Here is a 103,028-nt window from a genome sequence, read left to right as displayed (position 1 = left end):
AATAAATTGCAGATATCCATACGTTAGGGTATTGTTATATGTTAAATGTCGAGAGACATTGTCCTGGAGAAATTGTCATCATTGTGCGCTTGGATCCAGGGATCCCAGATGTTCTGGGACATGTCAATAGCATCAGATTTGGTGGCCTCGATTTTCTCGTATAGCATTATTAGATCTATCCGTCTCCTTACCTGCATAAATGACAACGTACTTTTTTTCCATTGACTTGCGATATGGTTTCTGGTGGCCATAGTAATAAAGTCAATTAGACGTCAAGTTCTGTTATCAGCATAAACTGGTCTGTCTCCCAAGAGTAGGACCGTCGGAGACAAAAGCAGTTCTTTTTTAGAACTGTGTTGATTAACTTTCCAAAGAGACTTCACTATTGGACACGTCCACCAAATGTGGAGTGTGTCTCCCTCATTCATGCATCCTCTAAAACATTTGTTAGGGATTGTATGATAAATGTTATGTAAAAAGCTAGGAACATAGCGTATTCTGTGAAATAGTTTAAGAGATGTCTCTGCTAATGAAACTTGGTGACTTTTAATATATTTTCATAACATTTAAACCATCTTTGAGGTGTGAGAGTAACTTGTAAGTCATTCTCCCATTGTTCCATGACCTTTAATTTTGAGTCATTTCTGGGTTGATTGAATGTAGAGTATAGATGTGATATAAGGCCATTTCCCAATGGGTCATATAGACAGTTTAATTCGAAGCTTGTAGGTTTTGGGTTTGGTTCGTTAGTGAACATGGTATGCAGGAAATGAAAGATTTGTTCAAGTCTGAAGTTTTCCGAGGTTGGTACGTGATATTTTGTTCTAAAGTCTTGTTTCGACATTAGTTGAAAATGTGATGTTAGACGTTGTAACCTAATTTGTTTTGCTTCCACCAAGTATGATTCTTAGAAGCCACACCCGGAGGGAACATGGGATTGTGAAATAGTTCTAAAAGTGGTGAGGGTTGGGATTGAAGTGAAAATTGAAATCTTTTAGCTCTCCAGATATGTAATGAATGGGATATATAAGGTGAATGTAAATGTCAATCTTTTGGCAGCAGGCCAGTGGCCCAGATAAGACTCTCCAAGGAGTAGGGCGCTATGTAGGAGCTTTCTATCCGAGACCAGATGGCTGCATGTTGCTCAGCAGTCCCTGCTGCCAGTTGAGCTATTTGAGCTGCTTTGTAGTACAGGGAAAAATTCGGTAAGGAAACTTCTCGTCGTTTGTGTCTAAATAGGATTTGTTGGGAAATGCGTGATTTTTTATTGTTCCACATGAAACGTAATATTTGTGAATTTATTGTTTTGAGTGTCAGTGAAGGTAATCGAATTGGTAGGGAGCGAAAAAGATATAAAAATTGGGGTAGTGTTACCATTTTTATTCAGTGAATTCTGCCTAAAAAGGAGAGAGATGGGGTGGACAAATGTGATAAAACCTGTGAGAACTTTTGTAACAGAGTGGTGTAATTGTATTTAAATAAAGTATTTTTGGTGGGGTAAGGTTGATTCCTAGAAAGGTGATGTAATGTTTTGCATGTCGAAATTGGAAATTATTTAGGATTATGTTTTGAACTGTGGGGGGTATTCAGAAACATGATCTCTGATTTATCAACATTAATCTTTAACCCCTTAACCCCTTCACCCCCAAGGGTGGTTTACACGTTAATGACCAGGCCAATTTTTACAATTCTGACCACTGTCCCTTTATGAGGTTATAACTCTGGAACGCTTCAACGGATCTTGGCGATTCTGACATTGTTTATCGTGACATATTGTACTTCATGATAGTGGTAAAATTTCTTCGATATAACTTGCGTTTATTTGTGAAAAAACAAATATTTGGCGAAAATTTTGAAAATTTCACAATTTTCCAACTTTGAATTTTTATGCCCTTAAATCACAGACATATGTCACGCAAAATACTTAATAAGTAACATTTCCCACATGTCTACCTTACATCAGCACAATTTTGGAACCAAAATTTTTTTTTGTTAGGGAGTTATAAGGGTTAAAAGTTGACCAGAAATTTCTAATTTTTACAACACCATTTTTTTTTAGGGACCACATCTCATTTGAAGTCATTTTGAGGGGTCTATATGATAGACAATAACCAAGTGTGACACCATTCTAAAAACTGCACCCCTCAAGGTACTCAAAACCACTTTGAAGAAGTTTATTAACCCTTCAGATGTTTCACAGGAATTTTTGGAATGTTTAAATAAAAATGAACATTTAACTTTTTTTCACACAAAATTTATTTCAGCTCCAATTTGTTTTATTTTACCAAGGGTAACAGGAGAAAATGGACCCCAAAAGTTGTTGTACAATTTGTCCTGAGTACGCTGATACCCCATAGGTGGGGGTAAACCACTGTTTGGGCGCATGGCAGCGCTCGGAAGGAAAGGAGCGCCATTTGACTTTTCAATGCAAAATTGACTGGAATTGAGATGGGACGCCATGTTGCATTTGGAGAGCCCCTGATGTGCCTAATTGAAAACCCCCACAAGTGACACCATTTTGGAAAGTAGACCCCCTAAGGAACTTATCTAGATGTGTGTTGAGCACTTTGACCCAACAAGTGCTTCACAGAAGTTTATAATGCAGAGCTGTAAAAATAAAAAATCATATTTTTTCACAAAAATATTCTTTTCGCCCCCAATTTTTTATTTTCCCAAGGGTAAGAGAAGAAATTGGACCCAAAAAATTGTTGTGCAATTTGTCCTGAGTACTGTTATGATTTTCCCAATGGCAGGGAAATCAAAAATAACAAACGGACTAGCTCTCGGGTGATGGAAACTAAAGTGACCGTGACCTGAACCTGACACAACACTGGAAGTAGCCGGGGAGTGTTTCCTACGATGCCCTAGACACCACGCGCCAGCCGGAGATCTAACTACCCCTATCAGAGGAATATACAGGCCTGCCTTACCTCCAGAGATGAACCCCAAAAGGAGATAGCAGGCCCCCACAAATATTGACGGTGAGTCAAGAGGAAAAGACATACGTAGGATGAACAGCAGATTTAGCACAGTGAGGTCCGCTTACTAGATAGCAGAAGTACAGGAAAGAGTTACTTCACGGTCAACTTCAAAACACTACTCAAAAAACACCATCCTGAAATTACTTTAAAACTCCAGTGACAACTCATGCCACTGGAGTGGCAATTTCAGTCCACGAGAGCTTCCAGCTACAGAGAGTCACATTGCAGATAGCTGGACAAAAAATAGCATTAACTAGGAACAAAATTCAACTTAGCTGAACTGGAACTTGAGGCAGGAGAATGCAACAGAATGCTACTGATACATTGTTGGCCGGCATCAGACCAGCAGCCAAGCAGGCTTAAATAGGAAACTCCCCTAATGGGTGTCAACAGGTGATAAAGGATAGAAGAAGGCAAATAAGTGGCAATACCATAAAACACCACCGGGGGAGCCCACAAACAGAATTCACAACAGTACCCCCCCCTTAAGGAGGGGGCACCGAACCCTCACCAGAACCACCAGGGCGATCTGGATGAGCACTATGGAATGCACGAACCAAATCAGGAGCATGAACATCAGATGCTGTCACCCAAGAATTATCCTCCTGGCCATAGCCATTCCACTTAACCAGATACTGAAGTTTCCGTCTGGAAACACGGGAGTCCAAGATCTTTTCCACCACATACTCCAACTCACCCTCAACCAGCACAGGAGCAGGAGGATCAGCAGACGGAACAACCGGCACCTCATACCTCCGCAATAATGACCGATGAAAAACATTATGAATAGTAAAAGATGCTGGGAGGTCCAAACGAAAGGACACAGGATTGAGAACCTCCAGAATCCTATAAGGGCCGATAAACCGAGGCTTAAACTTAGGAGACGAGACCTTCATAGGAACAAATCGAGAAGACAACCAAACCAGGTCCCCAACACAAAGACGAGGACCGACACGCCGATGACGATTAGTGAACTGTTGAGTCTTCTCCTGGGACAACTTCAGATTGTCCACAACCTGTCCCCAAATCTGATGCATTCTATCAACCACAGCATCTACTCCAGGACAATCCGAAGACTCCAATTGACCGGACGAAAAGCGAGGGTGAAACCCTGAATTACAAAAAAATGGAGAAACCAAAGTGGCAGAACTGGCCCGATTGTTAAGGGCAAACTCTGCCAATGGCAAAAAATCAAGCCAATCGTCCTGATCAGCGGACACAAAACACCTCAAGTAAGTCTCCAAGGTCTGATTAGTACGCTCAGTCTGGCCATTAGTCTGAGGATGGAATGCAGACGAAAACGACAAGTCGATGCCCATCCTGGCACAGAACGCCCGCCAAAATCTAGACACAAACTGAGTACCCCTGTCAGACACTATATTCTCAGGAATACCATGCAAACGCACAACATTCTGAAAAAATAGAGGGACCAGCTCAGAGGAGGAGGGCAATTTGGGCAAAGGTACCAAGTGAACCATCTTGGAAAAACGGTCACACACCACCCAGATGACGGACATCCTACGAGAAACAGGAAGGTCAGAAATAAAGTCCATAGAGATATGCGTCCAAGGCCTCTTAGGAATAGGCAAGGGCAACAACAACCCGCTGGCCCGGGAACAGCAGGGCTTAGCCCGAGCACAAACATCACAAGACTGCACAAAAATACGTACATCTCGAGACAAGGAAGGCCACCAGAAGGACCTAGACACCAGATCCCTGGTGCCAAAAATTCCAGGATGACCTGCCAACGCGGAAGAGTGAACCTCCGAAATAACTCTACTGGTCCAGTCATCAGGGACAAACAGTCTACCAGGCGGACAGCGATCAGGCCTATCCACCTGAAACTCCTGCAAAGAGCGCCGCAGGTCTGGGGAGACAGCTGACAATATCACCCCATCCTTCAGGATGCCAGTAGGTTCGGAATCACCAGGCGAGTCAGGCTCAAAACTCCTAGAGAGGGCATCCGCCCTCACATTCTTAGACCCAGGCAGATATGAGACCACAAAGTTAAATCGAGAGAAAAACAACGACCAGCGCGCCTGTCTAGGATTCAGACGCCTGGCTGACTCAAGATAAATTAGATTTTTGTGGTCAGTCAAGACCACCACCTGGTGTCTAGCACCCTCAAGCCAATGACGCCACTCCTCAAATGCCCACTTCATGGCCAAGAGCTCCCGATTTCCAACATCATAATTTCGCTCAGCGGGCGAAAACTTTCGAGAGAAAAACGCACATGGTCTCATCACTGAGCAGTCAGGACCTTTCTGCGACAAAACTGCACCTGCTCCGATCTCGGAAGCATCTACTTCAACCTGGAACGGGAGCGAAACATCAGGCTGGCGCAACACAGGAGCAGAAGAAAAGCGGCGCTTAAGCTCCCGAAAGGCCTCCACAGCCGCAGAGGACCAATTAGCAACATCAGCACCCTTCTTGGTCAAATCAGTCAAAGGTTTAGCAATGGCAGAAAAACCCGCTATGAATCGGCGATAGAAATTAGCAAATCCCAAGAATTTCTGAAGACTCTTTAGAGAAGTAGGTTGTATCCAATCACAAATAGCCTGAACCTTAACAGGGTCCATCTCCATAGATGAAGGGGAAAAAATATATCCCAGAAAGGAAATTCTCTGAACCCCAAAAATACACTTTGAGCCCTTCACAAATAGAGAATTAGCTCGTAAAACCTGAAAAACTCTCCTGACCTGTTGAACATGAGATTCCCAGTCCTCCGAAAAAATCAAAATATCATCCAAATACACAATCATAAATTTATCCAGATATTCACGGAAAATATCGTGCATAAAGGACTGAAAAACGGAAGGGGCATTCGCGAGACCGAAAGGCATTACCAAATACTCAAAATGGCCTTCAGGCGTATTAAATGCGGTCTTCCACTCATCCCCCTGCTTAATCCGCACCAAATTATACGCACCACGTAGATCGATCTTAGTGAACCACTTCGCCCCCTTTATGCGAGCAAACAGATCAGTCAGTAAAGGCAAAGGGTACTGGTATTTAACTGTAATCTTATTCAGAAGTCGATAGTCGATACAAGGTCTCAATGAACCATCCTTTTTACCCACAAAGAAAAACCCTGCCCCCAGTGGAGACAAAGAGGGGCGAATATGACCCTTTTCCAAAGATTCTCTGATATACTCCCGCATAGCAGTATGTTCAGGTACAGACAAATTAAACAAGCGACCCTTAGGAAATTTACTACCGGGAATCAACTCAATAGCGCAGTCACACTCTCTGTGAGGGGGGAGAGAATCAGTTTTAGGCTCCTGAAAGACATCATAAAAATCTGACAGAAATGCTGGGATCTCAGAGGGAGTAGATGAAGAAATGGGAACCAAAGGTGCATCCCCATGAATCCCACGACATCCCCAACTCAGCACAGACATTGATCTCCAGTCCAAGACTGGATTATGAATTTGTAACCATGGTAATCCAAGTACTAATACGTCATGTAGATTATATAACACAAGGAAACGAATAATCTCCTGATGGTCTGGGGAAAGATGCATAGTCACTTGTGTCCAATATTGTGGTTTATTGCTAGCCAAAGGTGTAGAATCAATACCCTTTAAGGGAATAGAAACCTCCAGAGGCTCTAAATCAAACCGACAACGCTTGGCAAAGGACCAATCCATGAGACTCAGAGCGGCGCCAGAATCCACATAAGCATCCACAGTAACAGATGATAAAGTACAAATCAATGTCACGGACAAAAGAAATTTAGACTGCAAGGTACCCATAGAAAAAGATTTATCAACCTTTTTATCAACCTTCTTTATGCGTTTAGAGCATGCTGATATAACATGAGCTGGATCTCCACAATAGAAGCACAACCCATTTTTGCGCCTGTAATTCTGTCGTTCGCCTCTAGACAATACACTATCGCATTGCATATGCTCTGGTGCTTTTTCAGAGGTCACCGCCAAATGATGCACAGGTCTTTGCTCAGAAGATACCGCCATATGGTGCACAGATTTTTGCTCAGAAGATACCGCCATATGGTGCACAGATTTGCGCTCCCGTAAACGCCGATCAATCTGGATAGCCAATTTCATGGCATCATTCAGACCTGTAGGCACAGGGAACCCCACCATGACATCCTTCACGGCATCAGAGAGACCTTCTCTGAAATTAGCTGCTAGAGCGCACTCATTCCATTTAGTAAGCACCGACCATTTACGAAATTTCTGGCAGTATATCTCAGCTTCATCTTGCCCTTGGGAAAGAGCTATCAAGGCTTTCTCAGCCAAAATCTCTAAATTAGGTTCTTCATAAAGCAACCCCAAAGCCAGAAAAAACGCATCTACATTTAATAACGCAGGATCCCCTGGCGACAATGCAAATGCCCAACTTTGTGGGTCACCCCGCAATAGAGAAATAACAATTTTAACCTGTTGCGCAGGATCACCAGCAGAGTGAGATTTCAGAGACAAAAACAATTTACAATTCTCTCTGAAATTCAAAAAACGGGATCTGTCTCCGGTAAAAAATTCAGGCATAGGGATCTTAGGTTCAGACATTGGAGCACGTATAACAAAATCTTGTAAGTTCTGGACCTTTGTAACCAGGTTATTCAAACCTGCAACCAAACTCTGTGGATCCATGATTCAAACAGGTGTAACCAAAGCCATTCAGAGATTAAGAGGAGAGGAAAAAAAAAAAAAAAAAAGGCTGAAGACTGCAGTTTAAGCAAGGAGTACAAATAAGCACTAAGGTGCACTTTCCAAACACAGAAGGAAAAAAAAACCTTTTCATATCCTTTCCTGCTTTAGTGCATAGTTTTAACACATGCTGGCCGGCCAAACTGTTATGATTTTCCCAATGGCAGGGAAATCAAAAATAACAAACGGACTAGCTCTCGGGTGATGGAAACTAAAGTGACCGTGACCTGAACCTGACACAACACTGGAAGTAGCCGGGGAGTGTTTCCTACGATGCCCTAGACACCACGCGCCAGCCGGAGATCTAACTACCCCTATCAGAGGAATATACAGGCCTGCCTTACCTCCAGAGATGAACCCCAAAAGGAGATAGCAGGCCCCCACAAATATTGACGGTGAGTCAAGAGGAAAAGACATACGTAGGATGAACAGCAGATTTAGCACAGTGAGGTCCGCTTACTAGATAGCAGAAGTACAGGAAAGAGTTACTTCACGGTCAACTTCAAAACACTACTCAAAAAACACCATCCTGAAATTACTTTAAAACTCCAGTGACAACTCATGCCACTGGAGTGGCAATTTCAGTCCACGAGAGCTTCCAGCTACAGAGAGTCACATTGCAGATAGCTGGACAAAAAATAGCATTAACTAGGAACAAAATTCAACTTAGCTGAACTGGAACTTGAGGCAGGAGAATGCAACAGAATGCTACTGATACATTGTTGGCCGGCATCAGACCAGCAGCCAAGCAGGCTTAAATAGGAAACTCCCCTAATGGGTGTCAACAGGTGATAAAGGATAGAAGAAGGCAAATAAGTGGCAATACCATAAAACACCACCGGGGGAGCCCACAAACAGAATTCACAACAGAGTACGCTGATACCCCATATGTGGGTGTAAACCATTGTTTGGGCGCAGGGCAGAGCTCGGAAGGGAAGGAGCGCCATTTGACTTTTCAATGCAAAATTGACTGGAATTGAGATGGGACGCCATGTTGCGTTTGGAGAGCCCATGATGTGCCTAATCATTGAAACCCCCCACAAGTGACACCATTTTGGAAAGTAGACCCCTTAAGGAACTTATCTAGATGTGTGTAGAGCACTTTGACCCAACAAGTGCTTCACAGAAGTTTATAATGCAGAGCCGTAAAAATAAAAAATCATATTTTTTCACAAAAATGATCTTTTCGCACCCATTTTTTTATTTCCACAAGGGTAAGAGAAGAAATTAGACCACAAAAGTTGTTGTGCAATTTGTCCTGAGTACGACGATACCCCATATGTGGGGGTAAACCACTGTTTGGGCGCATAGCAGAGCTTGGAAGGGAAGGAGCGCTATTTTACTTTTCAATGCAAAATTGACTGGAATTAAGATGGGACGCCATGTTGCGTTTGGAGAGCCCCTGATGTGCCTAAACATTAAAAAAAAAAACAAGTGACACCATTTTGGAAAGTAGACCCCCTACGGAACTTATCTAGATGTGTTTTGAGAGCTTTGAACCCCCAAGGTGTTTCACTACAGTTTATAATGCAGAGCCGTGAAAATAAAAATTCTTTTTTTTTCACAAAAATGATTTTTTTAGCCCCCAGTTTTGTATTTTCACAAGGGTATCAGGATAAATTGGACCCCAAAAGTTGTTGTCCAATTTGTCCTGAGTACGCTGATACCCCATATGTGGGGGGGAACCACTGTTTGGGCGCATGACAGAGCTCGGAAGGGAAGGAGCGCCATTTGGAATGCAGACTTAAATGGATTGGTCTGCAGGCGTCACGTTGCATTTGCAGAGCCCCTGATGTACCCAAACAGTACAAACCCCCCACAAGTGACCCCATATTGGAAACTAGACCCCCCAAGGAACTTATCTAGATGTGTTGTGAGAACTTTGAACCCCCAAGTGTTTCACTACAGTTTACAACGCAGAGCCGTGAAAATAAAAAATCCTTTTTTTCCCACAAAACTTATTTTTTAGCCCCCAGTTTTGTATTTTCCCAAGGGTAACAAGAGAAATTGGACCCCAAAAGATGTTGTCCAATTTGTCCTGAGTACGCTGATACCCCATATGTTGGGGTAAACCCCTGTTTGGGCACACGGGACAGCTCTGAAGGGAAGGAGCACTGTTTTACTTTTTCAACGCAGAATTGGCTGGAATTGAGATCGGATGCCATGTCCCGTTTGGAGAGCCCCTGATGTGCCTAAACAGTGGAAACCCCCCAATTATAACTGATACCCTAATCCAAACACACCCCTTGCCCTAATCCCAACAGTAACCCTAACCACACCTCTAACCCAGACACACCCAACCGTATTCCCAACCGTAAATGTAATCCAAACCCTAACCCTAACTTTAGCCCCAACCCTAACTGTAGCCTTGACCCTAGCCCCAACCCTAGCCCCAACCCTAGCAATAACCCTAGCCCCAACCCTACCAATAACCCTAGCCCTAACCCTAACCCTAGCCCTAACCCTAATGGGAAAATGGAAATAAATACATTTTTTTTATTTTTTTATTTTTCCCTAACTAAGGGGGTGATGAAGGGGGGTTTGATTTACTTTTATAGCGGGTTATTTAGCGGATTTTTATGATTGGCAGCCGTCACACACTAAAAGACGCTTTTTATTGGAAAAAATATTTTTTTGCGTTACCACATTTTGAGAGCTATAATTTTTCCATATTTTGAGTCCACAGAGTCATGTGAGGTCTTGTTTTTTGCGGGACGAGTTGACGTTTTTATTGGTAACATTTTCGGGCACGTGCCATTTTTTGATCGCTTTTTATTCCGATTTTTGTGAGGCACTATGGCCAAAAAACAGCTATTCGTGAATTCCTTTTTTTTTTGGGTGGGGGGCGTTTATACCATTTCCGCGTTTGGTAAAATGGATAAGAAGTTTTATTCTTCGGGTCAGTACGATTACAGCGATACCTCATTTATATCTTTTTTTATGTTTTGGCGCTTTTATATTATAAAAACTATTATATTGAAAAAATAATTATTTTTGCATGTCTTTATTCTGAGGACTATAACTTTTTCAATTTTTCGCTGATGACGCTGTATGGCGGCTCGTTTTTTGTGGGACAAGATGACGTTTTCAGCGGTAACATGGTTATTTATATCCGTCTTTTTGATCGGTGCTATTCCACTTTTTGTTCGGCGGTATGATAATAAAGCGTTTTTTGCCTCGTTTTTTTTTTTTACGGTGTTCACTGAAGGGGTTAACTAGTGGGACAGTTTTATAGATCGGGTTGTTACGGACGCGGCGATACTAAATATGTGTACTTTTATTGTTTTTTTTATTATATTTAGGATTTTTTTTTTTTTTTTTTTTACACATCTAAATACTTTTTTTTTTTTACGTTATAACATTACCCCAGGGGGGGCATCATGTTATAAGGTCAGATCGCTGATCTGACACTTTGCAGAGCACTGTGTCAGATCAGCGATCTGACATGCAGGGCTGCAGGCTAACCAGCGCTTGCTCTGAGCAGGCGGTTGTAAGCCACCTCCATGCAGGACCCGAATGCAGCCCCGTGGCCATTTTAGATCTGGGGCCTGCAGGGAGGAGATGCTCGGTACAAGGTGAGCACGTCGCCTTGGACCGAGGGTCTCAGGGAAGTCCGCAGGGATCCCCCTCCCTGCGCGATGCTTCCCTATGCCCCCAGAATCCTGCAATCATCTTTGATCACAGTGTGCCGGGGGTTAATGTGGCAGGGGCAGTCCGTGACTGCTCCTGGCACATAGTGCCAGATGTCAGCTGCGATAGTCAGCTGACACCCGGCTGCGGTCGGCCGCTCTCCCCCCGTGAGCGCGGACGATCGCATATGACGTACTATCCCGTCACTGGGAATTAAGTCCCAGGTCACATTGATGGGATAGTACGTCATATGGGATTAAGGGGTTGAACCTGATATCTCCACAAAATGTTTAAGGGTATTTAATAGGTTTGGTAGGGAAATATTAGGGTTTGTCAGTGTTAGTAAGAGGTCATCAGCAAACAGACTGACCTTGTATTCGTGTTTACCAATCGTTTGGCCTCTAATGTCTGGATGCAAACATATTTTTTGAGCCAATGGTTCCATAACCATAGCAAATGGGGCAGGAGACAGTGGGCATCCTTGTCTCGTTCCTCTGTTAATGGTTATCGGCTCTAGAGAGGTCGAGGGTAGTTTTAAATAAGCTACCGGGTTATTGTAAAGACGTTTGAGAGAGTTAACTAGTTGTTGTGATATTCCCATTTTATGTAATATATTAAACATATATGGCCATCCTACAGAGTTGAATGCCTTTTCTATATCCAAGGCAATAAAATTAAAGGGGTTTTACGTTTATTAGCAGTATGGATTATGTTAAGATTCTTATGAATGTTGTCCGGAGCTTGTCTTGTTGGGATAAATCCTACTTGATCCTTATGAATAAGGCTAGGGAGGCATTTATTAATTCTGTCTGCTATAATAGCTGAAAAGATTTTAAGGTCTAGATTTAATAAAGATATGGGCCTATAATTTTTTGTGAGTAACGAGTCTTTTTTCGGCTTCGGAATAATTGATATATTAGCTGTATAAAATTCTGGGGGCATTGCCTGACCTTTCAACATGTCATTACAGTAAGTGTGAATGTGTTTGTATAGAATTTTTGAAAACTTCTTATAATATAAAGCAGTTAGCCCATCTGGGCCTGGTGCTTTCCCAATTTTTAGATGTTTAATAGTAGAGGTAATTTCTTCGTGTAGGAGAGTGTAGTGTCGCTGCGAAGTTCGAGTTCAATGTGGGTAATGGCATATTATTTAAGAAGTCATCTAGTTTAGATGGAGTAAAGTCCGTTCTATCCATATATAAATTTTGATAATATTTTTGGAAAGTTTCGTAGATTTTGTTTGGGTTCAAGGTAATCTGAGATTGTTCATCTTTTATAGAGAAAATGGTATTCAATTGTTGTTTGTATTTCAATTTACTAGCTAGCATTCTATCCATTTTATTGGAAAATCGGTAAAATGTGGCTTGGGTCCATCTAATTGCCCGCTCAGTATGGGTGGTCAATAGGGTATTTAAAGGTAATTTTAAATCATAAATCCGTTTAGTTAGGTACATGGAGGGACCAGATTGATTTGTTAGTTCTAGTTTATAAAGCTGATTTTCTAGAGTAGTTTGCTCTTGCAATCTGTCCCTTTTTTTTAGAGGCAATTTTAATAAAGACGCCTGTTATATATTTTTGTGGGCCATCCATACATTACCCGATGAGGTTTCGTCAGAATTATTTGAAAGAAAGAAGGATTTGAGTTCTTGTTCGACTGATGTCCTCACCTGGGGAATCCGGCAGCAATGATTCATTTAATATCCACCTATAATATATAATCGTGAAGTTGATTGGTCAAGTTTAAATACGGATAGTATACAATCATGATCTGACCATGACGAGGGAATATGTCTGGAATATAGTAAAGACGGTATATTTTCTGAATTGGTAAGGATACAATCAATCCTAGAAAGGGAATGATAAACTCTAGAAAAGTGAGTACATCCTCTTCATTGACAGTGAGTTTCTCTCCACGTGTCAACCAGATGGTGAGATTGTAAAATAGTTTGAAGTATCTTTTTTTTCCTTCCACGACATGTCAGATCTTTGATTGTTGGAGCTATCAAGAGTCTTATCCACAATTAAATTGAAGTTGCTCCCCCATATGATTACATCATACGATACAGGGATCTCGCAACTGATCTAATGGTTTTCATTTGTAACGTCGGGGGTGCGTAGCAACTAATGAGGCAAATTCGCTTTTCCTGTATGGATCCCCATAATATTATAAATCTGCCATCTTTATCTACTATTGTATCCTCTTGTTTAAATGGAAAAGAGTTATAAAGAAATATAGCACCCCTCTTGTTTTTTTATCGTGTGTGTGGCTAAATAAAATCTTGAATAAGATTTATGGTAATATTTGGGGGATGAGGTGTTTGAGAAGTGGGTTTCCTGCAAAACAAATTACATCAGGGGATATAACCCCGTATATGATGCACTGCTTTACGTCAGCTTCCAGTATTATGTTCGTCAACACTCTGATAAGAAAGATGGTTAGAAAAATAGGGGGAAGAATAGAAAAACTTATAAAACGGTTACAACGAACAACCAGTATGCGGGCTAAGGTGTATTGGTCCATAAATATTTGGATCCAAAACAGTAATAGCCCAAATTGGAGTAGCATATTTATTCCATTGGCACTGCACTCTATAAATGTAAAAGAAAAATATTAAATAGCCCAATATTTAATACAATAGCAAGTATATTGTTTTAAAAGAACCAATGTAACTGAATTTTATTCCATCAACTGTCCTCCAAAACCCGTCTCAGTATCATTAGCGGGTGTATCTTCAGGGAACAGTTTATCTGCAAAGTTATGGTTTGTTGGGCTTAGTACGTCGAACCTCCGTCCATTCTCTGCGTGGTCTTTGTCTTTGTGGTAATGCACCCGAGTCGAGCACTGGGATACCAGCTTTTTCCAATGCTTTTCTTACTTCCTCTGGGTTTTTTGGAGAATAGGTGGAGTTACCATGCGAGAAGATTAATGCATGCGGGAATCCCCACCTGTACTTGATATTTGCTTTGATTAGAGCCATTGTTGTGTCTTTCATAGCTCTTCTCCTCATTAGAGTCACTAGACAGATGGAAACAGTATCTGGGACACCTGGCAAGTTGGTTTTATTGCGAGCCGCCTTTAGTATCAAGTCTCTTGCCTCTTCTTGGTGTAGTTTAAGAACAATGTCTCTTGGTGAGGCATCTGGCTTGGGTCCACCCAGTGCTCTGTGAATCCTTGTAATCCGTAAGATGTTAGGGTCCATTTGTGGTAAAAGAGCACTGAAGAGTTGCGAGGCCGTCTCCTTTAGGTTGGTATCATTTTCTGGTAGTCTCTTGATTCTAAGATTACCCCTCCGTGAGCGATTCTCCAGATCTTCACATTTAAGTTCTAAGAACTCGATTCTGGCATCTTGCTCTTGCAGCTGTTCTCTGTCATATTCAATAGCGTCAGCAGTATCATCCATTCTTTTTTCCAGATCATTGGTTCTTTGTGCAAAGTCTTGGATTTGTTTTGCAAAATTGTCTACCGCCGTTGATAGCTCAGCTTTAAAAGTATTTTGGATGGTTTTTAAAAGTTCCTCCATTGCCATAGGAATCAAATTGCTTAATGGTGCAGTTTCAGCTAGCGGAGACTTCTGGGGAGGACCGTTTTGCCGAGGGTGATTGTGAGGCTGACATGTTATGACTTGTAGACTTTGTACGTTGAGATAGCAACTGAGTTATTGATCTGGTGTTGATTTCAGGCACTGTGGAATTTTTAGGGCGCATCATTTTAAGACTTGGTGTATCTTACATCTCTGGTCGCGGAGGTTGACTAAACTTATGAGTGCATGTTAGTGCCCATGGTGCAAGCCCTAGTGTGCCATATTGATATTTCACCAAGGCTGCCCGTGCCCTCCTTGTTAATATTCTGAGGGGGGGAGCTCAGTTCAGCACATAGATATTTTTATAAGTGTTGTGAGAAGACACATAAGTAAGTTGTTAAGAGGAGTCTTAATAGTTAGAGTAGGTTCACACCATGCAGATGAGATTTTCAGGGTAATTTTGTAATGTAGGAGATTTCCAGTAGCGCTAGACAATGTGTAGCTAATGTTTTAGCTCAGCAGTTCTCAACCTGTGGGTCGCGACCCCGGCGGGGGTCGAACGAACAAAACACAGGGGACGCCTAAAGCCATCGGAAAATACATATTTCCGATGGCTTTAGCTGCTAAGAAGCCGCCCTACCGTCTGCAGCAGTGCTATTCAGTTGGAACGCACACCGTTATAGACGTGCGTTCCAAACTGAATGACTGAACTGAATGACTGCGCGCATGCGCAGATGTGATTTCATCATCCTTTCGGGGCCTAAGGGGCAGGGGAAGCGGGGGAAACGCTCCATAGCAGCGTGCCTGCTCATCCATAGCAGTGCATTACGTGAGTCCGGCGCTTGCTGACGTCATTAGTGGGCGGATTCAGCAAGCACCGAAGGACAGAAGCCTAGGAGGCGGAGAGCCAAGAGAGCCTGCGAGACAGCCTGCTGGTGTAAAAAAGGTTAATAATGTAAAAACAGTACACACACCATACACACAATACTGTGTAAGTGTAAGGTGCTTTTTTCAGTGCTCAATTTTCAGTGCTCAATCTTTTGGACTACCACTGATGAAAATAGGAGGCAAACCATTTTCAGCGCTAAATTTACTGCATAGGAAAATGTAGTGTGAACGGGCCCTAAGGCTCCATTCACACTGAGGAATCTGCCAGCCAAATTGGCAGGCAGAATCCTCAGTCCTCACAGAGCAGAGTGACCCGTTTAGCGTCAAAATGTTGCTGTGAATACTGCAGACTCACAGCAGTGTTCTGCCTCCAGCTAAGTTCCCATTGATCTCAATGGGAGGTAAGCGCAGACCTGCTTGAAATAACCAAGCCCCCTGGTCATAGTAACAGGTGTGTAATAGAAAACAACACAGGGAATAGTAAATAATAGGAAACGTTAACAAACTATTTAGACGCAACCATCTTTTATTTTTTCTTTAGCAAACCGTCTCATGACAATGGATCGTATAGACAAGAATATTAGGAAAAGAAAATACACTGAGGATTTCTTGCAGTATGGTTTTACCTCAATAATTACAGCAGGAATTGAGAAACCACAATGTGTTATTTGTTGTGAAGTTCTGTCAGCTGAATCTATGAAGCCGAAAAAACTAAAACGCCATTTTGATAGCAAGCATCCAAGCTTTGCTGGCAAGGATATCGACTATTTTAGAGCAAAGCTGATGGACTCAAGAAATCAATACATATATATGACAGTCAACCATGGTATAATGTAAATAAGTCATAATTTGTAACCATGCTCTCAATAGGATTGCTATAGCCTGTCACCAGCTACTACATAGAACCACGAATAAACGATGATCAAAAGGCATAATATTTATATAAAAACCATAATTTTATTAAATCAAATTCATTTAAAAACCATACTGCCAACTTTAGGGAAGTGGAACAACCGACATATATCACACCCCATCACTAGTGTTGACGCACAGCGCCACGTGACAAACAGCTTACTCCCATATTGTGGTCTGTATGGGAGTTATGAGATGGAGAGATAGTCTAATGTGACTGACAAGTAGTGGTGGTATATAGGGTTAAAGTATGTGTACATGGTTACAAATGATTGTTTTACCTATTTATTGTGATTAATAACTCTCCCCACTAATACCCAATATGGGAGTAAGCTGTTTCTCACGTGGCGCTGTGCGTCAACACTAGTGATGGTGTGTGATATATGTCGGTTGTTCCACTTCCCTAAAGTTGGCAGTATGGTTTTTAAATGAATTTGATTTAATAAAATTATGGTTTTTATATAAATATTATTGCCTTTTGATCATCGTTTATTCGTGGTTCTATGGACTCAAGAAATCTGGATTTTACACTGGTGGTCAGTACCACAAACACAATGTAGCAGCTGTTGAAGCGTCATATTTGGTGGCACTCAGAATCGCCAGAGCTATGAAACCTCACACCATTGCTGAGGATTTACTGTTGCCAGCTGCAAAAGACATAGTTCGAGTGATGATTGAAAATGAATATGTTCAGAAATTGAATGCAATTTCCTTATCTAACGACACTGTCCGCAGAAGAATAGAGGACATGTCTGCCGATATTCTTGATCAGGTGATCCAGGAAATTAAATCTGCATCACTACCAATATTCAGTATCCAGCTTGATGAATCTACAGACGTGGCAAACTGTGCACAGTTATTGGTTTACGCGAGGTATATTAATGGCAACGTTAAAGATGAGTTTCTTTTTTGCAAACCGCTTGAACAGCAACAACTGCACATGATGTTTTTGACGCAGTTGGTTCTTTTCTAAAAGCGCATAACATCTCCTGGGAAAAGGTTTGCGGTGTTTGTACAGATGGTGCTCCTGCTATGCTAGGATGTCGCTCAGGATTTCAATGTTTGGTACAAAATGAATCGCGAAAAGCAATCGGAACACACTGTATGATACATTGCCAAATATTAGCGACAAAGACACTGCCGCAAGATTTACAAGAAGTAATGAAAAGCATCATAACATGTGTCAATTTTGTTAAGTCAAGCACCTTAAACAGTCAGCTATTTTGGCAACTGTGCAAAGAGCTAGATGCGCCAAACAATGCTCTGTTATTTCACACTGAAGTCAGATGGTTGTCAAGAGGAAAACTTTTAAAACGTGTCTTTGAGCTTCGTGATGAACTGAAAACATTTTTTTAATCAGAAAGCAAGACCGCAATTTGAAGCACTTTATAGCGATAAAACTGAGCTGCAGAAAATAGCTTAAGGTACCTTCACACTAAACGACTTTGCAACGAGAACGACAACGATCCGTGACGTTGCAGCGTCCTGGATAGCGATATCGTTGTGTTTGACACGCAGCAGCGATCTCGATCCCGCTGTGATATCGCTGGTCGTTGCTGAAAGTCCAGAACTTTATTTGGTCGTCAGATCGGCGTGTATCGTCGTGTTTGACAGCAAAAGCAACGATGCCAGCAATGTTTTACAATGGTAACCAGGGTAAATATCGGGTTACTAAGCGCAGGGCCGTGCTTAGTAACCCGATATTTACCCTGGTTACCATTGTAAAAGTTAAAAAAAAACCACTACATACTCACCCTCTGATGTCTGTCACGTCCCCCGGCGTCCGCGCTGCTGCTCAGAGCTTCCTGCACTGAATGTGTCAGTGCCGGCCGTAAAGCAAAGCACAGCGGTGACGTCACCGCTGTGCTTAGGGCCGGCGCTTACACAGTGCAGGGAAGCTGAAGGCGAGGGACGCGACAGACACGGCAATGTAAGTATGTAGTCTTTGGGTTTTTTTACATTTACACTGGTAACCAGGGTAAACATAGGGTTACTAAGCGCGGCCCTGCGCTTAGTAACCCGATGTTTACCCTGGTTACCCGGGGACTTCGGCATCGTTGGTCGCTGGAGAGCTGTCTGTGTGACAGCTCTCCAGCGACCACACAGCGACGCTGCAGCGATCGGCATCGTTGTCGATATCGCTGCAGCGTCGCTTAATGTGACAGTACCTTTACTTGGTGGACATCTTTGTCATCTTGAATGATTTAAATTTATAACTGCAAGGACCAAATGCAACGTGCCTCGATTTGTCTGAAAAAATTAGATCATTCCAAATGAAACTTCAGCTTTGGAAAAATAAATTGGATAAAAATAAAATTTCCTGCATTATATGCCTTCTTTGAGGAACCTGACATTGAGCCAGACAAAAAAAATTATGATGATAACTTCTGTGAAAGAACATTTGCACATGCTTGCAGACTAAATTTCATCATACTTTCCTAATCTACCTGACACCCCATTTGCACTTGCCAGAAGTCCATTCACAGTGAGAGTTGAATATGTTCCGGAGACAGCGCAAGAAGAGTTAATTAATTAACAATGATGCAGCGAGAACAGATTTCTCTACGATGCCACTGACAAAATTCTCGATTAAGTGTTTACAGTTATATCCAATTCTGTCTGAGACTGTGCTGCGCCTTCTTCATCCTTTTCCAACAACATATCTTTGTGAAACAGGGTTTTCCAGCTTGCTGGTAATCAAGTCTAAATACCGAAGTAGACTTGTTATGGAAAACGATCTTCGCTGTGCCCTTGCAAAGACTGCCCCAAGAATTTCTGAATTGGTAAGCAAGAAGCAACCACAACCATCTCACTGAATTTGGCAGCATACTGTTGCAAAATATTGCACTGTTGTTTACTGTTATAAACCCATGCTATGCCATGGTGAAATGTTATTTATTTGGAATTGTTGTTATATTTAAACCCATGCTATGCCATGGTGAAATGTTATTTATTGGAATATATAGTAATAAATATTTCTCAACATATAATTAAATATTGTTTTTGTGATTAACCACGATGTTTAAATTATGTTTGATTTGTAGCAATGAGAATACATAATGCATATCAGAAACAGATGATCCTAGGTCAAGATAAATGGTATAAAATATAAATACTTTATTATTAAAAATTGACATCAGGTATAAAGAGATGATACACAAAAAACAAAGTCTAAAGTAGTGCTATAAGAAAAAACATTGGCAAAAGGCATGTGAACAGGGGGTCAATTAATCTAGATACAGCAATAGTTTTAAATAATCTTAATAGACTGATTTAAATGACCCAGAAGGAAGGAGATACCCTCATAAAGTTGTAAATTCCAATGATCAAACAACGGTCTCTATCAGTCTGAAATATATACAAAAGACGCTGCATCCCATCAAGCAGTGGAAGCCTATATAGCAGTTAGTAGTAAGCCATCACTGCTATACAGCCGTTGTAATACCGGTGGCAATCACATAACATAATGATGCAGTAATACGGCGATTGTAGGCATATACCCACCGCAGTATAGATGGACCCTCCTGGAAACCGCCTCCGCCCCAACGCGCGTTTCGGTAAAACAACCTTCATCAGGGGGCATTAGAATCATACTGAAATGTATCTTAAAAAGGGTTGAACCCGGAAGCACTTGGCGTACAAGTCCCGGAAGTGAAGTAACGCTGCCATGACAACCCAGAGCGCTCGCATGTGCCGAGATACTACGGCCAGGGAAGAGCGGTCACGGGGGCCCCACGTGACCGCCAACCACTCAACCGAGACCCGGAGCCGCACTTGCGCAAAGGAGCAGGACAACGCAAATAGGAGAGAGATGTAACTATAGAAGCCGTAATGTGGCACTCAAATACCACTAGCCTAAATGGGCTCAATTCAGTACATAAATTACTCATCTCATCATATACGGCACCGGACTCTGCCAACCACCACACAATTGTTAGATGCTTACTAAAAGAACCCGCCACCAAAAAGATCCTAGTGCATGCCAGAATACCACATCAAAATAAGCGGAAGGCACCCATTTATAAATATAAATCCTAGAGCATATATCAGCCAATAATAATAATAGTAGTAATGCCATCACTCATTATCAATCCCTACAGATATGGATCAGAGTTAATACACTGATGGGATGAATAGTGGTTCCCCTACACATGAATAATATACAATACCAAGACAGAAGGACATAGCCATCCTGAAAAAATGTTAATCTCTAACACACAAAATGCAACATTAGTTTAATACAGGGCTGATCTCAAAAACAATGTCCATCAGGCTGAGCATTTTAGGTCCATATTCATGAGGGAATCAGGATCTTCTGAGAAGACATAGTGAGGATCCAACATCAAGCAGGCAACTTCCATCACAACCCAAACCACAGGATAAAACCGAAACTAAGAAAAAGAAGAATGCATATGGTTAAAAACATTAAAAACAATACAAAAAATATATATAGCACTTTCAGGACAGTGCTCTGGTGCGCTACAAAACAAGAGTGACTACAAGAATGGGGCATAACTAATATTCTCATTTAATCCTGCTGGGTGAACTGTATTTAGAATCCAGATCCATCTCGATTCCATTTGAGATAAACGTTGAAACATACCCCCACCTCGAATTTCTACTTCCAATAAGTCAATAACCCTTGCTCTCAGGAGGCTAGCATCACAGTCATGAAATATCTTGAAGTGACGCGGTAGTGTCTTTAAAGTAGAGATGTCATCCACGCTGGCCGCTGCACTAATATCCAGCACATGTTCTCTAACTCGTATCTTTAGCTGTCTTGTCGTCATGCTTACGTAAATTTTATTGCATGGACAGACAGCATAGTAAATGACGTTCTTGCTAATACAAGTGATCCGCTTCCTAATTGTATATTGGCGGGATCCGTCAGAGTTAGAGAAAACTCCAATACGTTCAATATTGGGGCACGCCACGCAGCGGCTGCATGGAGCACACCCCACATTTACCATCATGGAATCCAGAAAAGTTTTCCCGGGCATACCAGTATAGTGGCTATGCACCAAAATGTCACGTAGATTTTTCGAACGTCTGACTGCAATCCCAACATTCTTGGGGAGGTAACGGGCCACAATGGGATCAGCCCTAAGTACATGCCATGATTTAGCCAAAATCTGTTTCATGAGGGGAAACTGAGAATGATAGTTTGTCACAAATCGAACTGTCTCATGATCCTTACTGGTTTTAGTTTCATAGAGTAGGGAATGTCTGGAGGTGTGTCTCGCCCTATTGAATGCCTTTTTGATACTACGTTTACTGTAACCCCGTGACAGTAACCTCTCTTTAAGATCTTCAGCTTGTATAAAAAAGGCCCTATCAGTTGAGCACAATCTATGGAGGCGCAAGAACTGTCCTGTGGGGATCGCTTGTATGACGTGACCTGGATGGGAGGAAGAGGCATGCAATAATAAATTAGTGGATGTGGGCTTACGATAAATGTCCGTCTGTAGTTCTCCCCAATCATCTCTTTTAATTACAACATCCAGGAATTCAATGGTATCCTTATCAGATTTGTAGGTTAGTGCAATGTTCTGGTTATTGGCATTCAGTAATGCCATAAAATTCTGAAGACTTTGCGTAGATCCCTGCCAGATCATGAGTATGTCGTCGATGTACCGTGCCCAAAAGAGAACACGGCCCATCGACGACTCACGATGCGGCAGGGGGAGGTCCCTCTCCCACAGCCCCAGGAACAGGTTGGCGTAAGCCGGGGCAAAAGAAGCCCCCATAGCTGTTCCCTGGAGCTGCAGGAAGAAGGACCCCTTGAAGACAAAAAAATTATGCGTTAAGGAAAATTCCAATAACCTATAAATCAAAATAGCCAAATCCCTAGGTAAGTTAGATATCCCCAAGAAGAAATCAATGGCCCGTAAGCCATCCTGATGTCTAATACTGGTGTGCAGCGATTCAACATCAGCTGTCACCAGTATTTCATCTACCTCAAGATGTATGCCATCTACTCGCTTTAATAGATCACCAGTATCCCTAAGAAAAGAGGGAAGACTTTCAACCAAAGGCTGTAGCTTTGAATCAATCCACTGGTTTACTTTTTCCAGGTAGTTACCCCTACCCGAGATTATTGGATGGCCAGGGGGCATCTGCATGTCCTTGTGGACTTTTGGCAAGAGGTAGAAAGTAAGGATCGTCGGTTCAGCAGTCACCAAAGCTGAAGCCAACTCACTAGTAGTTGTCCCCTCCTCTCTTGCGCCCTTTATATCATTAAGTTGATGCGAATAAGCGGACAAGGGGTTAAATGTTAGTTTTCTATAGCATGTATGATTATTAAGTTGTCGATAGGCCTCCTTCTCATAAAGAGCCTTTGGCCAAATCACCACATTTCCCACCTGGTCCGCTGGTTTGAAAACTGCGTCTGGAAGACTCCGAAGGACATGCAGACGCCACCTTTCCTCCCTTGTAAGGTTGTCCCTATAAATGTGGCGAGGAATATCCAAAAAATCTTTAGTCACTAGTTGTAAAAATAGTTCCACATTGGGACAAGTGGAAAGAGGTGGAAACTTTTTAGATCTCTTGCGGATAGATGACAGAATCCTACCTCCTTCAGTGGTATTGTGTTCAATAGCAAGTTCCTCCAAGGTACGCAAGGCTACCTGTTCTTCCTCTGTGGGGAACAATGCAGCCAAGTTACCATAAAAAAAATGTTTCTTAAACACCAACGCTCTAGCGAATAGGTGGGGATCCTTCACCGCACCAAAAACATCAAACGGTGCTGCCGGGGAAAAAGACAAGCCCTTCTCCAATAACACCAAATCAGTGTCCGTGAATTCATGGGAGCTCAAGTTTATTACCTTATTATTACGCTTCCTTGACTCTGCTGAATAATCGTCGCGTCTATAGGGATGGAATGTAAAATCCCTTTGATTACGAGTAGTCATTCCTGATCTTGTGGTTATCGATGAACTTGATTTATCAGAGATGTCACTAACCGAGGACATTGATGTTTGGGAGGGGGTACGTCTAATTGGCTCCCCCTGTTGTCTATTTCTCCTCCAAAGATAAACTCTATTACTCTCGTAATCACGTCGGTCCCTCCCCAGCTTAGTAGTTTGGGTGTCTTGAATCTTTTTGACCACACCTTCCAAGACCTTATCAATATGCCCAATAAGTCCGCTCACTTGTTCAGGTGTCCCACATGTCTTTAGGTCATTTTCCACTAGCTGAATGGAGGTATCCAACTGTGTGATAATTCTACTATTGTAATCATTTAGTAATCTCCTCAATGTATTTGAACACATATTGCATGCCTCCTCCCAACCGGCCACCAGGGCAGCATCATCCACTGGCACGGTGGGGATGACGCGAACACGTAATCCCCTCGGAATCATGTTTTTAGCTAGATATTTGTCCAGAAAAGTACAATTCCACCACAGTTTAGTTCTTTTGATAATCATATTTTGTAGTCAATATTTGATCATCCCACTTGCGGTCACTGGTCTGTTGCGAGGTGGCCCCATCACCTCCAAACACCTGGTCAATGTGAGATAGCCAGGCAATTTCCTTGGCCTTGAAGTCCATACCTATAAGAAAGACTGTGCAACACACAGTAAAGAATAAATAGCAATTGTTTTGTAGCGCACCAGAGCACTGTCCTGAAAGTGCTATATATATTTTTTGTATTGTTTTTAATGTTTTTAACCATATGCATTCTTCTTCTTTTTCTTAGTTTCGGTTTTATCCTGTGGTTTGGGTTGTGATGGAAGTCACCTGCTTGATGTTGGATCCTCACTATGTCTTCTCAGAAGATCCTGATTCCCTCATGAATATGGACCTATAATGCTCAACCTGATGGACATTGTTTTTGAGATCAGCCCAGTATTAAACTAATGTTGCATTTTGTGTGTTAGAGATTAACATTTTTTCAGGATGGCTATGTCCTTCTGTCTTGGTATTGTATATTATTCATGTATAGGGGAACCACTATTCATCCCATCAGTGTATTAACTCTGATCAATATCTGTAGGGATTGATAATGAGTGATGGCATTACTACTATTATTATTATTGGCTGATATATGCTGTAGGATTTATATTTATAAATGGGTGCCTTCCGCTTATTTTGATGTGGTATTCTGGCATGCACTAGGATCTTTTTGGTGGCGGGTTCTTTTAGTAAGCATCTAACAATTGTGTGGTGGTTGGCAGAGTCCGGTGCCGTATATGATGAGATGAGTAATTTATGTACTGAATTGAGCCCATTTAGGCTAGTGGTATTTGAGTGCCACATTACGGCTTCTATACTTACATCTTTGGCTACGTTCACATTTGCGTTGTGCGCCGCAGCGTCGGCGCCGCAGCGCACAACACAAACAAAAACGCGGCAAAACGCACGCTAAAACGCTGCATTTTGCGCCGCATGCGTCGTTTTTGCCCGCAAGTTGGACGCAAAAAAAATGCAACTTGAAGCGTTTCTTGCGTCCAACGCTTGCGGCCATGCGGCGCAAAACGCAGCACAACGCATGTCCATGCGCCCCCATGTTAAGTATAGGGGCGCATGACGCATGCGGCGCCGCTGCGGCGCCCGACGCTGCGGCGCTGACCGCAAATGTGAACGTAGCCTTTCTCCTATTTGCATTGTCCTGCTCCTTTGCGCAAGCGCGGGTCCGGGTCTCGGTTGAGTGGTTGGCGGTCACGTGGGGCCCCCGTGACCGCTCTTCCCTGGCCGTAGTATCTCGGCACACGTGAGCGTTCCGGGTTGTCATGGCAGCGTTACTTCACTTCCGGGACTTGTATGCCAAGCGCTTCCCAGTTCAACCCTTTTTAAGATACATTTCAGTATGATTCTAATGCCCCCTGACAAAGGTTGTTTTACCGAAATGCGCGTTGGGGCGGAGGCGGTTTCCAGGAGGGTCCATCTATACTGCGGTGGGTATATGCCTACAATCGCCATATTACTGCATCATTATGTTATGTGATTGCCACCGGTATTACAACGGCTGTATAGCAGTGATGGCTTACTACTAACTGCTATATAGGCTTCCACTGCTTGATGGGATGCAGCGTCTTTTGTATATATTTCAGACTGATAGGGACCGTTGTTTGATCATTGGAATTTACAACTTTATGAGGGTATCTCCCTCCTTCTGGGTCATTTAAATCAGTCTATTAAGATTATTTAAAACTATTGCTGTATCTAGATTAATTGACCCCCTGTTCACATGCCTTTTGCCAATGTTTTTTCTTATAGCACTACTTTAGACTTTGTTTTTTGTGTATCATCTCTTTACACCTGATGTCAATTTTTAATAATAAAGTATTTATATTTTATACCATTTATCTTGACCTAGGATCATCTGTTTCTTGGTATTTGTTCTATATGTGATGCTAGGTCTTATGATAGTCTTATGCATGGGTACTAATTATTGATTATCATTGATATATCATGTGGAAAAACAGTATAAGTGGCTATTTATAATGCATATCAGGTATTTACGTTCCGAATCATAACTGTAGCAAAATTACAGTTATGAAGTAGCCACCAAAATTATTTTTTGGTTTGGGGTCACCGCAACATGAGGAACTGTATTGCGGGGTCACGGCATTAGAAAGGTTGAGAACCACTGTTTTAGCTGTAGAATTATATTATTTTGAGGTGTAATTCTCAAATTGGCCACTAGATGTCTCTGTTGCCCTTATCTCCAACAATTATGTGGCATATATTGTGTTCCAGATATATGGTTTTTGAAGAAACCTGGAGAGCGTCGTCCGTCCTCCTCCCGCCCGGACTCCACCGCTTGTCTCCAGCACAATTTACTATGCGGCTAAAATGTTTGATTATGGTCTTTTATAATCTACTAGATGGTGGCCCGATTCTAACGCATCGGGTATTCTAGATGTTAAAAAAACAATTAAAATAAAAAATAGTTATATACTCACCTTCCGTCGGCCACCGGATCCAGTCGAGGCCTTCAGCGATGCTCCTCGCGACGCTCCGTTCCCAGTAATGCCTTGCGGAAATAACCTGTGATCATGTAGCGGTCTCGCGAGACCGCCACGTGATCTCGGGTCATTGCCGCAATGCATTCTTGGGACCGGAGCGTCACGAGGAGCGGGAAAGGCTGGCGCGGACGGCGGCAGAAGGTGAGAATAAAATAATTTTTTTTTTAATTATTTTTAACATTCTTTGTTTTTACTATTGATGCTGCATAGGCAGACCTAAACCACGCCCCTGAGAGGTCTCAAAGAAATATTTTTGGGGGGCAGTTGATACCATAATTCACCATGCCATATCTCACCTTGTTATTTAGTGGCGGTGAAATTCCACAGTGTGCATAACTTATGCACATTGAAAAATATATTATTTTTTTCTGTTGCTAAATGTGATACAGCCAAACTCCATGTTGTATTTTTGTGGCGATAATATAAAGCTGTCTGCAGACCTAACGCACATTAAAAAAATATGTAATTTTTTTCTGTTGCAAAACATGATACAGCCTGCTGTATCCCACCTTGTCATTTTGTTGGGTTGAAATTAAGCTGTCTGCAGACCTCACGCACAAAACAAAACAAAAAATTCTGTTGCAAAATGTGATACAGCCCGCCATGTCCCACATTGTAATTTTGTGCTGGTGAAATTGTTGCGTATGCAGAGCTGTTGCACATAGAAAAGAACAGCATTGTTTGGATTTTACAAACGTAATACAGCAAGGTAAAGCCGAATTTGAAATTGTTTTGAACATATCTTCTAGGTTATACAGGTGTCACCAACACCAAAAAAAAATCTTCTGTTACTAATGTTGTACAGTAGGGGACATCTCATTTTCAAATTGTTTGTAGCATCTACTCTATTATACAGGCCTGATCCACAGGCCCCCCAAAAATTCTTCTGTTACTAATGTCGTACAGTAGGGGACATCTCACTTTCAAATTGTTTGTAGTATCTAGTCTGTCATAGAGGCCTAATTCACAGGCACTAAAAAAATTCTTGTTACTAACGTCGTACAGTAGGGGACATCTCACTTTCAAATTGTTTGCAGCATCTAGTCTGCTATAGAGGCCTAATCCACAGGAACCAAAACATTCTTCTGCTACTAACGTCGTACAGTAGGGGACATGTCACTTTCAAATTTTTTGTAGCATCTAGTCTGTTATAGAGGCCTCATCCACAGGCCTCCAAAAATTCTTGTTACTAATGTCATACAGTAGGGGAGATCTAATTTTAAAATTGGAGCATATCGTTGTCATACAGGCCTCATCCATACTCAAACAATTCTTTCTCCTGTTACTAACGTGACTCAGCATGCCATATTTCACCTTGGCATTTACCACTGCTGAAATTCAGCTGTTTGCAGAGCTGGTGCAGAGTTTAAAATCTTTTTTTTGTTGTTGCTAATACTGTGCTCCTACCACACTATCTGAGCATGACTGGGAAAAAGAGAGGCCATGGTGGAAGAGGGATTAGGCTTGGTGTTCAAGGTGTACGTGGGCTAGGTGGTAATGTTTGTGAAAGCACCAGTGAACCAACAACGTCACATCGTATGCAAAGATAACTGACAATTTACGTTATTGGATGGGCTACTCCACTACCTTTCTTTGGCAAATTCACAGTGGTAAGCCTTGTTGATGTGGTCCAGAAAGAGCATGTACTGGAGTGGATGGCAAGCGCAGCTTCAAGTGGCCTCTCCTCCACTGGTGGCACCCAAATTACCCTTGCTTTCCCCCGCGTCCCAATTCTCCAACCGTACAGCTGACTGTACAGAACCACAGATGGGGGAGTCTGAAGAGCTGTTCACATATTCTATGCCACGATAATCAGAAGTGTACTCAAAAGCTTCACAGAGTCAAGAGGGGGAAATCTGAAGCGTTGGCCACATTTTTTTTTATCTTGGATCTGGAGCAGGACAAGGTATGGTCCGAGCAGCATCCTGACCCTTGTCACAAGACATTAACCCCCGGGGGTGTGTGTGTGTGATCCTGATGAGACTCAGATATCTGAGGCTCACGCGGACTGTACTGTGCTGTCTGGGCAGGAAGAGGAAGGCGACTCCAAGGGTAAGCAATGTGATAACACAGAGCATGATAATGAGGTGGTAGATCCATGTTCGCGTGAACACAGAGGCACACACCTGAGTAGGTAGTCTGACGGGAAGATGAGGAGGTTACGTTAAATCGTATGTCGCAGACACGTAGTGATGCAGCCACGACAAGCAATGCATCCCCATTCACAACTGTGGCTGGGACCAGCAGCATCCGCAGGTCTGCTGCTCCCAGAGGTTGCAAGGGTTGCCTAGCCTGGGTCTTTTTTGACATTGCAAAGAGTGAGCCAACTCACGTAATCTGTCAACTTTGCAAATAAAAACTGAGTAGAGGTAAAAAGTGCAATAATTTGACTACTATAAGTATGAACCTTCACATGTGTAATCAACATGTATTACTCTGGGAATCCCATTGCGCTAAAATGCGGACCAGCAGACCTGAACAACCATCAGCCACCACATCAATTGCATCTGCTGCTTTTTCCTCCTCCTTTGTTACCGTGCCAACTATTGAGATGCAGGTCACCGACCGCAGAACCTCTGCTTCTTTACCTTCTCCTGTCACCCTGACTGAGAGCCTGCCGTCAGTTATAAAGGAAGCAGACATGCCTGCAATTTTTGACCGATCTCAGAGAATGAACACACCATGACTTTCTCAATTCACCGTTATCACCTCTGCCTGCACCTCCATCATGGTCTCAGCACTGCAGCCAGACCACTGTAAGGCAGTTGTGGTCACATTAAAGATCGTTTCCTCCTAAGCATGACAAAGCTAAGAAGTTGAACTCCACCATCTCCAATCTGTTCGCCACGGAAATTCTGTCTTTCCGCCTGGTAGATACAGGTTTCCGAAAGCTGATGGCCGTCACAGTCCCCCAATACCAGTTGCCCAGTCGCCATTACTTTTCTCAGAAAGCTGTGCCTGCGCTACATCAGCATGTCACAGACAACATCACCCGTTCCTTGACAAAATCTATATCTGCTGCGGTGCATTTTACCACAGACACTTGGAAGAGTAAGCATGGCCAAGGGCATTACATCTCGCTGACTTAGCACTGAGTGACTCTGGTGGCTGTGGGTGCTGCTCCACAAGTCTTTGAATCTCCAAGGCTTGCAGGACAAACATCTATATTTAACACTTCCTCCACTGCTTCTGCCTCCTCCTCTATCTCCTTTAGTGTCTCCGCAAGGAGAAACGATACTTCTTGGATCCCAGTCAGACGCCTCTCAATCAGCCAAACCAGATCTCCACTTTGCACTGATGAGAGGCAGTACCCCGAAACAGAGTGTCTGCAAATTGAGATTCTGGTTTGGCTTTTATGCTAAGTCATGTGACAAGGCTCGTTAAAGGGTCGACATTGACTGTTAGAATTGCTACTTCCAATAGGTGGCACTAGAGTTCTAGTCCTCTTCCTCTCTGAAGAGACAATTTGTCTAAACTGAACGTGTTTCAAACACACACATGTTCTTAGACTCAGTTGGTTGTGAACAGGCATGGGATCAATTTATACAAAAACACAACAGGTGTAACAAATATTGTAAAACACTAATAATAACCGTAAAAATGTTAAGGTGTATTTTACAAATTGAACTTTTCAACCTGTTACCAATAAGCTCAAACCAGAAAATCAATAGTGCAAATTTATTTAACACACACGTGCCTTGCATGGCTCAAGTCCTCATCCTGGTGGTACAGTGTTTTCTCCGCCACTATCCTGGCCTGGGTGAAGTGCTGCAGAAATCACGGAAGCTGTATGCTTACTTCCGCCATTCGCACCCCTCAGGTCATCGACTTGCATCGATACAGAGGTTTTTGCCATTGCCAGTTAACAGGTTGATATGTGATATGCTGACACTGTGCCAGCAGCAACAAGCCCAGACTTAACAAATTTGATGAGGTCTCACAGGTCCAGCCATTCAGGGCCAAACTCAAAGAGGTGCTCGACAAATATGATAAGGAAATTATGAATTCAAAAAGATCCAAATTTTTGAGAGACAAATCAGACTTTGATCAGCGTATTGCATACAATTGGAGACACCAAGGTAACGCCGGTCCAACCAATTCCACTCGGAGTGTTTCAGCAATAGATGGACACACTTCAAGTGATTTTTTATCTTCTGTGGAAAGCAAACCAGAACCAGGACTAGGACCAGGCGAGGTCGCGGGAGGCACAGGTCTTTTCACCCGGATTACCAGGAGCAGGAGGCACAGACCTTCTTATCACAACAAACGGAAGAAATATCACAAGTGACCCAACTTTCTTAGCTCAGCATAGCGAGTGTGAGCGAGCTGAGTGTGACCTGAGCGTAAGTGTGGATGGCGGTAAGTGTGACTTGTGACTCAGTGAAGAGGTATTTGGAAGGCCTTTAACAAATACCTGTGTGAATTTGTGTGAGTTGTTGAATTGGGAGTAGCTATATTCACAAGGAGTTAACTTAGGGTGGGCGGTCATAATCAAGGGTTTATAAGGGGCAGCTGTTTGAGGCTCAAGTCCTTTTTGGAAGTGCATTTGAACAGCAAGGTGGCTTGTTGAAGGGAAATAGAGGAAAAAAAAAAAATCTTTAAATCCTCAGCATAGCGAGTGTGAGCGAGCTGAGTGTGACCTGAGCATAAGTGCGGACGGCGGTAAGTGTGACTTGTGACTCAGTGACTTTGGAATCAGGGAGTTTCCAAGGGAGGAATTGCTGTTCCAAGTGTTAATTAATACTTTGTATTTATTTTTTTTTAACGTTTCTGTCTGGTGCAATCCCCATTAGGAAATGTGCTCCACAATTGTTAATGCCATCCAGTGCACATCTTGCCACATGTATGCAGTCCCTGATCAGCCGGTCGAGGGTGCATACTGCTGTGCGAGATGTGAGCACGTTGTGCATTTGGAAACCCAGATACTGGATCTAAATGTGCAGCTGGCAACACTGAGATCCATAGACAATATGGAGAGGAGTCTTCTGCTCACAGAGCAGACGCTCAATGGGATAGATGAGGAGGGGGATGGTAGGATGGAGCTGCAGGACAGTGAGGCAGTTAGCTGGGTGACAGTTAGGAAGCGGGGTAGAGGGAAGAGTGCCAGGGAGGCTAGTCCTGATCTTTCACACCCCAATAAGTTTGCTAAGTTGGCAGATGAGGGGGGTGCCAGTACAGGGGTAGCACTGCTGCAGCCAGGCATGTCCTCTGAAAGCCGGAGGAGTGACTGCTCCAGTAAGGAGGGAAATAGGAGAGCAGGGCAGGCCAGACAGGTGCTGGTAGTGGGGGACTCAATTATTAGGGGAACAGATAGGGCAATCTGTCACAAAGACAGGGATCGTCGAACGGTGTGCTGCCTACCTGGCGCTCGAGTCCGACACATCGCTGATCGGGTTGACAGGTTATTGGGAGGGGCTGGTGAGGACCCAGCGGTCATGGTGCACATTGGCACAAATGACAAAGTTAGAGGTAGGTGGAAGGTCCTTAAAGATGATTTCAGGGAATTAGGCTGCAAGCTGAAAGCAAGGACCTCCAACGTGGTATTTTCTGAAATACTGCCTGTACCACGTGCCACGCCAGAGAGGCAACGGGAAATTAGGGAGGTTAATAAGTGGCTCAAGAATTGGTGTAGGAAGGAGGGGTTTGGGTTCCTGCAGAACTGGGCCGACTTCTCAGTTGGCTACAGGCTCTACGCTAGGGATGGGCTGCACCTCAATGGGGAAGGTGCAGCTGTGCTGGGGGAGAAAATGGTTAGAAGGTTGGAGGAGTGTTTAAACTAGGGAATGGGGGGGAGGGTATTCATTTTATAGGTGGGGAAGATTGTGCAGATAGAGACCTGGGCAAAAATAAGGAAGTTGGGGGTGGCGGAGGCATGGGGGGTGGGGTTAGAACAGTTAGTAATTTAAGAAAGAATAGAGGTACAGAGAGGAACATCAAGTGCATGTATATTAATGCCAGAAGCCTCGCCAACAAAATGGACGAATTAGAACTAATGTTGTTGGAATATAATTACGACATGGTGGGGATATCTGAAACATGGCTGGATGAGAGCCATGACTGGGCTGTTAACTTGCAGGGCTATAGCCTTTTCAGAAATGACCGTACAGATAAGCGAGGGGGTGGGGTGTGTCTGTTTGTAAAATCGACCTTAAAACCCATCCTGCGTGATAATATAGGTGAATCTAATGAAAATGTAGAGTCCCTGTGGGTGGAGATAAGGGGAGGGAGAAAAAATAATAAATTACTGATAGGGGTTTGTTATAAATCTCCAAAAATAATGGAAGCAATGGAGAATATCCTCGTAAAGCAAATAGATGAAGCTGCGACTCAAGGAGAAGTCATTATTATGGGGGACTTCAACTACCCTGAAATAGATTGGGGAACAGAAACCTGCAGTTCCAGTAAAGGTAATCGGATTTTGACAACTATGAGAGACAATTACCTTTCACAACTGGTTCAGGACCCAACAAGAAGGGGGGCACTGCTAGACCTAATATTAACCAACAGGCCAGACCGCATATCAAATATAAGGGTTGGGGGTCACTTGGGGAATAGTGATCACAAAATAATAAGTTTTCATGTCTCCTTTAATAAGATGTGTAGTAGAGGAGTGACAAGGACACTAAACTTCAGGAGGGCAAATTTCCAACGGATGAGAGAGGATCTTGGTGCAATTAACTGGGACGATATCCTGAGACATAAAAGTACACAAAGAAAATGGGAGACATTTATTAGCATCCTGGATAGGACCTGTGCACAGTATATACCGTATGGGAATAAACATACTAGAAATAGGAGGAAACCAATATGGCTAAATAGAGCTGTAAGGGGCGCAATAAGGGACAAAAAGAAAGCATTTAGAGAATTAAAGGAAGTAGGTAGTGAGGAGGCATTAAATAAATACAAAAAAATAAATAAATTATGTAAAAAGCAAATCAAGGCAGCAAAGATTGAGACAGAGAGACTCATTGCTAGAGAGAGCAAAAATAACCCCAAAATATTCTTTAACTACATAAATAGTAAGAAACTAAAAAATGATAGTGTTGGCCCCCTTAAAAATAGTCTGGGTGAAATGGTGGATGAGGATGAGGAAAAAGCCAATATGCTAAATGACTTTTTTTCATCAGTATTTACAAAAGAAAATCCCATGGCAGCCAATATGACTAGTGATAATAATTCCCAATTTAATGTTACCTGCTTAACCCAGCAGAAAGTACGGCGGCATCTAAAAATCACAAACATTGACAAATCTCCGGGCCCGGATGGGATACACCCCCGAGTACTGCAGGAATTAAGTACAGTCATTGATAGACCATTATTTTTAATCTTTAAAGAGTCCATAATAACAGGGTCTGTACCACAGGACTGGCGTATAGCAAATGTGGTGCCAATATTCAAAAAGGGGACAAAAACTGAACTCGGAAATTATAGGCCAGTAAGTTTAACCTCTACTGTGGGTAAAATCCTGGAGGGCATTCTAAGGGATGCTATACTGGAGTATCTGAAGAGGAATAACCTCATGACCCAGTATCAGCACGGGTTTACTAGGGACCGATCATGTCAGACTAATTTGATCAGCTTCTATGAAGAGGTAAGTTCCGGTCTGAACCAAGGGAACCCAGTAGATGTAGTGTATATGGACTTTTCAAAAGCTTTTGATACGGTGCCACACAAAAGGTTGATACATAAAATGAGAATAATGGGGATAGGGGAAAATATGTGCAAGTGGGTTGAGAGTTGGCTCAGGGATAGGAAACAAAGGGTGGTTATTAATGGAGCACACTCGGACTGGGTCACGGTTAGTAGTGGGGTACCACAGGGGTCAGTATTGGGCCCTCTTCTTTTTAACATATTTATTAATGACCTTGTAGGGGGCATTCAGAGTAGAATTTCAATATTTGCAGATGACACTAAACTCTGCAGGGTAATCAATACAGGGGAGGACAATTTTGTATTACAGGCTGACTTATGTAAACTAGAAGCTTGGGCTGATAAATAGCAAATGAGCTTTAATGGGGATAAATGTAAGGTCATGCACTTGGGTAGAAGTAATAAGATGTATAACTATGTGCTTAATTCTAAAACTCTGGGCAAAACCGTCAATGAAAAAGACCTGGGTGTATGGGTGGATGACAAACTCATATTCAGTGGCCAGTGTCAGGCAGCTGCTACAAAGGCAAATAAAATAATGGGATGCATTAAAAGAGGCATAGATGCTCATGAGGAGAACATAATTTTACCTCTATACAAGTCACTAGTGCGACCACACTTAGAATACTGTGCACAGTTCTGGTCTCCGGTGTATAAGAAAGACATAGCTGAACTGGAGCGGGTGCAGAGAAGAGCAACCAAGGTTAATAGAGGACTGGGGGGTCTGCAATACCAAGATAGGTTATTACACTTGGGGCTATTTAGTTTGGAAAAACGAAGACTAAGGGGTGATCTTATGTTAATGTATAAATATATGAGGGGACAGTACAAAGACCTTTCTGCTGATCTTTTTAATCATAGACCGGTGACAGGGACAAGGGGGCATCCTCTACGTCTGGAGGAAAAAAGGTTTAAGCATAATAACAGACGCGGATTCTTTACTGTAAGAGCAGTGAGACTATGGAACTCTCTGCCGTATGATGTTGTAATGAGTGACTCATTGCTTCAATTTAAGAGGGGACTGGATACCTTTCTGGAAAAGTATAATATTGCAGGGTATATATATTAGATTCCTTGATAAGGCGTTGATCCAGGGAACTAGTCTGATTGCCGTATGTGGGGTCGGGAAGGAGTTTTTTTCCCCATGATGGAGCTTACTCTTACCACATGGGGTTTTTTTGCCTTCCCCTGGATCAACATGTTAGAGCATGCTAGGCTATGGGTTGAACTAGATGGACTTAAAGTCTTCCTTCAACTTTAATAACTATGTAACTACCAACAAATAAGGCTCGTGAGTATGTCACTTATAATGAGAATGACACACTACAGATTATCAATTTGTCTCAATACCAATTGACAGCTATTGAGACTTCTGTATTAAGTAGGGGTCTGACATTTTCACCTGTGCAACGAGCCGATAAATTCACATTGATTAAGGATCTTTTTCTTTTTTGCAGAAAGACTATTTTACAGGTGTTACATAATCATCCCCAGATGATCCCTTCTTTGGATCAAACCAAGCACAGTGCTTTCCAGGACCTCATGGATCTTCTACGGGAGGGTGACCCTACTACTACAGGTAGGCCAAAATTCCCTCACAAAAATAAATCCACTGTCTGTCCATCGCTTTCTATTGTACCGGCTGTCAAAATGTTTTTTGAGATGGTTAAGCAGGATTTTGAGGCACTGCAATCAAGGACTGGTTCCATGGTTAATCTAACTGCCCAGGAGCGACTGGGCCCTATCTAATCTAAGTTCTAACAATGAATTCCTAATTAAGGAGGCAGACAAGGGGAGCAAAGTTGTCCTGTGGCCTCATGATTTGTACCTTGAAGAAGCCCATAGACAACTTGACAACCAGCGATTCCATTGCAGACTCCCCTCTAATCCTACGGGTGTCTATGCCACTTAGGGGACTTTCACACTCTGCAACTTTCCAACGATGACGACCAGCGATACGACCTGGCCGTGATCGTTGGAAAGTCGTTGTGTGGTCGCTGGAGAGCTGTCACACAGACCGCTCTCCAGCGACCAACGATGCCGAAGGCCCCGGGTAACCAGGGTAAACATCGGGTTACTAAGCGCAGGGCCACGCTTAGTAACCCGATGTTTACCCTGGTTACCATCGTAAAAGTAAAAAAAAAAAAAACAGTACATACTCACATTCCGGTGTCCGTCAGGTCCCTCGCAGTCTGCTTCCCGCTCTGACTGAGTGCCGCCGTAAAGTGAAAGCAGATCACAGCGGTGACGTCACCGCTGTGCTCTGCTCTTACTTTCCGGCCGGCAGTCAGTCAGTGCGGGAAGCAGACTGCAAGGGACCTGACGGACACCGGAATGTGAGTATGTACTGTTTTTTTTTTTTTTACTTTTACGATGGTAACCAGGGTAAACATCGGGTTACTAAGCGCGGCCCTGCGCTTAGTAACCCGATGTTTACCCTGGTTATAAGCGAACGCATCGTTGGATCGGTGTCACACACACCGATCCAACGATGACAGCGGGAGATCCAGCGACGAAAGAAAGTTCCAAACGATCTGCTACGACGTACGATTCTCAGCAGGGTCCCTGATCGCTGCTGCGTGTCAGACACAGCGATATCGTATGGATATCGCTGGAACGTCACGGATCGTACCGTCGTAGCGACAAAAGTGCCACTGTGAGACAGTACCCTAAGATGAGAGCCCTCATAGACAGGGCCTTTGAATTGGGCGTCATTAATGTTAGTGAACGGGACTTTATTTGGGTAGACGAACCTATTCCATCAACTTTTTACATGCTACCCAAAGTCCATAAGGACCTGAAAAAGCCTCCGGGTTGACCAATTGTATCCAGCACTGGTAGTCTATGTGAAAAGGCGTGCATTTACATTGATTTTTTTCCTGCAGCCGTTTGTTCTCAAACTACCCTCTTACATCAGGGACTCTTCACATTTCATCAGTCTATATAAGGGGATTGTTTTATCCCCAGGTGAAATAATGGTTACTTGTGATTAGGAATCATTATATTCGAACATCAAACATGATGATGGAATGTGGGCTGTTCTGTTCTTCTTTGAGCAACAGTTAAACTCTGATAGAATGCATGACTTTTATCATCGATCTACTCAACTTTGTCCTCAGACACAATTTTTTCTTATTTGACAGGATTTTTTTTCTCCAAACGTCAGGTGTGGCCATGGGGGCGTGCTGTGCTCCAGCTTTTGCAAATCTGTTTTTAGGGTGGTGGGAGTCAATGGTAGTCTGTTTCCAGCTGGTTCAAGAACAAGGTACGGCATTGGTCGCGTTACATAGACAACATTTTCTTTATTTGGTCTGGTTCCCTGGACGAATGTTTGGAATTTTTGGATTTTTTCAGCAACAATTCTTTAAATATTTTTTTGACTCACCATTTTTCCTCTGTTGCAGTTTATTTTTTGGATCTTGAGGTCAAATGCCAGGATGGTACATTGTCCACTTGTTTATATCGGAAACCCACAGCCATCAACAGTTTGTTGGAATATCGTAGCTTTCATCCTAGACATACCAATGAGGGTATTCCGATGGGCCAGTGCCTCAGGGTCAGGCGCAATTGCACAAATGATCAAGACTTCCTGAGGGAAGCCCGTGACCTTACGGAAAGATTCAGGAGGAGGAATTGCCCTAAAAAAATGGATTTCTCAGGCCTATCAGACGGCAAATTCACAGCCACAAGATGCTTTACTTACCTCTACCAAGACAAAAATGGACAATTATGTGCGTTTTATCACGGGGTATCATACACAGTGGACGCAGGTAAGGAACATTTTAAATAATCATTGGAGAATCTTAACTATGGATATGCAAACGTCTCAAGTGGTCAGTACACGGCCTTTGGTTACTGACAGAAGGGCTCCTAATTTTAGGGACATGCTTATGAGGAGCCATTATACTAGGCCTACATATAGTATACAATAAGGAGAAGCGGAGTCCATGTCCAAATAAGTAACATTATACTTTATTTATTTTACAAAAATAGCTAATAAATTACCAAAAACATGTAACAAATACAACAGGATAAAAATCAGGATAGTCATAAAATGGAAGGTAGCACAGATATATACCGGTGCAGCACACAGACTGGTGCAGTATTACATTAAAAATCACCTGCATAGTGCAAAATATCGCAAAGGTATGGACCCGGGGGACAAGAGGAACAATATAAATATAAATAAATCTCCTGAGCCCTGTACACTGACTCGTATCACAATAATGACGTCATAAACCCCCACCCCGGAACCTTACCCGTACGCTGACACCAGACCTGGACCGCACCGCTGCCCCAACGCGCGTTTCGCGTCGGCTTCTTCGGGGGGCGGTGCTGCTGACTATCCGTCGCTACGTTTTATATGGTCCTCAAAATACGTTATAGCGTCCACCTGTGATAGCGCATGTCCTGTGTATACCGGCCAGGATCTGCATTGCAGGCGGCATTCAAAATGGCGATGCGGTTCAGCATTACGGCCCGGATGACCTCACTGAACCGCAATCGTCATCGGCCAGCGCCTCCCACAATGCCCCGGGACATGGAAGCCACTGGGCATGCGCAGAGAGGATCACAATAACCACCGCTTTAGAAACTTAAAAATTATGTATACTCCCTATCACCACTAGGGGAGGGGGACCGCAAAGAAAAAATGAAAAAAGAAAAAAAAAAAAAAGAAAAAAAGGGGGGGACGAAAAGGTAGTAACCAACGAAGGTAATTAGTGTTTTAGTTAGCAAAAAACTAGAAAAAACGTGCCGGTATTATACACAACAAAAAAGAGGAAAAGTGGCAAATGCATGTGTGAAGCATATTTAGTGAAAAGGTGTAAAAAGATTAGGTTAGAAGGCAACAACACCGTTGCTAGTGACAGTGACAAATTAATACAATTATAAATATATATATATATATAGTTAAAAACATTGTGAAATATAAAAATAATTAAAATAAAGCGGCGTCCAACTTCTTTCTGATTCCAAGATTTTTCCAAAGCAGCGGAATACACAGATGACCCAAGTTTTGGGGAAAAGGGGCATCAGACGTTGGCAGATGACCAGGCCATCAACAGTGGAGGGGCCACAACCAATTTCTGTTTGGCATCACCTCCTCTTATGCCAACACGGATCCTCTCAATACCCCATGCCTTTAGATCTTTAGGATTGCACTTGTGGTATTTCCGAAAGTGTTTTGGAATCGGTTTCAAACTGTCTACATTTTCAACATCACGTGCTGCTATTATATCTCGTACATGTTCGCGTATGCGAACACGTAATTCTCTTGATGTAAGTCCGATGTAGACAAGCTTGCAAGTGCACATTGCGTAATATACGACATGTGTGGTACTACATGTAATATATTGGTTAATTCGAAATTGCCGCCTACCATCTGATGAAGAAAAAACAAAAGATCTAATGAGGTTCTTACAGGCAAGGCAATCGCCACACGGAAAAAAAAAAAAAAACATTTTTTTGTCTCCCTGCCTGAAAGGGATCCGGTGTTTTGGCTACATAGTGACTGTGCACCAATATGTCTTTGAAATTGTTGCTCCTCCGAGCAGTCATCAGGGGTTGATCAGATAAACATCTGCCGAGTAAAGGGTCAGTGGTTAGAACGGGCCAGTGTTTTTTTAAGATATTCCGCATTTCATTCCACCTGTGATTAAAGGTTGATATAAACCGTGGTTGTTCGTCCCAAGATTTTCCCTGTCTTCCGTCTGTCTGCTAAAAGCTCACTCCTCCTTGTTTTTTTAGCCCTTAGATACCCTTTCCTTATTGATCGGCCACTATAGCCACGCTGTTTAAAACGTCCCCCAAGGTCCACAGCCTGTCTCTCAAAAAGTGTGTCAGAGGCACAGATCCTTCGAGCCCGAAGGAACTGGCCGATGGGAATGGCTCTTATCGTGGAGGGTGGATGGGATGAGGTTGAATGTAACAAGGCATTCACCGATGTCTCCTTCCTATACATATCAGTATGGATGTCACCATTGGCTTGTACCCTTAATGTAATATCCAAAAAGGAAATCTTACTCTCATGATATGCATAGGTGAGTCTGATGTTGGAGTCGTTGTCGTTCAATCCAACCATGAATTTCTGTAACTCCAGGACAGGGCCAAGCCATATAAATAAGACATCGTCTATATATCTATACCATCCAAGGATTTGGGGGGCAGACTGTGCACCACCATGAAACACCTCACGCTCCCACTGCGCTGCGCGTTGGGGCAGCGGTGCGGTCCAGGTCTGGTGTCAGCGTGCGGGTAAGGTTCCGGGGTGGGGGTTTATGACGTCATTATTGTGATACGAGTCAGTGTACAGGGCTCAGGAGATTTATTTATATTTATATTGTTCCTCTTGTCCCCCGGTTCCATACCTTTGCGATATTTTGCACTATGCAGGTGATTTTTAATGTAATACTGCACCAGTCTGTGTTGTTGCCTTCTAACCTAATCTTTTTACACCTTTGCACTAAATATGCTTCACACATGCATTTGCCACTTTTCCTCTTTTTTGTTGTGTATAATACCGGCACGTTTTTTCTAGTTTTTTGCTAACTAAAACACTAATTACCTTCGTTGGTTACTACCTTTTTGTCCCCCCCTTTTTTTCTTTTTTTTTTTTTATTTTTTTCTTTGCGGTCCCCCTCCCCTAGTGGTGATAGGGAGTATACATAATTTTTAAGTTTCTAAAGCGGTGGTTATTGTGATCCTCTCTGCGCATGCCCAGTGGCTTCCATGTCCCGGGGCATTGTGGGAGGCGCCGGCCGATGACGTTTGCGGTTCAGTGAGGTCATCCGGGCCGTAATGCTGAACCACATCGCCATTTTGGATGCCGCCCGCAATGCAGATCCTGGCCGGTATACACAGGACATGCGCTATCACAGGTGGACGCTATAACGTATTTTGAGGACCATATAAAACATAGTGACGGACAGTCAGCAGCACCGCCCCCCGAAGAAGCCGACGCAAAACGCGCGTTGGGGCAGCGGTGCGGTCCAGGTCTGGTGTCAGCGTGCGGGTAAGGTTCCGGGGTGGGGGTTTATGACATCATTATTGTGATACGAGTCAGTGTACAGGGCTCAGGAGATTTATTTATATTTATATTGTTATTGTTCCTCTTGTCCCCCGGTTCCATACCTTTGCGATATTTTGCACTATGCAGGTGATTTTTAATGTAATACTGCACCAGTCTGTGTGCTGCACCGGTATATATCTGTGCTACCTTCCATTTTATGACTATCCTGATTTTTATCCTGTTGTATTTGTTACATGTTTTTGGTAATTTATTAGCTATTTTTGTAAAATAAATAAAGTATAATGTTACTTATTTGGACATGGACTCCGCTTCTCCTTATTGTATAATATTAGTTTTGGGAGTGTCCTTTTTGTATTGATACATCTTCCAGATAGACTCCCCCACTGTGGTTGCGAGTATGTGGAAGAATGTTATTTTGTTTTCTTCCTTTTTGGGTTTGATTTATTATCTTGTTGCCTGTGTTCCCACAGTAACCAACTTGGAAAAGATGGATTTCCGTGAACGCGAAAAAGCGTGGCTAAATCAGCTTGATCAGGTTTTTTGTGAGAGTGGTGGTAGTACAGTTGATTTTAAATCTGGAGATACAAGTGGCCTCACGAATAAATATAAAGATCTTCTCAATAAACGCACCCGCCTTTGGTGGAATAGGGCCTTTCTGGAGCGGTATATTGGATGTGGTTTGGTTCCAAGGGGACTACGTGTCCAGGTGTTCCCCTCCTTTGTGGTTGATGAGACTGAATTTATTGAGCAATGGGAGGAGGCTGCCTCCCTATGCTCTAAAAGGTTTATGGAACTACTATCTAAACATAACGAGAGACAACTTAAAGAACTGGACGTGGAATTAAATACCACACAAGAGGAGATTAATAAATGTCTCATTGGTGAGGCAGCAAAAAAATTTAAGGAAGAAAAGTTGATGCAAATCTAAAAAAATGGGAAACTGAAGTAGTACAAAATAAAACCAAGAAATATCAGCGAGATTTGGCTGATCGACAGCAGGGGAGAGTCTATAAGTGGCATAACAGACGTCTTTTTAATAGAAATTTCCCAAGAGGTCGATCGACGTCGAATTTCTTCTTTTTCCTCGGCTGAGGAAAGGACACAAAGAGTGGATTATGTAAGACCGGGATGGGCAAAAAGGGATTCAGAGAGAAATAATGACTGGAGGGAAGGACGCCTCAGAAATAAACGGAAAATGAATGTGTCCCCTTCTAAGGATAAAAAATCAAAATCGAATGTACTTGAGGTAATCAACCTGTCCACTCATACTCTCTCTGAACCTCAAAAACAAGTGTTGGAACTAGGTCTTTCTTTTTCTCCTTCTAATAATTTTGACTTTTTTGTAGCACTAAAAGACTTAGGCTACGTTCACATTTGCGTTGTGCGCCGCAGCGTCGGCGCCGCAGCGCACAACGCAAACAAAAACGCGGCAAAACGCACGCTAAAACGCTGCGTTTTGCGCCGCATGCGTCCTTTTTGGCCGAAAGTTAGACGCAAAAAAAATGCAACTTGAAGCGTTTCTTGCGTCCAACGCTTGCGGCCATGCGGCGCAAAACGCAGCACAACGCATGTCCATGCGCCCCCATGTTAAATATAGGGGCGCATGACGCATGCGGCGCCGCTGCGGCGCCCGACGCTGCGGCGCTGACCGCAAATGTGAACGTAGCCTTACATCTGTATGCCCGGAAGATCATTCTTAAAAGACTCCATCTACGCTCTTCTGGAAATGTGGAGGTGATTGACCCTATTGAAATAGAGGCTCTCAAAAATTTGGAGGAATTGGAGCGTGAGTCTTCTGATGAAGGGGTAAGTGCCTCTCCACCCCCCATTTTTGCCAGGTGTACCACTTTTCCCCCCTTGTCTCTTTGCCCACAGGTGGAAATCTTCACCAAACTGGTAATGGAGGATTTCAATAAAATAACAAATTGTAAAAAAAAGAGATAATCTTACAAAAACACAGAGAGAGGCTATACAGGAAATTAAGACGTGGGATGATGTTGTTATTAAACCAGCAGACAAGGGGGGAAATGTGGTCATCTGGCCAGTGGAGAGGTACGAGAAAGAAGCTTTTCGACAGCTATGAAATAGGGATACATATACCCCACTACAGATGAATCCTCTCCCGAAATTTCAAATCCAATTACAAAATATCTTGGAGATGGCTTTTGAGACAGGCATTATCAGTAAAAAAACCTTGGGCGGTTTGTTAGTTCAATACCCCGTGATACCTACTTTTTATTTGCTCCCCAAGGTCCACAAAGACCTGATCTCCCCTCCTGGGCGTCCGATTGTCTCTGGCATGGGAGGGCTCTGTGATGCAACATGTAAGTTCATTGAATATTACTTAAAACCACAGGTTGAGACGCTGCCCTCCTATGTCAGGGACACCACGGACGTCCTGAGACGGGTTGATGGCCTTGTCGTGGAGAAGGACATGTTATTAGTCACGGCGGATGTTGAGTCATTGTATACCAGCATCCGCCATGTGGATGGGATGAGGGCGTCCAGATTTTTTCTGGAGTCCAGTAATCTGGACCCCGATTTACGTGAGTTGGTGTTGGAGTTGTTGGAGTTCATCCTAACCCATAATTTTGTTTTTAAGGATCGTTTTTTTCTCCAGAGACAGGGCACTGCCATGGGGGCGGCCTGTGCGCCATCGTACGCCAATTTATTTCTTGGCTATTGGGAGCGTGAGGTGTTTCATGGTGGCGCACAGTCTGCCCCCCAAATCCTTGGATGGTATAGATATATAGACGATGTCTTATTTATATGGCATGGCCCTGTCCTGGAGTTACAGAAATTCATGGTTGGATTGAACGACAACGACTCCAACATCAGACTCACCTATGCATATCATGAGAGTGAGATTTCCTTTTTGGATATTACATTAAGGGTACAAGCCAATGGTGACATCCATACTGATATGTATAGGAAGGAGACATCGGTGAATGCCTTGTTACATTCAACCTCATCCCATCCACCCTCCACGATAAGAGCCATTCCCATCGGCCAGTTCCTTCGGGCTCGAAGGATCTGTGCCTCTGACACACTTTTTGAGAGACAGGCTGTGGACCTTGGGGAACGTTTTAAACAGCGTGGCTATAGTGGCCGATCAATAAGGAAAGGGTGTCTAAGGGCTAAAAAAACAAGGAGGAGTGAGCTTTTAGCAGACAGACGGAAGACACAGGGAAAATCTTGGGACGAACAACCACGGTTTATATCAACCTTTAATCACAGGTGGAATGAAATGCGGAATATCTTAAAAAAACACTGGCCCGTTCTAACCACTGACCCTTTACGCGGCAGATGTTTATCTGATCAACCCCTGATGACTGCTCGGAGGAGCAACAATTTCAAAGACATATTGGTGCACAGTCACTATGTAGCCAAAACACCGGATCCCTTTCAGGCAGGGAGACAAAAAAATGGTTTTTTTCCGTGTGGCGATTGCCTTGCCTGTAAGAACCTCATTAGATCTTTTGTTTTTTCTTCATCAGATGGTAGGCGGCAATTTCGAATTAACCAATATATTACATGTAGTACCACACATGTCGTATATTACGCAATGTGCACTTGCAAGCTTGTCTACATCAGACTTACATCAAGAGAATTACGTGTTCGCATACGCGAACATGTACGAGATATAATAGCAGCACGTGATGTTGAAGATGTAGACAGTTTGAAACCGATTCCAAAACACTTTCGGAAATACCACAAGTGCAATCCTAAAGATCTAAAGGCATGGGGTATTGAGAGGATCCGTGTTGGCATAAGAGGAGGTGATGCCAAACAGAAATTGGCTCAGCGGGAGTGCCGCTGGATTGCGGTACTTAATACTCTAGCCCCTGCTGGCTTAAATGAAAGTTTGAGATTCAGCTCCTTCTTATAACTGCTCTCCAGATTTTTTTCCATATTTGCTTTTTTAACTTTTTTGTATGTGTTGCTGTGTGTGTCGGTATATTGGTTTTAATTGTGTATTTTTGGTTTTTTGTAGCAACCTTATATTAGGGTACGTCGCTATGGTTGTGGCCCCTCCACTGTTGATGGCCTGGTCATCTGCCGACGTCTGATGCCCCTTTTCCCCAAAACTTGAGTCATCTGTGTATTCCGCTGCTTTGGAAACATCTTGGAATCAGAAAGAAGTTGGACGCCGCTTTATTTTAATTATTTTTATATTTCACAATGTTTTTAACTATATATATATATATATTTATAATTGTATTAATTTGTCACTGTCACTAGCAACGGTGTTGTTGCCTTCTAACCTAATCTTTTTACACCTTTGCACTAAATATGCTTCACACATGCATTTGCCACTTTTCCTCTTTTTTGTTGTGTATAATACCGGCACGTTTTTTCTAGTTTTTTGCTAACTAAAACACTAATTACCTTCGTTGGTTACTACCTTTTTGTCCCCCCCTTTTTTCTTTTTTTTTTTTCTTTTTTTCTTTGCGGTCCCCCTCCCCTAGTGGTGATAGGGAAGTATACATAATTTTTAAGTTTCTAAAGCGGTGGTTATTGTGATCCTCTCTGCGCATGCCCAGTGGCTTCCATGTCCCGGGGCATTGTGGGAGGCGCCGGCCGATGACGTTTGCGGTTCAGTGAGGTCATCCGGGCCGTAATGCTGAACCACATCGCCATTTTGGATGCCGCCCGCAATGCAGATCCTGGCCGGTATACACAGGACATGCGCTATCACAGGTGGACGCTATAACGTATTTTGAGGACCATATAAAACATAGTGACGGACAGTCAGCAGCACCGCCCCCCGAAGAAGCCGACGCGAAACGCGCGTTGGGGCAGCGGTGCGGTCCAGGTCTGGTGTCAGCGTGAGGGTAAGGTTCCGGGGTGGGGGTTTATGACGTCATTATTGTGATACGAGTCAGTGTACAGGGCTCAGGAGATTTATTTATATTTATATTGTTCCTCTTGTCCCCCGGTTCCATACCTTTGCGATATTTTGCACTATGCAGGTGATTTTTAATGTAATACTGCACCAGTCTGTGTGCTGCACCGGTATATATCTGTGCTACCTTCCATTTTATGACTATCCTGATTTTTATCCTGTTGTATTTGTTACATGTTTTTGGTAATTTATTAGCTATTTTTGTAAAATAAATAAAGTATAATGTTACTTATTTGGACATGGACTCCGCTTCTCCTTATTGTATAATATTAGTTTTGGGAGTGTCCTTTTTGTATTGATACATCTTCCAGATAGACTCCCCCACTGTGGTTGCGAGTATGTGGAAGAATGTTATTTTGTTTTCTTCCTTTTTGGGTTTGATTTATTATAGGCCTACATATAGGCTCAATTGGGGAATTTTTTCTAATAGGCTCGTTCCCATGTGGAGACTGTAATGTCTCAGTACATGCATCCCGCTCGTGATTCCTTCCTTAACCCTACTGACCAGGTGCAACACAGATTGAAAACTTATATCAACTGTAGAACAACTAATGTCATATATGCCATCATCTGTCCTTGCCCTCGTATTTATGTAGGCCAGACCTCATAGGAGTTACGCCGGATTCAAGGACACTTCTTAACAATTAATACAGCTGCAGCAGACAGACGGAAAGGTAAGACACTGAACACGGTAGCGTCCCACTATTTGGCTTATCATGCAGGGAGCTGTGCAAATACGATGGTGGTCGGATTGGAACATATAAGGGGCTCAGGCAGGGGTGGATCCCTGCATAAGAAACTGCTACAGGTAAAAATCCAGCTGGATTTACCCGCTTCATTCTACTACGGCACCCCAGGGTATTAATGAAGATCTCCTTTTCACAGGCTTTCTGGGATGACTCTCCTGTTGTGGACCTCCATTATGGCCTTGTCTAGTGGAATTTGGATGAAGATTTTGTTTGAGAATGGGAGGCACCTTCTATGGATATCTTCTTATGGTTGGATCATGCTTTCTGGAAGCTCTCTCCTCTCTATTTTGGACTATATACATTTGTCATTCTTATGGACATTAATAATGGGAAGATTATGATCCGCTTTTCCCTTTTCCTGGTGCGGAATTCCATCACGGCCTTGTTTAGCGGAAATTGGTCGAAGATTTCACTGTAGCATGGGAGGCACCTCATGGATTTCCTCTCATGGTTGGAGCATGCTTGCGGCATCATACTGGAATCTCTTTCTTGTGTAATTGGATTATGTGCAATTGTTATTATAATTTTTTTCGGACATTGATAGTGTGAGGATCATGATCTCCTTTTCTTCCTTTCTTAATTGCATTTGATCCACTAAAACCCAGGAGAGGGTAACTTTCAGTGTCTATTATTCTTTAATCATGTGGATTTATTTGTGGGGATATATTTTGCTATCATGTGCTATTTTCATCTGTATCTTTCAATGCTACAGCTCCAATTATTGAACATATATTACCTTGTATCTACACAAGAAACCAGCCACACAAATATGAAAAATCACCAATATACATTGTGTAGGGAGCCGGGTGCATATATATTGCTGGGGCAGGGGCATTTAGGCTGCATGGTTTCAATATTCTCCATACAATTTATGGGGCTTTTACCTATTTTACCTTTCCCAATATAGGGTGTACCATTAAGTCATATGTCAGGGTTCCCACTGTCCAAAGCTCAGAAAATGAGCTGGGATCATTGCTGGCAAATAATTGCTGTGAAACACAGCTTTGTTTTTTTCCAAGTGCTCTGACAATATCCATCTATGAAGATAGGAAAATCCTCTTTAAGATAAGTGTTTAATTATCTCTAAAATGGCAGCCACATACTAAAGTAAAGCTCCCAAAAAAGGATGCGACATTCTAGTAAATCATGTCCAAACATCCTGGTTATGGAAACCCAACATGGTGTGGGTGTGTGTGTTTTGTGTTTCCACTTTTAGAATCGGAGGGGAGGGGAAAGTCAGTTCACTGCCTGCAGAACTTTTCCTTCTGGTCTAAAAAAAAGGGAAACCAGACGGACCCAATAAACAAAACAATGACACCCCTCTGCTTGAAACATGACTGCACAGGATGCAACTTCAATTTATGTTTTATTTGTATGTTCTAAGTAGAACAGAAATGGAAGAGATAAAAACAGACATGTGAACATTGGTATGGGCAGGCTCAAGAGTGGCCCACTGGAGTTAAGAAAGAAAAAAAAAAAAAAAAAAATCGGTGGATCCTCTGGTGGGCCCGTCAGTCTCTTCTCAGGATACAGCACATATGCTGCCTGGCAGACCTAAAGCTCTGCATCTCCCTGTCCATCAGAGCAGCATTAAAAAAAAACAAAAAAACCCTGATCATACATGCATCTCATAGAATGTTGGCTCCTGCCTGTTATATAGTTAGCTTAGAGAGGTGGGGGATCTGAGCAGGCTCAAGCAGTAATGTCAGAGGACAGTGCGCTAGGTGGGTCCCTATCTTTCTCCCTCCCCGGGAAGCTCTGGATAGGATCTGGCAGGACTCAGCACAGCCATCAACTGCTTTTCGCAGAGCTTAGCACCACTGGGCTCCACTCACCACCTCAGACCGGTTGAAAATGCCTGTAAATGGTCAGGAGAGGACTGTTAACAGTGATGCAGAACTAAAAGCTAAAGAGATCATGTCCCTTGCCCTGCTATAGCAGCCAAGCTCTGTAGTAATCCCTAATAGAAGGGAAGGCTCCAGAATCACACAATGCCACACCTGAAGCAAGTACTGGAGTTTTCTGTAGGTCTCTAGCACAACACCAAAAGCGGCTTTCTCCATTTGTCCCACACAGCTTTCTTCCCTGCCCCCCTCTAGTTGATGTTCTCTCAATGCCATAATCATCTGCAGTCTTGTGATGGAGACTGAGTGTCCCCATTTTATTTATATTGCTCGCTGTTGGAGATCCAGCCATGTTATTTCTTTGTGTGCCTTTGTATAAAGTGCAAAAATTGCAGTATGCACAATTTGTTTACAAGATTTGAATGGCTCTCATTCATGTGTATGGGTTTGTGAGGAACAAAAAAAAAAAAAAATCAAAATCAGATAACACACTTGATATCCGAGTGCAGTCAGATGCTCACAGACTGACAGAGAAGATGAAGAAGAAGACGGCTATCTGCACCTGCCCTAGCAAATACAACACAAGTGTGAACCTGGTCCGAGACCCTAGAACCAGTTCTACTGGTAGGCCCTAGGCACCCCAGTCCGACACTGGGTACTCTAAATGATGTATTTATTGCTTTTCCTCATGGTATTTAAAAAAACAACAACAAAAAACCACAATATTGTATTGAATCTTTAGCAGAAATGAAAAGTTTCTTTGTCAAAGAGTCCTTAAAAAGGGAAGGTGTTAAAAAAAAAAAAAAAAAAACACAATTGAAAAAAGTATTTTAATTTTTTTAAATATTAATTTGTTTTAATGAAGTAAAATATGAAAAATATATTGAAAAGTTTGACATTTTCCACTTTACTAGGGGAGCAACTGCTGAAATTTGCAATGAAAATAGTGCTAAAGTAAATGTGTGCGGGATCTGCTCAAGTATCACCATATTTCTCCTCCGCTTCTAGGCATTTGCAATACGATAAGATGAAGAAGTTTAGGATCACTGTGCGGAGCCATTTTGTTGGTGACTGCAAAGTGATACTGACAAGTAGACTGTAACCGAGGATGGCCAGCAGCACCGATTCTGTTAGTTGGTGCGTCTTGCTGTATCGTAAGCTGGGGTTAGATACGTTGAGTATCACATTTGGATTAGATACAGGGCTCAATGTAGTTTATCACGATTGGATTAGATATTGGGCTCACACGGCACCACTGCTCTGTCTACATCTATAAAAGAAGTGTCATGTGTGACCCTGCTGTCTACATCTATAAAAGAAGTGGTGTCATCTGTGACCCTGCTCTGTCAACATCTATAGAAGTAGTGTCATGTGACCCTGCTCTGTCAACATCTACAGAAGTGGTGTCATCTGTGACCCTGCTCTGTCAACATCTTTAGAAGTGGTGCCATGCACACGACACCACTGCTCTGTTTCCATCTATAGAAGTGGTCTAATGCGTGACCCTGCTCTGTTTACATCTATATAAGTGGTGTCCAAGTCTATGGGAGCAGTAGTGTACTGACTGACCCCGCTCCATTCACTACTCCCATAGAAGTAGACAAAGCAGGGTCATACATTAGATGTAATGGCTGGGTGTTCATTAGCCTGGTTTCTGCCTTTATTCACATTACACCAAATGACATACAGTATGGTAAGGTTTTAACTCTAGCGGTTTGGATCCTTCTGAATAGTGTCACCTCGACATGGTGGGATGGCTTTTACGCTGTATCAAAATTATGGTAATTTAGTACCCTATATTATTTCCGTGCACTTGCTCTTTACTTGCTACAGGGCATTTGCTAAGGCTACGTTCACATTTGCGTTGTGCGCCGCAGCGTCGGCGCCGCAACGCACAACACAAACAAAAACGCATGAAAACGCATGCACAACGCTGCGTTTTGCGCCGCATGCGTCCTTTTTTTGATTGATTTTGGACGCAGCAAAAATGCAACATGCTGCGTCCTCTGCGCCCGGACGCGGGCGCCGCAGGGACGCATGCGGCGCCAAACGCAAGTGCGACACATGTCCATGCGCCCCCATGTTAAATATAGGGGCGCATGACGCATGCGGCGACGCTGCGGCGCCGACCGCAAATGTGAACGTAGACTTATTTTGTTTTTATCTTAGGCTATGTATGTATAAACAGTGTTAACATGCGCCTACATGTAGAATGCACACCAGCTTATATTCTAGTTCATGTCTAGGTTTTTATACATTAGATACTGCATATCTAATCCCATTCTGTGTGATAAACACACACTGGGATTAAGACACGGCTCAGTGGAGTGTATCAGACATGTTCATTACACACAACATACAAATTAGAAAAAAAAAAACATTTATTGGTTACTTTACAAAAATGTATGTAAAGGACATAATCGCTACATTACAGGACATCCTGTAAATCATCTATTTACAAATAGCAATTTTATTTTTTTTTACATTATGTTACAATAACTCTAAAACACAAAGCTCAAGTTTCTCCAATAAAATGTACTTAGTGAATTGTTCCTGTCCATGAAGATAGGCCAAATTCTAAAAACACAAAACACCTCCACAAATACCATAAAGGTTAAATAACATTAATCTTAATTTAAAACTGACCAAATAAAATACAAAAAAAAAAATCTTCAGTTCCACTAATTGCAATTTCTCAGGTCTCCAGTCTGTATAGACGTGTAATGTAGGATACATACCGAGTGTGTGGTCGACATACCACACGTGCGCAACACTCTTCTCGTTGCTCTAGTTCCTAAGTTCCCAACAGTTTAATTTACTAATTGTAAAATCTGGTGAAAAGCTTGGACAGCAACAAAACTCAAGGTTTAAAAAAAAAAAAAAAAAAAAAAAATTTTTCCACCAGGACACTGTTGCATTCGCTCAGTACCACAAACAGTAAGATTTTCATAAGCTTTGAATAGCAGGCAGAATAAAGATAGTCAATATAGAAATACAAGTCTAACAGTTCAGTGCACAACAGACTTTTAGGGCTTGTCTTCTAAAGTCACCTACATATGGCATTAAGTAATATGGACATTATGAAGAGTGACTTGCTTAGAACCGCAGATCATGAATATGGAGGACTAAATAGCAGCTATACTAATACTAGCCCTCTAAAGTATCTGTTGCGGATAAAAAAATCAAAACAGCAAGAAGCCCAGTAAGTGATCATCACTGGCTCAGTGGTTAGCACTGTGACCTTGCAGCGCTGGGGTCCTGGGTTCAAATCCCACCAAGGACAACATCTGCAAGGAGTTTGTATGTTCCCCCCATGTTTGTGTGGGTTTCCTCTGGTTTACTCCCACATTCCAAAAAAAATAAAAAATCCAAAAACATACTGATAGGGATTCTAGATTGTGAGCCCCATCGGGGACAGCGATGATAATGTGTGCAAACTGTAAAGCGTTGCGGAATATGTTAGCGCTATATAAAAATAAAGATTATTAGATTATTATCACTGGATTCAGGGTCTCCATCTCTACATTATGTTGATCTCCGATTAGGTGGGAAAAACCTGGCGACAGATTCCCTTTAAAGTAGAAGTTAGCAGTACATCCGCACCACTAGAGAAGAGAAAAAATATAAGAAGCCTTTGGCACATTTATCTTATTCACTGACTAGCAAGCCAGCAAGCAAAATGACTCGGAGTCAGGTACAAAACCCATGAGATAATGCACCGTTAGCCTTGTGAGAGCTGCATATTTTACATGTCGTGATTAAAGCATTTTTATTCAGCAACACAATATATATAGGAGTTCTGAAATAAGCGTGCTATACACAAAAAAACAAACAGAAAAAACAAAACAAAAAACAAACACACCCAAGGAAAAAAAAACAACGCATCAGGCCCACGTCACTAAACAGGCATGGATTCCTATGCCAAACCCCATTGTGTAAACTTCATTTCTCCAGAATTAAATAAGACTGGTCACACCATCGTACATGAAACAAAATACTTTTGTAATGTACATCGGAACTGAACTAGTAACTAACATTCAAGCAGGGTGGTACGATGGATGGATTAGACAGTTTCCCCCTTAGCACATAACGCATTAAATAGGCACTTTAAGCCCCAGTTCACAGCCAGCACTATGCGATATTGTGAGCCAGGGCACCATGAAGGGATACGCCATGTACAAGATGTCTCTAACGTGAGGTTCTTTGGGCTCTTGTACTTCTGATTGTGAGGTGGCTATTAACTGTTAAAGGAACAAAAATGCACACAGCATATGCAAAACAGTTCATATTTATTGTGGACTTTCACCACACAGGCTGGGGATGCACGTAAAGTACAGGAAGGCACAGACTTTCTTCACCAGACCAAGTATGGAGATAAACTGAGGAAGCTAAATTGATTCAAGTTATTCATTTGTGCCTTCAGCAGCCCTGGAGCATCATCCCCATCTTGCATATTTGCATAGCCTCAAGTATTATTCAACAATCAGCACTTTTTGCAGCCATTGCTGCACTGATTACATGCCTTTTTAAAGGGAGAGGCAAATAGTGTGTCAAGTAAGGGATGCCAACTCAGGTTCCAATCACATTCCGTATATATAAAAAAATCCATTGTGGCAAGATTGTAAATGCATCAACTGCACATAAAGTCCTCCAAAGACGGCAATTTCTCTAATTCGTAGGCATCAAAGAGATCGCTGATTCCCTCCTCTTCTCCAAGGCTAAGCAAATAATCCTCGTGAACGAGAGGAGGCAGCAAATTCACAAAAGGACTGTCGAGATTCAAGGGTATTTGATCTTCTGTTTGCTGTAGTAGGCTTGTCGGAGAGGTCAAGGGAGAAATGGTTTCCACTTTACAGCTTACGGTTTCTATATTAGGGGAGAGACAGTCTGCAGAAAAGTATATATATGGGTTACAAACTTAGGACATTTTAATCTTGGAAACTATCATTTAGCTGCAGATACAAGGTGAATCTGCAAGCAAATAGCGCTACAATGCTGCTCCGCTGTCTTACGGAAAATGTGGCCATTGGGGAACAAAAATAAAAAAATTAGTATTTTCTCCCAGGAGCTGCTCGTTTTCAATCATAGGGGTGTGCACAGAGCAGCTCCAGTCACCACTCGCTATACTGTGAGCGGCAGCTATAAGTACAACCCAGGAATCAAAGTCCAAGGATGTGCTTATGGTCGCCGCTCACAGTATAGGGAGAGGTAATGCCATTTGCCTGCAGGTAAATAGAATTTAAAAAGATAACAGGGACCCTTTATACATGGGCTAAAGAAACCTAAAATTTGAAAAAAAGTGCACTTTTCCTTCCCCAGTATATAAAGTGATTACCAGTTTGGACAATAACTTGAGTTACCTTTGGAACTTGGCTTCTGAAGATTCCCATTCTGATCAGGAGTATTTTGTTTGACTGGACTACTGGATTCACTTTCTTCAGGGCATAAGTAAACTTCTATGGCTCCTTGAGTGCTAGATAAGTGTATCTGTAAACTCTGCAAAACACCAAATAATTAATAAAAGAGGTGACGTCATAGCTTCTGTTTTAACATGATCCATGCCATATTGAACTATAGGAGAGGACTCCAATAATAAGGAAGATATAGAGACTAAAAAAAAAATGCATTGAATTGTCTAACAGTGCAAAGGTCAATTCATAACAACCACTTAAGGATGGGGCAATTTTTAGTGTTTGCTCAGTAGACAGGCATTTTAAGGACAAGTTGTAGTTTTGAATGAGACCATCTTAGCATAGCATACACTGAACAATCCAATACAATGAAGGTGAAGAAAAAAAAAAAAAAACAGTCTGACGAGCTGACATTTTCGTTGATACAATTTTTGATCACCATTTTGAAAAGATCCAGTGAAGAAAAAAAAAAAAAAACCCCTACAATTCTAGTTTCTCATTTTTCTTGTTTATTCAGTTTACCAATTTGTTCAATTTCATATTTTCATACTTTGAACTTTAATGAATGCAGCAATAATCTGTGGATCACAAAAGCTGCTGCCAATTGTGTAAAAATATAAATGCAAATAATATCCTTGCCTTCTCTTACTCAGGTTTTCCTGGTTCCCTAGACTGCATTTACTATCCTACAATATAAATTTCACTAACTTTGCTGGCATTATGATTACTGAGGTGTAAAGGTACCTTCACACGAAACGACTTTACAACAAGAACGAGAACGATCCGTGACGTTGCAGCGTCGTGGATAGCGATATCGTTGTGTTTGACACGCAGCAGCGATCTGGATCCTGCTGTGATATCGCTGGTCGTTGAATAAAGTTCAGAACTTTATTTGGTCGTCAGATCGCCGTGTATCGTCAGGTTTGACACCAAAAGCAACGATACCAGCGATGTTTTACGCTGGTAACCAGGGTAAATATCGGGTTACTAAGCGCAGGGCCGGCGCTCACACAGTACAGGAAGCGGACGCCGGGGGACGCGCAGGTGAGCATGTACTGTTTGTTATTTTTACTTTTACGCTGGTAACCAGGGTAAACATCGGGTTACTAAGCGCGGCCCTGCGCTTAGCAACCCGATGTTTACCCTGGTTACCCGGGGACCTCGGCATCGTTGGTCGCTGGAGAGCGGTCTGTGTGACAGCTCTCCAGCGACCAAACAGCGACGCTGCAGCGATCGGCATCGTTGTCGCTATCGCTGCAGCGTTGCTTCGTGTGAAGGTACCTTTAGGGGCTGAAATGTTTTGCATTCGTTTGTTATTGTATTACGCACAAACTGTACAAATTGTGGTTTTCCAGTAAGAATCTCATTGGGGGGGAATCTACATTGCATGGCAATCTCTATGCTGAAAAATACTACAGAATGTTAAGATTTGTTAAAAATCTATGTCACCTACCTTTTATTGCTTTCCTCAAGCACGTCTGTGCAAAAAAAAGTTTGGAGTTTACATTCTGTACAAACTCCAGTAGGACTTGCATTTTTTAATTGAAATCCCTGGTGTTTTTTTTTTTTTTTTTTTTACACGAGTCTAGTGGCACAATCCTATTCAGAGATTGACAGTATTATATGTATAACGTGCATGCAGAGAACGGTCACCAAGCAGGATCACCCACTGGACTCAGGCATACACACCCCAGGGAATTCAATGAATAAAGCACAAGAATCTACAAGCCTAGTTATCATTCTGTTCGGCTTCTCCTTCCCCATACCATCCACAGATTGGACTGCCTGTGCCTAACAGGCTTCTGATCATCTGTATGGTGTTTAACCACAGTTAAAAGTTAGGCCAAATGCAGTTTACTATTTGCAGAATCAGTTGTGGGGTTTTTTTTGCACCCACTGGGGGATTAATCTGTAAAAGATGAGATTATTGCCTGCTGAGATTCTCCGCTCCAAAGAATGTTGGTCAGTGAGGAATGGAAAAACGTTTGTTGTAATCACTGATTAACATTCATTCATGTGCTACTTGTGTGAATTTCATGAAACATGTCAGCCTTCTCTCCAGAAACTCCACCACTTGTTCATTCATTGCAGTTATGCCCCAATTTAACCACAAACCAGTGGCAAACCGCACATTCAGCTGTCACTGACAAATATTCCAAGCCTAACAGCACGTTACCCACATTGAAAGTGTTTAGGGAGTACGGAAAGGTGAAAGAACGGCTAGCAAACCATTACTTACCTCAACTGGGTCAGACACTTCAAGTCTAGTCTCCGGAGGAGCTCTCACAACAATAACAGTTTGATCCTTAAGGCCACTAATTTTTCGAATATCCTGATAGGTTACATAAGCTAGCGTAAATAAGGTTAAGGATAAAAAAAAATGAAATGCAGGCGGTTGAAATGTTATGACCCAAATGCTGGCACAATCATGATTATCACAATTGGTAAGTTATGGTTAAGCAAAGTCTTTGTTCCCACCATAAGTATTTGGGGAGTTTGAGGTTGGAGATTTTCTGCACATATTACGGTAGCTAAATTACTCACGTTGTTAGGCTATGTTCCCACGTTTCTTTTTTGCTGAAGCCAAAACCTGATCTCTTAGCAGAAAAAAAAAGGGCAGGTTTTGCTGACTTTCTGCTGTGTTTTTCAGTATCCGTTGTTCATCTTCGCTTCCACCATATATGAAGCATATACAACGCAAGGTGTTATGGAACCAGTGCAAGACATGTGAAACCATCTTTTTGGGGGAAAAAAAAAGGGCAAATTGACCAAGTTATTTTGTGGAAAAAGATTATGTCTGAAAAAAGTGATTATTCTGAAAAAAAAAAAATTATATAAATATCTAATTAAAAAAATACATAATTACAAATGTTAAGTGGGTGGGGGTAGGGATTTGAATTAGTCTAGAGTAGTTAAAGGGAACCTGTCCAGAATGCTGTAGATAAGCCCCTGATGCCAGTAGGCTTAGCTCATCTTCCATTTTGGGGGTGACAGGTTCCCTTTAACCTAAGGGTATGAGCACACATAGCGGATCCGCAGCGGATTGGCCGCTGCGGATTTGCAGCAGTTTTCCCTGAGTTTACAGTACCATGTAAACCTATGGAAAACAAAATCGGCAGTGCACATGCTGCGGAAAAAAAACGCACGGAAACGTAGCGTTGTTTATTCCGCAGCATGTCAATTCTTTGTGCTGATTCTGCAGCAGTTAACACCTGCTCCATAATAGGAATCCGCAGGTGTAAAACCACAGGTGTAATCCGCACAAAAACCTCTAATTCCACAGTAAATCCACAGGTAATCCACAATGTGGTTTACCTGCGGATTTACCAAAATCAGTCCGGAAAAATCTGCAACGTGTGCACGTGGCCTAACACATTGGCAGAGCATCTTGTAGGGTGGACACTACTTTCACACATTGGCCAAGCAATGGTTGGTTTTACACATTGGTCGGCCAATGTATTGCAACTTTTTTGCACTTAATGCTTAGAATGGGTGAAAAAAAAAAAAAACCGCTAAAAGAAAAAATTGAAAACTGCAGCATGTCAAAAAACAGTAGTTTTCCCAATTCAGTCTAAAAACAAAAAAAAACACCCTGTGTGCATGAGATTTCTGAAGCCGTAGCTTTTGCTGTAAAAAGCAGCTTTTATTTTGCATAAAAAAGCTGAAAGCTACGTGTGAACATGGGCTTACTGCATTTTTTTATTAATGCATGTCTTTTTGGTATGTTATGTTTTGAATTAAAAGGCCGTTTTTGATACTTCCTGTTATTTTGCTTTATCAAAACTGATAGTCATGTGTGGATTATGTGCTTTTTTAATGCATTGTGACAGTATTTTTGTAACCAGCATTGCATTAATGCAATCCTATGGCGAAAATCCATACACTGGCCAGTATATATACATACAATATTATTTTGCTGGAACAGTATGATGCATTCTCTGTGGAGTGAAAATATGCAAAGACTCGTGGGAACATCATGGCACTCCATATTTTGAGCTGCTTGACAAGATTACTAAGACTATGAAGTGGATGGGTGCTACTCTTCATAAACGTGAAGCATCTTCACAATAATATAATGGGTTTTAAGTTCTGCTTCTATGCACATAAATATGAAACATACCATGAACAAAAGAACCGTAAGAATTAAAGTTAGTTTATTCACTCGAACTTGGTCTTTTACTCATTAGCCACAAGAATAGGGACTGCATTATGGAAAGGATATCTTTGGTTCTCTGAGTCTTCAGTCAGAAGTTTCAGATCCAAGGTGCAACTTTGTATCAAGTCATCTAGTTTCTTCTCTTCTTGACTGAGCTCTACAAGCTCATTGGACAAGTCTTGGCAGCGTGCCATGTTACATCCATCATCAGGAAGTGTGCAGCCCCTAGTTTATATTTTTAAAAAGAAATTTTATTAACAAATTACAGGCATAAGTTCACATAGTACATGAAGGAGACCATACCAAAAAGCATTGATAGGACAATTAGATAAATAAGACAAAGTATATCCCCATAACATATGCAGTATACAGACATTTACATTAACTACTTACAGTGCACCAACAGACTAAGATGTCCGACCTGTCTCCTACTCTGCAATGCCATCATGTAGCTGCGGAGGCAGGGATCCGGCTGTCAGACAGCTGGAATCGCCATAGACAAGGCTAAAACTACTACTGTATGCATCTTCTCCATCGCTGTATATACAGCACTAAGGCAGCACTGTGTATGCAGTAGTAGGAAGTTAGTAAGTAAACACAAAGGATGATATCCAAGGTAACAATAGCAGAAAAATGAAGCCTATTTTGAAATATAAAAAGTCAATTAAGTTCCACGGAATCACCAATGTGTAAAAAGGACAAGTGGAACCCACTCAAGTAGAGAACTAATCCATGCACCAATCTGGTTAAAAGGGTCAGAGATCACCAAGGCAGGAAGTATAAGAGGTAATAACACTTTATTTGTAATTAGCTTGACAAAAACACCGTATAATTGATGTGCATGTATCAAGGTATAAATTGCAAAGGGTAAATAATTAAAAATATATGATAAACAATGAATGTATAAAAAGCCAATTTGCATTTAGCAGATCAGTTAGCATGACAAATCTCTCTCTCTATAAATACACACAAACACATACATTTTTCACGAATATTTGAGCCCATGGATCAATTATTCTATGTCCATTTTGCAAGGTTGCGAGAAAGAAGAAAAAAAAAAACAAAAAACAGTACGGATGCTATACGGAGGTTTACATGCGCAAAATACGCAGCCACACCCTGCCTACGGATGACAAACGGATCACTGTTTTGGGATCATTTATGCGTATTGCGCATGTAAAATACAGACCGTATTTCCCTACACCTAGTGTGACGCCAGCCTTCCACAGTATCCATCCAATTCAGTCAAGGGTCGGGTGAAAAAGCTTAAAGGGAACCGGTCACCAGAAGAAATACTATTAGCCTGCATATATGAGATTAATCTGCAGGTTATTAGAGTTATTAACCAGCTCAGCACCAAATGCTGTAACGAGAAAATTAACTTTATTCCCCCAGCAGCATTTCAGGCACTGCTCTGTGTATAGTGAGTGGAGGCTGTAACCGCAGTGGTGGGACTGACTGACACTCGCTCTACTTATTAACTTGACCCTTGATGGAATTAAACAGACACACTATTAGGCTATGTTCACACTTTGCGGTTTTTGCTGCGGATCCGCTGCAGATTTGACGCTGCGGATCCGCAGCAGTTTTCCATGCAGGGTACAGTACAATGTTACCCTATGGAAAACAAAAACCGCTGTCCCCACTTTGCGGAAAATCCCTTTAAAAACCGCGCGGAATTGCTGCGGAAAAAAAGAAGGAGCATGTCACTTCTTTCTGCGGATTCCGCAGCGGTTTTCAACATGCACCAATAGGAAAGTGCTGTTGAAAACCCGCAGAGGAATCCGCAGAAGAAACTGCAGGAAAATCCGCAGGGAAAACCGCTGCGGTTTTTTCATGCGGTTTTTCCAAATCCGCTGCGGAAACATCCGCAGCAAAATCTGCAAAGTGTGAACATGCCCTTAAACTCGTTTATTTTTTTTCCGCCCTTTGGTTGTGGAGTTGTTTGTATTAAGTTTTGCCTAACTAGTTCAAGACCAGGCACATTTTCAAGGTTTTTTTGACAGGTTCCATTTAAGCCCTGAGAGTATGTGCAGACGATCAGTAAATGCTGGCGGATGGACGCTGCATACGTGTGCAGTGTCCAGATGTTACAGCATAGTGGATGGGATCTCAAGAAATCCCATGCCCACTATGTGTCCACCGACACTCGCATCTCTCCAGACCAAAGCATGTCAATTTCTGAGGAGATGCTAGTCTCCAAAAGATAAATTTCACCCATAAAATGTATTGGATGCGGCGGGTCCGCATGGTTCATTGAACATACAGATTCACCTGTGTTCAATAGATGGCAGCGAACATGCACTGCGTCCACAGCATTGCCACTTCCAGATCACCTGCACATACCCTTAGTAGCGGAGCCATTTCTGACATTAATGACCAGGCCAAATTTTAAAAATCTGACTAGTGTCACTTCATGTGGCAACGCGGGAATCCTTCAACATATCCCACTGATTGACATATTGTACTCAACGTTCATGGTAAATTTGGGTTGATCTTATTTGTTCTTATTTATGAAAACAACAACTTGACAATTTCGCAATTTTCATGCCCTTAAAAATACCACAGAATAGTTAATGAATAACATTTCCCACATGTCTACTTCACATCAGCACAATTCAAAACTTTTTTTGTTATGAAGCCAATAGTCAGTCAAAAGTTGACCAGCAATTTCTCAATTTTCCAACAAAATGTACACTTTTTTTTTTTTTTTTTTTAGTGACAGCATCACATTTAAGCGACCTTGGAGGGGTCTATGGCAGAAAACACCTAAAAGGTGACACCATTCTAAAAACTGCACCCCTCAAAAGCACATTCAAAAAGTTTATTAACCCCCAGGTTCTTCACAGGAATTGAATGTGGAAGGGAAAAATGAACATTTTACCTTTCACCACCAATATTTTGCTTTAGTCCCAAATTTTTTACTTTCACGAGGGTAACAGGAGAAAATGGACCCGAAAATTTGTTGTGCAATTTCTCACGAGTACCCCAATAGCCTATATGTGGGGGACAACTACTGTTTGGGCGCATGGCAGATGTGGGAATTGGAAAAAGCAGTTTGACTTTTTGAACACATAAATAGCTGGAATCGAGAGCAGACACCATGTTGTATTTGGAGAGCCCCTTTATGCCCGATCGATCTGTTAAAACTGCAATGTGGGAATAAGGCCCCTTAATGGCAACCATTTTAACATGTATCGGCAGTCCCTAAGGTGACAGACAATCCAAAGGAAAGACTAGGCATTAACATGGGGAATAAACCCATCTACCCCATATATTAGTATACTTATAGCAGCCCCTGGATATACAAACCTTTCTTAAAAACAAGGGTAAGATTTAAAGCATATTTCCATTTGGAAATAGTGAGTGTTCTGAACCAATCAAGGCCGAGCGACACTTCCGAGCAATAAAAACAGATTCAATTATAAAGCCTGTGATGAATACTAGTACAGTTCAGGGGCAACAAATTGCAGATCATTGGGACCTCTGATGATCATCCCCATACAGTCATACAGAAAAATAACCACTTTGGCCCAGTAACTCCAAATCACTTGACTAATCCATAGGAGGTGAAAATGTTCCTGGGCCCCTACGATGAACTCTATGCATTTTAGCTGTGGTATGATTTTTACGATGTAGAGTTGTAAGGCTTTCTCAGAACTGCTAAGAGACCAACTTTGGCATCTCCAAAGCAAGCTCTCGTTAGTCAGTCAAATATCGAGCCTATGAATGACTCCCAACCACATCTTGCCTGCTCATGGAATAGCCTAGTACTTTCAGCCAGTAGCACAGTGATATGCATCCAACTGTTGGAGGTTTCCAATAGCATTTAAGCCAGGGGAATAACCTGAAGGACAGGAGGAGCATTCAGCAATTGAGCCTGAAGGGCATGTCAGATGTAAGAAATTGAAAAATAAATTTGTAAAGGCAAGCTCATGCTTTAGGGACTGGAACGAAGGTTAATAACTGCATTAACTCAATCCAAGTAGGCCAAAGCCACCCTCTCCCAGAAAGACCCCAACTTCAGGTCAAGTACCGTATATACTCGAGTAGAAGCCGAGATTTTCAACCCAAATTTTTGGGCTGAAAGTGCCCCTCTCAGCTTATACTCGAGTCACGGTCGGCGGGTGAGGGGGAGAGGGCTCTGAGGCATACTTACCTAGTCCCGGCGATCCTGACGCTCCCCCTGCCCGTCACACTGTCTTCGGGTGCTGCAGCTCTTCCCCTGTACAGCGGTCACGTGGGACCGCTCATTAAACTTATGAATATGGACTCCACTCCCATAGGGGTGGAGCCCCATATTCATTTCTCTAATCAGTGGTGCCGGTGACCGCTGATAGAGGAAGAGGCTGCGGCACCTGGAGACCAGCTGTCCGGGGGAAGGAGCAGGACGCCGGGAGCAGGTAAGTATCGCATATTTACCTGTCCACGTTCCACACGCCGGGCGCCGCTCCATCTTCCCGGCGTCTCTCCGCTCTGATTGTGCAGGTCAGAGGGCGCGATGACGCATATAGTGTGCACGCCGCCCTCTGCCTGATCAGTCAGTGCGGAGAGACGCTGGGACGGGACGCTGAGGAGCTGCAAGCTAGAAAGGTGAGTATGTGTTTTTTTTTTTTTTTATTGCAGCAGCAGCAGTATATATGGCACAGATTTATGTAGAGCATCTATGGGGCCAAACTGAACGCTGCAGAGCATTCCATATGGGGCAGCTTTATAAGGAGCATCTATGGGGCCAAACTGAACGGTGCAGAGCATATAGGGCACAGCTTTATATGGAGCATCTATAGGGCCATAATGAACGGTGCAGAGCATTGTATATGGGGCACAGCTTTATAATGAGCATCTATGGGGCCAAACTGAACGGTGCAGAGCATATAGGGCACAGCTTTATAATGAGCATCTATGGGGCCAAACTGAACGGTGCAGAGCATTATATGTGGCACAGCTTTATGTGGAGCATCTATGGGGCCATAATGAACGGTGCAGAGCATTCTATATGGCACAGCTTTATATGGAGCATCTATGGGGCCATAATGAACGGTGCAGAGCATTCTATATGGCACAGCTATATATGGATAATATATGGGGCAATAATCAATGGTATGGAGCATTATATATGGCACAGCTTTATATGGAGCATCTATGGGGCAATAATGAACGGTATGGAGCATCTATTTTTATTTTTGAAATTCACCGGTAGCTGCTGCATTTTCCACCCTAGGCTTATACTCGAGTCAATAAGTTTTCCCAGTTTTTTGTGGCAAAATTAGGGGGGTCGGCTTATACTCGGGTCGGCTTATACTCGAGTATATACGGTAGTTCAAAAGAGGAGTCTTGCTGTGCCAAAGAGGGGTGTGATTTTATTAGGGAGGCATCTGGAGAGGTTTGCAGAGTTTGCAAACAATACAGTCAGTCTTAAAATTCAAAAAGTGGCTACGAACTGGAGGGAACCCCGAGGAGGAATGACACTGCACATGCATATTTTATACAACTTTTTAAATAAACAGTGGGATGAGTTGTACGGTTGAATGACACCATTCATTTTATCATGGGTTGTACTGAAAAGTGAGAAGTGTGGCAAAATGGCATGGTGAAAAAAAACCCACAAATCTGCAGTGGTTTTTTTTTTATCTGCATTGTTCTTTATGGCAAAAAGGACTTGGCAATATGATTCTACAGGACATTACAATTACAGAGATACCAAACATGTGTAATAAGGACTTTACTGTTTGCACCCTGAACACGTTTTTATTGATATTTTAAAGGTAAATATGATATTTTGATTGCTCTTTATTACATTGTCTTCTTGTTGCTGCAGCAGCCAAGAAAACAGTTCTGGAGCTTTGATTTTTTCCTTATCAAATTTTATATTTTGATAAATCAGACTTACAAATGCAGAAAGACAAAATATGAGGTTTTTTTTATCTTAATAGGGGAAAACAGTTGTTTTAACTTTTATGATATTTGTTTTCTACAACCATCACTGTATATTTGTTAGTCCATTAGGGGACTTGAACCTGTGATTAACTGAATGCTTCTTCTATATACAGCAATAGCACAGTAAAAATCACTGTCTCCTATGAACACTAACCATAGGCTGGTTTCACAGTAGTACAGTCATGACATACACAAGGATCTTCAGCATAACCCCCTGGCCATCATGACAATCCATCCGGGCTCCAAAAATCACTTCATGTGCTAGCCGATCGGTGCTTAGAATGACATGCGCCCATCTGCTGGTGAACTGTAAATGCTGCAGTCAGATTGACAGCAGCATTTAACATGTTAACGGTTGTAGATGCCTTATCTGCTGGCAAAGATGTGAGTTTGGCTTGCGAACCCGCATGAAAGTCAGGATGTTAGGACGTACCCAGGACATCATGTTGGAAAGGGGTAAGAAATATTAGTCTAGTGACAAGCCGGATGTGGATAAAATTGATGTGGCCTCACCAGATTATATTTTCTAGCAATGTTAAACAAGCGTTGACATCAGCCCTCACCCCTGGTTTTCTGTGTGCAGCAAAATGTTTGGTGTCTATGAACTCGTAATGACCTGGAGAATCATAATGGCTGGTCAGTTTTAGCATTTGGTAAACATGGTTTAACCCCTTCACCCCCGGAGCTTTTTCCGTTTTTCGCTCCCCTCCTTCCCAGAGCCATAACTTTTATTTTTCCGTCAATTTGGCCATGTGAGGGCTTATTTTTTGCAGGACGAGTTGTACTTTTGAACGACATCATTGGTTTTACCATGTCGTGTACTAGAAAACGGGAAAAAAATTCCAAGTGCAGTGAAATTGCAAAAAAAGGGCAATCCCACACTTGTTTTTTGCTTGGCTATTTTGCTAGGTTCACTAAATGCTAAAACTGATCTGCCATTATGATTCTCCAGGTCAGTACGAGTTCATAGACACCTAACATGACTAGGTTATTTTTCACCTAAGTGGTGAAAAAAAATTCCAAACTTTGCAAAAAAACAAAACAAAACAAAATTGCGCCATTTTCCGATACTCGTAGCGTCTCCATTTTTCGTGATCTGGGGTCAGGTGAGGGCTTATTTTTTGCGTGCCGAGCTGGCATTTTTAATGATAGCATTTTGGTGCAGATACGTTCTTTTGATCGCCCGTTATTGCATTTTAATGCAATGTCGTGGCGACCAAAAAAACGTAAATCTGGCGTTTCGATTTTTTTTCTCATTACGCCGTTTAGCGATCAGGTTAATGCTTTTTTTTTATTGATCGATCGGGCGATTCTGAACGCGGCGATACCAAATGTGTAGGTTGGGGTTTTTTTTAATTGATTTATTTTGATTGGGGCGAAAGGGGGGTGATTTAAACTTATATGTTTTTTATTTTTTTCACATTTTTTTTTACTTTTTTTTTTTTTTTACTTTTGCCATGCTTCTATAGCCTCCATGGGAGGCTAGAAGCAGGCACAGCCCGATCGGCTCTGCTATGCAGCAGTGTGATCATAAGATCGCTGCTACACAGCAGAAATGCCGGTGTGCTGTGAGCGCCGACCACAGGGTGGCGCTCACAGCTGCCGAGGATCAGTACCATAGAGGTCTCCAGGACCTCTATGGTTACAATGTACAAGCATCGCCGACCCCCGATCATGTGACGGGGGTCGGCGATGCGCTCATATCCGGCCGCACGGCCGGATGCGGTAGTTAAATGCCGCTGTCTGCGTTTGACAGCGGCATTTAACTAGTTAATAGCGGCGGGTGATCGCGATTTCACCCGCCGCTATTGCGCGCACATGTCAGCTGTAAAAAACAGCTGACATGTCGCGACTTTGATGTGCGCTCACCGCCGGAGCGCACATCAAAGCAGGGGACCCGACATCTGACGTACTATACCGTCGGATGTCGGGAAGGGGTAAAAAAAAAAAAAAAAAAACAGTTGTGGAATTACACCTTTTTGCAATTTCACCACACTTGGGATTTTGTTACCGCTTTCCAGTACACAATATGGCAAAACCAATGGTCACATTCAAAAGTACAACTTGTCCCACAAAAAACAAGCCCTCACATGGCCATATTGATGGAAAAAAAAAAAAAAAAAAAAAAGTTATGGCTTTTGGAAGAAGGGGAGCAAAAATCAAAAGCAAAAATGAAGAAAGGGCTACATCATGAAGAGGCCTGTCAGCACAGAATGACTGATAATACGAAGTCCAGCCATCCGGTGCTTTATGGTGGGGCCAATCCCTTAAATGCACCTTCCCACCCTCTTGTTTTCCCTCTCTCCACCCCCCTCTTTGACAGCTCTGGCTTCATAGAGCCAGGGAAGACGGAATAGATTTCAACCAAGCAGGTGGGAAGGAGTCTTTAAGTGATTTGCCCCACCATGGTGCAAGCGCACTTGTACTTTGTTTTAGTTATGTGCTGACAGTCCCATTAAAGTATATTTTCACTGAAATGCTGTAGCATTTCAGATTAAAATTAACCGGTCTTCAGTTGTGAAGCAATACTACCATTCATGTTTAACAAACTTTGGATGTTTTTTCACCGCTTAACCCCTTCATGACCTTGGGATTTTTCGTTTTTCCGTGTTCGTTTTTCACTCCCCTCCTTCCCAGAGCCATAACTTTTATTTTTCCGTCAATTTGGCCATGTGAGGGCTTATTTTTTGCAGGACGAGTTGTACTTTTGAACGACATCATTGGTTTTACCATGTCGTGTACTAGAAAACGGGAAAAAAATTCCAAGTGCGGTGAAATTGCAAAAAAAGTGCAATCCCACACTTGTTTTTTGCTAGGTTCACTAAATGCTAAAAGTGACCTGCTATTATGATTCTCCAGGTCAGTACGAGTTCATAGACACCTAACATGACTAGGTTATTTTTTACCTAAGTGGTGAAAAAAAATTCCAAACTTTGCTTAAAAAAAAAAAAAAAAATTGCGCCACTCTCCGATATTCGTAGCGTCTCCATTTTTCATGATCTGGGGTCGGTTGACTGCTTATTTTTTGCGTGCCGAGCTGGCGTTTTTAATGATACCATTTCGGTGCAGATACGTTCTTTTGATTGCCCGTTATTGCATTTTAATGCAATGTCGCGGCGACCAAAAAAACCCCGTAATTCTGGCGTTTCGATTTTTTTTCTCGTTACGCAGTTTAGCGATCAGGTTAATGCTTTTTTTTTTTATTGATAGATCGGGAGATTCTGAACGCGGCGATCCCAAATATGTGTAGGTTTGATTTTTTTTATTGATTTATTTTGATTGGGGCGAAAGGGGGGTGATTTAAACTTATTTTTTTTTTATTTTTTTCACTTTTTTTTTAACTTTTTTTCACTTTTGCCATGCTTCAATAGCCTCCATGGGAGGCTAGAAGCAGGCACAGCACGATCGGCTCTGCTACATAACAGCGATCATCAGATCGCTGCTATGCAGCAGAAATGCAGGTGTGCTGTGAGCGCCGACCACAGGGTGGCGCTCACAGCTGCCGGAGATCAGTAACCATAGAGGTCTCAAGGACCTCTATGGTTACCATTCAGAAGCATCGCCGACCCCCGATCATGTGACGGGGGTCGGCGATGCCGTCATTTCCGGCCGCCCGGCTGGATGCGGTAGTTAAATGCCGCTGTCTGCGTTTGACAGCGGCATTTAACTAGTTAATAGGCGCGGGCAGATCGCGATTCTGCCCGCACCTATTGCGGGCACATGTCAGCTGTTCAAAACAGCTGACATGTCCCGGCTTTGATGCGGGCTCACCGCGGAGCCCTGCATCAAAGCAGGGGAGCGGACCTCGGACGTACTATCCCGTCCGAGGTCAGTAAGGGGTTAAATAAAAAAGTCATAGTTACTCACCGTTAACGGTGTTTCTCGGAGCCCATGACAGCACTACGGAGAGAGGGGATCCGCCCTTCAGGGACAGGAAACCTACAGATAAAAGGGCGGTACCTCACCCTCGCATCAGTTGGTTTACAGAGCATCAGAGGACCTCCAGGTTAGTTGCAACAGAGAGAACATTATTTTATAACATTTCTTAATAGAGGAACCCCGTGCCTAAACTTATAGTATATAAATCATATTATATAAATTATATTTAAAAAGGTGCTCACCGCACTCGTGATGGGAGGGAAATAAGCGAGTGCTGTCATGGGCTCCGAGAAACACCGTTAACGGTGTGTAACTATGACTTTCTCGGTCTCCCATGACAGCACTACGGAGAGAATTGCAGAGATTAAGCTTAGGGAGGGACCACCGCCTCAAGGACCCTTCGTCCGAAGGTTAAGTCAGATACAGAGGCTAGATTTAGTCTATAGTGCCTAAAAAAGGTTGATGGTGATGACCAGGTGGCCGCCTTACAGATTTGCTCTATTGATACCTCTGACCTCTCAGCCCATGAGGTAGCTACTGCTCTTGTGGAATGCGCTTTTATACCATCCGGGATTGTATTCCCCGAAGATGAATATGCCAAGGCTATTGCCTCCTTAATCCATCTGGCTAAAGTACCCTTGGATGCCCGGAATCCTTTTCTGGGACCCTGAAAACAGACAAACAAAGAGCCTTCCTTCCTATACTCCCTGGTGGAATCTAAGTATTGGACTAGGCATCTTCTAACGTCTAAATTATGGAAGTTTAGCTCTTTCTCGTTTTTCGGGTTTGGACAGAAGGATGGCAGGGATACTTCTTGTGACCTATGAAATTTTGATGCCATTTTTGGCAAATAGGCTGGGTCGGGTCTAAGAGTGACTATCATCCAAGATTTTAGTGAAAGGTGGATTAGAGGAGAGGGCTTGAATGTCACTTAATTCTGCGCGCAGATGTTAATGCTACTAAGAGAATAGTTTTGAGTGATAATGTTTTTATGGGAATCGTTTGTATAGGTTCAAATGGAGGGCCAGTTAATGCTGAAAGGACTAAATTTAGGTCCCATGAGGGCATTTTTTGAATAACTAAGGCTTTTGATCTTGTAACCGGCCTTGATAAATCTTATTATCCATGGGTTAGCTGCAATGTTTTGGTTATATAGAGCTCCTAAAGCTGCTATTTGCACCTTAAGAGTACTGACTGCCAACCCCTGCTCCAAACCTTTTTGTAGGAACTCAAGGATTTTAGGAATTGAAGGCCCGTCCTGGATCTTTACCTTGGAGACAGATAGGAATTTCCTCCATGTTTTCCCATATATTTTAGTAGTGATGGGTTTTCTACTTTTTAACAGCGTAGCCACTAAGTTATCCGAGAAACCCCTTTCTCTTAACAGTCCCCGTTCAAAAACCAGGCTGTCAAATGGAGGTTCGACTCCTGTGGGTGGAAGATTGGACCTTGATGTAGAAGGTCTGGCATATCCGGTAGAACCCACGGGTCTGATATCGATAGCATCCTTAGCCAGGAAAACCATGCCCTTTTTGGCCAGAATGGGGCAATCAGGATCATTTTTGTTTTGTCCTCTCTGACTTTCCGAATGACTGCCGGAATCAGAATGGTTGGCGGAAAAGCGTATGCCAGTTTGTGTGTCCATGGAATCAGAAAAGCATCCAAAGCCTGGGGATTCCCTTCTGGGCTTAGAGAACAAAATTTGCCTACTTTTTTGTTTTTGCAATTGGCGAACAGGTCTATTGTTGGTGTCCCCCACATTTTTGTGATCTGATTGTAGATGGATTGGTTTAGGGACCACTCGCCTTGTTTCAACTGAGTCCGGCTCAGGTAATCTGCCCTTTCGTTGTTTGAACCCTGGATGTGTAGTGCCGAGAGGGATAGTAAGTTTTCTTCCGCCAGTTTGATAATTTTGGCTGAAGAACTCATTAGTGAACGAGACCTTGTTCCCCCCTGGTGGTTTATATAGGCTACAGTCACTTTGTTGTCTGAAAGAATTCGGACATGGTGTCCCTGAATGTCGGCTAGGAAAAATAGAAGAGCATGATATACCGCCCAAAGTTCTTTTTGGTTTGAGGATGCTAATAGTTTTTGATCTGACCAATTTCCCTGGGCTACTTTGTCCCCCAGGTGGGCCCCCCACCCTCTGGGGCTCGCATCGGTTGTTATTATCCGAGAGATATTTGGTACCCAAGGGACTCCCTTTGACAGGTTTTGGTCTTTTCCCCACCAAAGAAGGGAATGAATAACTGATGAATCTAGGATGAGCCGGCTTTCCAATTTGTTTTTTAGTAACAATTGCCATTCCAGGATGTGCCACTGAAGCTCTCTTGTGTGAAATTGTGCGAAGGGTATCGCTGGTAGGCATGAGGACAGAGAGCCCAGAAGCGACATTGCTCTCCTTAGAGTCATTGAGGGATTGTGTAACGTTCGCGCTATCATGGACAATATGTTGTCTTTTTTGGGACCCGGAAGTCGGCATTCTTGGACCCGAGAGTCTAATGTTAGTCCTAGGAACTCTTGTACTTGACAGGGTTCCAATTTCGATTTTTTTACATTTATAAGCCATCCCAAGTCCGTCAGGATGGTCATCACTTGGTCTCTCTTTTCCCTGCAACTTTGTGCCGAGTTGCTTGCGATAAGAAAGTCGTCCAGGTAAGGGATTATTAGTATATTTTGTTCCCTCACGTGGGCCATCATTTCCACTATTATTATCATAAATATACGTGGAGCTATTGAAATCCCAAATGGAAGGGCTTTGTATTGAAAAAACCTGATTTGACCCTTTATGGAGACTGCCATCCTGAGGAATTTTTGGGATTGATCGTGGATGGGCACATGGTAGTATGCGTCGGTTAGGTCTATTACAACCATGTAGCAGTTCGGAAAAAGAATCTTTATAGTGGACCTTATTGTCTCCATTTTGAATTTGTAATTTACGACGTATTTGTTTAAGTTTTTTAAATTTATGATCGTCCGAAAGGACCCGTCGGGCTTGGGTACTAAAAATAGAGGGGAGAAAAAACCTTCTCCTATTTCCTGAGGAGATATTTCCCAGATCACCGATTTTTGCAGAAGGGAAATAATTTCTTCCTCCAATGCAGCTTGTTCTGCTGCTGAGGATCTTGTTTTTGTTATTACATAATTCCGGGGAGGGAAAGAGACAAAATTTATTTTTAGACCATACCGTATGATATTGAAGATCCAGATGTTGTTGGAAATTTTCTTCCAGGCGGGAAGGAATGATGTTAGCCTTCCTCCCACCGGAGGATAAATGTCATTTGGAGAGCTTTTTATCACGGGAGGTGTTGCCAAAGAGGTAACCCCTATCCCTTCTCCTTCCTTCTTCCCACTTATTCTGCTCTCTGGGGGGTCTACGGCGAAAAAATCTGCGGCTCCGAAAGGACTGTTTAAATGGAGTCGGACCCAGATTTGGAAACCCCTTTTTCTTATCTCCCGCCTTCTGGAGGATGTCATCCAGGGTTTCTCCGAATAAAAAATTTCCCTCACATGGGATAGAACATAATTTTAACTTTGTTTGTAGATCTCCCGGCCAGCTCTTTAGCCACAAGGTTCTTCTGGCAGCATTGGAAAGAGCAGCGGCCTTAGATGTTAGGCGTACAGAGTCCGCCGAGGAGTCCGCCAGGAACGCTGCTGCTGCCCTCATTGCAGGGAACGAATCCAGCAATTTATTCCTGGGTAACCAGTCTTTAATTTGGCTTTCCAGCTGGTCGATCCACACCATTAGGGATCTGGAAGTGCAAGTAGCTGCCACTGCAGGTCTCAGACTACCCCCAGCCGATTCCCATGCTCCCTTAAGAAAAGTGTCTGCTTTTTTATCTAACGGGTCTTTGAGGGTACCCATGTACTCGAACGGCAGCGCGAATTTTTTCGAGGCTTTGGCTACTGCAACATCTAGTTTTGGTGCTTTATCCCAGAAAGAGGAAGCCTCATCCTCGAAGGGATATTTTCTTTTAAGGGAGGGTACCGAGGAATTTCTTCTATCCGGTTTCTCCCATTCTTTTTTAATTAATGTCTGGACATTAGGATTTAGGGGAAAAGTTCAAAGTTCTTCTCTTTTTGTCCCAGACCTCCAAACATTACATCTTGGGCCGTTTTGTCAGGTTTGGGTTCCTCCACCCCCATAGTAGCCCTAACTGCTCTCACTAAAGAATCTACTTCTTCTAGTGGGAAACAATATCGGCCCGACTCTTCCTCAGAAGAGGATAGGGGGGAATTTGAATCGTCCGAATCAGCATTTTCAGATGACGATCGGGCCGAATGGGAATGTACCGACTCCTTCACCTTCTTCACCTCCTTTTTGGAGGATAGAAGGGCATTCTGAACCTCAGTCCTGATTACATTTTTAAGTTCAGAAGCGAAGTCGGGGGTCTCCTCACATAGTAAGTGCTGGATGCATGACTTGCAAAGCTTTTTATCCCAGGTTACTGGTAAAGCTTTGTTGCAGGTAGGGCAGACCCTATTTTTCCTTTTCTCCAGACTCTTCTTACCCTAGTAAGGGAGAAGAGGGAGCCCCATTATAAAATATGTACGTTCACGGAGATCACTCACCACTCGGATGTGGAGGCAGGTACCGGTTCTGGAGGGGGACTCGGGCCTGGTAAGGAAGGTCCTTGAGAAGGAGTATCAGTCTTCGCAGCGGATCTGCTGCGCCGTGTGGAACGGCTGCTGGATCCACTCCTGGTGCTCTTTGTGTGGCGCTGCTGTCCTGGCTGCAGCTCCTGTGGATCGCTGTCCTCCATGGTTACAGGGAGAATGTGCGCACATGGGTGTCGCACTATCTCCCTTTTTTGTAACCGGCGCCAATCCCCCGGCGTCTGCCGCACTTCCGGTTCCTGCCGTCCTCCCAGGGAGAAGATATTACCGCGCATGCGCGCGGCGATGACCCGGAAGTCCTGCCGCATTTCCGGAGTGGCGGCCATCTTTGTACACCCGGAGTGTGCGCTTGTCAGCACAAGAGCTCCGGTGATCCAGCGCCCCTTCCTCATTAGATTCGGCGGCGTTCTCCCCTCGCTCACCCTGAAGGACCCCTCGGTCACAGCGGTGGCGGCTTCGGGAGCCGGACAAGCCGCGGCAGGAGCCTCCTCGCTGCCGGAACTCGACCGCCCGGTCCATCTGTCTTCATACAGGTACCGTCCGAAGAGAGGTTCCCTTGTCAGGGACAGGAAACCAACTGATGCGAGGGAGAGGTACCGCCCTTTTATCTGTAGGTTTCCTGTCCCTGAAGGGCGGATCCCCTCTCTCCGTAGTGCTGTCATGGGAGACCGAGAAAAAGAACCTAGGCATGTTTGGTGTCTATGAACTCGTAATGACCTGGAGAATCATAATGGCTGGTCAGGTGAATATGGTAAAAAAAAAAAAAAAAAAAAAAAAAAAAAAACACAGTTGTGGGTCATTACAAGTGCATAGACACCAAACATGTATAGGTTCTTTTATTATTTAAGCGGTGAAAAAAAAAAAAATCTTGCATCATTTTCCGAGACCCGTAGTGTCTCCATTTTTCATGATCTCGGCTTGGGTGAGGGCTTATTTTTTTGTTCGGCATGCTGACGTTATTAAGGTTACCATTTTGGTACAGATACGATCTTTTGATCGCCCGTTATTGCATTTTAATGCAATGTTGCGGCGACCAAAAAAAAAGGAATTCTGGGGTTTTTACTTTCTTGCTATGCCATTTAGTGATTGGCTCAATTTTTTTTTTTTATATTGATAGATCGGGTGATTCTGAAAGCGATGATACCAAATATGTGTAGGTTTGATTTTTTTAGGGTTTTATTTTGAATGGGGCAAATGGGGGTGATTTTAACTTTTATATTTTTTGAATATTTTAAACACTTTTTTTACTCATTTGGAATGCTTCAATAGTCCTCATGGAAGACTAGAAGCTGCCATATATAACCCGATCAGCTCTCCTACATACAGGCGATGATCAGATCACCTGTATGTAGCTAAATTGCTGACTTGCTATGAGCGTCGACCACCGAGCCGCACTCATAGCAACCAAGGAGTGACAAGTAGAAGTCTGCAAGAAACCTCTGTTATGCCAACCCATCGGTAACCCACGATCACATGACGGGTCACCGATGGGTGGATTTGCAGCGCAATTGCTGGAAGCGCATATTAAATGCCGCTGTCAGTTTAACAGGTATTAAAAGCCGCGGGTGGATCGCAATTCCACCAACAGTGGTTCCGGGCACATGTCAGCTGTTCAAAACAGCTGACTTGTGCCGGAAAAGATGTGGGCTCGGCACCTGAGCTCACATCAATGGGGGAGACAACATGCGCAGTACTAGTACTGCCCATGTCGTGAAGGGGTTAAAGAACACATGCCAAGGGAGAGACCTGTCAATCAGCTGTAGAATTGCTGGGAAGAGCTTGCTGGGGCAGAGTTGGACTATTGTCTCTGACAATGGTCCCTGGCTGGATCTTCAAAGTATATTTTCTCAAACAAATGACAGTGTGAAGGGGGGCTTGGTAAAGGTGTTAAAGGCAGACACCCACAGCCTGCTGCAAGTTTACCAGAAATAACAGGCATACTTTGACAGAGCTATACTTACATCCATTGAATGTTGTTTTTAGATTTCTTTTTAATTAGATGAATGCCTTCCAATACATTAGTGATATCATATATTCTCCTTTTTTGCACCTTGAGGACTTCAGCAGCTCTATTCAAGTCCACTACACCATCAGAGGATTGACTAAGCAACTGAATAAACTTCTTAGTCAAAAGGCCAAGTGAGGTGTCATATCTTGTTTTTTCCAGAGGTGATTTTGGAGCTAAAGTAGGAAGAAAAAAAAAAAAAAGTTATGCATCATTTTTGCCAGCCTAAATAACCAACCCAACAGACCAAGAGGTAGACATGCTACACAGACCAGCAGTTATGACATGGATACAAATCCAAGCAATCGACTCTTAAGAGAACCAGTCACCTCCAGGATCTATTTATCTGCAGATAAAGCCTTAATAAACCGTGTTTAGGTCAGGTCTTGCAAACTTACTGGATGAGTGGCTATAAGGAGAAAATGACTTATCCCTACAACCACTCCTAGTCATCAGGACGGTACAAGCAGCCGTTCGGGTAAGTTCACACTGGGCGTTTTTGCTGTGTTTTTTTCAGCAGCAAAACCTGATTTCTTGGCAGGAAAGAAGCTGCGGCAAAAACACATGTTTTGGTGTGTTTTTTGGGGTCAACTTGTGCATGCTAATAAAGTGGAGTGCCCCCAGAGAAGAAGAAACCAAAACAAAGACTACTTCCTGTACAAACCATACCTCTAGATCCTTTGAAAACCTGGTAATTCATGTGCCGCTACAGTAAAAGACACACTGACAGGTTAGAATAGAATAGATAAATACACAGATATATAGATGTCAGTGACACACACACACTAATTAGATATATCAGATAGATCGAAGAAAAGTCGGAAATTCATGTGCAGCGATCACTGCAGGAGTGGACAGGATAGAAGAGATGGATTGCATACAGTAAATACGAAAAGGCAGATATACAGATGTCAGACATATACAATTAGTACAGTGTGTGCAGCTTACTGTACATGTAATTAAAAGATTATTTTTCGAGGGGAAAAAAAAAAATATGGAGTGAGCTCCCGCACAATTTTCGGAGCCAGCAGAGTGAAAGCTGACGGCTGGGAGCCTATGTTTATAGCCTGGGAAGGTGGTAATGCCCATGGAGCTTCCCGGGCCATTAATATCAGCTCAACTGAATGATTAGCCTTTACTGGCTGTTAAAATGGGGGACGGCCCAAAAACTGACATAAGGTCCCCCTATAATTAATAACCAGCAAAGGCTATGCAGACAGCTGTGGGCTGATATTAATAGCCTGAGAAGGCGCCATGGATACTGCTCCCCCCCAGGATAAAAACATCAGCTCTCAGCTGCCCCAGAAAAGGCGCATCTCTAAGATGCGCCAATTCTGGCACTTAGCCTCGCTCTTGCCCTGCATGGTGCAGAGGCGAGTTCACCGCAGTGAAATTCTCCCGGTGAAATTGCCTCTGCACCGTGCGACTTTCTCACAGTGCTAGCGGGGATCTCACCGAGGTCACCGCAGTTCAGCCTGGCTGGGAACGGAGCCTCAGTGACGTCACCGCTAGTCACTGAGGCTGCACTCGCAGCAGCTCATTCACCAGTGGTTCTCAGCCTGGACGGTCGCATCTTGGCATCGTCCAGGTTGAAAAACTAATTATCCCCAGAAATGGATTATGGCATGGGACAGAACAACAGAGATGAATAGTTTTTTATTTTTGGTTTGTTACAGGAGAACGAGGGCTTCGGTGGAATTAGGCAAGGTTGTAAGTATGGTTTAATCAATTGAGATTGTTAAAGAAGTCTGTGTCATTCATTCAATTAAAAGACTTTATTCTTGGTGTCCGTTTTCTTACAGTGTGATTATGGGGTTAGTAATAAGGGCGTCTTATTGACACCTCTCCATTACTAACCTTGGGCTTGATGTCACCAGACAATACAGAGGTTACATCAACTCCACAAATATGAATCCCACTTGCCACCGCTACAGGGAAAGTGGGAAGAGATGGGCAAAGCGCCAGAATTGGCGCATCTAATAGATGTGCCTTTTCTGGGCAGCTGCGGGCTTATATTTTTAGGCTGTGGGGGAGAAATATCCATGGTCCCTTACACCAGCCTCAGAATACCAGGCCCCATCTGTCTGATTTAGCAAGGCTGGTGTTGTAAAAAATGGGGGGGACCCCATGCCTTTTGTTTAATTTATTTTAATAATTAAAAAATATGGCGTGGGGACCCCTCTATTCTTGAGAACTAGCTTTGCTGAAGCTGACAGCTGAGGGTTGCCATCCCCAGCTGTGAGATTTGCCTGACTGGTTATCAAAAATAGGGGGCACCCACACAGGTTTTTTTTTTTTTTTTATTTATAGCCCAGGAGCGGCTAATGAATACTCCCATTATCCACTCCTGCTCTCACTTATTAGCGGCAGCAGGTGTCAGATGATGGGGTCAGTAGTTGTACCAGCTGACACCCGTGACGGAGGTAAACTTTAGGGTAAGTTCACACAGGGCGCTTTTGCGGCTTTTTTCTGCAGCAAAACCTGATCTTGGCAGGAAAGAAGCTGCATCAAAAACGCAGGTTTAGGTGCGGTTTTTTTCCTCTTTGTCCATGCTAATGTCCTTGGATTTTCAGCAGCAAAAAATGCAGCAAATAATGATACCTGCGTTTTTGCTGCTTTTTTTCCCCCCAACACCCATTCAAGTCAATGGGTGAAAAAAACGCAGCAAAAAACGCTGAAAGGCTCCATGTCTAAAAAACACAGCAAAGCACAAAATACATCAAAACAAAATGATCAAACAAAAAACCAATGTGTGTGCATGAGATTTCTGAAATCTCATAGGCATTGCTGGTACTGTAAAAAGCAGCTGACAATTAGCATAAAAAACACAGCAAAAACATCCTGTGTGAACTTACCCTTATACCTCTGATCACAGCTGAGGGCTCACGCTGTCTTTTGACAGCGTGGGAACCACGGCTCTCTGACCGGCGGGGATAGTTTCACCACCGATCAGAAGCAGTGTTTTGCTGCTCTGTCATGCAAATGACAGTGTGTCAGACATGTATTGTCGGGTCTCCCATTCAAATGAATGGGGGTTCAGGTCCGCTCTGCTGGATGACAGGCTGTATGGACGTATCATGCAGCCTGCCATCCAGATGTAGTGGAGCTGACTGATGTCACATCCTGCTATCCTTGACTTTTCTGCAGCACATACGCTGCAAGACAAGTCAATCTGCGTATTTGCAGCGTTTGTTCACCATCCATTCGAGTCAATTGGTGAAAAACGCTACAAAAACGCCGAAAGAAGTGACATGCTTATGTAAAAAACAAACAATATGTGTGCATGAGATTACCGAAATCTCATAGGCTTTGCTGGTACTGTAAAAAGCAGCTAAAAATTAGTATTAAAAAAAAAAAAAAAAATGCAGCAAAAACGCCCAGTGTGAACATATGTGCACACGTCAGGATTTCTTGCAGAAATTTTCCTGACAAAAAACGGACATTTCTGCCAGAAATCCGCATGCGTTTTTTTTCGCATTTTTTTTTTTTACGCGTTTTTTTCCCAAATGCATATAATTGCGGGAAAAACGCGGAAAATCCGCAAAATTAATGAACATGCTGCTTTTACCGCGATGCGTTTTTTTTCGCAGAAAAAAACGCACCATGTGCACAAAACATGCAGAATGCATTCTAAATGATAGGATGCATAATGTATGCGTTTTTAATGAGTTTTTATCTCGAAAAAACCTGAACGTGTGCACATACCCTTAGTGTCACAGTTCACTATACAATGAGGCGCTGTAATCACTCCTTTGCTCATTGACAGCCTGCTCTCTAGCGTATGTATGCTGTCAATCCATGTACATGAGAAGCAATTACAAGGCGACTTGCAGCACCCTGCAACGCCTCACTGACTTGAAGCAAGCGGCTGAAGGGAGAATAACCATTTTATCCCTGGTTGCTCCCAGTAAGGCAACCAGGCATGGTTTAATCACTCCTCTCCAGCAGTACCTCTACATCAGGGGTGGGAAACCCAAGGCCTATGTGCCATTTATAGCCCGCCATGATTTTTTTTTTTTGTCCGACCCCCAGAGACCGCGGTGCTTGGGACAGCAGCTGCATTTCGATGGCTTTCAGCCCTTTATTTCTTCTTCCTCTGCGAGCATGTACACAGCGTGCACTAAATGCTATGGTGCATGTAATGAAATATTGTGTCCTAATGCTGGCCAGTGGCAGGATGTACTTTATGGGTGGAGTTCGCGTACGATGTACTCCCATTCCATAGTAGAAGACAGCAGCGGCATCTCCTGTGATGTCGCCACCGCAGCCCCATGTCTCCTGTGAGATGTGCATCTACAGCAGTCTGTCCTATGTGAATTACAGGTGCTTTTCACAAAATTAGAATATCAAAACGTTAATTTCAGTTCTTTAATACTGAAAAGTGATCAGAGTGATCTATTTCAAGTGTTTATTTCTGTTAATTATGATTATGGCTTACAGCCAATGAAAACCCAAGTCATTATCTCAGTAAATTCGAATACTTTATAACACCAGCTTAAAAATTTTTTTAAAATCTGAAATGTTGGCCTATTGAAATGTATGTTCAGTAAATACACTCAATACTAAGTCGGGGCTCCTTTTGCATCAATTACTGCATCAATGCGGCGTGGCATGGAGGCGATCTGCCTGTGGCACTGCTGAGGTGTTATGGAAGCCCAGGTTGCTTTGATAGAAGCCTTCAGCTCGTCTGCATTGTTGGGTCTGGTGTCTCATCTTCCTCTGGACTATACCCTATAGATTCTATACCTATAGATGGTCAGGCGAGTTTGCTGGCCAATCAAGCACAGTGATTCTGCTGTTTTTAAACCAGGTATTGGTAGTTTTGGCAGTATGTACAGGTGCCAAGTCCTGCTGGAGAATTAAATTTCCATCTCCAAAAAGCTTGCCAGCAGAGGGAAGCATGAAGTGCTCTAAAATTTCCTGGTAGACGGCTGGGCTGACTTTGGTCTTGTTTAAAACACAGTGAACCTACACCAGCAGATGACATGGCTCCCCAAACCATCACTGATTGTGGAAACTTCACACTAGAACAGCTTGGATTGTGTGTCTCTCCACTCTTCCTCCAGAATCTGGGACCTCGATTTCCAAATGAAATGCAAAATTTACTTTCATCTTAAAACAACACCTTGGACCACTGAGCAACAGTCCAGTTCTTTTTCTCCTTGGCCCAGGTAAGAGGCTTCTGGAGTTGTCCATTGGTCATGAGTGGCTTGACACAAGAAATGCGACACTTGTAGCCAATGTCCTAATTATGTCTGTGTGTGGTGGCTCTTGAAGCAATGACTCCAGCAGCAGTCCACTCCTTGTGCATCTCCCCCAAATTTTTGAATGGCCTTTTCTTAATCCTTTCAAGGCTGTTATCCCAGCTGCTTGTGCACTTTTTTCTACCACACTCTTTTCTTCCACTCAACTTTCCATTAATATGCTTTTATACAGCACTCTGAACAGCCAGCTTCTTTAGCAATGACCTTTTGTGGTTTACCCTCCTTGGGGAGTTTGTCAATGACTGCCTTCTGGACATCTGTCAAGTCAGTAGTCTTCCCCATGATTGTGGAACCTACTGAAACAGACTAAGGAGCCTTTTTAAATGCTTATGAAGCCTTTGCAGGTGTTTTTTGTTAATTATTCTAATTTACTGAGATAATGACTTTTGGGTTTTCATTGCCTGTAAGCCATAATCAACATTAAGGATACATTCCCAGTCAGTAATCGGCAGCGCTTTTGACACAGCACATGTCCGCTGCGCCTAAAGTGCTGCCGGCTTTTGAACGCAGGTGATTCCGCATATGTTTATTGAACTGTGTGGAACCACTGCGTCCAATACATTGTACGGGTGACATTTATCTTATGGAAGCTTGAATCTCCGTAAGATAAATTCACATACTGCAGTCTGGAAAGACGCACCGCATGCCTATCTGCGAGTGATCCACAGGTGCCTTGGCACGCATAGTCGGCATAGGTTTTCAAGAAATCCCATCCACTATGTTGTAACTTCTGGATGCTGCGATGTCTGTAGCATCCAACCTGCAGAGTTTACTGACCGTGGTAACATACCCTAACAAAAATGAACACTTGAAATAGATCACTCTGTAATGACAAATATACGAGTTTCACTTTTTGCATTGAAGAACTGAAAATAACTTTGATATTCTAATTTTGTGAGAAGCAGCTGTATGTACGGCAGTCTGTGTATCTCATGTTTTGTGTATTGCAGATCTCCCATTGCTTGAGTTCTATGTTACATGAGCAGCGTTGAATTTCCCATTGTGAGACCTGCAGTGCAATATACATCTGTGTTCTATACAACTTACTCCTGCGTGTTCCTTACAAAACTTATCGCAAAGAGTCGCCTGTGTGACTCTGGAAAAAACAGTTATGAGTAACATCCATATCACTGAACATCACAGCTACACCAAAGAAAAGCCGTTCCAGTCAACACATTAGGGGCGAGTCAATTAAATGTTTGATCAAATGTAGCAGAGTACTTTTCAAGTTGATAATTTTGTATGGCCCCTCGAAGGATGGTATAAATATCCAAATGGCCATTAGCAGGAAAAAAAAAAAAAAAGTTTCTGGAGGTGACCAGTTCCCTTTAAAGGGAACCTGTCACCCCGTTTTTTCGGTATGAGATAAAAATACTGTTAAATAGGGCCTGAGCTGAGCATTACAATAGTGTAGTTTGTGGACCCCGATTCCCCACCTATGCTGCCGAAATACGTTACCAAAGTAGTCGTTTTCGCCTGTCAATCAGGCTGGTCAGGTCAAAAGGGCGTGGTGTCTTCCCCCAGATTTTGCATAGTTTTCCGTTGCTGGCGTAGTGGTGTGCGCATGCCCAAGGTCCGGAATCCTCTGCCAGGGTATTTAAAAGAGCGCGCTGTTCGTTATTTCATTGGTGATCGGTGGGCGCGGCCATCTTCCTTTGGCCGCGCGTGCGCAGAAGCGGCGCTCTGCTGGCCGCGGCTTCAGGAAAATGGCCGCGGGATGCCGCGTGTGCGCAGATGGATATCGCGGCGGCCATTTTCCTGAAGCCGCGGCCAGCAGAGCGCCGCTTCTGCGCACGCGCGGCCAAAGGAAGATGGCCGCGCCCACCGATCACCAATGAAATAAGGAACAGCGCGCTCTTTTAAATACCCTGGCAGAGGATTCCGGACCTTGGGCATGCGCACACCACTACGCCACCAACGGAAAACTACGCAAGATCTGGGGGAAGACACCACGCCCATCCGACCTGACCAGCCTGATTGACAGGCGAAAACGACTACTTTGGTAACGTATTTCAGCAGCATAGGTGGGGAATCGGGGTCCACAAAATACACTATTGTAATGCACAGTTCAGGCCCTATTTAACAGTATTTTTATCTCATACCGAAAAAACGGGGTGACAGGTTCCCTTTAAACAGTAACAAAAGCCAGTAGTTGTACATAAACATTCTTGCCTAATTAGACTAGGAACACAAGTTTAATTAAAACCCACTTTTTGGGCTGTCGGGACAGAATACAGTGGCTCTTCCTTTGCCTTTTGGTGTTTTTAATCCTTCAGAAAGATACTGTTGACTTCCATCTCCAAGTTCTAATCGTCGCTTAGCCTAAAACACATGATAAAACAGCTATTAAGCATAAAGTGACAAGATATCTATAAACCAACTTATCCTAATAGAGCAGGTAACAAACTATAACAGCTGTACTATGTAAGCAGTGGCAGCCCCAATGCAATCCAGAACACATGGATGCATAAACTAGAAGACTACACGCAGAGAGGCAATATAAATAGAGAAAGAAACTTGAGAAGCTAGGCAATGCATAGCAGATCGCTGCATCACAAGGACTAGATGTTCTGTCTTCTTGGGAACCCCTGTTCAGAAACATTAGCCTTACATCTTAGTGGGAGCCACCATCTACAGCAAGCAGAACAGATTTTATTTTTTAGTCATTCAATATAGTAGCATAGCCATTGGCATTATGTATAACAAAAAAAACATTTATTTCTATAACGTCAACATATTCTGCAGCGCTTTACAGTTTGCACACATTATCATTGCTGTCCCCAATGGGGCTCACAATCTAAATTCACTATCAGTGTGTCTTTGGAATGTGGGAGGAAACCGGAGTGCCCGGAGGAAACCCATGCAAACATGGTGAGAACATACAAACTCCTTGCAGATGTTGTCCTTCGTGGGATTTGAACCTAGGACTCCAGCTCTGCAAGGCTGCAGTGCTAACCACTGAGCCACCGTGCTGCCCCTGTAGGGAATAGGGATGTATCCCATGTAGGGATAGGAACCACACAAGTACAGATTCCACGTGAGAAATTATTGATCAGGTTCTTGATGGGAGACCAACCAGAGGCTTCTAACAGCAGGGTTATCCCCTTCTCCACATTGAGAACGCAAATGTTTCGTCAAACTAACCATGCCGGCGTATGGGTAGGTAAGGAGGAATAGCCAACTATTGAAGGTGTTGGAGATGTCCTAAATATTATGAATTCTCCCTTTAATACTGATTTAAGTAGTGATTAACGATTATGGGGTAATCATATCAAGGACCTAGTAACACTTGAAAACTAAATGTTGTACACAACAAGGCTATGACCTACTTATGCACATCTTTATCATGCACAGTGGACAATCCCTTTACTGCAAGCTGTAGACATCTGTTCATTTAGTAAATTGCTTCACTTTTATGCAGATTGCCAAAACTGAAAGAAAAAAAAAAAGAAAAAAAAATAGAATTCGTCTTACCGGCAATTCGGTTTCTAGGAACCTTCCATGACAGCAGTATGGGAGGATGTTTCCCCGCCCTAATAGGGGACAGGAAACAAAGGTTAAATACCCCTCCCCTTCCTGCAACCACCAGTGTTTTTTCTGGACACAGTAGCATGTATAGTTACCACTTAAGTGCAGGAATCATCTAATAAATACATCAGATAGGGAGGGAAATTAGTGCTGTCGTGGAAGGTTTCTAGAAACCGAATTACCGGTAAGACTAATTCTATTTTCTCCAGTCAACTTCCACAATAGCAGTATCGGAGTGATACCAACCGCTAATTTCTTTTAGGGAGGGACAACTGCTTGGAGAACGCGTCTGCCAAACGATAGGTCCCTATTGAAGTTGAGCCTGTAGTGTCAGGTGAATGTATGGATTGACAACCAGGTGGCGGCTCTGCATATCTGCTCCGATGATGCGTTTCCCCTCTCTGCCCAGGTAGTCGAGACTGAACGGGTGGAGTGGGCTTTTAGTGAAGTTGGAGGTGCAAGCTTCTGGGATGAGTATGCAAGACTAATGGCCTGTTTAATCCAATTAGCGGTCGTGCTTTTGGCTGCTTTCTTGCCCTTACTTCGTCCTGACCACTGAACGAACAGGTTTTGGTCCAACCTCCAACTTTGTCGGTTGGAGGTAGAACAGGACCACTCTGCGGATGTCCAGGGTGTGAAAGGCCTCTTTTGGATTAGATGGATTTGGACAGAATGAGGGTAAAATGATGTCTTGATTTCTGTGGAAGTCTGAAACTACCTTAGGCATAAATGAAGGGTCTAATTTGAGGATTATACTATCCATGGTTATGGTCAGAAATGGCTCCTGGACTGATAAGGCCTGTAGTTCCCCTATACGCCTGGCAGTAGTGATAGCTACCAGGAACGCGGTTTTAAGGGTCAGGATTTTTAAGCTGGAGGTTGAAAGGGGTTCAAAGGGGTCACCGGTCAGACCTTTTAAAACAAGGTTTAAGTCCCAAGGAGGGGTGTGGACGTGAAGTCTCGGACGGATTCTGGTTGCCGATGTTATGAATCGTTTGATCCATCGGTGGTTTGCTAGATCCTGGTCAAAGAAAGACCCAAGAGCTGACACCTGAACCTTTAGGGTAATAGGTGAAAGCCCCAGTTCCAAGCCCTTCTGGAGGAATTGAAGGATCTGTGCAATATTTGGGTTGAATGGATCCGGTCTGTTCGGGAAACACCATGATGAGAATTTTTTCCAAATTTTGCCATAAATGGCGTTAGCGATTGGCTTCCTACTCTTTTGTAGGGTTTCAATTACTTCCTGTGAAAGAACTCTGGCTTTCAGGATCTCGGCTTCAGTAAACAGGCTGCCAGCTTTAGCTTGTATAGGTCCGGATGAATCAGGGGACCCTGTTGAAGAAGGTCGTGTCTTTGGGGAAGCAGAATCGGGCCTTCTAGACACATGCCTGTTAGTGCGCTGAACCAGCTTCTCCCTGGCCACAATGGGGCTACCAGAATCGTTGTAACTTGATCTATCCAGATCTTCTGTAATGTTCTGGGTAGCAATGGGATTGGCGGGAAGGCATATGCCAGGGCAAACTCCCAGGGGTGGGAGAAAGCGTCCACTCCCTGCGCCTCGTTTGAGGAGGTCAGGGAGAAGAAGGTGTTTGATTTTGTATTCCAATTGTTGGCGAACAGGTCCACATCGGGAATTCCCCACCTCCGGACTAAGGATAGGAATACATCCTGGTTTAGAGACCACTCTCCTGGATGGAAGTCCCTCCTGAGGTAATCCGCCTGGGAATTGTCCAATCCCTTTATATGTACTGCGGAAATGGACAGAAGGTGATTCTCTGCCCAGGAAAAAAATCCTTCCAGCAGTTAACTTTAGGTTCAAGTGTCCTGTGCCCCCTTGGTGCCGGAGATAAGCCACAGTGGTGATATTGTCGGACATCACTCGTACATGGTACCCTTGAATGAGGACAGATGCTGCTCTTAGCGCCTCCTCCACTGCTTTCAATTCCCTCAGATTTGAGGAGCTGTGTCTTACATCTGGGGGCCACAACCCCTGAAAGCGGGAGCCTTCGATCACTGCGCCCCAACCTCTCTGGCTTGCGTCTGTTGTGAGTACTCTGAGGAGTCTGATCCCAGCTGACTCCCCGATGTAAGTTTTGGGAGTTCAGCCACCATGAGAGGGAGGATCTCACACGAGAGGGAAGGGGAATCTTCCTGGTTAAAGCCATCTGGCGTCCTCTTGAATACGTCAGGATGTGAGATTGAAGAATTCTTGTATGGGCTTGGGCCCAGGAGACTGCCTGGATGCATGATGTTAATGAACCCAGGATTGACAGAGTCTCTTAGAGTCGGGGTTTTTTGGCTTCTGAACCTGGAGATCCTGTGGACAAGATCGATCTGACGGTCCTTGGGTAGAAAGGACATCCTCTTCTCCGAGTCCAGAAGAACTCCTAGGAATTTCTTCCGTGGAGATGGTCGGAGAACTGATTTTGCCAAATTCGGGATCCACCCGAGTGACCTTAGGATATCAAGTACCTTCGTCACGTCCTGATTGAGGCACGAAGCGGATGGGGCGATGATGAGAAAGTCGTCCAAGTATGGAATGACACAGACCCCCCTGTTGTCGTATAAAGATTACCGCTTCTGACATGATCTTGGTGAAAACTCGTGGAGCAGAAGAGACTCCGAAAGGAAGGACACTGAATTGGTAATGGCTGACCTGCTTGTTTTGGGAAATTGCGAACCTGAGGAACATTGGCACATGGTAGTATGCGTCCCTCAGGTCCAACGTCGCCATTACCCAGTCCTGACCAATCAGCGGGATTGCTGATCTGATCGATTCCATTTTGAATCTTCGGTACTTTATTACCTGATTTAGAGGTTTCAGGTTTATGATGAAACTGTTTCCCAGAGGGTTTCTTCACCAGAAAAAGGAGGGAATAGTGACCCTCTCCTATTTCCCAATGTGGTACGTGGGAAATCACCTCTGCTTGAAGCAGGCTTAGAATACCCGGCATCAGAGATTCCCAAAGTCCTGGAGACTGTAGAGAAGTAATGTTTAAACGGTGAGGAGGAGGACTCTCAAATTCCAGTCTTAGGCCCTCCTGTATGGTACGCAGGACCCACTGATCCGTGGTGATAGTCTGCCATTGGGAGAGGAACCCCGAGAGTCGACCTCCGACCGGAGAGCAGTCATTGCTTCTTAGAGGTCTGCTGAGGTTGGGGGACCAGGATATTTCTGGTTTTCCCTCTCTTGGGGTAGCTCCACCGTCCCGATTTACCCTTGCCCCTGTAATTTTGTTGGGGAGCTTGGTCACGGGGGGCACGAAAAAAACGCTTTCTATGGTTCTTTTGTTCCGGAAGGACTTTCTTCTTATCTGAGCCTTTGTCCAAGATTTCATCAAGGACCGGCCCAAATACATAATGACCCTGGAAGGGAATACCACACAGCTTGGACTTTGAGGTATTATCGCCTCCCCAGGATTTAAGCCACAAGGCCCTTCTAGCCGAATTAGTGAGGACAGCTGATCTAGCGGCTACTCGTACTGATTCTGCGGAGGAGTCCGCGAGGAATCCAGTCGCCTTCTGAAGCAGAGGAAGAGAATTAAGAATCTCTTCTCTAGACGTACCTTGTACAAGGTGATTTTCCAAGGTACGTAGCCAGAGAAACAAGGATCTGGCTACAAATGTTGAGGCCACGTTAGATCTCAGTAAATTAGTTGAAGTGTCCCAAGATTTCCTCAATAAGCTCTGTTTTCCGATCCATGAGATCTTTCAGCTGAGAGGAATCTTCGAAGGGTAGAGCCGTTTTTTTGGTTACCCTTGACACTTGAACATCCACTTTGGGCATTTCCAATAGAGAAGTCTCCCTCAAGGGGGAAACGATTCTTAAACTCCGATGGGACGTTTAACCCCTTTTCCGGTAGGCCCCACTCATGGAGGATAAGGTTTTCGATATTTTCGTGTATGGGGAATCCCTTCACAGACTTAGGTTTCAAACACCCAAACATGTCATCCTGTACGGAATGGCCCTCTACCTCCTCTTCTACCCCCATGGTGCCCCTAACCATGGACACTAACTCTTCCATATCCTCTGAGAAGAGATATTCTTTATTGTCAGGTTTGGGAGCAGAAGAACTCTCATTCTCCCAAATATCCTCTGAACCTGAGGTATGTATCTCGCCTGAGTCAGAAACTACCGGGGCTATCTTCCTTTTCTTAGGAGGGGGAGGCTGTGGTGTTGGGGTTTGAGAAAACGCCGCCATGGAGGACTGAACCTCTCGTCTGATCAGGGTTCTGATGCTGTCCATGAGTGAGGGCTTTTCACTATGCAGAACTTCGTCTGTGCATGGTTGGCAGAGCTTCTTTTTATATGCGGAGGGAAGCTTGGACGCACATGCAGCACACTTGCGGCTGGGCATCTTATCCTTCCTAGGGGCAGGGACCTGGTCTCCCTAAAACGAGACAGAAAGGTGGACTTAGTCACTTAAATTTAAATGGACAGTAAGGTACATCATCCCACTACTTACAGTAGGGGGGTGTAGGCTGGGCTCTGCAGAAGCAGAATGTAGGGGTTTGTCGCCGTCCATATGGTCAGTGGTCCAGACAGAGAGGGTCACAGACAGAAGGTCTTACCTGGAGGCTTCCCCAGCCAGGAATAAATAATTTACCAAGGCTCCCAGTGAATTTGGTGCTCCTCCTCCTCGTTAGGGTCCGTGGGGGGGTCAGAGACACCCGTCATGGCTGCCGCTGGATGTCCTAGGGCAGGGACGCTGGCAGGCGCACGCAGGAGTTGCAGCGTATGGCGCCGAGGAAAAAAAAAAACGTAAGTTCTGGTGCGCGCGTGCCACCACCAGCAGCAGCGTGGAGAAGGGAGCCGGGGAGCTGCAGGAGGACCCCGGCGCACCGCACCGCTTTGCCTCCCGAAAAAGGCACAGGTAGGGCGGGTGAAGGTCCCAAGTCGCGCAGTAGACGCAGAGATGGGAGCAGTCCAAATGAGGAGAGCGGAGCCCCCGACCTCGACTGCCCGGCTTTAAGGTAACAGCCTGTCCCCTATTGGGGCGGGGAGACATCCTCCGATACTGCTGTCGTGGAAGGTGACTGGAGAAAACTACAGCAGCATTTTTTCACGGCCCAGATCCATGTTCCATGCTCATGTTATGACAAGTATGAACAGTTGGCTCGCAGAGAGTGCCTGTCTGCATTACACTACAATATGGAGACTGGCTCACTGAAATATGCAGAAACCTTAAAGGGTTTGTCTATGTCTAAATTTTCTACTATTAGTTTCATTAGTAGTAAGTGTATTTAAAAAAAAAAAAAAAAAACACACCCCAGAAACTGCTTTACGCATGATGCCCTGGTTCAGCACTGAGTCCCCACTTTCGCTCTATGTTATCTGCAGCATTGCAGCCAATAACAGGAGCTCAGCAGCTCTGCCCGAGTCGATTGCAGGAGCAGCTCAAAAAACACTGAGTTAAATGATTGTCTGCAGTGCTGCAGACAGACTGGGAGCAGCAGTGGAGACTCTCTGCTGGACCTGGGGAGGGTATGTAAAGCCCAGGGTTTTTTTGTTTGTTTTTTTATCTTTTTAACTACTGGAAAAGATTTAGGGAATTTTTTTTTTTTTATACTGAAAGGCCAACCCTTAACTTCATATTAAAGCAAACAAATCGGACTTTTGAATTCAGCCATTTAATCTAACTGACACAGCACTGCCTGTTTAAGAAATCAAGCACTAATAGGCCAACATTATCAGTAAGCAAAAGGCAAAAGTTATCAATCCTAATGTCAGGAGCCAAAGGTGACTATTTTATCTACCATCTGGAGCACTTTATAAGTGATCGTTCATTTGAGGAAAATCTTCAATAAACACTAAACCCTGCAACATTGGGGTGATCGAACAAGTCAATAAACCAGAAGTGTGCCAACATTTTGGCAAAGTGCCCTCTCTCATGACTTGCACCAAGTGTATTATGCATTTTAACATCTTTGTGCTGAATCCAAAATCACAAAATCATGATGTGACTTAAAGGGAACCGGTCACCCCCAAAATGGAAGTTGAGCTAAGCCCACCGGCTTCAGGGGCTTATCTACAGCATTCTGGAATGCTGTAGATAAGCCCCCGATGTAACCTGAAAGATGAGAAAAAGAGGTTAGATTATACTCACCTGGGCAGGCGGTCCGATCCGATGGGCGTCACAGTCCGGGGCCTCCCATCTTCTTACAATTACGTCCTCTTCTTGTCTTCACGCTGCATTACAGAATGCTGTAGATAAGCCCCTGATGCCGGTGGGCTTAGCTCAACTTCCATTTTGGGGGGTGACAGGTTCCCTTTAAAGCGAGTGTAAGCACAGAATGACTGTTCAAACCAAATACAGGCGCTCGGTGCATCATGGGGTGGCCATACATTTAAGTGCACTTTGCCACCTGCTTGTTTTCCATCAATCTCGGCAGGTCTCTGGCTCTATAAAGGCTGTCCAAGAGGGGGTGGAGATTGAGTGAAAACAAGCAGGAAGGAAGGTGCAGTTAAGCTCTGCCATGATGCAGCAAACACCCATACTTGTTATGCACAGTCTGTGCTGACAGTCACTTTAATACTCTCTATCCCAAGTTTGTACAAAGAACTAGACACCGTAGTGGCATATATTCTTATTGACGCGATTATCGCCTCGCCCCTACCTTCTTCTTTGACCTAGTACAGGGGGGCACAATCTATTAGATTCCATTTTTAGGACACCCACCTATCAGGAAGATAGAGGTCCTCTTTCAATTGCAATTCAGAAGACGCCATGCATTCAGCTTTCTCCACTGTAGTTTATACAAGACTGTCTACTTTTTCCCTTTTGCATCTTTCCATAGCGATCCGTAGCATTTATTTTTGTTATTTTCTTACAGAAAACAGTGGGACAAGAGATGAAAAGTGTTTTTCACCACAAAACGAGTGGCAAAAACACATTTTAAACCTGTAACTTTATGTAACGGACAAGTTTTTATTTTTGTTGGGGCAGGGATACTAACAACGATATGGACTTTAACCCCTTCACCCCGAAGCCTGTTTTCACCTAAGTGACAGGGCCAATTTTTACAATTCTGACCACTGTCACTTTATGAGGTCATAACTCTGAAACGCTTCAACGGATCCTGGTGATTCTGACATTGTTTTCTCGTGACATATTGTACTTTATGATAGTGGTAAAACTACTTCGATATGACTTGCATTTAATTGTGAAAAAATAAAACATTTGTCGAAAATTATGAAAATTTAGCAATTTTCAAACTTTTAGTTTTTATGCCCTTAAATTAGAGAGTTATATCACATAATATAGTTAATAAACAACATTTCCCACATGTCTGCTTTACATCAGCACAATTTTGGAAACAATTTTTTTTTTGTTAGGGAGTTATAAGGGTTAAAAGTTGACCAGCGATTTCTCATTTTTGCAACAAAATTTGCAAAACCATTTTTTTTACGGCCCACCTCACACTTGAAGTGACTTTGAGGGGTCTATATGACAGAAAATGCCCAAAAGTGACACCATTCTAAAAACTGCACCCCTCAAGGTCCTCAAAACCACATTCAAAAAGTTTATTAACCTCTCAGGTGCTTCACAGGAATTTTTGGAATGTTTAAAAAAAATTGAGCATTTAACTTTTTTTTCACAAAATTTTTAATTCAGATCCAATTTGTTTTATTTTACCAAGGGTAACAGGAGAAACTGGACCACAAAAGTCATACAATTTGTCCTGAGTACGCCGATACCCCATTTGTTGGGGTAAACCACTGTTTGGGCACATGGCAGAGCTCGGAAGGTAAGGAGCGCCATTTGACTTTTCAATGCAAAATTGGCTGGAATTGAGATCGGAACCCATGTCGCGTTTGGAGAGCCCCTGACATGCCTAAACGGTGGAAACCCCCCACAATGGACCCCATTTTGAAAAGAAGACCCCCCTAAGGAACTTATCTAGATGTGTGGTGAGCACTTTTAACCCCCAATTGTTTCACAAAAGTTTAGAATGTAGCGCTGTGAAAATTTAAAAAAATCATTTTTTCTTTCCACAAAATGATGTTTCAGCCCGCAATTTTTTTTTTCCCAAGGGTAACAGGAGAAATTGGACCACAAAAGTTATTGTCCAATTTGTCCTGAGTACGCTGATACCCCATACATGGGGGGAAACCACTGTTTGGGCGCACGGCAGAGCTCGGAAGGGAAGGAGCGCCGTTTGAAATGCAGACTTAGATGGAATTGTCTGCAGGCGTCATGTTGCATTTGCAGAGCCCCTGATGTACCTAAACAGTAGAAACCCCCCACAAGTGACCCCATATTGGAAACTAGACCCCCCAAGGAACTTATCTAGATGTGTTGTGAGAACTTTGAACCAACAAGTGTTTCACTACAGTTTATCACGCAGAGCCGTGAAAATAAAAAATATTTTTTTTTCCACGAAAATGATATATTAGCCCCCACGTTTTTATTTTCCCAAGAGTAACAGGACAAATTGGACCACAAAAGTTGTTGTCCAACTTGTCCTGAGAACGCTGATACCCCATATGTTGGGGGGAACCACTGTTTGGGCGCACAGGAGAACTCAGAAGGGAAGGAGCACTGTTTTAGTTTTTCAAAGCAGAATTGGCTGGAATTGAGATCGGACGCCATGTCGCGTTTGGAGAGCCCCTGATGTGCCTAAACAGTGAAAACTCCCCAATTCTAACTGAAATCCTAACCCCAACCTTAACCCCAGCCCTAACCCCAGCCCTAACCCTAAACCTAATGGGAAAATGGAAATACATACATTTTTTTAAATTTTATTATTTTTCCCTAACTAAGGGGGTGATGAAGGGGGATTTGATTTACTTTTATAGCATTTTTTGGCGGATTTTTATGGTTGGCTGCCATCACACACTAAAAGACGCTTTTTATTGCAAAAAATAGTTTTTGCATCACCACATTTTGAGAGCCATAATTTATCCATATTTTGGCCCACAGAGTCATGTGAGATCTTGTTTTTTGCGGGACGAGTTGACGTTTTTATTCGTACCATTTTCGGGCACATGACATTTTTTGATCGCTTTTTATTCCGATTTTTGGGAGGCGGAATGAACAAAAACCAGCAATTCCTGAAATTCTTTTAGGGGGGGGCGTTTATACCATTCCACGTGTGGTAAAATTGATAAAGCAGCTTTATTCTTCAGGTCAGTACGATTACAGCGATACCTCATTTATGTAATTTTTTTATGTTTTGGCGCTTTTACACAATAAAAACTATTTTATATAAAAAAATAATTGTTTTTGCATCGCTTTATTCTGAGAGCTATAACTTTTTTATTTTTCTGCTGATGCTGTATGGCGGCTTTTTTTTTGCGGGACAAGATGACGTTTTCAGTGGTACCATGGTTATTTATATCCGTCTTTTTGATCTCGAGTTATTCCACTTTTTGTTCGCCTGTATGAAAGCGTTTGCCTTTTTTTTGCGGTGTTCACTGAAGGGGTTAACTAGTGGGATAGTTTTATAGAGCGGGTCGTTACGGACGCGGTGATACCAAATATGTGTACTTTTATTGGGTTTTTTTTTTATTTACATAAATAAATGGATTTATTGGGAAATGTTTTTTTTTTCTATTTGGGGATTTTTTTATTTTATTTTTACTTTCTACTATTGTCCCAGGGTGGGACATCACTGTTTTAGATCAGATCGTTGATCTGACAGTGTGCATAGCACTCTGTCAGATCAACGATCTGACAGGCACGTTCCAGAGGCTTGCCGGCGCCTGCTATTAGGAACTCTCAGCAGGCGCCGGCAAGCCAGGTCATTTCATGACCCAGAAGGAGTCCCGCGGCCATCTTGGATCCAGGGACTCCTTCCGGGTCACCGGAGCAGCGCGATCTCATCGCGTTGCACCGGTGGGAGAGCGCAGGGAGCCCCAGTCCCTGCGCGATCCCCCTCTATGCCGCTGTCACTACTGACAGCGGCATCAGAAGGGTTAAATGCCCGCGATCGGCGATAGCGCCGATCGTGGGCATTGCTGCGGGGTGTCAGCTGTCATATACAGCTGACACCCGCACCCGATCACCGCGGCGCTCAGAGCGAGACCGCGGTGATCGATGCGCCGTAGTAGTACTGCGGCTGGCACAAATGCAGTGCCGGCAGCGCAGTACTAGTACGGCGCATGGCGCTAAGGGGTTAAAACCTTCTCCCCCCACTTTTTTATTTTGCCTTCGCTTATTTCACAAATTATGCTACCCTAAGGTCATAAAGGCCTTTTTAAGGGGGCATTTCAACATTTAAACACTATCTGATTTTCCCTGTAAAGGTACCGTCACATTAAGCGACGCTGCAGCGATATCGACGATGCCGATCGCTGCAGCGTCGCTGTGTGGTCGCTGGAGAGCTGTCACACAGACAGCTCTCCAGCGACCAACGATGCCGAAGTCCCCGGGTAACCAGGGTAAAAATCGGGTTACTAAGCGCAGGGCCGCGCTTAGTAACCCGATGTTTACCCTGGTTACCAGTGTAAATGTAAAAAAAAAAAAAAACACTACATACTTACATTGCCGTGTCTGTCGCGTCCCTCGCCTTCAGCTTCCCTGCACTGTGTAAGCGCTGGCCCTAAGCACAGCGGTGACGTCACCGCTGTGCTTTGCTTTACGGCCAGCACTGACACATTCAGTGCAGGAAGCTCTGAGCAGCAGCGCGGACGCCGGGGGACGTGACAGACATCAGAGGGTGAGTATGTAGTGTTTTTTTTTTTTTTTACTTTTACAATGGTAACCAGGGTAAATATCGGGTTACTAAGCGTGGCCCTGCGCTTAGTAACCCAATATTTACCCTGGTTACCATTGTAAAACATTGCTGGCATCGTTGCTTTTGCTGTCAAACACGACGATACACGCCGATCTGACGACCAAATAAAGTTCTGGACTTTCAGCAACGACCAGCGATATCACAGCAGGATCCTGATCGCTGCTGCGTGTCAAACACAACGATATCGCTATCCAGGACGCTGCAACGTCACGGATCGTTGTCGTTCTCGTTGCAAAGTCGTTTAGTGTGAAGGTACCTTAACTGGTCTTGTATCCCCAGATAAGGTGGTAATCAATAGAAAAGGATTAACCAGCTCAACCCAGCTAGGCGTTCCAGGAGGCAAGGAACCACTTGTAGAAATGAAGAAAGGGGGATTCAGCTTCCAAAAATGTATTGGCTTAAAAATGTTAATAGATTCCATCATGAGTGTAGACACAGCTATGCGTTTCAAACATCCATTGCATTTGTTAGCAAAGCTTGGTTAAAGAACGCAATGGATGTTCGAAACGCGTAGCTGAGTCTACACTCATGATGGAATCTATTAATATTTTTTATTCTAAAATTTTTGCAAGCTTGGAAGCTAGGTGGAAATGAAGCCCTCTGTGTGAACAGCAGAGCTGACTGGAGACCAACAGCTCCTGCATCCTTTCTACTCCCAGCGATCACATCACTGCTAGATCCGGGGAAGGATGCAGTTGGCGCTTAACACTACTGTATGCATAGCACCACTTCAGTGCTGTGCATACAGCAATTGGGAAGGCAGAGGCTGAAATAAACAGGTTCTGACTTCTCCGACTCTGCAGGACAATTAAAGTCAATGATTAGTCCAGAAGTGGTTAGAGCAGTTGTGGAGTGCCTCAGAATTCTGCATCGGGCGATGAGACTGCTGCAGTAGGTGTACACAGGGGTAAAACCGCTAATGTGAACACATCTTATGGTCACATTCTCAGTACCTAGACCATCAAATTGTTGATTGGCAACTGTCCTACTTGCCATGCGGCAATACTGATGAAGGAATGAGAGGCACTGCACAACCCAAAAGGCCTAATGAACACAACCTCAGTCAATATGCTAGAGAATATGGATATCAGAGGGTTGTACAAAGCAGCCCATCTACTACATTTTGTTTGCCTATGCATTAAGTGGACCTCCATTTGACAGCTCTGTAATGCTATACATTTCACCAACTGCAACAGTTAAGACAAATTGGACATCATGGTAGAAACCATTGGCACACAGTCAATGGGGTCAGTCAGATGCAGTTGATCTGTGCCATGTGACAGATCTAAAAACTGAGTTCTATTTTTCAAACTCCGATGATTATACAGAAACATTTTAAAGTACAGATATGAATACAGTGTTATCTCAAGCTATAGTTTGTTTTTTTAAACGTGTTTATGTGCTAAAGCTATATGACTATATGCAGTGTAGGCAAGTTAATATACTCACTGACTTAAGTCATCCCTGGTTACCAGCTCTGCTCCGGTCCTCCTCTGGGTCACGTGACGACTATTACGACTTACCGGCTGACAGTTGCAATTACAATGCAAGTCTATGGGGTCAGAGTCTGACACTTAATAGCCTTATATTGTAAAAGCCACTTCTGGGTCACAAACCCCAGTGGGACCCGAACCATCAGAACTTCAGTCATGCGACTCATGAGATCTGGAGCAGCGCTGGAAAGCAGAGATGGAGATTGGTGAGTGTTAACACCGACACTACACAGGAAAGATGTATCTTGACACCGTGTTAGCCAGTAGATAGAAAAATACAAACTACACTTCATACACATTCAGTCTGAAATGTTGTGCTTGTCTCAGTAATTCATTTGCAAACCTGTCTGAAGAAGGAGCTTCTGTGATCTGAAAACTTGAAAATAATGGTTCTGCTTAGCCAATAAATGTATCACTACAAGAATACTTTTGACATTTTGGGCACACGTATTTCCACTGATTTTTCTGGCCAACACAGTACTACAATATAATTTTTTTTTACTGTACATCAGTTTTAGCTCAGAAGATTAAATAGGAGGGCTTCTTTAAACATGCTCACTCGGGGGATATTAAAGGGAATCTGTCACCCTCAGACACTTGTCAGCTATTACAATGGGCACACAGGTAATAGGAATGCTAATCTAGTCTTACCTGTATGCCTCAGTTGCTGTCTAGATGTCGAGAAAGACTTGTTATATTAATGATTTCTTCCAGGGCTGGAACAAACCTCTTCCTCTGCTCTTCATTATACTATCACCCCTCTCCCATGCACGTCACACTGGCCTGCACCGTGCAGTTGTGGCTCCAGAATCCCGCACATGCGCCATGCAATCAGGTGACAATTTGTACGTCTTCCTTCTTTCTATGGTCCGTGTATTCAGCATTCTTGTACGCAGGTGCACACGTATGCGGAATACGTTGACCATAGGGAAAAGGTACAGATTGTCGCACAAGTGAGGGGGCTCATATCTCCTAACTCTCCCATAAACATCTGGATGCTCACTGTGGTGCACAGACCTTAGGAACACTATTGTACCTGCTATATGGCGCCATAATATCAAGATGCCTCCTGGCCAGATTAGTCAGCGATGCAGACAGTACACAGCATATGGTTTTAGTTATGTCAGATGATATAAGAGTATGGCTAGGAGTATGTGCTTAGTCAAGCATTTTGCTTTAAATTTAAGATGGGGAGGTTTGCAATGATCTGAGGTCATTTCTAGATTTTCAATCCCCTGCTCCATGGTGATCAACTGCTAACATCATGCAAAGCCATAACCAGTCACACGTTCATTGCATTGGCCAAAACACAGCATTATATTCTTGTCAAAATAATGCTCTTCCATGTAATGCACCAGGCACTGGAGACTGCACTTGGGCAAAGGGCATACTCTGACTTCCATAAACCCTTATAAACGCATACAATACAGATGGGGTGCTGCAGTAAGAACACCTCATTTAAGAGGTTGCCACTGCTTTATCTTTAGGATAGGTCATAAATGTCTGATCAGTCAGGGTTTTAAAGGCCCCGTCTCACTTAGCGACGCTAAAGCGATCCCGACAACGATACGACCTGTCAGGGATCGTTGCTGCGTCGCTATGTGGTCGCTGGTGAGATGTCAAACAGTGAGATCTTCCCAGCGATCGCTGCTGAGATCTCACTGTTTGACATCTCACCAGCGACCTGTAGCGACCTGTACAACGATGTCACATGGGAGCTATTATGACGATTCAGTGTCTGAGTCGTCAACGAGGTCGTTGTTAAGGTGTCAAACACAGCAATGTGTGCTACCCAGCGGGACCTCAACGATCAAAAAACGGCCCAGGCCATTCCGACACGACCAGCGATCTCACTGCAGGGGCCTGGTCGCTGCTACGTGTCACACATAGCGAGATCGCTACTGAGGTCGCTGTTGCGTCACAAAACTTGTGACTCAGCAGCGATCTCGCTAGCGATCTCGCTAAGTGAGACGGGGCCCCACCAATCAGCTGTTCCGCATCAGCTCAATTGTAGAGTTGCTCCACCTTCTGATAATGGCCACAGCAAAGTAATGCACATCCGCCTCCTACTGATTGGAACAGGATGCAGATGTGCAGTACCCAGACGCGGCTACTATCAGAAGATGGAGCAGCTCTGCCATCGAGTATTTCCTGCTGGCGGCCACAGAACACCTGATCAGTGAGGGTGTGTCAGACCTCAACCAGTTAGTCAGACATTGATGACCTATCCTAAGGACAGGTCATCAATGATAAAGTAGTGGACAACCTCTAACCTCCACTACCAAAGCCTTTATTTCAACACCACTACTACCAGAGTTTTCCATTTTCACAAATCAAAGATTTGAAGTGCTTGAAGACAAATTCAGCATTACTCACCAACGGAAGCTCCAGCAGCACCTCTCTCAACATGGCTGTAACCATAAAATCTCATCTGCTGCACATAATAAATTACGGAGCTCAGCGATCTGATAGCGTCTACCTTGGCATCATCTCTGAGCTTAGTCAGCAAGGATCGGCAGGTAGTTGAGGCCAAGTTTGTTAGGCCTCTTTCATGACCTCATATCCAGTCTGCGACCATGGGAGCTACATTGGTTCCATAACATTATATATGGCAGTTACAGAACAGCATAAGCCGGCACTCCACACCACCTATAGAGCATGAACAGAGTTATTCTAACCTCAGCTGTGAAATGCAGAGATGGGAAGAACCCATTAAAGCATCTGGTGCAAATCCCTTAAAATCTAGGCTGTAGGTAGTTGTCCCATCTAGCCAAGGCCATATAGGGAATAGTACTAGGTAGGTTGTGACCTACTCCTAGTCATTGCTGCATGGTCTCCATCGCAGCCTGACCTGTGCCTGCAAGCACCTGGTGATCCCTACACAAGACTAAAACAGGGAGCAGCATTGCCTAAAGGGCTTCACATAATGTCTATTTTCTTAGAAGGATAAGGCTATGTGCACACACTGCGGATTTCTGTGTGGATTTTTCAACTCAGTTTTTGAAAAATCTGCAGATGAAATGCACTGCGTTTTACCTGCGAATTTCCAGCATTTTTCGTGTGGATTTCACCTGCGGATTCCTATTGAGGAGCAGGTGTAAAACACTGTGGAATCTACATACAGAATTGACATGCTGCAGAAAATACAACACAGCGTTTCCGTGTGGTATTTTCCACAGCATGTGCACTGCGGATTTTGTTTTCCATAGGCTTACATGGTACTGTAAACCGCATGGAAAAACTGCTGCAAATCCGCAGACAAATCTGCAATGTGTACACATACCCTGAAGGTTACACATTAGTGGTCAATAAAGATCAAGCAGATCAGGAACATAATAGAGAGCAGTGCCTAATGTGAGAAGGCTGCAGGCCCAAGATAGAATGGGAGCTGCATCTTCAAGATATGCACCTATTGCTTCTAAGGCCAAGTTCACACACACAAAAATGAAGTATGAATTTTAATCTGTATTGTCATCCACATGCATTACAAGATCAAATACGGTTTCCTATGTTAATAAATGCAATTTATCAGTAAACACCATGTCATACAGATGATTAGTAGGGATCTGATATTTTTTGTGCACAGACTTGAATATGAGTCTCATCCTAAATGCAGAAGAGAATAGTGCAAACTGAATTTTATCTCACATTTGCCTGTAAAAAAAATTCATATGAACAGCCCCATAAACAACATTGGTATATGTGACATCCTTTACCTCCACAGACAGCAGTCAGGCAGAAAATACACTCAAGTAGTGCCAGAACCAGAGTACAGCTGACCCATGACAACTATGCTGTATGAGGATGCCCGGCAGGGCCCGGCCTCACTCGCACAGCCTGGCACAGGCAGGGCCCGGCCTCACTCGCACAGCCTGGCACAGGCAGGGCCCGGCCTCACTCGCACAGCCTGGCACAGGCAGGGCCCGGCCTCACTCGCACAGCCTGGCACAGGCAGGGCCCGGCCTCACTCGCACAGCCTGGCACAGGCAGGGCCCGGCCTCACTCGCACAGCCTGGCACAGGCAGGGCCCGGCCTCACTCGCACAGCCTGGCACAGGCAGGGCCCGGCCTCACTCGCACAGCCTGGCACAGGCAGGGCCCGGCCTCACTCGCACAGCCTGGCACAGGCAGGGCCCGGCCTCACTCGCACAGCCTGGCACAGGCAGGGCCCGGCCTCACTCGCACAGCCTGGCACAGGCAGGGCCCGGCCTCACTCGCACAGCCTGGCACAGGCAGGGCCCGGCCTCACTCGCACAGCCTGGCACAGGCAGGGCCCGGCCTCACTCGCACAGCCTGGCACAGGCAGGGCCCGGCCTCACTCGCACAGCCTGGCACAGGCAGGGCCCGGCCTCACTCGCACAGCCTGGCACAGGCAGAGCCCGGCCTCACTCGCACAGCCTGGCACAGGCAGAGCCCAGCCTCACTCACACAGCCTGGCACAGGCAGAGCCCAGCCTCACTCACACAGCCTGGCACAGGCAGAGCCCAGCCTCACTCACACAGCCTGGCACAGGCAGAGCCCAGCCTCACTCACACAGCCTGGCACAGGCAGAGCCCAGCCTCACTCACACAGCCTGGCACAGGCAGAGCCCAGCCTCACTCACACAGCCTGGCACAGGCAGAGCCCAGCCTCACTCACACAGCCTGGCACAGGCAGAGCCCAGCCTCACTCACACAGCCTGGCACAGGCAGAGCCCAGCCTCACTCACACAGCCTGGCACAGGCAGAGCCCAGCCTCACTCACACAGCCTGGCACAGGCAGAGCCCAGCCTCACTCACACAGCCTGGCACAGGCAGAGCCCAGCCTCACTCACACAGCCTGGCACAGGCAGAGCCCAGCCTCACTCACACAGCCTGGCACAGGCAGAGCCCAGCCTCACTCACACAGCCTGGCACAGGCAGAGCCCAGCCTCACTCACACAGCCTGGCACAGGCAGAGCCCAGCCTCACTCACACAGCCTGGCACAGGCAGAGCCCAGCCTCACTCACACAGCCTGGCACAGGCAGAGCCCAGCCTCACTCACACAGCCTGGCACAGGCAGAGCCCAGCCTCACTCACACAGCCTGGCACAGGCAGAGCCCAGCCTCACTCACACAGCCTGGCACAGGCAGAGCCCAGCCTCACTCACACAGCCTGGCACAGGCAGAGCCCAGCCTCACTCACACAGCCTGGCACAGGCAGAGCCCAGCCTCACTCACACAGCCTGGCACAGGCAGAGCCCAGCCTCACTCACACAGCCTGGCACAGGCAGAGCCCAGCCTCACTCACACAGCCTGGCACAGGCAGAGCCCAGCCTCACTCACACAGCCTGGCACAGGCAGAGCCCAGCCTCACTCACACAGCCTGGCACAGGCAGAGCCCAGCCTCACTCACACAGCCTGGCACAGGCAGAGCCCAGCCTCACTCACACAGCCTGGCACAGGCAGAGCCCAGCCTCACTCACACAGCCTGGCACAGGCAGAGCCCAGCCTCACTCACACAGCCTGGCACAGGCAGAGCCCAGCCTCACTCACACAGCCTGGCACAGGCAGAGCCCAGCCTCACTCACACAGCCTGGCACAGGCAGAGCCCAGCCTCACTCACACAGCCTGGCACAGGCAGAGCCCAGCCTCACTCACACAGCCTGGCACAGGCAGAGCCCAGCCTCACTCACACAGCCTGGCACAGGCAGAGCCCAGCCTCACTCACACAGCCTGGCACAGGCAGAGCCCAGCCTCACTCACACAGCCTGGCACAGGCAGAGCCCAGCCTCACTCACACAGCCTGGCACAGGCAGAGCCCAGCCTCACTCACACAGCCTGGCACAGGCAGAGCCCAGCCTCACTCACACAGCCTGGCACAGGCAGAGCCCAGCCTCACTCACACAGCCTGGCACAGGCAGAGCCCAGCCTCACTCACACAGCCTGGCACAGGCAGAGCCCAGCCTCACTCACACAGCCTGGCACAGGCAGAGCCCAGCCTCACTCACACAGCCTGGCACAGGCAGAGCCCAGCCTCACTCACACAGCCTGGCACAGGCAGAGCCCAGCCTCACTCACACAGCCTGGCACAGGCAGAGCCCAGCCTCACTCACACAGCCTGGCACAGGCAGAGCCCAGCCTCACTCACACAGCCTGGCACAGGCAGAGCCCAGCCTCACTCACACAGCCTGGCACAGGCAGAGCCCAGCCTCACTCACAGCCTGGCATACAATCCTGTGCCCCCTCCTCCCAGTGACAGACGCAAACCCACTAATACACAGGTGACCTTTCCCCTGCCCCCCCCTCCATCCGGGTCGTGACTCTGCCCCCGGCCTGCTGCAGGACGTCCCACCTATGCCCCGTCTGTCCATGGCGCCCCCCCCTGTACCTGGCACTCGTCACAGCACACACTACACACACTCATGGAGGAGGGTGGGGGATGGGGCTCTATTACCGGAGGGCGCCCCAGTGCAGGCTGCAGTAGGCCGGCTCTGGCGGCGGGTCCATGCGGGGTGGAGTAGATGAAGCTGGCCGCTGCTTGCTGCTCCGGAGCGCACAGTCCGTGCGGGGGATGGTGCACCGGGCCGGGGGAGGACAGGACGTGCAGGTATCCGCCGCCTCCTGCGCCAACCACAGCGCCGCCCCCGGCCACGAACCCCCCGGAGAAGCTGGAGCATTTGTCGGGGAGCAGCAGCTGGTCGTGCCCGAGGTGGCTTCCCTTTCTCATGGTACGGAGCCGCCGCCTTCTCCGCTCTCCTCCTTGTGACCCCAGTAATCCGCACTGCCCGGCCTGCACCCTACAAATAGCCGGGGCTGTAGTTAGAGCAGGTCCCCTCGGTTCTGAGGTGCGCTCGTCGGAGGGCTATCGAGCACAGGGGGAGGCAGATGGAGGCGGATTGTACGGCTGTGTGTGCTCGGGCCCCAGCTCCGACCTCCTTGCCACCGCCGCGGCTGAAAAATGGCTCCAGGAAGCTGACAATGAATGAAGGGATGCGGTTTACGCGCGAAGGTCCTCCCGCGAAACTCAGATTTCCCGCCGTCTTTTTCAAATTGGATTTGCATAACCCCGCCCCACGTAGTTTCACACACTGTGATTGGACGGGGAGACGCCCACGTTCTTGACTTGGAATCGCCACACCGCTTCCCGCTGTCATTGGCTGTCATTTTCCACAGCGCGTCATTAGTGTGTGCCGCTGAGCGAGGGGTAGAGGGCGGGAGCACTGACTGGAACGCTGTATATATGCTGCCTGCTGTGGGTGCTGCTTGCTGTATGTGCTGCCTG

The 103,028-nt window shown here is 44.1% G+C and overlaps 1 protein-coding gene across 1 annotated transcript; it reads right to left on the bottom strand.

The window, feature by feature from the left end:
* Nucleotides 1-53,029: 53,029 nt before the first annotated feature.
* On the bottom strand, nucleotides 53,030-102,763 carry E2F3 (E2F transcription factor 3). The gene is made up of 7 exons (XM_077269959.1): nucleotides 102,201-102,763; nucleotides 82,237-82,348; nucleotides 74,719-74,938; nucleotides 58,391-58,549; nucleotides 56,408-56,522; nucleotides 54,118-54,253; nucleotides 53,030-53,644 (listed from the first exon to the last, which is right to left on the bottom strand). The coding sequence occupies exons 1-7, from the start codon at nucleotides 102,471-102,473 to the stop codon at nucleotides 53,388-53,390; spliced, it is 1,272 nt and encodes a 423-aa protein (XP_077126074.1). The 5' UTR covers nucleotides 102,474-102,763; the 3' UTR covers nucleotides 53,030-53,387.
* Nucleotides 102,764-103,028: the final 265 nt, after the last annotated feature.

Source organism: Ranitomeya variabilis, chromosome 6 (assembly GCF_051348905.1).
Source record: "Ranitomeya variabilis isolate aRanVar5 chromosome 6, aRanVar5.hap1, whole genome shotgun sequence".
In the NCBI taxonomy this organism is placed as follows: domain Eukaryota; kingdom Metazoa; phylum Chordata; class Amphibia; order Anura; family Dendrobatidae; genus Ranitomeya; species Ranitomeya variabilis.
This window is presented reverse-complemented; position numbering and strand designations above follow the sequence as displayed.

Excerpts from the sequence above, each read along its gene's own strand:
- E2F3 (XM_077269959.1), bottom strand. The coding sequence starts at position 102,473 with ATGAGAAAGGGAAGCCACCTCGGGCACGACCAGCTGCTGCTCCCCGAC. Across the intron at positions 58,550-74,718 it reads AAAAACAACATTCAATGGAT|GGGCTGCACACTTCCTGATG; the intron begins GTAAGTATAGCT and ends AATATAAACTAG. Across the intron at positions 53,645-54,117 it reads TCAGAAGCCAAGTTCCAAAG|ACTGTCTCTCCCCTAATATA; the intron begins GTAACTCAAGTT and ends ACTTTTCTGCAG.